We start from the raw sequence: 144179 nt of genomic DNA, 5'->3' as shown, positions 1-144179 counted from the left end.
TCTGATAACAAGTTCTGTCTAATATTGGATTCTTGGAGTGGGCAAATTAATACTACAATATATGACACAATGTTTACAGTTGGCGAGGGTCAGCCGACGTGAACAGTAAAAGTAATACCGCCAAACTGCACACCTGTGTGTCAGCCGTGTGATGTTTATTTCTATGCCAAGTTAAAAACGTTATTTCCAGGCTTAAGAATTGCAATGTTTCTGGAAACCCATCGTGAATTGCAACCGCACGGATGCAATAACTATTCACAGCATAATTAATAACCAACTTTCAGCACCGATTTTTCAGACAATGATATCGTATGCGTGGTACGCATCAAAATTAATTCCCAAAAAAGACATTTTTTTAATATGTAAACCAAGTTTGTTTTCCGCCGACTCTTCTGAAGGGAAAATGTAGCTGTCGAAAGATTGCATTCATTAGATGTTCCTGGTGCCGTGAGTATATTTGTTTCGAAAGTTTATATGACAAGTACCATCCATCTAGTCGATCGAGGAAAAGTGAGGACACGTAACAGTGACTGGAAGAGCCATTGTAAAGTGATCTGGAGTAACATTTTAGTTGGCCGGCCTGAGTGGCCGTGCGGTTCTAGGCGCTACAGTCTGGAACCGCGTGACCGCTACGGTCGCAGGTTCGAATCCTGCCTCGGGCATGGATGTGAGTGATGTCCTTAGGTTGGTTAGGTTTAAGTAGTTCTAAGTTCTAGGGGACTGATGACCACAGCAGTTGAGTCCCATAGTGCTCAGAGCCATTTTTTTTAACATTTTAGTTGTTTACTATCCCAAGAGGTTTGAGAAATTTATTTGCCTACCTTACTGTAATCATTCCTTATTGATTTACTTACCTTATTAACCCTGCTATCCCTATCAATTGATATATGGAAAAATACATACGAAAAGAAGAACATCAGCTAGGTTTCTTCCAGATTCGAACCTGGGTTCTCCGATTACACACCAGTTACCTCGGCCGTTGCGCTATCGGCGCTGGCAGCGAAAAAGCGTTAACCATGTGGATACAGAAGCGACAGTTGTAAAAGTTTCTTACCTCGATTTCTGGAAAAGTATGCGTTTTTCGGACCCCATACCTGATGATTAAAAATGCTCTATTTACAATTATCTATCGATCCCACCAATTATGAGTCGATTGGTCGTCATAACCTTTAGGTGTGATTTTCTCAAAATTGCGGGGGTGTTGACCCAGAATATCTTAGATTCCTTCGTTTTAGGTTGTACACAAGCGACTTGCCAAATTTGAGCCGAATCGGTTGGCCGTGTCTGAGGCTTTTCCCTTGTGAGCCCAGGAGAGGTGCTGCAGGCGGTGTCCTACTGTTAGCAAAGGTACTCGCTTCAGTCGTCTTCTGCCATAGCGCTTTAACGCCAGGTTTCACTGCACTGCTCTAACAGGTACGTTCGTCGTACGTCCTGCAATCATTTGTGGTCATTTCAGGCAGTGTTGCTTGTCTGTTAGCACTGACACTTTACACAAATGCTGCTGCTTTCGGTCGTTAAGTGAAGGCCGTCGGCCACTGCACTGTTCGTGGTGAGAATTAATGCCTGAATGTGGTATTGTCGGCACATTCTTGACATTGTGGATCTCGGAATACTGAATTTTGTAACAATTTCCGGAATGGAATGTCCCAGTCGTCTGGCTTCAACTACCATTCTGCATTGACAGCCTGTTAATTTCCGTCGTGTGGCCATAATCACATCAGAACCCTTTTCACATAATTCATCTGAGCGCAGAGGACAGCTCCGCCAATGCACTGCTCTTTTATACCCTGTGTACGCAATACTACTGTGATCTGTATACGTGCATATTGCTGTCCCATGAATGCCATTGCATCCAGTTCCCTTCACATTGTTTTCTTGGAAACTGATTCAGGTGGACCAGCATTCATTGCCAATTCCTGTTGGGTTTGAAATCGATTGTCATTTTCAAGTCTTCTGACCATGTTGGCTGCTACTTTTCTATGACGATTGTTTGTGCGCCTTATTTCGTGGCTGCATGTAGCACACCGTTGCTGCTAGATGCGTTGGATAGTGCTTACTGCTACACATCAGGCCAGGTAAATTCACTCGCTATGAGGTCGTACCCACGTTTAAACACGACAGGTCATTTCCGACATTCCTACTATCGTTTTCATCAAGTGGGAAGAGTACGATAAACACCTTTACAGGCTTCTACGATCAGAAACATGGTTCAAATGGCTCTGAGCACTATGGGACTTTACTACTGAGGTCATCAGTCCCCTAGAACTTAGAACTACTTAAAACTAACTGACCGAAGGACATCACACACATCCATGCCCGAGGCAGGATTCGAACCTCCGACCGTAGCGGTCCAGACTGTAGCGCCTAGAACCGCTTGGCCACATTGGCCGGCTTCTACGATCACACAAAACTATCTGTTTCCTGTTGCTGGAAGCACTGACTTGTAGACACTTTTTCTGAAAATTTTATTAAAATTGTTACTGGTCACAGTAAAAAGTAAAAGGTGTTGGATTATACGAGGGTTATTCGGAAAGTAAGGAACGATCGGTCTCGAAATGGAAAATACAGTGAAAATTTGGTGAAGCTTTGCACAGATACGTTGGGCACTGTGTCTAGTACACACGTTGATTGCATCATGTCCCTCTTCTCAGTTCTGAGCTCACAGTGAGAACGTAAAGATGGCTAGAAATTAGCGTCTCCCGCCAAGTATGAGGACCTGGCGAAAGATTTCGCCTGAAGCTATGCAATACACATACCATAACTGTCATGTGGTTCGTTCTACACGACAATTCTCGGCCGCACTCTGCAGGGGCAATGAAGATGCTCCTGCAGCGTTTTCAGTGGGAAGTGTTTGATCACCTACAACACAGCTCATAATTGGCTACCCCTGAGGTTCATCTCTGTTCAAATGAACCGCTGGCTATGAAGACAATATTTTGACACAGACAACGAACTGCAGTCCAGAGTAGAAAATAGTCGAAAAGCACTGCCGGCTGTCTTCTATAACGAGGGAATTGAAAAGTTGGTACAAAACGCTATGACAGATGTCTGAGTCTTAGCGGCGACTGTGTAGAGGAGTAGCTGGAAGGTATAGCTAACCGTTGCAAATGAAACAGTTTTGATTTTCACAGTGGTTTCCATTTTGCGACCTATCGTTCGTTACTTTCTGAATAACCCTCGTAAGCCTTTAGTTTACACTTGTGAATGGAACAAAATTTGTCGAACCGCTCCATAGGACTGTGCTAAATATAGTCCGTTTAAAATTACTTATAGTTGACGTCTGTCACTTGGCGCTACAATGTTGCCACTTCGGCTACTGCTTGGTTAAAGGCGACACACGAACAAGACGTGTCACTCCACAAGTGGTGAAATGCTGTCTTGTAACAGGAAGCAGTGTTGGAAGCTGCTGCCATCAGATATGACTAGAATGTGATATGCTCTGTCCACAGCTGATATAAATGACCAATGACTGGACTGCGACAGACAAAGCGTTTTGGAGACCTGAATTTACGCTCGTGTCCTAATCTAACCACGACCTCTTGATGTGCAATGTGTCTGAGAAAACGGAGGTCAGAGATATGCAGCAAAACTATTAATCGTGTTTGCTTTGCTCGCAGTGATTAAAGCGATCTGTACGAGTAAACTCAAGACGGAAAATAATCAGTTTTTGCGCTAAAAGCGAACTGTAACGTCGCACTTTTGCTATGTAAACTGATGAGACACCGCCCAATGAACACTCCTGGTTGGAACTCATTTTACAGGTTTTAGGCGACATGCAGATTCTTAAAGAAAGAAGAATGATTGGAACAGAAATAGGAACAAATAAAACAGTGAATACGACGATGAGAATGATGCACCAAAAGATTAAAAATAAAAATTACACTGAAATCAATTAGTTGAAAACAATAATAATGAGAGACATGGCTGTTGATATACTTTCCGGGATGTGAGGTCGTGGTCCAAGAGCTTTTCTGCTCCTTACGTTTCGTCCAGAACTGCGCTGGACTTCCTCAGAGGCGCTGCTCCACTGAGTCTTGCCGACTGCACATCCTTTTGCTCTGTACACTGTAATGCTACCGGACACTTCTACACTCAATGCTTATTTTATCGTACCTGTAGAACGAGTTACATAGATTAATTTCTGCCTGCAGAAAGTTCGGTTTTACATTATGTCGTACGAAGTTTACCTACTGCAAGCCGATCTCTGTGATGATAAACCTGAATACTTGAACCCGAATCGCGTCTTCTGCGAAAGAATCCAGCAGTCTTTGGTTAGTGGCGTGTACGAAATGTGAGTAATTTCTTTACCATCGTTCTGTGTGTGTGTGTTTCATCACATGTGATGAAATGTGAAATAAAGGAACCGGACCTAGGATTCGGAATCCAAACACAACAAGAAAAAAGCCAGACAAGGAAAAGTAAGTTAACTGACCATTTGTTGTGGCAGTCTGGCATCAGCGAACAGTTCGGGCGTGACGTTGAGCGCTCTGATTGGGGGAAGCCACTTCCAACACGTGAAGACTACAGTAAATATGATGTCGTCCGGAGAGCGAGGCATCAAAGTAAGGTTGGAACCTTGTAACGGAACCATAAGAAAAGATGTGAAGATGGTATCTTTCGGACATGTCCGAAAGAACAAATACCATTGGTGGTTTTGCAGCTCTCGAAAAGATAGTCGCTTCAATCCGCATCGACATAGCCACACCGAGAAACGTTTCGCTACGCCGTCGCATGGTATCTTCTACTTCCAGCCGAGCGCAGTACGCTCAGCTCAGTCAGCGATCATCGAGTAAGACGACAGCATTGTCTTTGTAATGTTCTCGTCGACACTGTAGAGTCTTATGCCATAGGAATCAAGGGAGAGGATATTGTTTGATGACCAGTACCCTCTTCCTACAACACAACTGCACACATGTATTAGCAGGGTTCTTTATTTAATTAAACAGATAGCTGATACTTAGCTTTAATAGAGTCCATGTGTTGAGGTACAAGCTCTTCTATATTGGTCCTCGTTAGCCTCACTGGTGAAGTACGAGTCCGGCTATAACCACTAATCTGGTCGCAGTGCAATGACAGAAGCCAACTTGTAGAGTGGGTTAGTGTGCCAGTGACTGAGCGGCTGATCTGGAGACTGAGACAGCGCTAGTGACTGAGACTGTGGCCCTCCGGTCAGCGGTGGCGATCTAAATACTTGCCATCGAGAGGGCGTTGGCGGCGTGTTGCTTGCGAGACTGTCTTTGGCCTCTCTCTCTGATAGGCGCACTTGATCCGGCACCTACTATCAATCTTTTCACTACATGTTTTCCAACTGGTGTGCTGTCGACAGCTTACACCATTATAGTCTTCGAATAGGCCAGCTGTGTGATCTGTGTATTAGGCAGAACACTGCATGAAAGTCTTTGTGAAATGTACTAGCTAAGTAAGGCACTTGTAATTTGTCTGCTTCAAGTGATATGTCAATGGTGAAAATACTCAGGACATTCCTGTGGAAATGGATTGTACAAAGTTAAGTAACTGTTTAGCTATGCTGTAATAAAGTGAATTAACAATTTATGTGTTACAGTAGCCACTCGTTCTCCTTCCAGAGTAAAATAAAAAACCCACTGTGGTGTCACCGCCAGACACCACACTTGCTAGGTGGTAGCTTTAAATCGGCCGCGGTCCATTAGTACATGTCGGACCCGCGTGTCGCCACTGTGTGATCGCAGACCGAGCGCCAGCACAAGGCAGGTCTCGAGATACGGACTAGCACTCGCCCCAGTTGTACGGACGACATAGCTAGCGATGCACACTGACGAAGCCTCGCTCATTTGCAGAGCAGATAGTTAGAATAGCCTTCAGCTAAGTCCATGGCTACGACCTAGCAAGGCGCCATTAGCCTTCCATAGCTTGTATCTAAAGAATCTCACTTATATCGTCAATAGCGATGTACCAAGGATGGATTAAAGTTAAGTATTCCAGAAGCTACGTACTTTTCTTTATAGCATTCATTACGTATCCTGTTACAGACCTATCTCTTGCCTGCGGAAACTAAACGCGTGCCTTTCGGCTACTTCCGTGGCGTGGCTGTCTTGCTACGCCACAACACCCACCATTGTATGATGAGTTTATTTTCGTATGGTACAGCAGTAAAGCTCTGCGTCACACCATTTGGGAGGCATACAGACAGTCGTTTTCCAATCACTCTTTTTGCGATTGGAACAGGAAAGGAAATGGCTAGTGGTGGTACAGGGTACCCACTGCCACACAATTGCCACAGCACATGGTCAGTTAATTTACAGTGTTTGGATTTCGAACCCTGGGTCTGGCTACCTTATTTCGCATTTCATCACACATATAGCGCACACACCTTATGGTACTCGAGAATGGATTCAGTAGTGACCGTGTAGCAGGTTAATTCCGCTTTTGGCTGCCGCTACTCATGGATGATGATGTTTCGACTGTGGGGCGCTCAACTGCTCGGTCGTCAGTGCCTGTACAAAGACCCAATTTTTGCACAGTCCAATCTAGCAACTGTCACGAATGATGATGATGATGATGATGAAAATGAGATGACAAGGACAAATCACCTATTCCCTGGGCAGAGAAAATCCCCAACCCGGCCAGGAATCGAACCCGGGACTCTCTGTTCCAGAGGCAGCAACACTAGCCACTAGACAACGAGTGTAACTGCGAAAGCCGGCAAACAGCTCACATCGTTATGGCCATTAGTCTGCTACTGGAAATAACACCCAGCCTGGCGGCTGGATTGACAGTTCATTTCTTGTCATCCCGTTCAGGTCGAGTTTTGTTCCGATGGTCCGCATCTTCCGAACACGAGAGTTCGACGCCGCAGGTGTCCCTGAGACGTATATCGCATGGGGAAGATGCGGACCACTGGCAGAACACCCGCTGACAACGAGATGACAACGAATCGCCGGGAACGACGAGCGGATGGACGTGAACGGGTATGGACATAACCTCATGAATCCATGGACCCGTCTCCTTGTCGACGGTGGATTCTTTCGTCGCTAGTTTTACTTAACTATCGGTTGGGTGATGTTCATTAAGCACAATGGATTGCGATACTACTACTCGTTTATCATACCTTTTGTAGTAATGTATTATACACTGAAGCGCCAAAGAAACTGGTATAGGCATACGCATTCAAAAATAGATATATGTAAACAGGCAGAATGCGGCGCTGTGATCGGCAACGCCTGTACAGGGCAACAAGTGTCTGGCGCAGTTGTTAGAGCGGTTACTGATGCTACAATTGCAGGTTATCAAGATTTCAGTGAGTTTGAACGTGGTGTTATAGTCGGCGCACGAGCGATTGGACACAGCATCTCTGAGGTTGCAATGAAGTGGGTATTTTCCCGTACGATCATTCCACGTGTGTACCGTGAATATCAGGAATCCGGTAAAACATCAGATCTATGACAATACTGCGACCGGAAAGAGATCCTGCAAGAGCGGGACCAACGATGACTGAAGAGAATCGTTCAACGTGACAGAAGTGCAACCCCTCCGAAAACTGCTGCAGATTTCACTGCTGCGCCTTCAACAAGTGTCAGCATGCGAACCATTCAACGAACAGTCCTTGATGACTGCACGACACATAGCTTTACGCCTCGCCTGGACCCGTCATCACCGACATTGGCCTGTTGATGAATGGAAACATGTTGCCTGGTCGGACGAGTCTGGTTTGAAATTTTATCGAGCGGATGGACGTGTACGGGTATGAAGACAACCTCATGAATCCATGGATCCTAAAAGTCAACAGGGGACTGTTCAAGCAGGTGGAGGTCTGCAGTGGTGTGGGCCGTGTTCCCCTGTGCAGTTCAAGTGGCAGGGGACCCCTGATATGTCTAGATACGACTCTGACACGTGACACATACGTAAGCATGATGTCTGATCACCTGCATCCATTCATGTTAATTGTGCATTCCGATGGACTTGGGCAATTCTAGTAGGACAATGCGAGACCTCACACGTCCAGAATTGCTACAAAGTGGCAGCAGGAACGCTCTTCTGAGTTTAAACACTTCCGCTGGCCACCAGACTCCACAGGCATGAACATTATTGAGCATGTCTGGGATGCCTTGCAACGTGCTGTTCAGGAAAGGTCTCCACCCCTCGTACTCTTACGGATTTGTGGACAGCCGTGCAGGATTCATGGTGTCAATTCCCTCCAGCATTACTAGACATTAAGCGAGTCCGTGACAAGTCGTGTTGCGGCACTTCTGCGTACTCTTGAAGGTGGGGGGGGGGGGGGATAGTTTCTTTGGCTCTTCAGTGTTAACAATAGTAATAAAATTATGGCATGAGATTCGAATAAAATTTCAGTCCTGGACGACATTCGCCGCGTGCAAATCACTGTTCTACGTTCTGCCAACACACGTCCGTAAATTTTAGCACACTGCACGGCTTCTCCGACTGGGAATTAGCGACCGGCCACATCTGAAGACTCCACATTGACGACTGCCGCGAGGACACTATGGTTAAAAAAGATAGTGATATTTTAATTCTAAGCAACTAGTGTTTTTCGGTATTTGTTTGGTGTCGGTTATAACAGGTGTTTTCCATTTTTTACTAATAACCGAGTAAAATACCGAAACATCAGTTAACTCCAGCAGCTGTGCTAAAATTTTTCTATTTTAAGTATACTTTTTTTTAAAAAAAGGACTACTTTTTGTTCGTAATGTTTGTATTGGCTTGAAATATTGTGTTATATAGAAAATGGGAAAAGCGATCAGTGCTGTTTGAATAACAACGAGTGTAACCTCCCCACCGAAAATTATGTATAGCAAAGTTAAATATATAATGGAGCCACGAAGCAATATCGTCCCCACAGAAATATTTAAATAAAAAATAATAAAAATTGGAGCCAAGTGTAACCTTCCCGCAATGAAATCTATTGATAATGACAATTACATGTAAGAATCGCAATCTGACCCAAATGTGAGCTCCCCACAAAAATAATGAAAGACATACAAAATGTTGCAAAGTCAGTTCCCCACAAAATGTAAGATAATTCAGTGATAATGAAATCTCAGTGACAATGAAAACGCAAATAGACCGAAATGTCGATCTTTTTGCCCTGTACAATAATCCGAATTCTTACCTCAGTAAAACTGCATGTGCTCTTATTTTTCGCCATAGCTTGGAGGAAATGCATCGCAAATATTTTTTTTTATTTAACTGAAACTTTTGTTAAGGGAAATATTTTTTTTAATTAAATGGCTCTTTTGTTAAAATACTTTAAAAACAAAATTATTATTGGGGCACTTCTTGAAAATTAATTACAATAAATATACATTACATTATCTGATGTGCGCAATGCAGCTTCGTTACCTTATTTAACAATATACCTCATTTAGCATCTTGACCAGAGACCCATGTCGACGCCCGCGGTCTGCGTCCCACTCGCGACTCTACCCGCAACTGTACAAGACTACAACTGCCGACAGACTGCTACGTACAACAACTGCCGACTCCCTACATGCAACTACTCTCTCGCAACTAAATCATCTCGCACGCGCTACTACTCTCTGTTCAGAGATTGTCATGGCTCGCCATCGCTGCATACGTGTTTCACGAGCATAAAACACATGGCATAAGAATAGGTTGAGCATTACTGAGGCTGTAATGTCCCTGTTGCCGTGTGTCGTGGCTTAAGGTACGCGTGTACGGGCAGCGTGCAAGGCCTGCCCCACCTGGTATGTACGATGATTTCTCGCTGTCGCGCCAGCCATCCGTTGTATTGCGAATGCCACCAGCTCTAGTCTGGAAACCTTTTTAGGGAGTGACGTAGCAATAAAGTACAATGTTTCAATTGCTATAACAGATTGAAGATTTGTCTGCCATTCCTATGAAACAAGAAAGAGGAAGGAAATTATGTTAACAGTAATAAATTAAAAACTCATCAACAATTCATTCATAGTATACGATAAAAATAGAAAGTAACTGATCTGCTGTCTCTGTCTACATAATATGCCTTTACCGGCTTGTAGCTCTTGAAAACGGACAAATTAACATTAACCCTCATTTTAACCCTTTAGTAATGACTATTCGTAATGCCCAAAATAGTGGTACGATCTCTGATTACAACATGATTTCTGACCACAGTTTCAAAAAGTGAATCAATAGGAGAATGTTTTATAGTATTCAACCACTTATTATTTTTCGAGAAAATCAGCTAACATCGGGAAGACCATATTTTCCTTTATTTGCCTATTTAATTTAATATGTTGATTCTATGTGTCTTGAAACTGACAGAGTCAAAATGTTTCAATCTTTCCTCGATTTCTACATTTATTACAGAAAGTAAAAGGAATAAAAAATCGAAAATTGGTTATTCCAGAAATCGGCTATTTTCAGTGGTTTTAACAGCCAGGTGAAACTGGCGTGGAAAAAAAGAAACGATATAAACGAAAACCGATTGCTTCAGCGATAACTACCAGCCATAGCTTGGCGCACGCTCGGAAACACGCAACCACAACACTCTTTGCTGAAGGCAGAAATGCTTAACCGCGAGTTCTCACACCTCTCGGAGGTTGTATCTCATGTATCGATCTAGATACAACAACAGTGACCTCATACCTTCAATTTGGAACCCAGATTGTTTGTTTTATTGTTTAATACTATTCTGGGTCAATTTATTCGCTTTCTCGGTTAACCCGACGGCTGATGCTTTGAAGATATCATCCTCTAGCTCTACCATGAGTTCGAGTCCATGAACAATGGGACTGTTTCGCTTTCAGACTGATCATATGAAATTACCCTCGTACCAGCAGTTTCTCTGGCCAGATGATTTGTTCGAGGTTCCTTGTTTGTCTGTGGACAGTGCAGCTACATCTGCAGCCATGTGAAGCTCATTCAGTTCATCACGTTCGCCTTGGGTGAGATGTATCCGATCTCCTTCCTTTGTATCTACAAATCCCTTATCGCAATTACACGGGCTTTCTTTCCCACAGGTTATCCTCTTCGTTACGTGAAAAGTGACCTAACAAGTCACCTCAAACGGAGTTGTCTTCTTTTTTTCCTGCCTACTATGCCAAGACACATACACCACTAATAGGGAAGCTTGATTTGTTCCATCCCTGTTAAATCCATGAGAGATAAAACTTCTAGAGTGATTACGTTGACTTTTTACTCGGCTAAAACGACTGTAACCCCAAGGTCATCGATCTCTGTCGTATGTTGCAAGAGTTTCTCAGTTTGTATGTACTTTCTCCACAGCTGATCCTGGGTGTACTTCCATTTGTGCTGTGTTCCTACAACGTAAATCCTTGCCCCAGTTCAGTTCGTTGCAGCCCAGATGTTATCCGAAACTAGTCCTATTTTTCTTGTTGCGCGCTTGCGTACGGTGCTATCTCGTCCATGAAAGCGTCTCTGTGTTGTTTGGTTTTGTAGGTCAGAATGCGTTGCTCCTTATCTCCGGCGAGTGAATGTTGCCGGTATTTATAAGTGCCCTTGATAAGGCAGTTACTTCTCTCAACGGCTCCTTTACTGCAGCGGCTGCTTCTATACGTTGTTGAATTGATTACTAGTCATAGCCTTCTTTTTCAGCCCCCTTCAGTCGATCACTCGATGAGAGATCCGTCCCCAAAGACTGGAAAGGTGCACAGATCACACCAATATTCAAGAAAGGTAATCCACTAAATTATAGGCCCATTTCGTTAACTTCGGTATGCAGCAGTATTTTGGAACATATAGTGTGTTCGAACATTATGAATTACCTGGAAGAAAACGGTCTATTGACACACAGTCAACATGGTTCCTGTGAAAAACAACTATCTCTTTATTCATATGAAGTACTGAGTGCTAATGACAAGGGACTTCAAATCGATTCCGTATTTCTAGGTTTCCGGAAGGTTTTTGACCCTGTACCACACAAGCGGCTCGTAGTGAAATTGCGTACCCATAGAATATTGTCTCAGTTATGTGACTGGATTTGTGATTTCCTGTCAGAGAGGTCAAAGTCGTAGTAATTGACAGAAAGTCATCAAGTTAAACAGAAGTGATTTCTGGCGTTCCCCATGGTAGTTTTATGGGCCCTTTACTGTTTCTTATCTATATAAACGATTTAGGAGACAATCTGAGCAACCGTCTTCGGTTGTTTGCAGATGACGCTGTCGTTTATCAAGTAATAAAGTCATCAGAAGACCAAAACAAACTGCAAAACGATTTGGAAAAAATATCTGAATGGTGCGAAAAGTGGCAGCTGACCCTAAGTGTGAGGTCATCCAAATGAGTGCTAAAAGGAACTCGTTAAACTTCGATTACACGATAAATCAGTCTAACCTAAAACCCGTAAATTCAACTAAATGCCTAGGTATTACAATTACTAACAACTTAAATTGGAAGGAACACACAGAAAATGTTGTGGGGAAGGCTAACCAAAGACTACCTTTTATTGGCAGGACACTTAGAATATGTAACAGACCTACTAAGGAGACTGCCTGCAGTACCCTTGTCAATCCTCTTTGAAAATACTGCTGTGCGGTGTGGGATCCTTACCAGATAGGACTGACGGAGTACATCGAAAAAGTTCAAAGAAAGGCAGCACGTTTTGTATTATCTCGAAATATGGGAGAGAGTGTCACAGAAATGGTACAGGATTTGGACTGGACATCATTAAAAGAAAGGCGTTCTTCGCTGCTGCGGAATCTTCTCACGAAATTCCAATCACCAACTTTCTCCTCCGAATGCGAAAATATTTTGTTGACACCGACCTACACAGGGAGGAACGATCACAACGATAAAATAACGGAAATCAGAGCTCTTACGGAAGGATATAGGTGTTCGTTCTTTCCGCGCGCTATACGAGATTGGAATAATAGAGAATTGTCAAGGTGGTTGATGGACCCTCTGCCAGGCACTTAAATGTGATTTGCAGAGTATTCATGTAGATGTAGATGAATCGTTAACGCTCCGCTTTTTACGCCTCTTTTGACAAAATTCATTGCAGCTGCCTGGACTGCCTTAGCACGCGTCCCGACAGATAGTGTTACTTAAACATCGATAGTTAACACATCTGGTATTATCGATGATATCCAAAATCTGTCGTAGTATCGGTTCTATATCGATTGTTTTGGGCAGGTATTAGAAATGAAAAAAAATCTTTCTAACAATTTTTATTGCTCAAAATACGGCAATACAAGATATACAAATTTTGTTGTAGATAAAGTAAGGTATTTAAGTTCTTTGTCCTTTAGTGTGTTGTTTAAAATACAACGTTTAAAGCTTTTCTTTCTTCTCCTTTAGTCTGTTGCGTTTTCATATAATTATTAATTCTGTATTGGAGAAAACCGTTTCTACGGGAACTGAAGTCGCTGAACACCACAAAAGTTTTAAATTACATCCAACATGCTATTAGATTTTGCACAATATTCTAATACACAAATATGCTTCTCTGTTACAGGTTTTTCAAAATATTGATGTAGGCCAATCATGGACTCTCTGCATGGTGTAACGACTTCGACGTTACGCTGTTGCTAATTGCGCAAAAAAGTAGATCATCCGATTTCAAACTGGTAGACTATCCGCAGACGTATTAGCACTGCTCTTGGACGCTCCTGTTTCAGGTATTATCCTTGTAGTTTATGCGATGATAGCAGTATACTCTTTCCGAAGTACTTGTGCAGCGTTTTCTGCCTCTTGGAATGTCCTGAATCAAGTTTTTTAAAGCTAGGATCTAATAATGTCACAAGCATATTAACAGTCAGTGTGTTAAATGGTTTCACTCTTTCATTGGCTAATTTAATCAAGGTATCCAGAACACCTCGTCCTTCATTAGTTATTAAAGTGGTTTACTAGTTTGAAAACTTTACAGCAATATCTCGTATAAGAGGTATAATTGAGGAAGCAGTGATGTATGATTCCCCTGAGATTGTTGTTGTTGTTACTTCGAAACGTTTAAGAAGATCTATTATCTCGTGTGTAGCTAAGTAATTTTCTGCTCTGAGGATAGACAGTGCTTTTGAACTTTCATTGATCGTAATCTCAAGCTCACTTGGTGCTTCCAAAATTCTTTTGAGCGTGTGGCATGAGTTGTTCTATCGAGTCGGCACCTCTTGTAGCAGTCTCAGTTCTTTTTTGGTTGCTCTTTTGAACATAGTGCAGTTTGTCACTGGCTAGTGTAGAGTCATAAAAGAAATTCGCTAATGGCCTTTGTTGTCAATAAAATTTTGCAAAATATTTCTGCTTTGAAACAATCTTGTACTGTTAATTTGATGCAGTGGGCAAAACAGGGTGAACGTGGAATCCTTGAAATTTTGGCATCTCTTTCGTAACTGCAGCGTTCTCTGTAACCTCTACTACCGTCTTATTACGGATATTGTATTCTAGTCAGATTAGATTGATGACCTGAAAAAAATGTAATGTTAAAGTAACCTGCCAGTATGTCCGAAATTTTGCATAATATTGCTTTTTTTCAACGACTTGTTGTCTGAAAAATTACTTACATAGATAAAAAAATAATTCTCATAAAATTGGGAGAATATACTTATTACCGATGTTACGTTGAGCTTCAGCGTCTTAGAAGTATGGGGAAAGCAGGAAGAGGAAGAGGAAGAAGAAGAAGAGGAAGGTCACTATAAGGAATAGGGACGGGAGAGGGGAAGTGTTTACTGGTCTGCCATGTAATGCTGCTATCTTAGGTGCGGATGCTTGCTGATGAACTGCAGCAGATACGGTATAAAGAGCACATGCGAATAGCAAGATTGAAACTGTCTTGAAGAGATCAAGGGTGGCTTCTTCATTCATTATGTTTTTTTCTCAGTTGAGTTGACGTTCAGTATAAAATAAAAGGATCATCACTCTACTGCAGTGCTACAGCTGCTACATCGCTGAGATAGGCAGCACTTGTCATCCTAGTGCATTCGGCATAAAGTGTGTAGCTTGTAGAAGTTTTGTTGGGGGTTTCTTCTTTCGTCGGGGGAAGCGCACGGTGCGCTATATATAATGAGCGATGATAAAGGATAAGAAAAGGTGCGGCGAGAGACAGCAGCGCTGGCAACTTCACCCACCATACCGACGTATTCCAATAATACACCCGCGCCGCTCGAAGTTTGCACTTGACAAACCTGACAGATAGGTCTGGCGTGAGGTCAGTCGCTTGACGGCGCGTTTCGGCGCGGGCCCGCCCGTTGCCGGCGCGCCGTAAGGCACGGAGGCTCGCACTGGGGCGTATCGCTTTCCAGTCGGGCGTGCCGCGGCAGTCCTCACTCGGGGAAGTGAAGCGTCTCATATAGCCTCTCCTTCCCAAGTAGCTCTTTCCGCCTTCCCGTGGTGCCAGACGTCAAGCTCGGCATTCTGCCTTGCGTCAAAAGGGAGAGCTGCGACCCAACCCGATGCGAAAGCGAAGGGTGCGTGGCACAGGGGGAGCTGTGTCTAGGGACCGAACACCAGTCCCTTTCTGTTCGCAGGGCACAGACCAGCAGGTGCTCTGCATGCCGGCGACCTCGTTCATCGGCGCGGGATCGCGGCGCGAGTCGACAAGGGTGCCTCGCCGCGCCCCTGGGTAACCGGGGCGTGTTCTGCCAAACCCAGGAGGTGGTGACATCGCCTGGGCTAGGTTAGATGGGCCCAGACCGCCGAACGACTGGGGGACCGACCCACCACCTGAGTAGGAGTGGGTCCTCGGCCTTCAGGTGGAAACTCGGGCTAGTAGGCGGCGAAGGGCGAGGGGTGCATCCGCCTCTCCGGAGTGCGGGGTGCACTTGCCGAGGAGCGTCGAGTGAAATCGTCGACGACGAGGCCTTCGACGGGGACCAGTGCGCTGGCAACGGCGCGCTGAACCCTGCAGCTCAGGAGTGCCCTTGACCTAGGGGCGAGGTCGGTGGGCGAGCTGCAACAGTCCCCCCCCATGCCAGAGGAGCCGGTCCGGGGCAAGAGACGGGCTCCCAACTTTTTCACTCGTCAAATAAATCATGGCTGACCAAGAGACGAGTGAGTCGAGTGTTATTTCGAGGTGTTCGACACTTACTGTTCCCACCCCTGAAGAGGGCCTGGGGCAGAACGCAGAGAACGTGACTGAATGGCATACTAAGATAAATCAATTGTTAGACACTAGTATCAAAAACGGTAAAATTAGTAACACAGCAGTACTCTCAATTAAGAAGGAGCTCGCAGCCTGGGCTATCGCTAGCGCGAAGCTCGAGGGACGACTCGAGGAATTGGAAAAGGAAAATGAACGACTACGGAAACAGCCCACCAAAACGTGGGCAGGAGTGGTCGCACAAGCGGCCACCAAAGCACAATCCACAAAAGAGACTATTGAAAAGGTATCCAAAAAGCCTGACACGGCTGTCTTCTTAAGACCCCTGCCAGGCCAGGATATCAAAAAAGTACAGGAATTATTTACAACTACCATAAATCCTGCAGCAGACAAAATAAAAATAAACAAGGTAAAGGCAACAAAAAACGTTGTTATAGTAGATGTTGCGACTGAAGAGGACAGGGACAAAATATTAAAACATGAAAAACTCAAAAAGGTTGTCAAGTGTGAACCGCCCAAAAAGCGGAATCCCTTAGTAATCCTATACGACGTACCCACTGCAATAAGCGAAAACGACATCTATGAGACAATAAATCAACAAAATTTTGAGAACATGAGTCTGGACAATTTCAAAAAAGAGTTCAAATTACGATTTAGAACTGGACCCAGAGAGCGTGATGTTGTACACCATGTAGCTGAAGTTTCGGGGAATATGTGGCGTAAGCTCACTACTATGGGCAGAATCTACATGGGGTTCCACTCGATAAACGTTAGGGACTACCTTGTAGTTCCCCGGTGTCATAATTGTGGAGACCTCGATCATGTTCACAAACACTGTGAGCGAAAGCCGGCTTGCTCCAGGTGCGGTGCAGAAGATCACACCAGGAAAACGTGTGGCAAAACAGGGATATGTATCCCTTGTACAAGACGAGGAAAAAAGAACTGTAATGCCACGGGAAGAAATTGCCCCACATATAGGTTATTAGAACAAAGACTTATCTCGAGAACTGATTATGGCTGAGTCCATATCAGGCGGCAGGAAGCCTAAGAGAAAGTCTCCGAGTAAAAGGGCGAGGGATGCACTAAGGGCCAGCAGATTTAGGGAGTTCTTACAAGGAGTTACCAATATCCGAATCATGAAAGTAGACACGAAAGATGCTGGTGTACAAACGGACCCCTGTGGTTACATTGGTGCTTCCTCTCCCCCAAGACGGGGACTAGGGTCGCTTAAAGAGCTAGAACGACCAAAAGGGCATCCTGTGGCAAAACCACAGACGAACGTACCAGAGAAACAAGACATACAAGTCAATATAATAAACAGTACATTTTCCTCTACCAACTCTGGCATACAAAAAGGTTTGGGCGTAGATCCCAAAAGGGTATACCCCAACCTAGAACACGCACTACAATTAGCACGCCTGGAGGAGCCGGCGGTCCTCACCACAGCCCTGAGGCATGTGGTACGTGTCGGTCATGAGTACGGCAGAGACGTCACCTTCTCGGTGATGGAGGCTGTCGACAGAATACAGCTGAAGACAATGAATCTCCCCACCGACTTTGGAGCCCTGCGTGACCTGATCAAAAAAGTATTTGACAGACGAAATGAGAAATTTGATCTAGATGAACTTTACAGTCAATCTGTCATAACAAATGGAAGAATAGCCCACGACTGGAACAAGAACTGGCCCGAATCACATATAAGAACATATTATGCACGAGACCCATTTAAACGTAGGACAGATTAACTCACATAACAGCAAATTAGTCATGCAGGAACTCCGCAGAGTCGTGGAGGAGAGGAGTCTGGATGTGCTCTGTTTGCAGGAACCATACTCCCTGGCTGGGCGAATCCCATTTGCGGCAGCAAGTTGGCAGGTCATTCACAGTGGAGCAGAACCCAGAGCAGCTATAATGATCATCAACAAAGCGCTAAGAGCCACGGTTCTCTCCCAGTTTTCCGACGATCACTGCAACGTCGTGGAACTACAAACACCAGCTGGAGTACTATACATCATAAACATGTATTTCCAGTACGGCCGGACAATAGATGAATTCCTTGACAAGCTTACACAAGTAACCACGGCGTTGCGGGGACGTCGATGTGTTATTACAGCAGACATAAATGCCAAGTCCCCCCTGTGGTTCAGCGGCACACGAGATGACCGAGGAGAAAAGGCTGAAGAGACCATCATGGCGCTACAGCTAATGGTCGCCAATAAGCAAGGAAACCCGCCCACCTACGCAGGAGGTGGGGGCGAGGGCACTAACATTGACGTTACATTGGTCACGCCCAATCTCGCCATCAAAGTAACAAACTGGATGGTCTGGGACCAGGTAACAACCAGTGACCACAATCTCATCACATTCTCATTGGGAGACGAAGAATGCCGCTGGGACATGGGGTGGGAGACACAGCTAAACTACAACAGAGCTGACTGGGATCGCCTGGCAAGGGAGTGTGAAATACCGACATTGCCCGACGGTGACGAAAATGTCGAGGGATACGCAGAGGAGCTGGTGAAAGCAGTCGTAAGGGCGGTAAAGGCCGCTGTACCAACCAGGAGGAGAGCCGTAGCGGCCTCTCCGTCACCATGGTCAACCGAGCTGGGACAGATGCGCCAGTCTGTCAGGAGGGCCAGGAGGTACTACCAGCGAAGTGTCGTCTGGGAAGAAAAGCAACGTTGGCTGCTGAGATATAGAGAGGCCAAGGAGCACTTCCAGCAAGAGCTCAAAGCCGTGAGGCTACAGAGTTGGGAAAAATATGTACAAACGCAATTAGCTACAGACCCATGGGGTGTACCATATAAGTTGGTGCGGGAAAAGATCAGGTCACCCATGGTGTTGTCCACCGTCAGGGATCAGGGCAGGATGACGGAAACCTGGCAGGAGACTGCTGAGGTCCTCCTCCGTGTCCTGCTGCCTGACGATGGCGAAAATGAGGACTCTGAGGCACAACAGCAGATTCGGAGACAAGATCCAGAGGAATACCGAAACAACAATATGGTATATCCCTTCTCCGAGGAAGAAGTAGCTACACAAATAAAAGCCCTTAAAAGAGGCAAGGCTCCAGGCCCAGACGGCATCACCGCAGAGGTGGTGCAATTCCTGGCTCCCCAATTGGTGGCACCTCTCACAAAGTTGTACAACGAGTGTCTGCGGCTCGGGAAATTCCCCCAAATATGGAAAAGGGCTACAGTTGTAATAATCAAGAAAAGTCGAGACAAAGATCCACGAGAACCCAAATCCTACAGGCCCATATGTCTATTAGACACACTGGGGAAACTTTTTGAGAGGTTGCTGGCAGATAGACTGGCAGCACATCGAGTGTTGAGCGGGATGAGTAACAGACAATTCGGTTTCAGGACGGGGAGATCGGCGTCTGACGCCATCGCCCTGGCTGCTGAGGTCTGCGCCTCTACCCCGCACAAATACGTGGTCGGCATCATGGTGGATATCAGTGGCGCCTTTGACAGCCTGTGGTGGCCCTCGCTCTTCTCTCGATTGCGAGAGAAGGAGTGCCCAGCGTCGCTATATGGCTGTCTCAGGAGCTATTGTGAGAATAGGGAGGTCTGGCTATCGTCCCCTAGCGGAAGAGTAAGCAAAAAGATCACCAAGGGGTGTCCACAGGGGTCAGTCCTGGGGCCACTCTTTTGGGATGTTAATATGGAACCTCTTTTGGACAACCTTCAGAACAGCGACGATGTGCTAGAGGGCATAGCCTACGCGGACGACCTCCTTCTGCTGGTTGGTGGCCGTAGCCGCGAAGACTTAGAGCCGAAAATTGAAAGGGCCATAACAATCCTAAGTACATGGTGCCACCTGTCCAAAATGAAGATTTCTCCAACAAAATCTACATATCTACTCTTAAAAGGACAACTAGTTAGAAATCCAACTGTGAGGATAGATGGCTCACCAGTTCTTCGACGCCATGAAGCGCGATACCTGGGCGTAGTCGTCGATGAGAGGTGGACATATACATCACACATAGATACCGTCACACAAAAATCCTTGGAAACATTAAATCATCTCATTGCAATTGGACACAAGCGATTTCACCTACCACCAGAACTAATCAAATTATATCATAATAGCATATTGACTTCAATTGTAGGATATGGATCAGGAATCTGGGCCCACAGACTCACGAGGGTTATGCCTGCCATGGCTGTGAGAAGAGTGCAGCGGAGCATGTTACTAAGATCAGTGGGAGCATACAGAACTACACCTGGAGGAGCCCTAACAGTACTGATGGGGCTCTGCCCGCTCGACATTAAAATCCGGGAACAGGCAGCATGGTACTGGATAAAAAAGGGAAACAGGGACAAAGTAGTTGAATTGATGGGGGTATACGTGGGGAACAAAATTGAAATCAAACGAAGGGGGGAAGAACTTTGGCAAGAACAATGGGATAACGAGGAAACCGGTCGGCGAACACATGAACTGCTGCCCAATATTAGGGAAAGGTTACAACTAAAGCACTTCACACCATCACGAGGACTGCTGCACTTCCTTACAGGTCATGGACCCTACCCGGCATATCTATGCCGGTTTGGGAAACAGGCGACACCAGCGTGTGACTGTGGGGCCACACCAGGCACCCCGGAACACGTGGTGTATGAGTGCCACCTCTTCGACGATGTAGCCGCGCAACTTCCGTCAGCAATTACCAAATCACGACACGTATCACCTGCTCAGACATGAGGACCACTTTACAATCTTGAATAAATTATCTAACGAAATATCACTCAAAGTGATAAGGGACTATTTAAGGAACAACAATTAAGACCTAACTATTCCCAAATTAGACTCTGCGCATTCTGACCTGTTCCGCCGAGGCGAGGACTTGGCCAGCCGCTTTACGGCTGGAATCCGCCATGCCTGGGATTAGGAGGTAGGGTGCGCCCAACTACCGATTTGAGACACTCACCAACTTTGACACTAGGTTAAGATAGAGTAGACGTAGGATAAGCTAGGATAGAAACCATTAGTATAGTACTGCAGCGTATTGAAACTCCGGCCAGCCTAGTGCCAGGGGCACGTTCACCGGGATTAGCTCGGTGAACAAGGCCAACAATGTAGGTTTATACTATTCTGGCACAAATGTAAACGCTGCAGGTAGAAGTAGCTTAGCATAAGTAGAATATAACAATGTAGGAAAATAGACAGAAGTGCCCATAGTGTGAGCAACAGAAAAGTAACAAATTGTGTTAGCTGTAGTACTAATATAAAATACAAATGTATCAAATAGGACCCACTAATTGTATAAGGTGGTGGGTTGTTTGTATGATATAAGAATATTGAGAATAAAGAATTTTTTTTTTTTTTTTTTTTTAAAAAAAAAAAAAAAAACCTGACAGATAGCGTTTCGTCAGCTTCGCTGTAGTGGAGATACAACAGCTGCCATTACACAATAGCTGAGATTTTTCCATTACCACTGGAAGGTTCCGATTTCGTTACTAAGACCTATATTTACAACTTGCTATGATTAGTCGTTTTTGGTAAATATATGCGTTAGGCCTAATATTGACGCTGTTTTATAAGCACCGAGAGTTATAATTCTGTTCCGATTGGCTAACACGATGGAAGCACTTCCGCATCAATCGCCAGAAAAGCACGTTGTTTATATACTCGGAAGACAGCAACTCAGTAATTGTAATGCCACTGCCATCTGATTTTGCTATGCCGTATTAATTTCGGTTCAGACGGTGCTCGGGTTCGCGTTCGTTTCTCACTTGTTAGTCTGCTATCGCACAAACTCTCAAGTGAAAACTTTGGGCGTGGAAGTAACAATGCTTTGAGAAAGCGCATTATAGAGACAACTATGTCCAAATGTGTTGCTTATTTGTAGTAGTGAATAAGAAAATATATTAAGCCTTTTGTAACGCAATTATTCAATGATTTGTTAAGGCTGGCAGTATCTGTAAACAGAACACAAATGACACGACGGCTTCAGATTTATGCGGACAAGAGGGGTGAGGGTGAATGGAGTTGGGGAGGGGAGGTGTGAAACTGCCGAGAAATACCTTACAAGTTTCGACCACTTGACTTACACCGACATATAACGATCACAAGAGTGAAACGAAACTCAGCATGGCATTAACGATTTAGAGGAAGAAACATTTAAAAAATGTTAGTTACAAGGGCATAGATTCTGCGTTGTGATGACCTGAAGTTTAGTCACTTAAAAAATATGGGTGAAACTAATTTTTCGTCTATAGTGAAGTAAAGTGATCGTATGGCATTTATTGAGCGGGATAATCCCTTCGGGGTTCGGCCGCCGTATTGCAGATCTTTTTAGTTGACACCACTTCGGCAACTTGCGTGTCAATGAAACTGATCGACACACAACAGCCAGTCCCCTGTCGGGAATCGAACCCGGGCCCCCTTGCGTGGTAAACGGTAACGCTACCCCTGCGGTCCGGAGGCGGACTTTCGTCTGTAATAAAGTGGCAAGTCAATGGTAGAATTCCTTCATTCGCGTTGCATTTCCGCAAGTCCGTTGTAACACTAAAAATTTTACATTTTGTAAGGACTTCCAATAATTTATTTTTAATCTCTTTCTACAGTTTTGAGATGAGTAAACACTTAAGTGTGGCTTTATCTGGCAACTCATATCTGCTGTTTCAGGCATAAACAAATTTTTCAAACCTTGATCGTCGGAAGTTCTTTACGGCAGCATATCGATAGCAATCATTCATGCATAAAGAGATCAAGTTCTTTTTCTAATTTCGAAGTGGCATCGTACAACTGACTCCTGTTTTTATAGAGCTTCTCGATTCTTTTGATTGCACCTCTAGCACTTGATCTAACTCGCAAGTTGATCCCTCCTCTTTTAGTTCTATTACTAATTCTTGGTTCCTAGTTTTTCACCATGCTTTCTTTTCCTGGTCTCTATAAATTAGTCCTATTCCCTGGTCAAGTTTATAATCTTAATGCAAATGGTACACTTTACAAAGTGACTGTTATCCCCCATGCCCCCCTACTTTGTTACAAAATTCCACACAGATGATTGATTTTTACGGTTCATTTTCGAAACAATAACAAAAAAAACTATTTACGCGCTCTTACATAAACAAAATAATCTTGGAAGCGCGGAATGTCCTCAGCCAATAGAGACTATCGGTGGCGTGCGAAAAGCACTGATTGTTTCATGTCGCCACCATTCGGAACACTTCTTCGCTCCTGTGCTCTTTGTCTCTCTGCTGCCGACGACAGCGATTCAACAGTTGTAACACTATAGTTGCGTGATGAAGAATAATCCTGTTGTTGTGTGGCGTTTAAACAACGAATTGAGTGACGAAGAAGCCATTGTTGGCACATTGATGTCACCTCCTACGTAGAGCTAGAAGCTTCAGTTGCAGGATTCTTCCTCGTGACGCTCGAAAAATTATTAATCAGGTTGCAGAATGATGTAATGAAAAAAATGGAAAAAATAAAAATAATGGTGAGCTTATTCACCCGTTGCACAAGTTTCAAACAAGGGGTTTCAGCATTAATGGGCATGAGCTTAAGAAATATCTACAAGATTTGGAGTTTTGCGAAAACATTCCTGGACGTTCACAGTCAATTCTTGCCAAGAAGAGGTTGGTTTTGTCTCACATCCATTGAAACATTAACATTTCGCCCAAATTACTTATGAATATGCACTGCAACGCTGTGGAAGCAGATAGCATGAAAATACAGCTGTATATTATAATTATTATGTCCAGCCACCAAAAAATAAAAAGAACTTGATATTCTATGGGTTGTGCTTTTGCTATATTCAGTTTTGCGGGATATGGTGTGTCCTTGAAAGAACAAACTCCACTAATCGCCCACAACATGGGTAACCAACATATGAATGGTATTTGAGGGGATCAGAGGTAAAGTGATATAAGTGCAATTCAGGTATTTTTTGAGATAAATGGCTTTGAAGTTCATCTGGCTATGAGAAAATCACTTTCGATGGCACACCTTTGTAACTTCACAGAGATATACTCTAGAATTTAGGTGTTCTGCAGACAAAAGATGACACAAGTTCATACCACCATTCTGGGTGAACAAAGGGCCTAAAATCACTTATATTATTTTGATATGGAAAAGGTTTAGCGGAAAAATAATACAGGTGCACGTGAACACATTAATAATTTTATTACGCAGTAACTATTACACTTTTGAACATTTTAAATAACGTAGGGTAACATTTTAGTAGTCCAGAATGTCAATAGCAACACAAGAGTTTCATTCCTATTGCGTTTTTCAATAAGACCAAAATCTTGATCACATTCGTTGAATGTGTGCCCATGTTCTAAGAATTTGTGATGGACAGTTTCAATATGTGTGTGAGAAACGATATGTATCCAGTATTTGACAATACTTACATTGAGATTTTTCCAGAACAACAATCTGAATAAGCTATGATGTGCTTAACGTCAAAGATTTTACAAGTATCAACAAATAAGAACCGATTCCCTGTGAACCTCTGTGAGCAGTGCTTTCATCCCACATATACATATTGGCCTTGCCAGACACTACGTTGTGAGTGCCAACATTATAAGTCCACAATTGACGAAGATAATACACTTTGTTAGCAGAAAGGCGTGGAAATGGCAAAGTTTTCTGTAAATCAAAACACATCACCACAACATTATTCTGGTTAGATACTCTGTCAGATTTCTTTTCTTGCAGTGCACGTTCGGCCTTGAGGTGATGGAGCATCTGTTTTTGCTGCACTTCTTTTGCTTCGTCACTATTTTGGTCACAGCTACGTAATAAATTTTTATGCTTGTCACATTTATTGCATGTATCAGTACTAGGACGGTGAAAACCCAAACTAAAACAAGTGTTGAAAACATGCCGGTATGTGCATTCCCTTACGGGGTCTTCATTTCTTTCTACACACAGATTTCTGTAAATTTGGTTCATTATAGAAATATTGAGGCTTTCAGGGAGGTATTTTTTGTTATGGTTCTGAATCTTGCTGTAATGTGAGATGTAAGCGAGAAATGATGGAATATGTTCTTCAACACCCTGTAGTTTTTTAGCAGCAGGTATTTTGTTTGACGGTGCATTTACTGGACATGACTCTACTGAAGCGAACATTTGATATATCAAATGTCTTTAGAAGAAACTCTTTACAAATGCGTACACCATTAAGTTTCCTTTTTGTGACTTTCCCCTTCTTCACTTTGGTTCTTTCGGTTCAACACAGCCTCCAAGAAAAACAGTTTGTAAATTCCATGAGCCAAGTACCCAATATGCAGTAAATAGCTCTTCACGATTTCTCTCTGAAAAATTGCTGTTACATTGATATCGACACTTGTGATTGAATGGTCTTACACATTTGGCTTGATGTTATATTCCTCTGTGTCAAACATAGGATTTCCCAGCATTTAGCATCCGTTTTGCGACCTCACCCCTATGGTTAGTTGGATTTCGTAAGCGTTTTCTTCCCCTTCTATTAGAATCCTCATCAGTTGGTGAAGTATCATTAGCAGAAAATGAGGTTTCTTCTGACAAAATACTTCTAGAATGCACAATATCTGAAGATTGAGATGATGCTGATTTTACTAGTGATTCATCATCACTAACACTATGATCATATTCCGATGGTCTGAAGTCGCTATCATCGGCAGATAGATGCGAAGAATCTGTGCTGGACTCATCTACAATAAAACAAACACCATTGCGTCATTTTCATATACTATTTAATTACACAATAACTCATGTAATATGACAATTTAGCGTACATCACAAGCTGATAAAACTATCACTACTTTCTAGGAAAAGTATGATTTTCCGTATAACCACACACTTTTTCAGGACAAGTACGCGTTACCTGCATTGGATACGCAGATGTACACAGCACATCACGAAACATTGTCCAAAATCGAATCATAACCTCACACATTTCCACACAAAACAAACTTGAATCATTGTACCGATATTCCTACATATTCACAATCTATTTACCAAATAAGTTCACTCTATAAGACACTAACTTCGTATATTAAATCAACAATAACTCACCTTGGTTCATTATGGCAAATAAATGCACGAACAGGTACAGGGAGCAACACAACGAACGTAAACAATGCACTTTTACTACTTTTTCTTGGAGCCAAAACCTCAGAGCCGAAGTAGTACATGTATTCGTACACCACAGTGCAGTTCTGAACGGAGTGTTACGTATAATACACAATACCTCACAACAGAATTAGTCTTCTAGAACTCGTATATGCCCTATCTCATTTTCTTCAAAAATTTCCCCTATATCATTTTGCTTCTAACCCCCTCACTTCTGCTTCTGCAAAAGCAGAAGTGACGCAGGGGCAATAGGATTGCGTCAGCCGTTTTATATTTTCGAATCACCTTACACACTAACATGTACAACTGAAAACACTTGTAAGTACTATGGGGACTCAGAAACAGAAGACGACAGTAGCAGGTGTGTTTAATTAATAACGACAATAAATGTATTTATTTATTATGCGTTATACAGCACAATCAGAAACACTGAACAAATCTTTAAAGTGTCATTTTTTCCTCTACTAACTGCGTTGCATTACAACAGCCTATTTCCTTGCCACAAGTAAGGAAGCTCACACGTTTGAGGATGAAAATAAGTATAATGCGCATTCACGAATCCATGTTATTTACTTGTGTAGCTTCTACCGCAAGCATCTGATCGGTACGAGATACGCGCGACCGGGAGTTGTCATCACTGGAAGACAAACAAGAAAGTTCCCTCTTTCACGACCCCTTCCCCACAGAGACCAATCTATTAACAAATGGTTCAAATGGCTCTGAGCACCATGGGACTAAACTTCTGAGGTCATCAGTCTCCTAGAACTTAGAACTACTTAAACCTAACTAACCTAAGGACACCACACACATCCTTGCCCGAGGCAGGATTCGAACCTGCGACCGTAGCGGTCACGCGGTTTCAGACTGTAGCGCCTAGAACAGCTCGGCCACCCCGGCCGGCAATCTATTAACAATATAGTTCATAAACAACTTAGACTGGCTAAGGCTCCACCATATATGTTGCTGATTAAATACCTCCATACAATGTACTTTCCCTCTGCACTCCAAACGCCATGGAGATAATAGGAACTGACAATTTTTCAGGCGCCAACTCCAAGAGGATTACATTATGAACGATAAGACTGTCGATAGTTAAACCATACTACCGATAGTTACGATAGTGCAGATACTACCGATTAATCGATAGTTTATCGATGATTAAATAACACTACCGACAGACCGAAATGCTCAACTTATCCACTCACTACTAATGTAGTGCCCCTTGCCCATTACCATTATTTCATTACTCGCGGCATTTCACCGATTACCTTAGAGTTATAGCGTGGTGTGCGTCCTCATTGAAGGGATCATTGGCCGTTCTCACGTTAACTGCATAGCAGAAGACCCAGGATCGAATCCCAGGCACAAATTTTCAGCTTTCCCTATTGATTCAAATCAATGTTCACTGGCAGCTGATGTTATTAACTTCTTTCTGGCAGTGTCTGTTCTTTCACACATGTCTCAAAGAGTAGAGACCAAATTTATATTTAAGGTGAAGACAGCCAAAGATCAGCTCTGCAGACGCAGGCGATGCTCGAAGCGTTACAGGAATCAGCGAAATGCCGCGAGTAATAAAGATAATGGGCAAGGGGCACCATATCAGTAGTGTGTGGATAAGTTGAGGATTTGCGTCTGACGGGAGGCGCGCGAGGGTAGTGGTAATGATACTTGGTTTATGGGGCGCGCAACTGCGTGGTTTTCAGCGCCTGTGCACATTCCCAATCTTTCCACTGTCCAGTCTCACCACTTTCCCGAATGATGAGGACAACACGAACACAAAGTCCCCGGGTGGAGTAAATCCCCGACCCAGCCGAGAATCGAACCTAGGACTCTGTGATCCAGAGGCAACAGCGCTAGCCACTAGACCACGAGCTGCGATGACCACTGGCCACTGGCCATGTGCGAAAGAATAGACATCATATACACAGGGTGTTCGGAAATTTCCATTACAAAAGACTTGTAGAGGAGAGTGAATAGATAATATTTTGAACTGGAAGCCATTCCCGGAAAAGTACCGTTTCCTTGCTACAACCATTTTAAAACTTTTTCTTAACGCGACCCCTTGTACAGGTAATTGATTAGGTGTGACCCAGTACGTCGCTTGTATTACACTTCCACTCATTAATAGCCGAGGAAATTACTCGTTGAGGGTTCTCTTCAACATAATACGACCTCTCCCAATTCGTGTATGCAGCATCTCCATGGAGCACCACAATCATGCCTGCTGACGGTGAAAGTACCCCTTCTCGAAGCCGTTGCGTAATTGTGGCGAAAAGGGTATGCGATGGTGTCGGACATTGTGGAGGAAGATCTAGCGAAAGACGACGAGCAGCTCTTTCATTACTGCGAGCTTCGCCATTCAGAAAGATCATGTCGTCGTATTCTGCAAACGTGCACTCAACCAGTTTGTTCTAACACTCACTGGCGCATGAATGAGGCTCGAACCAAGTCATAGAGGTAAGATAGACCAATATCCATAACATCGATTTGCATATACAGGGTGTCTCTCCTAAGAATCTTCAGGCGCATTTTCTCTTGTGTTTCTGCAGATATTTGCCATTTCGTTCTTACAGTATGTACCCTGGTGCCAGCCCAAACAAATAGAGCTTATCATGTCTTTCATGCGACGCCCAGCGTCGATGACAATCGCTGTCTTGTTTCCTGTTATAAACAAAATGATTTTTCAAGCGAAATTTACGTCCCCAATCGATATAGCTGTCCGTAATTAGTCTAGAGTGATATTCCTTTTATAGATATGTATTAACAGAAGCAGTAAAACACGAAGAACAACCTGTTACTCCAGCAGAGGCTGAACAGCACCGCTTCATGGCCGTGGCAGTTAGAGAGGGCCAAGGCAGTGATATTGCTGTTGGAGAGTGCTGGTTATTCTTTGTGTTTTACTGTCCCCATTAATACCTATAGTAATACGAATGTCATCTAGAATAATTCCAGACCGCTGTGTCGAATGAGTGCATAAAATTCCCCTTGAAAACAAACCTACCTTTCCGTCGACATAGAGCGTCGTATGAAGGACGTGATGAGCCGTATTTGCTTTGACTGAGTCCAGCTGCACATTTCAAGAACGAAACTGCAAATATTTCCCATAAAACCAAAGAAGATGCGTCTGATGACTAATAGGAGAGATTCCTGATATAGCGAGTAAGAGTGGTCTTCCTTGGTGCACTCTTGACGATACCCTTGCCTCTGTCGAACATTCACCATCAACGACGCCGTAATGTTTTTTTTTTTTTTAAGTCTTCGAACCACTCACATATCTGGGAACCTAAACTGTGTGCTCGAACCTTCGTTAACTGTCTGCAGTGGGGCACCGTGTCAGATGCTTTCCAGAGTATTGAACCTGCCTGTTGCGCTCCATCTGTGGTTTGTAGAATATCATGTGAGAAATGGGCAAGCTGAGTCTCGCACGAGCTACACGTCCTAATTTTGTGCTGATTTGTGGTCATAAGAAATTTATTATATTCGAACTCAGTATGTATTTAAGAATTCTGCAGCAAATCGATGTTATGGATATTGGTCTGTAATTGTGTGGCTCCGTTCTTTTACCCTTATTTACAGGAGTCACCTGCCCTTTTTCCCAGTCGCTTGGGACTGTGGTGGGAGAGAGATTCTCTATAAATTCCATCTACGTGAGTGGCCAGTGCCGCGGAGTACTCTCTGTAAAACCAAAATGGAATTCCATCCAGACCTACCGACTTACTTAGTTTCAATTTTTTCAGTTGCTTCTCTACTCCGGGGATTTCTATTAATATGCCCTACATGCGGGACTACGTCCGAGAGCCAAACGACGATATGTTTTTAGGATCCTCCGGCGTGAATGATTTCTTTAACGTGAAATTTAAAACATCAGCTTTCGTTTTGTTGTCTTTTATCGCCACCCCAGACTGGTCAATGAGTCACAGAGGCTTTTCGACCGCTTAGTGATTTTGACCATAATTTTCTAGGGTTATCGGTAAGATCAGTCGCTAATGTACGACGGGTTAAGTTGTTATATGCTTCATGCATTGATCTTCTTAAGAACGCACGTATTTCTAAAAATTTTTGCCTGTAGATATCTGTGTGTTCTTTTTGGAACCGAGAGTGTAACAATATCTGTTCCCTCAGAATTTTCCGCGGCGTGGCGCTTTATATTTTTGTTACTCCAAATGGAATGATGAGTTTATCCAAAGCGAACATCGTCAGCTGCTATCCTTTATACATTTTATATGTTGTGAGCGCACTGTATTGGCTTTCATTTCACATTTTACCATTCAAGTCCATTGTGCATTCGGACGGACTTGGGCAATTTCAGCGGGACAATGCGATATCCCACGCGCCCATAATTGCTACACAGTGGCTGTAGGAACACTCATCTGAGTTTAAACACTTCTTCTGAACCCCAAACTCCCCAGAAATGAAGATTATTTAGCATATCTGGGATGCCTTGCAAGGTGCTGTTCAGAAGGGATATCCAACCCCTCGTACGCTTAGGATTTATGGATAGCCCTGCAGGATTCATGTTGTCAGTTCCCTCCAGCACTACGTCAGACATTAGTCGAGTCCATGCCACGTCACGTTGCGGCACTTCTGCGTGCTTGTGTGTGTCCCTACACGATATTAAGCAGGTGTACAAGTTTCTTTGGCTCTTCAGTGTATATGTGATTTTTTTCGTTATGTTGTCTCTCAAGTTTCATATAAACTAAATAATAACACCAGTGATGGGAAAACAGATTGATAATTAAGGTTGAGAGTGAGTCGAATCGTAGCCTCATACATGTTCGTCTAACGAAACTCGAAAGGTAATCACGTGACCACCATGAACTCTTAACGTCCAGCAACTACGCACAGATTTTCTCGGAATTTCCGGAGTAGTGCACTTCCTTCCTGCACATTAAATTGTTTTAATGGCGTACTACAGGCGTATAAAATTTGAAGTAAATCTGTGATCTCACCGCCGTGGCCTCCCATTGTGAGATTAACCGATTCCAAGCCATACCGACACCTCAATCGCTTGCTCGACAGCTTGGAGTAAGTCTATACGTCTTGTAGTTCCTTTTCAAAGGCACTGGTCCAAAACGTCTTCGTCCGCAGCTCGTGGCCGTGCGGTAGCGTTCTCGCTTCCCACGCCCGGGTTCCCGGGTTCGATTCCCGGCGGGGTCAGGGATTTTCTCTGCCTCGTGATGACTGGGTGTTGTGTGCTGTCCTTAGGTTAGTTAGGTTTATGTAGTTCTAAGTTCTAGGGGACTGATGACCATAGATGTTAAGTCCCATAGTGCTCAGAGCCATTTGAACCATTTGAAAACGTCTTCTGTTACACGTAGAGCATTATCGACACCTCGTATGTATATTACTACCTGAGTTGTATCTGTAAATTTTGTTACTTCATCCAAGGCAACAGAGAAAGCTGTCCAGGCACATAATTGAGAATAACACTTATACGTCGTGTCACTGTTTTCTTGCGAAGGCCGACTTCTTGATACCTGTTAACGTTCATGGGACACAAAAGTTCGGCAGAATGAATGAGACAGACTTTTACAAACTCCACTTCGGAAAACGCTTTCCTTGATCTTACTATTATTAACGCAGTTTCGAAACTTGCTTGCAGAGTAGATGTACTGTGATGCCATTCTGGAAGACTGAAAACAGTACGTTGTACAGTAAAATAGATACGAATGTAAGACAAGAAACGAAGAGTTTAAGACGTATCAATTATTATGACTTACATTAAAAACCTATTCACGATCCTCATCCATTTTCTTAAACGCACTTAATTTGGCTTCATGTTCTTCACTGTTCAGTACACTAAATTTGTCTGTAAGAAATGAGATGTCGTGTGTTTCAGTCGTGACCTTGCGCTTGTCACCGATGATTTGGCGGCACAGCAAACACTGCCAGCTTTTACTTATTGCTGTATGAGGTGAATTCAAATTCTAAGGCCTCTGATTTTTTTTCTCCAGACTGGAAAGAGATAGAAACATGCGATTTGTTTTAAAATGAGGCCGCGTTCATTGTCAATACGTCCCAGAGATGGCAGCACCGTACGGCAGATGGAATTTTACCGCCAGCGGCGAGAATGAGAACTGTTTTAAATACTTAAAATAGCGACGTTTTCCTTACTTGAACAGCGTGCAATCATTCGTTTTCTGAATTTGCGTGGTGTGAAACCAATTGAAATTCATCGACAGTTGAAGGAGACATGTGGTGATGGAGTTATGGATGTGTCGAAAATGCGTTCATGGGTGCGACAGTTTAATGAAGGCAGAACATCGTGTGACAACAAACCGAAACAACCTCGGGCTCGCACAAGCCGCTCTGACGACATGATCGAGAAAGTGGAGAGAATTGTTTTGGGGGATCGCCGAATGACTGTTGAACAGATCGCCTCAAGAGTTGGCATTTCTGTGGGTTCTGTGCGCACAATCCTGCATGACGACCTGAAAATGCATAAAGTGTCATCCAGGTGGGTGCCACGAATGCTGACGGACGACCACATGGCTGCCCGTGTGGCATGTTGCCAAGCAATGTTGACGCGCAATGACAGCATGAATGGGACTTTCTTTTCGTTGGTTGTGACAATGGATGAGACGTGGATGCCATTTTTCAATCCAGAAACAAAGCGCCAATCAGATCAATGGAAGCACACAGATTCAACGCCACCAAAAAAATTTCGGGTAACCGCCAGTGCTGAAAAAATGATGGTGTCCATGTTCTGGGACAGCGAGGGCGTAATCCTTACCCATTGCGTTGCAATGGGCACTACGGTAACAGGTGAATCCTACGAAATAGTTTTGAAAAACAAAGTCCTTCCTGCACTGCAACAAAAACGTCCGGGAAGGGCTGCGCGTGTGCTGTTTCACCAAGACAAAGCACCCGCACATCGAGCTAACGTCACGCAACAGTTTCTTCGTGATAACAACTTTGAAGTGATTCCTCGTGCTCCCTACTCACCTGACCTGACTCCTAGTGACTTTTGGCTTTTTCCAACAATGAAAGACACTCTCCGCGGCCGCACATTCACCAGCCGTGCTCCTATTGCCTCAGCGATTTTCCAGTGGTCAAAACAGACTCCTAAAGAAAAAATGTGTACGTCTGCAGGGCGATTACGTCGAGAAGTAACGCCAGTTTCATCGATTTCGGGTGAGTAGTTAATTAGAAAAAAATCGGGGGCCTTATTACTTGAATGCACCTTGTAAAGAAGAATTGCAGTTCCCCGTCGTGTCTAAATGACTGAGAAGACAGATCTCCCTTTCAGTGGCGGATTTAAGAGACTAACATCGCCCGCAGGACTCTTGCAGCTAGTAAGCATTGCACCGATGCCCGTTCACTGTATCCTCGCACCCTCACACTGATGATGCGACACAGAAATTGCTTTGCGATTGCATACTACAGGCTCCCGTCCGTCGTATCTCCAAGGGAGTAATGCGTACCTCTGGACTATAGTAACTTGTAACCGATGCATCGCTGCCCATTTACTGTAATTGTCGCACCATCACACCGACGATGCGACGAAGAATACTGTTCGGGACTGCATAATTCAGGCTCCCATCCGAAGTATCCCCAAGAGACTAATACCGCCTTCAGGACTCTAGTAGCATGTAACCGGTGCACCGCTGCCGATTTAGTGTTATCGTCGCATTCTCACACTGACGATGCGGCACAGAAATTGCTTCGCGATTCCATTATACAGGCTCCCTTTCGAAGTACTTCCAAGAGGCTAATACCGCTCTCAGGACTCTAGTAGCCCTTAACCGATGAACCGCTGTCCCTCTATTGTGATCTTCGCACCCTCATACTGAAGATGCGACACCGAAATTGCTTTCCGAATGCGTACTACAGGTTCCCATCCGACGTATCTCCAACAGGCTAATGCATCCCACAAGACTCTAGAATCTAATAGGCGATGCACCACAGCCCATTTACTGTAATCCTAGCACCGTCACTCTGACGATGCGACTCAGAAATTGTTCACGATTGCATACTAAGAGCTCTCTTTCAAATTATCTCCAAGACACTGATACCGCCCTCAGGACACTAGTAGCGTGTAACCGATGCACTTACTGTAATCCTCGCACTCTCACACAGACGATGCGGCACAGAATTTTCTTTGCGATTGAACATTACAGGCTCCTTGCCGACGTCTCTCCAAGAGACTAAAGCCACCCATAGGACTGTAGTAGCTTGTAACCGATGCACCACTGCCCATTCACTGAAATCCTCGCACTCTCACACCGACGATGCGACACATCATTTCTTTGACGATTGCATACTACAGGCTCCCTTTCGAAGCATCTCCTAGTGATTAATAGTGCCCTCGGGACTCTTGCAGGTCGTAACCAATGCACGACTGTCCGTTTACTATAATCCTAGCACCTTAACACTGATGAACCGACAGAGAAATTGCGTCGCGGTTGTATACTACAGGCTTCCTGCCGACGTAAATCCAAGAGAGTAATACTGCCCTCAATACACTACTGGCTTCTAACCAAAAATGGTTCAAATGGCTCTGAGCACTATGGGACTTAACAGCTGTGGTCATCAGTCTCCTAGAACTTAGAACTACTTAAACCTAACTAACCTAAGGACATCACACACAGCCATGCCCGAGGCAGGATTCGAACCTGCGACCGTAGCAGTCGCGCGGTTCCGGACTGCGCGCCTAGAACCGCGAGACCACCGCAGCCGGCGGCTTGTAACCGATGCACTACTTACCCATTCACTGTAATCCTCGTTTCTTCGCTCTGACAATGCAACACAGAAATTGCTTCTCGACTGCTTACTACAGGATCCCTGCCGACGTATCTCCAAGACACTGATACCACCATCAGGACTCTAGTAGCTTGTAATCGATGCACCGCTGCCCGTTTACTGTAAACCACGCACCCTCACACTGACGATGCGACACAGAAATGGCTTTGCGACTGTGTACCAGAGGCTGCCTGCCGACGTATCTCCGGGAGACGAACACCACCCTCAGAAAACTAGTAGCTTATAACTGTTGTACCGTTATCCGTTTTCTGTACCCTCGCAGCCTCACGCTGACGATGTGACATAGGAAATGCTTCGCGGTTACATACAGCATGCTCCGTGCCTCTGTACCTCCAAAAGACTAATACCGCCCTGATGAGTCTAGGAGCTTGTAACCGATGCACCTCTGCCTGTTAGTGTAGTCCTCACACCCGCACACTGACGGTGCTACATAGAAATTGCTTTGCAATTGTATACCACGCTCAGCGCTGCATAGGTAAACCGCGCTGCTTCTAGAGTCCTGAAGGCTGTATTAGTCTCTTGGAGACACGTCGGCAGGGAGCCTGTACTATGCAATCACGAAGAAATTTCTGTGTTGCATCGTCAGTGTGATGGTGTGTTGATCACAGTAAGGGGGCAGCGGTTCATAGGTTACGAGCAACTAGAGACCTTAGTTCGGTATTAATTTATTGGAGATACGTCGGCAGGGGGCCTATAGTGTGCAATCGCGAACCGATTTCTGTGTCGCTTCGACAGTTTGAGGGTGTCAGGATTACATCAAGAGGTGCAGCGGTGGATGGGTTACAAGCTACTAGAGTCCTGAAGGCGATATTCGTGTCTTGGAAATACGTCGGCAGGGAGCCTGTAGTATTCATTCACGTAGCAATTTCTGTGTCGCATGGACAGTTGAGGGTGCCAGGATCACAATAAAGGGGCAGCGGATCAACGGTTACAAGTGACTAGGGTGCAGAGGGCAGTATTAGTCTCTTGGAGATATATCGGGAGGTAGCCTGTAATATGCAATCGCGAAGCAGTTTCTTTCTCGCATCGTCAGTGTGAGGGTGCGAGGGTCACAGTAAACAGGAGCGGTTCATCGGTTGGTTGTTGCTAGAGTCCTGAGTCTCTTGCAGATACATCGGCAGGGAGCCAGTAGTATGCAATCGCGACGCAATTTCTGTGTCGAATCTCCCCTGCTGGTCCGGGGGTTAGAATAGGCCTGCCTGTCGTAGGTGGCTTCTAAAAGTAGTCTCGGACGTTTCGGTCTTTATGTGATGGTCCCCTGTAGTGTTAGACCTCCATTTTTCGAAATTTTCCCAAAGAGCGAGCCAATTGTGGAAGGGGGCCTTACATGGTGCCCAGTGTCTATCATGCACTAAGACATCTCGCATCCTTCGTCGACGTGTATCTGCTCTTCCACTCGTTCTCCTGCTGCTGGGCAAAGTAACCCTCCAGGACGCGTTTTCCTCCATCCTCTGTGCAGTATTTCTTTCTGCGCTGTCCACCGTAATTGACTGCTTAGCTCTTTTGCGTCTGATATTCAGAACGGTAGCCAGTCCATTGTGGTGGGACTGCCATGTACCATGTTGGTTGTATCCCCTGACCACACAGGGATCACCCTGATAACGCCTCCGCCGTTAACTCCCCATGTATTCCAAGGAGTAGATGTCTGTCGCCCTGGGGCATTCAGACTCCCGGAAATGGCCATCCTTCCAGGTAGCCTTTGCTGCAGGTGGGTGGCGCCAGTGGAGAGGACCCCCAGTTGGGTGGGTGGCATCAGGGCAGATGACACACCATGAAGCGTAGTACGCCATCTCTTGGTGGTGGTCAGACACCAGCAGGTCTAACTTCAATGCTAAGAAACACGACCCCAAATCGTCCCCACCCCCTGGCCACACCATGCTAGGAACGTAAGGCTGAGGATGGCAGCGAAGCTTACTCACCTTGGTACCTCATACGTACGGGAGTTGATTGGAAATCTTTCTTCTCAATGAAACCTCGGCTTTTTGTGGAGCACTAAAGGACAAGTTTGGGGAGGTGGGGGCTTGTCCAAAATGTGGTCAGGGTTGGTCTTGATCAAAACAGCATCCTCTGCCCAGTCAAGGGCACTACTCGCCTGTGATAAGCTGAGGGATGTTTCTGTTTCCAACACGCCCCATAAGAGCTTAAATATGAGACAGGGTATCATATTTCACAGGGACATTCTTTTGCAGTCTGACGATGAGCTGCGCGCCAATTTAGAGCAGCGAGGTTTCTACTTCCTCTGGCCTGTCCACCGGGTCCGAGGGATAATCAGGTTGCCACTGGTGCCTTCATCTTGGCCTTCAAGGGTGACACATCGCCCCAGAAGGTCAAGGTGATGGTCTACCACTGTGAGATAAAGCCATATATCCCTCCCCCAATGCAGTGCTTTAAGTGCTGAAAGTTCGGCCATATGTCTGCCTGCTGTACTTCCAGCAGCACCTGTCGGAATTGTGGAATCCTTCACATCCCAATACTCCTGTTGCACCGCCTCCCAGCTGTGTTAACTGCGGAGAGCACCATTCGACTTGCTCGCCAGACTGCAGCATGCTCCAGAAAGAAAGAAAAATAATGGAATACAACACCCTGGACCAACTGACCTACACTGAGGCTAAGAGAAAATATGAGAGTCTAGATCCTGTGCATATGACTTCAAGATTTTAAACATGGCTGAAGCAGCAACTGTTGAAATTCTTCACGGTAAATGATGACAGCCAAACCAGTTGCAGGATAATGATTTATTAAAATTCCTGACCAAGGTTTCGGTATGACATCAACCTTTGCCGTCGCTATGACAACGGTTTTACCATCTTCTGTTCTGCCACATACAGTTGGCTCTCAGAGCTGTCAGACTCCACCTGCCCTCTCGATGGTGGGGGGCACTTCCCTCCCTGGTGCTCCTGCACAACCTTCTTCAGGAGCAACCTCCCTCCCCCCCCCCCCCCACACCCAACCATTGGGGACGTCAGTCCCCACTTCTCAGCTGGAGAAGCGTAAGTCTTCCTCAGCACCTCTCAGCACCTCTCTCCCTTGGGTCACTCCCTTCCCAGGTTCCTACCAGTGACAAAGCTGACACCTGCCAGTGGCTGAAGGAACCACAGATCGTAGGGCTTCACGGCCCTCTTCAGTCCCTGAGACTGAATCAGTGAAGCCCTCCCAGCGAGACAAAACTTAAGGAGCAGCGAGAGAAACCTAAAAAGAAAAGACCCCCAAGAACCAAGGCACTACAGTGGCATCCACACCACCACTACCTACAAATTCTGTGTCTGAGGATGAGGTGGAGATTTTGGCATCCGCTGAGGACCTAGATCTCACTGGGCCCTCAGACGCAATGGATGTCGATTGCACAGATACTAGACCGTAGTAACTTGGATTCGATGAACCATTGTCCCTTTACTGTGACCCTCCCACCCTCACACTGACGACGCTAAACAGATATGACTTCGCGATTGCATACTACATGCTGCCTGCCCATGTATCTCCAAGAGACCAATAAAGCCATCCGGACATATATCCAGCATACTAATAAAGCTCTCTGGACTATAGCAGATTGTAACCGAAGCACTGTTGCCCCTTTTCTGTTATCCTCGCATACTCACACTGAGGATGCGACATAGAAATTGCTTCGAGATTGCATACTACTGGCGCTCTGAAGACGTATCTTTAAGAGACTAATACCGCCTTGAGGACTCTAGTAGCTTATAACCGATGACCCATTGCCCGTTTACTGTGGTCCTCGTACCCTCACACTAATGATGCACCACAAAAATTGCTTTGCGATTACATACTTAATGCTCTCCACCGACGTATCTCCAAGAGACTAATACCGCCCTAGGACTCTAGTAGCTTGTAACCGGTGCACCCCAGTTTCTTTACTGTGATAGAAGCACCCTCACAGCTGCCCCTCTATTGTAATACTTGGACTGTCACACTGACGATCGACACAGAAATTACTTTGCGATTACATACTACAGGCTTTCTGCCGACGTAACTACAAGAGACAATACTCGATCAGGACAACAGTAACTTGTAACCAACTCTAGTAGCTTGTAACCGGTGCACCGTTGCTCCTTTACTGTGATCATCGCACCAGCACACTGACGATGCGGCAAAGAAATTGCTTATGGATTCCATTCTACAGGCTTCCTGCCCACGTATCTAGGAGAGACTTATACCGATCTCAGGACCATAGTATCTCGTAACCGATTCACAGCTTGCCCTTTACTGTTATCCTCCCACCCCCACAATGACGATGCGACACTGAGGTTGTTTCGAGATTGCATTCTACAGGCTATCTGTTGACATATCCCCAAAGAACTCTAGTAACTAGCAACCACTGAACCGCAGCCCCTTTGCTGTAATTTGCGCACCCGCAACTGACGATTTGACACAGAAATTGCTTCGAGATTGGATGCTACAGGATCCCTGCTGACGTACCTACATGAGACTAATAAAGCCCACGAGACTCTAGTAGCTAGAAACCGATGACCTGCTGCCTCTTTTCTGTGATTTTCGTCAATCACACTAACGACACGACACAGAAATAGCATTGCGATTTCATACTACAGGCTCCCTACCAACGTAACTCCAAGAGACAATACCACCTTTAGGACTATAGCAGCTTGTAACCGACGAACCGCTCTCCATTTACTACGATCGTCGCATCCACACACTGACGATGCGACACAGAATTTTCTTTGCAATTGCATACTAGTATCCCTGCCGACGTATCACCAAGAGACTAATATCGACCACAGAACTCTAGTAACTTTTAACCGATTAACCGATTCCCCTTTACTGTGACAATTGACCCTCACTCAGACAAAGCGACACAGAAAGTGCTACGTGATTGCATTCTACAAGGTCCCTGCAGACGAATCTCCAAGAGAGTAATAAAGCCCTCATTACTGTAGTAGCTTGTAACCGATGAACTGCTGCCCCCTTACTGTGATTCTTGCACCCCCACTCTGAAGATGCGCCACGGAAGTCGCTTTGCGACTGCATGCTATAGGCTCCCTGCCGACGTATATCCTAGAGACTAATATCGCTTCCAGGACTCTATTAGGTTATAGCTGATGAACTAAGATCCTTTTCTGTAATCCTCACGCCCTCACAGTAACGAAGCGACACAGAAATCGCTTCGTCATTCCATATTACAGGATACCTGTCGACGTGTCTCCAAGGAGACTCCTCAGGAGTGTAGGAGCTTGTAACGGATGCACTGCAGCCCCTTTGCTGTGACACTCACATTCCCCCCCCCCCCCCTCCCCCCTCCACCCTTGTGGGACACAGAAATTGCTATGCGATTGCATACTGCAGACTCACTGCCGATATTTCTCCATGGAACTTATAAATCTCTAGGATAGTAGAAACTTTTAACCGATGAACCGCTGCCCCTTTAAGCCGTCGGCACAGGGACCGTGCATCCGAACGTTGAGCGTGTCGAGTTTCTGACGTCATAGCGTGGAATAGCACGTTCGGTAGTCTTTCCGAACGTGCAGAGCAATATCTGGCATGCCAGATATTCTGAGTTTGCGTCTGAGCGTTGACCAATCAGACAGCACTTCCTCACCTACGTCACACGCACGCCATCTCCCTTCAGTAGGTAGTTGTGAGGCGCCAAATTGGCATTCGTTTCAATCCTATATGTATATATGCCGATTCTGAGCACCAGCAAATTGAGAATCACTGGAAAACCCATTGTTAATTGTGTGTGATTCGTTCCAATAAAATAATGAGAAACATCATATTGGTGACAAAATAATTATTGTAGCTTGCTTATTATGAGAGTAAACTACATGAAGGCAGCGACACACTGAAGATCCACCCAAAACGCATTGTTCTTGGTACAATTTGTTATAATTAAATTTCAATTAGTAACCTATCTACGATCAAGGTTTTCAGTAAGCCATAACATTATATGATTATATAAAGTGTGTGTTTAGTTGGTTTAGCGTAATGAGAAGCGTCTCTGTCCTGTATAGAGATGTTTGTTGGCATGGTGGTTCGTGTCTTGACACTTCCAAATTTTTTTCCTAACATTCGCGTTTTTATTAGGTTCTGATACTTTGTTGGTTGTTTAGTATTAGCATACACTATAATATTTGATGTTATGTAAATATAAGTTCACCTTTTTTTGAGGGGTGGCTTTGTTCGATTGGCTTAATCTACAGGACAGCTAGCGCTACTTATATAAAGATATTTTGCTCCTTTTTCTTTTACGCTTCGTAATTCACATGTCGCAAAGATTCTACTACTGGGTAGGAACAGTGATCAAGTAAGACTGACCTTGGTGTTTTACTAAAACGTGGGAATTATGATATAATGTTTATCTTATGCGGAGAAGTATTCCGAATTTGTACCGCACTGTTTGTAATGGAACTTTTATAAGCCTGTGTCCATAATGATTGGACATGGTACCTTCCTTTTCATGAACGATGGAGGAAACGTGCGTTTTAATAGAGCTAACGTGGGAATTTTACGCGCGCCCGCTGAGTAAACAGTGTGGTTTACGAACTAGAAACATCCCTCAACCGCCCGCATCTCGTGGTCGTGCGGTAGCGTTCTCGCTTCCCACGCCCGGGTTCCCGGATTCGATTCCCGCCGGGGTCAGGGATTTTCTCTGCCTCGTGATGGCTGGGTGTTGTGTGATGTCCTTAGGTTAGTTAGGTTTAAGTAGTTCTAAGTTCTAGGGGACTGATGACCATAGATGTTAAGTCCCATAGTGCTCAGAGCCATTTGAACCATCCGTCAACTGCCGCTGGAGTGCGTTGCGAAGACGTATACCACGTTGGGGCCCACGTACCGTATGCACAAGTCGCAAACACAGCATGCAACCTGCCTTTGTCCGTTTGCCGAACCTTAAATTACTTTTAGGCAAAACAATTTTCAAATGAGATAATAACTTTATTAATGAATGTATTGTATTTTCCATCTGAGTCAGAAGTGTTGTAAACATCTATCTACTTCATATATTGGAGCAGCCTCCTACGTCCTCAATTTCTGAGTCATTTATTACCTTTCTGTACTCAGATTTAACACAATTTTTCACTCTGACTAGTTTGAGCATGTACTATTGGTTTTGTGATATGACTTCATCCCTACATGCATCTACAAATATATTATAAATAGCAGCCTCAAAGCATTTACATATCCTAGTAGCAAAGATGACAGTAGGAATTACACTGTTACTAATTGAAATAATTGTTCACTGGCAGAGGTTTTGAATAAACTCACAATGAAACCACCAGGAACCACTATTTCACTTTTTTCTACGTGAGATGAGACAACAGAGTTCCCAGATAATTTATGAAGTGGTTCAAATTTCTTACGGGTCCTGTGTATGTACTTACTGATATAAAGGACTTATATACTTACTCTTATAAAGAACATATTATGAAATACTACTTCTGTTGCACAAGCTTCTAAAGCAGCTCTGAGCAAAATTTATTGATAACAGTTTCTGATAAATATAGCAGCTCTTCCTTTTGTCCATATTTTCTGTACGTAAGTAAGAGGCTAACTTGAATCCTATAATATTTATCATACTTATGAAAGTGCTCACATGATGTTCTGAGAGGCAAGTTATATCAACTGGTTTGCTTAACACTTACTCTTCAACACAAATATGCAACTCATTAAGCTTGTCCTCAGTGCTCGGATATTCTGACGAATTAAGGAGAAGTAAGTTTGTGAACTGGCTGGATTACAGCTGTGTGCTTCTAATTTTCTGTCAGTTTCTAAATATGTCTTGTTTCAATGAGGGGCTGCTTACATGAATTATGTACTTTAAAGTTTGCTTTCTGACTGTATATTTTATCAATGTGGATATAATTTTCATCCTGTCTCCTAATACCTATTGTTTCTGGTCTCCCTACCCAAAAGAAGCTGCTATTCTGTCACTTATAACCACTGGTGCTGTATCACATGTGAAAGTGCCCCCGCACTCCCCCCATCTCTTCCAACTTTATATTATTTGCTATCAGAAAAGACTGTTTTCCATTCTCTTTTATGTTGAGGTGAAGCCCCACCTACTGATAGAGACGACAGGTACCACACAAATATGAGCTTCTGTACGTGATCCAACCAGTCGTTCCACCTCTAAATTAACTCCCATAACAAAAAACCTGCAATGAGTCGAGTCATGCGCCTCGGAACAAATACTACCAGAACACCATTATGTCCCGTTGCTGAAGCTATCTGTTCCAGGTCAACCTCAACTGAATAATTACAGTCTCTGTCTATTTTATTGTCTGCCCCATTCAATATTATCGAGGTGTCTACCTTTGGCAACTCTTTGCAAATTGAATCACCTATTCCAGACTAGCATTAGGCTTAAAAAAACCTTTGACTGGTAATCTGACCTTAGTTAATCTTGAAACAGTTGGCCATCACCTCTACCATGTGAACAAAAACAAAACTTTCTTCTTCCTCACAATCTTATCTGACTTATTTCTTAAACACTTTTTGAAAGTTTAGCGTGTTCTGTCTACTCCTTCATATGCTTGTGGATCATCAGTTTCTAGCTGAGACAACATATCAACTTTTTTTCCAAATTAACAACAAAACTGTCTGAGAGAGTCCTATTCCTATTTCTTACACAACCTGTCGTCACTTTCCACCTCTCATTTCCCTTCTTCCCCCTTAACCTCTCCAAATGTCATTTGGCCATATCCAGATGCACGTGAAGGGCAGTAATCTTCCCCTCCTGTTCCACTAATTTCATACGTCTACAACAAATTCTACACAACCAGTGAGCGTTGTTTATTTCCCCACTTCAGTCCCTCACATGAAGGAAACTGCATCAAACCTAACTCCGCACCACAGAATGGCAAGTCATAGACTTCTCACTCATGGCAAACAAATTTAAGCTTTAGTCTTAATTAAACAAGTATAACTTCCTAGACAACCGAGTTAATTTGTTAAATTTCTTGAATACTAATTCAAAACATCTAGAAAAATATGAACAAGAGTAAACAAAGAACTGAGCCTACACTGTGGGAACTATCCACTTATTTCCGAATTTCAGTGGTACTTCAGCGAGCTGTTGATTGTAAACACTGTCAGGGGCAAAAAAGACGGAATTACATCAAACAAATAGTTGAGGACGTGAGGTCCAAGTGCTACTGTGAAATGAAGAGGTTATCACAGGAGGGGAGTTTGTGGCTAGCTGCATAAAATCACTCATGAGGCGATCATCCTTTCCGATACCCAAAAAACAGCGCACTCTTACATAATGTAACAGCTCAGTTTCAGCTATTTGCAAGAGAAAACCTAAGTCAACCAGTAATACATAATTCGAAAAAATTATAAATGCACGCAATAAATAAAGCTCAGTACGAAATTCTGGACTTCAAAAATTAATACTACCTATATTAAATTTATAACGACGAAAACGAGAGGTAATGCAAAGTGGTGGAGGCCCTGAAGGAACAATATTTTAGAGCCCCTAATCAGGTGTAAAAAGAACATCAACAGTACAGGGAAAAACAGTCACAGTAAGATGTAATGAAGCAAATATCACTTACAGAACCAGAAAATATGCGGACTCACTACAGTCCACATCGATTCATTACCACATATGGGAGTAATTGCCCGCATGCAGACATTTCAACCGTAGTTGGGCGTCCACCACATTGCACGTCTATTTTGCCGAACGATATGCCAAAGGAGTAAACAAAGTGGTTTCAAAAGACACATACCTTGAAAATTGCAAAGGAACAGTAAAACAGGGTATTTTTTTCATGGGAATACTCCGAAAATATCAACAAACGATCTTGACGAATCTTGGCGGGTGGGTAGAGGCGGCAAAATAATACAATGCGTATTTTTTTCTTTGTACTCAGTTTCACTTTTAAAGCGTGAAGCAAACGCCGAAAGATAATTTGGCATATTAAGTTAGAATCAACTAGCCTCGCAGCAATGAAGTATAAAAATGTACATCATATAAAAGTTAATGTGTAATTAATGATCTTGAAATTTTGCAAAAAAAAAAAAAAAAAAAAAAACAACCAACAATCAATTTTTAAAAATGAAAACTTTTGTTCCAGTAATTTACAGGATTGCAGCCTGGTGAAGTCGTCGATAAGCGCCGATATTTTGAGAGGAGCAAACCCATTTTCAATGCAAAAATGTAGCAAGTAAGCTCTGTGCAAAGGAATTTAAAACCTTGATTCGCAGAGTATCTCCGGAAGAATAACGCTAACACGCACTACAAATATTAGCCCCTCGCAAATTCAAGATGACCGACGTGACAAATTATCTATGCTGAAATTAATAATCAACGGGTGACGTAGCTTGAACAATGCCTCTACATTTTTAACAAAAGCGAGAGCACTAATAAATGCAGAAGTTTACGAAAAATCAACACCTCTATTTATAAGGTTACTTCCTAATAACACTACTTCCTAAATAACACTATCCCAATAGCTAGAAGTATGAAAGAATCTGCGTGTTGTTATACTCCATAGGATGACTGACGCCAAAGCAATGTTCTGCGACGGCGGATTCGCTCGATTGTCCTAAGCGTGAGTGGCGCTTACGCTCAGTACACCGGTCCTCCACAGTCCTGATAGGCCGACCTATATGTTACATGAAACAAGTGCCAGGAATACGGTAGACATCCGCCTTACGCAAACCAAGGTCATCCGTTACGGAACGAAAAAGTACCTCGGAAATTAAGGTGTACGTAATGTGCTGTCAGTCTTACTTTCAACTCAGCTTATCAAAATATCTAACCATTCATTACTAGCTATTTTATATTAGCGTTATAGTTTAATTTGCAATTTTAGATTTACATTCTTTTTTTACGTTTTACATTCTTTTTTTACTTTTTTTGTTTCTTTTTTAGTTTACCATTTCACATACATGTACTTGTTCACTGAAAATAATTAGTTACTCGTTAATGATACAAAATCATTACAATAAGGATAATCTGTAAGGAAATGCTTAACATATAAAATATAATAAATATATAAAAACAAATTTCTATACTATGTGAAATTGTCGCAGGTGATCATCTAAATATTCTGATTTGTATCGTGCATATTTCAGTAATTCGGTAAGCTGTGCTTTTCAAGTGGATTCTGACATCCAAGCCGTTCAACAGAACTAGATCTGAAAATCTTCTCACAAATTTCTTCCAAGTTCGAAAGCCACATAATTTTCACACCTGTGCCGTCGAGCCCATTGGGATCGCCATATGAATACACGCACAGTACAAGTTATAGTTTGACACTAGCTTGGTCTACCGTCTATTATCGGCTCACTGTTCGTGTCGTGTTAGTTCCTTGTCCACTTGCACACAAGGCGATAATACAGTTTCTTATTTCTTGTTCAAAACAACCTCGTAACGTATTGCTGCAGTTTTAACAGACATTGTCTGTCTCTGCCACACAATACTGCACTTCTGTTTAAGTTTTTTTAGTTACAATGTCCGTTGTGCAATTTTTTGTAACAGCACATTCGTAACTTCTTTGTTCGCTCTTTACCAAGGTGTGTGATAATTGCGTACATGGTAACAAATATTAAAATTTCGTATTAGTTTACCCAAAAATCATCTATATTTATGTTCGAGTAGATTTTATTTGTGCATTCCAGCCGGATTCAGGCATATTGTTCAATAACTCCTTTGAAACTATGTCTCACTTTACTTGCAAGGTCCTACATAACTACAGTGTAGTCTCTGTACGCTAAAATTGACTTGGACTGTATCAGGCTAGCTCTTTTTACTGATTCGATCTGCACATGCTTCAATTGAAGCTTCTTTGTGCGTAACTTTGCGTTACTTAAATTTGCAATAAGTTTGCCTCCCATAGTGCCGTCGGGCCACTACTGGGTACATTTCTCTCTTTGATAATACTGGTTTGAAAACAAAGTTCTCAGGGCTCATATTATTAATATTATTCTGGGTTCGAACCTGTCAACCTGACTATACAAATAATTGCACTAATCAGGTTATCTGTGCAGACATTTAGAGCACGTTTAAGCTAACACTAATCAAAAAGAAGACATAACGCAAATAATCATAAACAAAAGAGAAAGTCAATCATATTCTTATAACTAAATACTTCTACATTAGTACATTATCTCTACAGATAACACAACATTAATGTTCATTCATTTCCAAAAGAATGGTGTACCTTTTTACACATAACACATAGGACTATTAGTCATTTACTGTAGGAATATTTTCACATCCTTACGCGGATACAGTCCCCGTACTCTCCCTGATTGGGGATCTGCTAAGAGATAGCTACTATTTCCTTCTTCGACCAAGGAATGCAGTATGAGGCTCGACAGTAGGTTTCGTGAGGCTTCACCTCGATATGGTATTGATATCCCTTAACAATTCCTGGTCGTTCTGAAAATACATCTGCATAGTCAGATAATAACTGTACCAAATCCTGCTGTTGCATTGAGTTCAAATTTTCGGACTGTGATACTTCGTTCACAAGTGCGTCCACATTTGCTTTTAATTGATCACCTTGTACGTCTGGATAATAGAGATTTTGTCCTAGAGAATGATTGTCTAAATGTAGTACCCACTGATTCCTACATTTTATGTTAATAGCATTACAATTAGGCACAGGTACCTCTTCAGATCTGAGCATGGACATTTCTATCCTCCTACCCGTGTTCATCAAACTTGATTTTCCCCGAGAAAGGTCGATTACTGCGTCCCTTTCTCTCAAAAAATCTACCCCCAAAATGCAGGCTACCTTTAAACCCTTTACTACCAGGAACGAGCACGCTATGGCTTCTCCCCCTATATACATCTCTACCCGCACTTGGAGTTTAATTTTTTGTCGCTGTGCACTGATGGCTCCAGTGACTTTGCAATTGTTCACAGGAAAAGTCAGCATACGCTTTTCTTTCCCCAGTACTCTGAATAAGTCCATACTCATGACACTGACAGTAGCACCTGTATCTACGATTGCTTGCACATCAATATTGTTAATTTTGATCTCTATTATCGCCTGTACTTTGTCTTTGTGTTCCTTTATGCACGTGGATGGTTCAGTTATTAATTCATGTCCCATCTGTACCCCGTCATTATACCTGAGGATACAGATTTCCGATGTTTTGTTCTGTATCGGGCTGCTCTCACTCCAAACCTCAGCCGACGATGGAGAGCGTATCTCGGCTGAATCTAGTTTGTTGGATTATTACTGATGGATGGGTGTGGCTGCTCTGTGGCGCTGACCTCCACTATGTGTAAGTTGTGTTGCGTCGGCCGCCACGGTTGCGCAATTGGCGCATTTTGTGGTGGTGGTCGGTTATTGTCATATCTTTCACTGTTTTGCCGGTTTGCATCGTTATAGGTATTGGTGTTCCACGGCCCACTGTCATTTTTCTATCTACTATTGCTTGGTGGGCCTGTTTCATATCGGTCATCGAACCTCCTTTTCCGGTCGTTGTTCACCGGCGGACTATTCCCGTTTTGTACATAATCTTGTCTCCTATTGTTACCTCCGCCGTTTCCATTATTTGGTGGAGGCGTGTTATTTCGACCATTTCTGTAACCGTTTCCGTTACTTCTAGACTGTTATGAAATCTGCTCGGGTCTTATTAATGTATTTCTCAAAATATTTTCGCAAATTGCCTAATCGTGGAGAATACGGCTCTGGATTATATACCTCTTTCCGTAATCTCTCCTGAATACATGTTGACCAATATTTGGTCAAGAATGCCTTTTCAAATTGCTCATATGTGTCGCAACTGTCAGCTGCTTCGGTTGCCCATAATGCAGCATCTCCTTGTATGTAAGACATAACGTACTGTATTTTCTGTGTATGACTCCAAACACTAGGCAAAATGTTTCTAAATCCCTTGATAAATACTACAGGGTGAACAGATTTCTTCTCCATTGTAAATATCTGAAACTGTCGGTTTTTAATCATGCTTTCCTCAATCACTATTTTGGAGTGACATTTGTTTGTTTCGCTAAGAGTGGTTGCCTGTTCTGTCTCGCAGTCGCAATTTTTCACTGCTGTATTTATAAGCCTATCATTGTTGGACCTGGCTGGCGTCACACATGCCTGTGCGTCGCCGTGCAACAAGCTGTTCGCCAGCTCCGCAAGACGACGGTTGACATTCCGCTGTGGTCGGTGTCTTTTGCCTCTAACTAGTTTGTAAATTCCTTTTCAATTTTGTTCGGACATTTTCTGCTCTATTGCTTGACTTGTGTCAGTTTCTAATTTTTCCATCCTGTTAGCCAGTACACTGATTTCATCTACGATACTGGCGTTAGCCACCTGGATATTATCTACTCTTTCGCTCAGTTCTTGCACCGCTTTGGGTATGGTTTCATAATTTTGTCTCAAACTAGCAGTCTCACTTTGCATAGCTTCCAAAGATTGCATTAACTGTAAAACTCTCTCAAGCTGGCATCGATCACGCTCTGCTTGTTCATGCATACACGTAGCTTGGAAATTGAGCTAATGATTGCACTTCTGACACCTCACCACTGTCTGGTCCGTGTCTAGTGCGTGTGGGTGGCACAGTGTTTCTACTTTCAAGTGAATCACTGGCTGGCAGTGGCAACATTTCTTGCCCTTCTGCCCCCAGATTCTCACATTGTACTTCCTGAACTAAGCAACTAACATTACTTTGTGCCCCACTTTCTAACTCGGTATCACTGCTTGCTAACTGTTGTTCATTATCCATGTGTATATTTTTCTGACTACGCAATCTAACCATAGTCAACAAAAGAAACAAAATCTGAACTAAATATCCTAACACTCAGGTTTCACTGGCATAATCACACAAAAAAAATGGTCATTTGTTGAAACACACTGATTATATACTGCGATGACTAACTACTCAAATGGCCTGTTATTTTAAAAAAAGCACTAGCAACAAGCACACCACTAATGATCCGAGAACACTGCACTGAGGCTACTTTACTACCCACAGGACAACTACACTGTAGCTTTACCTTTTGGTGATCTATCTTGGGTGCAGCTGCCCCCTGGTATTGTGGTAGGTAATTAATTTTTTGATATAATGAGCTCTCTTCTTCAGCTTGCCTCTGGGTATATAGTGTTCTCATGCAAAAAATCATATACAGGTATTACCACACAATATTGGTTAGGCAATACATACAAAACATGAAAACATTATTAATTGTTGTCCAACAAAGTTCGACTACAATAATTCCCTAATTATCTCATGGGTATTTTGTGGCCACTGCTTATTCGGACCCCGCGTTATTGGGCGCCACTTTAATGAATATATATATATATATAAAATATTTATTGTGTAAAAATGAATGGATGAAAATGGGGAAGAAATGGCTTTAAATATTTTTGTTATTTACTCTTTCAGTACGAACTTTGTTGTAGAACCCCTTATTAACGCGTGGAAATAAAAATTCATTTACACAAAATTACGCACATTTAAAATTGCGTGAACCTTAGCAACCCTCTCATGCTGATTAATTCAAACTGATTAATAACATTTATGACTTTGAAAATTATTTAAATTAAATTTTTTACGTATTTCGGCCTTGGCACACATTTTCTAAATGCAGTGGTTTATTAAATATTTACTGAATTCTTTCCCGGCGTTAGCTATGGAACACAAGACTGTCTCTGTTAGCATAAAATGGTTAAATATTGCCAAGCCGACCTGAACGTTTAATTATTATTGACAAAACACACTTCTCTATACGTTTAAGTTATTTGCTTTAGAAATTGAAAGAACCAACAGATTAACGACTTCAACGTTAATTATCCGCCTATGAATGCACAAATGTAACACCAGTAATAAATTCAGTCAGCCTCAGGATCACTGTAAAAGAAAAATATTTCGTAATTCACTGCTAATTTTACCTGCTCCCGATTTACGGGTTTAGTTAATTTTATAGCGGAACAATTTTGTAAATGTGCCGCCGCTGCAAATCGTTCGGTCGCGGCACAGCCCAGCAACACCAACGATAATAGCTAAAAGTGCTGAAAATTCTTTAAATAAATATTATAGATCACATGGGCAAGCTAATTTACGTTAGTAATACACAATTTTGATAAATTATAATGTATTTAGACCATAACAATAATTAAAATTACACACCTTTACAATTTCTCGTCTAATGGCAGCTAAAGATAGATACAGACAAAAGAAGTCTACTCATTCATATAATGCTACGTCATAGGTCCCTCTCTCTCACAGCTCTCGAGGAAGACGACAAAGAATGCACATTATGTACTGCTATTTATACTATTGCTGATTGTGAATGTCTCTTTGTAATCTTACAACATTATTCCCCTCTATGGCTGTATTTTACATTTTTCTTATCGCAGATATTGACATATTTCGTAATTACATTATGAGTATAGAAATATTACAATCGAGAATATTATTACAGAAAATATTACAATAATAACGAATGTCCTTTATACAAAATTAAATAATATCTTTTTGTTAAACAATTACAGTACATACGAATTGCTTCATAGAGTACATAGTACAATTAAATGTCATTTCCTTTGATTAATAGTGTGTGTGCTGCCAGGGAACGTTACACACTGTCATCAGAGATCACTGATCAGATGATACTCAGGAGTACTGTCTGTATGCCCCCTTGTTTCGTCTCTCCAGGCAACATGTGTGCTGAGTTTAGAGGTGAGCAATGTTTTAGAGTATTCGTTCTAGGGCACAACCACGCCCCGTCCACCAGCGCTACTCCTGTTGAACATCACCTATCTGACTGGAGTCTCATTACGGGACTTCATGAAGCCTGATGGACGTAGCAACGGATTACTGAGTCCCCTGCATTGGTGATGGGTTGCTGCTTTAATCTTTGGTCTGTGGAACATTCCCATACCCGTAGACCAGGTTCTGGACATCCGGGTAGTAGAGGCGCACTTCATGATCTATGCGTTGCGGGAGTGGCGGTGACCGACCGAACATCATCCAAGGAAGTAATCGGGTACGTGCTGCATCTGCTGCATCACCAGTGAGTGGAGGGAACTATCTGCTTGCAGCAGGTCTAAGATAACGTGCGCCTCAAGTCGGGATATCACCGACTCCACAACACCGCCAAGCATGCTTACTCTGGAGTCGACTGGAGAGTGATATGAGTCCCGTTGTTTTCAGTGATAAAAACAGGTTCTCTCTGTATGCGAGTGATGGACGTACACGTGTACGCTTTAGACATGGTGAGCAGTCTGTTCTGGAGTGTACTCGCCTACAGCACAAACGTCCCAACTCAGGATTCATAGTGTGGAGGCCATCATATACAACATACTGTCACATTTGGTGTCCTTAACCATGGTCAAGTAACCAGTACCCTCAAAGGTACGCAGGTGCTTACTTCCACACTATTGCCATTTCTTTGACAGGAAGGTGATGTTCTTTTTCAACACAAAAAATGCACTTTCACATACAGGAGCTGCGACTCGACGTACTCTTCTTGGCGTACAACAGCTGTTCTGGACAGCAAAATCGCAAGATTTATCGCCTGTTGAAAGTGTGTGGGACATGGTGAAGCGGGATGTTACTCGTTGTCCAAGGCCTGCAAGAAACTTTGCCGAATTGCAACGAAAGGTACGTGGTGCTTGGAACAATAAGTGTGTGATGCTTGGGACAATACATACAGGACATTTATGGTCCTCTGCAGGCGAGAATGCACGCCTGCGCTGCCACTTGATGGGTATACGCTTTGTATTGATGTAACTGTCTGGGCACATTTTATTGTGACACGTGTGTTTCATTTGGTCTGAATTTGTGACCTTGTATTGCTCTGTAAGTTTGAACTACTGTCACACAACTTGTAAATGAAATGGTCTTTTCCATGACAGTTTTGGATTTTTTTCCACTGTGAATATCACAATTAGAACGAACTAGATTGCATGAACTATTCTACGTTTAATTTTAATTTTTACATGCCAATTTTTTTTTCTGTAAATGCATGGAATAAAGTACACATTTGGGAAGTTATAACTTTCAGACATGTAACCGAGATGTCAGGCTAATATGCAAATACTCGTAGCACGTTGGGTAAAAATAATTATATCTTGAAATTCATGCAGGTCCTATGGATCTATGTTCCTCGTAATGTTTATGTCCTACTCTGTTTCATAGTATGAACATTCGTCGAGCGTAATGTAGTACTATGTTTTTCTCTAACGTAAAAGCAATATTTAGTGGAAGGTTACAACGAGAACCTGGAAGATAAAAGAACAGAAGTGGTCTATGCATGAGGAGATCGGGAACCGCACGGATGTGTTGGGGGACTGGCAGTTTCAGCCGCCTAACCGTAAGGGAATTCGTCTGTCTAATGCAAAATGGCCGCTTTCATCATGAAAGTGTGAGAACTGTGTCTTAAGGTTACGCACGATGAAAATGCATATGTATTGAAGTGTCTCGTTTGTATGTGTGCCGGTGTTAGAAAGTGAGATTCCATATCAGCACGTAGTCTACTCCTCTCGAAAAAACACCAAAAGTTATGCCGAGCTTGACAGCCACATTCCATGGCTACCCTCAACATTGTCGCAAGCCTTTACCGCTGTGCGTTAGGGACCATTGCATTTTCTTTATCAAGGGGAATCTTCTTTTTCCTCGTCATGAAGAAATTCCTTTTTATTAGACCTAATAGGTGTGTGGATTAGAAAATGAGTAGTGGCAACCCACCGTCAAGATATCTGGCCATGTCTGCGCTGCGGCGCCGTACATATTTCGCTAGAGTACTGCAAAAGATATCAGAAGGGCCACTGGGGCAGTTTTTTCCGATCAAACTGTAATGAACAGGTTAGGAGAAAGAACCTGATGATCCATGTGTCCTGTTAGAGTACCCCGCTAGACACGACAACATCTTGCAGCTCGCCTTCAGTTCTGCCGTTCCTGTGTCAACTGGCGACTTCGTCATTGGCGAAACGTTTTATTCACAAACGAGTCGAGATATCCTCTGACGTAAGGTGATGGCCATGTTAGTGTGCGGTGACCCGTGGTGAGCGGAACCTGCCAAATGTTGTTGACAAAATTTCTATAGTTGTGTGGTATTGTGGCGAGGATTCAGTGTTCATAGCCATACGGATCTCGTAGTGCACGGTCGCCTTGCAGCCTGACACTACATCGAACAGATCCTGTTGAACCATACGGTGGGTGCTGCATCCGGTGGTAGCCCTGAATTCCTTTAAATGCCAGGGCCTACGTGGCGGGCGTTAGCAGGGATGTCTTGTGAAGCCTGGACATCGAAGTAATTGAATGGTCGGTGGTGAGTCCGGACCTTAACCCCACCGTGCAAATGTGGGACATGCTTGACAGACGTGTTTAGGTCGTCTTGTTCCATAACAGACTCACCAGGAACTCTCATCGGCCCTCATAGAAGAATGGGAACGAATACCACTGGACGACTTCCGTTGACTTACACGGAGCGTGCCACGTAGCTGTCACATTTCAGTTCTGTTTAAACCATAGAGGATGTTACGACGTTATGGTGTGTAATTAATTTCTGAAAGATAAAGGTATAATTTGGCACATACACAATCCTCAATTATTGCTCAATGTCGTACGATAGTTCCTCCGTTCTCACTAGTGGATTGCATTTGGAACTTATTCTTTTTTCCTTCCGAGGACTTCTTCTATTTTAAGGTGTTGAGGTTTAGGCTACTTGAAACCGAAGTCGATATTTCGCAGCCTTATCAGTATTATGTCAGTGGTTGCCATCTCTTCCGAAATGATTCTCAACTGTTCGCAGGCACGCCTGTTTGTTCGTATCTGGAGTGTGATAGGAAGCTTTGCTAAATTGTTTTTGTAGATGCCAGTGTTGTTCACGCAAGTTTCGAAGAAGTTCTGTACGTTCGAGTTCTCATGTTTGAAGATGTAGTGGGTCAAGTATCCTGCTACTGAAATGTATGCGTTATGTTTCTCAGCGGGAAACAACTTCCAGTCTGGCTGTAAGAAATCGGTGATCTTTATAGTGTGAACAGCGGCCCACTTAATTATTCTCGTTTTTCCCTTTTTCAGATGTATTTTCCAAATCGGGATGATTTTTTTACGTATGTAGATGTGGACCTGGGTGACCACCACGTTGCATTACTATAGGCAGGCAATGGAGGTAATTTGATCATCTTTCTTTTCCAGGGTAGAGGAGGCTTCCGTGTGTCTATGGAGCCAAATAGTTCTGATACTTGTGGGCGGATATTTAACGTGGATATTCCTCCACATTCCTTTATTATTATTTAAATAGACCAATTGGGCTACGTCCACTAACCTAAGCCTCCAGAAAAAATAGGCGCCAAATTCAAATTCAACACGATAATGGCTGCAAAACCGTGCTTTTGTTTATTATTATTCATTATTATTTATTATCATTTATTAATATTCATTATCATTCATTCTCATTTATTATCATTTATTCTCATTTATTATTATTATTTATCATTTATTATCATTTATTATTATTATTATTATTTATTATTATTATAGGCCTACCTCCACTAGAAAATTGCGCCAAATTCAAATTCCAACACGATATTGTCTCGAAAACTGTACTTCTATTTATTATTATCATTTATTATTTATTCAAGATGTCCGATTTTTTCGGCGAGAAAGCCATTTTCCTTACATCCAAAACAAAATCTATCACAAGTTCAAATCCCAACACCATATCGATCACACGTACGAACTTTCTCCGTTACTTATCTTTTTTCACTGGTTACCTATCAGAATCGCGTCAAATAATAAACTGCACTTATATTAACCTAAGTCGCGTCCTTCGATTTTTCAGGGGGGAAGGGACTGAAGACTTTATTTCAAGCAGTACGGTCATCACGTGTTCTCCAACACAATCACCACACATCTTTGATATCGCAGTGCAGTCGCCACGACGTCCGTGGTCCAACTGAATTAGTTCAAATCCTCGCCACCCCCTGGTGAGCGCGCGGAGTGACTGCCGACGCCTGTCACATGATGCTGCCGCTGGAGTGCGGGTACTCTGGGTGCGAGACCAGCGATCGCTCCCATGTCGTAAACATGTTTTCGCTGGACACGCTGGAACTTGCCGAGTTTGACGTCACAGCGGTCCCTTGTCCGCTCACCACATGTATTCGTCGCCTCCGCACGTTTCCCGCCAAAATTGTTTGCCTCGGAGCTGAATCACACAGCGGTCGGCCGTTCCCTGCCACACTTTTGGCGCCAAAGTTGTTTTCCTGGGCACGTTTAAACCTGTCGATGCCGACTGCTCACCGTCCACCAAGTGTCCTTGTGTGAGCGAAAACGCAGTGCTACACTTTTGGCGGCAAAGTTTGCTCGACAGTGGAATGCACCATCACTGTATAACAGCACGTTTGGTCTGCACTAGAATGCTCACTAATTGACTCTCTCATGCGCGCGTTATAACTGTACAATCGCTGCGCCGCTGCCCCACTTACGTCACACGCCCTCCATACACGCGACGGACATAGTCTTCTGTAAATATGCTAACTCCCACATCGCTCATCTAACCTATCAATTACCTAAGTACTTAATTCCATTTCAGTTTTAATCATATTAAATAATTCTATTTCATATACGTATGCAGAGGGGTTCAACTACTTTTCGAGGACCAGACAGCCACCTCTTCCTAGGAACAAGTGCCGAGTTTGAATTCTGGCAGTAAAGAAAGGTCACTTCCGCTTTCTCTACCAACCTAACAAAATTGTTGGAAAGAAAGGGCACTTGTACTAACCTCAGCCGCCCGACCGCCACTTCCTCCTAGGAACCAGCGCCAAGTTTGAAATCTGTCGGTAAAAAAACTTCACTTGCGCTTCCGCCACCAACCTAAGAAAATTGTTGCAAACGAAAAGGACTCACCCTGCACCAGGCCCATGGATGGAGGAACCAATTACTTTATTTAGGAATGGAGTATATGTAACACACTGACATGTTCCACACCATACAGGCCTGCAAAACACTCCTACATAACTCATTTATAATGCTCTAGACACACGCTTGCTAACTGTAAACAGTTAAAAATAACTCATAGCACAGCCTATAGACATGCGAACCACTCGTACATAATGCAAAACATTTACGCCCAAATAGCCAAACAACTCCTAATTTTCGGAAATAATTTCAGTCCATAGCCTGATGGACGGTGGAAAGAGTGTATTTTATATATTTGGGACATATCTTTTTGAAACTTTTGCATCCCATAGGTTTCGATACGTAAGGCTGACATAAGGCAGGTTCTGAACTCCAGTTGTGCACTACACGTGGCAATACAACCGCACCCATCAAGACATTCATTCCGATCCAGACCTCTAACTCCTCTACAGATAAATTTGTCCAGTTATTTGTTGACTCACTCACAGTCTGATCAGATTGCAGTTTTTGCGCAAAAACCACTCAGACTGCGCTGTGCTGCTCAGGGAAGTAAGGAAGGACTGCACTCTATTTATTTGGAGCCCTTTTATTTAGTCGTAGAGTATATTTGTCACAAAACACCCGCACTGATCCGACTGTGGTCATCTGACACAGGCCACAAACGCGTAAACAACTCCTAATTTCACCACACAATAGCAAACAGCTCTTAAATAATGCAGTACACAATATCAGCAGACGAGCTCTGTACTCTTAAACTCTCCAAATAAAGCACAGCACAGTGCACAGACATGCTCGCAAAATAGTGCAACAGATGCGCACAAACACCCACAGCTGCCAAACTGACCAAAAGTCTCTGCTCAGCCTCCCCCATAAATGACCTCAACACAGTCACATTCACGCCAAACACCGGAGAAATTGATATCGCCTATGCGCCTTAGATTACGCTCCAAGGCAGGCCGCGCGCGTGTGGTCGGCGGGGGAGGGGGTTCCAGAGTCTTCAGCCAAGTTCAACTTCTGAGCGCTCGTGACAGCCGACCAGAAAGGGCACTCTCCTCTGACACATGTCAAAGCTGGATTGTTCTTCTCATGTATACCACCAGTGTCTCAGGTCTGGACCTGCCTTCACGTCTATTGTCAGAATAGCCCATAGCACGTTGACACACATGATTAACATGGCCCGGAAAACATTTACTATTCACATGCAACCGAGATGGTGACGGAAAACCAATCACTCTGATCTGCGCTGCAGGTGCGTGTAATCATCGAGAACACTGTGAAAGTCAACTTTATAACAACGTAGCATAACTCCAAAGCGCAGCCTCCATATGCTAGACACATCATAGCAGCACATGTCTTTACCTCCTATGACACAGTAGCACACTGCACATTGCTCCTGACACGACATTACACGGTCCTTTAACTAAACTTAACTACACATCCCTGCTCTCGCCTTGTTGCGTGCCTAGCCATCAAAAACCTTCTCAATATTATTCTTACTTTACAACATTTCTTTAAAAAAATAAGATCTAATATACTCCTCCCATCGCACCTAACCTCACGCCCATCCCACCATCAACATACGCAAACGTCCTCAACCCTATCTTGACACTCATATATCACCCCACAAACCATGTCCATCAATCAATTTACCATTCTCATACCCTCTTTTCGAATTACGAACGTAGCCTCTATCTAAACACCAATGAACCCATGTTTCTCGCACTTTCAACACTAAAATTAATTTTACACACACCCAGAAATACCAAACACAATTAAACAGTCAAACTTTTATACTGAGCATCAAGCACATACGACACTCACACCAATATTCAAAGCCTAGTCCATATTTACCACATCCACCTTGAATGAAATATTATTACCATTGCCGCAACATTATGCCAGCGCTCGATTTGGACCTATTTTTCCGCTCTTAACTGTTGTCACTAGCGGTTGAATATCACTATCTATAGATTGCATAAATTTCCACATAAAAAAAAATCTCGCACTGCCGTTTAGAGGCTCCTATATCCGAACACAGCATCATTCAACAACTATCACTTGCTCTTATCTAATAACTCAGCCATCAGGTCTGGGGCCAAGGTCACCCCTTTCTTTCTTTCTTCCTTTCAGCAGCAGACAGCTATTTTTTTACAGTGGTAGCTAAATTGTGCCATCAACTTAACATCACCAATCGCGAAACATATCTTCAAATACGTAAACACTCTTATTCAATTACACAGATGTCCCGCTGAGGACATGACCTTCAATATTACAGTTCTTAATCCAATAACCACCAAAACAAGTACTAAATACTCAAACTAATCCCATAGCACCTTACAAAGTGAGTGTCCGAGCGCCGACGGTGGCATGTCAAAGCCACATAGCTGTCCATCTAAACAGCCGTCCACTCAGCCCCAGGACCAGAATGCTGAAGTGGGCTCTCTCTATACCTGCTCTCCAGCTATACAACATACAGTGCACAAATGGATTCCTCAATAGCGCAGATCTCTATCCCCCCCTTGCGTCTCCAACAGGACATGTAAACAGTTTCTCCTCCAGCCAGCGAACCCGACGTCATTCGCACTGTGCTGACTATTTCCACTCACAAATCTTAAACACTCGCATATATAAAACGATATTCACTCCTGCCAAGACTCACTTAATAAGAAAAAAGCATTCTCTCTTTCTAAGCATAGATGAGTATGAATTTATCTTCACCCATCTGATCTCTGCAATTTAAGTCAGAGAAAGACGTATCTATTACCTTCTGCAACCTGTCTATAAACAGAACGATCTCAGTTACTACAACAGGACCTTGTTTTGACCATTCGCCGGAAACGCGCGCAATGTTGTACGCCCCAAACTAGGTACAAGTATCCTCTACCATCAAACACCTGAAAAAGTGACGAAGGCACCAATGCGATCCACCTCCAGCGAGGACAAACCGAATTCACAATAATCTCCCCGAATAACTCACAGTGCGACCATCCGAGAATTCCTAACAGCTCACCAACTCAGACACTTCAAACTGCAGCTGCCTATATGAACAAGATCATATTAAATATACATACGCTGCACAGGCCACTTTAAAGTTTGATCACCCATACTCTAAGAGAATGAGAAGTTACCTCTGACCCTTGTTCAAACAGTGTTTTCTAACACGCTTTTGGACACTGATGAACATTTCGTCTTTCTGCCGCAACTTCGAAGTCAGTGTCTGATTCTAAACAGACATTAACACGGACTGATGCATGGCCTCTCACAGGAAACTATACCTTGCACCTTGTAAATCATATTCTTACAGTCGATAGCATAACATTGAATGATTTTAAATAAAGGACACCCACATCACAAGGAAACTAGAAGAGCCTGGTGGCGTTGTGGCGACTTCCCTCGAAAGTGATTGACCACTTCTACATTTAAACTCATATGTCGCAGTGACCGAATAGTTTATAACTCTGCATTCCATTTGTAGTGATTGGTCATTTTTGCACACAAGTACAGGATCACCGTTTTCGGTGCTAGCAACACCGGAAGTTGCGGTCCATCAACCAAAATTTGTCCCCCAACTCAAACAAGCATTGTCAGTCAATCATTATGTCCTTCCCAATGCACAGATGCGATGGATAAGACACCACCGATCTACTGTAATATTATACATAACAGCTGATATCGAGAAAAATTTTATAGTAAGTCCAACACTGGCCAATCATGTGACAGCTTGTTTTCCTAATTTCGGTATCATAGCTAAACCATACATCCTCTACTTTGCAAGTATCATTGCAAACATTCATAGATGACTGCTCAGCACTTCCATTCACACTTAATTCTCGAACACACAAAAAACGATCAAATTATACCAGACAACGCGATACATATTTCTAAGACCTCACGCATAGTACTCGATCAATCTCTCTGCGTATTGGGGTCACATAGCTATCTAGTCACATTAAAAGACCATCCTCACCTCGGCATTGACCAACCAGCCCTGCAACATCGCTACCCAATTATTCCTCAACCGAGCAGATGAATAAGAGCTTTCCTAGTCCTAACCCCTCCAAATGCACCACGTTTCTCGAAATGTAACCAAGTCTTGGAGCTTAGCACACCATATCGATCTATAGTAACAGATTTCAAAGTGCCTTAATTTAATAGCATACAGTTATGAAGAACAAGAACGGAGCGATATTTATACACAACGTAGTTCGACACATTTTTAAGTAAATCATCCAATCTATCATGTGTAAAATATTGTTCTAGAGTCCAGGCTCGGTGCATAGGAGGTTCCGGTAGGAGAGAGAGAGAGAGAGAGAGAGAGAGAGAGAGAGAGAGAGAACATAAACAAACACACACTCCTAAGACTAGAAAGTTCAGTACTTAAAAACGGGCGGTAACCTTAGACCGCTTACTTTTCCGTCCTGTCAGACATACATCCTTCTCCTCGGTTCCCCTACACCAAGCTATCTGTCCCCCAATCGTAAAACTTTTCCTTTCTATGATACGAGCCCAATATAGCCCTGCGGACACGTCTAGTGCCCAATGATCACACCCGATCACGAGTCAGAAATAATACTATTACTCCATCAGGTCTATATAAAAATGATAGTTATTAGCAGCCGGTACATCCTACAAGCAAACAGATACACATAACAGCAGCGTCCAACATGTGAAAATTACAAGTCATCCTGTCACCAACTCTGTAAACACCCGTCTGTCGGGTAAGTGTGTACACAACGATTACAGCCCCTCACAAATACCCACAGCTAACTTAGTTATGACGCTGAAGTCTCGATTTTACACCAAGCATGCGACAGGGTGGGGATCGCGTAAAACAAAGTGGGTTTAGAGGAATGTGTCAACTTTCATCACACATGAGATGGAAATCCTCTGATGACCGACGGGTTCATCGTTAACGATCGCAAGTAGACAGTGACTTAAACCACATACGGAACACGTAGCCGCATATGACTAGAATGCAGGCTATATCACGTGACTAAAACATCCAAATACAATACTGGAAAAAAATCGACCTTCAGCGATTGTTCTTCTCTGGAATAAATGGGTCAACGTTTGAATCGTACCTAGTAGCAGCTCTGTCTCAATCGATCATCCCGTACACTCTCTGTTATCATTTAACACAGATGTAAGTAAGTTTAGACGTGAATGATTCTCTGTCCTCCTGAAAAGTATCAAATACAGTATTCAACTCACGTATATCACTGCTACCTCAGTAGACATAAACTATAATACGAACTCAACGAGAAAAAATAGACTGCCATCCTTATTCCGCTCGCTTCGATGTCATTGTTTTCCTACATTCCTCTTGTTGCCGCATACTTGACTCCATGTACAAATTCCCACCTGCGAACCAGAAGATAAGCAAGTACGTTCTCATTTTCACCGCATTTCGGTGTATATTAGGTTAGTTTAAACCTCTGCGCTAATCAGTTTTCGCATTTCTTTCGATTTTATGTCAGATCCGTCCATGCGACTGCGACATAAGCTATCGTTCTGTGTTCTAAAATTGCCTGTACATGTAACCAAGGCGTATTCAGTCACCTCCACATTCGGAGAGCGCTTGCTCTGTTTACTGTACCTTTATGTACATGCACACCTCGCGGACGGCATTTAAAAATGGTCAATCAATCCTCACTGGACCACTTCATATGGATTGACTCAGGAATCAATCCCTTACAGTTACTGTAACACTACCACAACAGAGAAGGGCGGAAACAAATTACTCAAATATAATTTCTAAGACTTTCCCAGCGATATGTTGTCATCCCCCCCCCCTCCCCCGCCATGAACCTTGCCGTTGGTGGGGAGGCAACACAGATAGCCGTACAGTAAAAAAATGGCTCTGAGCACTATGGGACTCAACTGCTGTGGTCATAAGTCCCCTAGAACTTAGAACTACTTAAACCTAACTAACCTAAGGACATCACACACATCCATGCCCGAGGCAGGATTCGAACCTGCGACCGTAGCAGTCGTGCGGTTCCAGACTGTAGCGCCTTTAACCGCTCGGCCACTGCGGCCGGCGCCGTACCGTAGGTGCAACCACAACGGAGGGGTATCTGTTGAGAGTCCAGACAAACATATGGTTCCTGTAGAGGGGCAGCAGCCTTTTCAGTAGTTGCAGGGGCAACAGTCTGGATGATTGACTGATCTGGCCTTGTGACACTAACCAAAACGGCCTTGCTGTGCTGGTACTGCGAACGGCTGAAAGCAAGGGGAAACTACAGCCGTAATTTTTTCCCGAGGGCATGCAGCTTTACTGTATGGATAAATGATGATGGCGTCCTCTTGGGTAAAATATTCCGGAGGTAAAATAGTCCCCCATTCGGATCTCCGGTCGGGGACTACTCAGGAGGACGTCCTTATCAGGAGAAAGCAAACATGCGCTCTACGGATCGGAGCGTGGAATGTCAGATCCCTTAATCGGGCAGGTAGGTTAGAAAATTTAAAAAGGGAAATGGATAGGTTAAAGTTGAATATAGTGGGAATTAGTGAAGTTCGGTGGCAGGAGGCACAAGACTTTTGGTCAGGTGAATACAGGGTTATAAATACAAAATCAAATAGGGGTAATGCAGGAGTAGGTTTAATAATGAATAAAGCAATAGGAATGCGGGTAAGCTACTACAAACAGCACAGTGAACGCATTGTTGTGGCCAAGATAGACATGAAGCCCACGCCTACGACAGTAGTACAACTCTATATGCCTACTAGCTCTGCAGATGACAAAGAAATTGAAGAAATGTATGATGACATAAAAGAAATTATTCAGATAGTGAAGGGAGACGAAAATTTAATAGTCATGGGTGACTGGAATTCGACAGTAGGAAAAGGAAGAGAAGGAAACGTAGTAGGTGAATATGGATTGGGGCTAAGAAATGAAAGAGGAAGCCGCCTGATAGAATTTTGCACAGAGCACAACTTAATCATAGCTAACACTAGGTTCAAGAATCATGAAAGAAGGTTGTATACATGGAAGAACCCTGGAGATACTAAAAGGTTTCAGATAGATTATATAATGGTAAGACAGAGATTTAGGAACCAGGTTTTAAATTGTAAGACATTTCCAGGGGCAGATGTGGATTCTGACTACAATCTATTGGTTATGAACTGCAGATTAAAACTGAAGAAACTGCAAAAAGGTGGGAATTTAAGGAGATGGGACCTGGATAAACTGAAAGAACCAGAGGTTGTACAGAGTTTCAGGGAGAGCATAAGGGAACAATTGACAAGAAAGGGGGATAAGAAATACAGTAGAAGAAGAATGGGTAGCTTTGAGGGATGAAGTTGTGAAGGCAGCAGAGGATCAAGTAGGTAAAAAGACGAGGGCTAGTAGAAATCCTTGGGTGACAGAAGAAATACTGAATTTAATTGATGAAAGGAGAAAATATAAAAATGCAGTAAATGAAGCAGGCAAAAAGGAATACAAACGTCTCAAAAATGAGATCGAGAGGAAAATGGCTAAACAGAAATGGCTAGAGGACAAATTTAAGGATGTAGAGGCTTTTCTCACGAGGGGTAAGATAGATACTGCCTACAGGAAAATTAAAGAGACCTTTGGAGAAAGGAGAACCACTTGTATGAATATCAAGAGCTCAGATGGAAACCCTGTTCTAAGCGATGAAGGGAAAGCAGAAAGGTGGAAAGGTGGAAAGAGTATATAGAGGGTCTATACAAGGGCGATGTACTTGAGGGCAATGTTATAGAAATGGAAGAGGATGTAGATGAAGATGAAATGGGAGATATCATACTGCGTGAAGAGTTTGATAGAGCACTGAAAGACCTAAGTCGAAACAAGGCCCCGGGAGTAGACAACATTCCATTAGAACTACTGACAGCCTTGGGAGAGCCAGTCCTGACAAAACTCTACCATCTGGTGAGCAAAATATATGAGACATGCGAAATACCCTCAGACTTCAAGAAGAATATAATAATTCCAATTCCAAAGAAAGCAGTCGTTGACAGATGTGAAAATTACCGAACTATCAGTTTAATAAGTCACGGCTGCAAAATACTAATGCGAATTCTTTACAGACGAATGGAAAATCTGGTAGAAGCCGACCTCGGGGAAGATCCGTTTGGATTCCGTAGAAATATGGGAACACTTGAGGCAATACTGACCCTACGGCTTATTTTAGAAGCTAGATTAAGAAAAGGCAAACCTACGTTTGTAGCATTTGTAGACTTGGAGAAAGCTTTTGACAATGTTGACTGGAATGCTCTCTTTCAAATTCTGAAGGTGGCAGGTGTAAAATACAGGGAGCGAAAGGCTATTTACAATTTTTACAGAAACCAGATGGCAGTTGTAAGAGTCGAGGGGCATGAAAGGGAAGCACTGGTTGGGAAGGGAGTGAGACAGGGTTGTAGCCTCTCCCCGATGTTGTTCAATCTGTATATTGAACAAGCAGTAAAGGAAACAAAAGAAAAATTCGGAGTAGGTATTAAAATCCATGGAGAAGAAATAAAAACTTTGAGGTTCGCCGATGACATTGTAATTCTGTCAGAGACAGCAAAGGATTTGGAAGAGCAGTTGAACGGAATGGACAGTGTCTTGAAAGGAGGATATAAGATGAACATCAACAAAAGCAAAACGAGGATCATGGAATGTAGTCGAATTAAGTCGGGTGATGCTGAGGGAATTAGGTTAGGAAATGAGGCACTTAAAGTAGTAAAGGAGTTTTGCTATTTGGGGAGCAAAATAACTGATGATGGTCGAAGTAGAGAGGATATAAAATGTAGACTGGCAATGGCAAGGAAAGCGTTTCTGAATAAGAGAAATTTGTTAACATCAAGTATAGATTTAAGTGTCAGGAAGTCGTTTCTGAAAGTATTTGTATGGAGTGTAGCCATGTACGGAAGTGAAACATGGACGATAAATAGTTTGGACAAGAAGAGAATAGAAGTTTCCGAAATGTGGTGCTACAGAAGACTGCTGAAGATTAGATGGGTAGATCACGTAACTAATGAGGAGGTATTGAATAGAATTGGGGAGAAGAGGAGTTTGTGGCACAACTTGACCAGAAGAAGGGATCGGTTGGTAGGACATGTTCTGAGGCGTCAAGGGATCACCAATTTAGTATTGGAGGGCAGCGTGGAGGGTAAAAATCGTAGAGGGAGACCAAGAGATGAGTACACTAAGCAGATTCAGAAGGATGTAGGTTGCAGTACGTACTGGGAGATGAAGAAGCTTGCACAGGATAGAGTAGCATGGAGAGTTGCATCAAACCAGTCTCAGGACTGAAGACCACAGCAACAACAACATGTTGTCATCTCGTAGAATCGTGTGTACTGCCGGTGGTCCGCGTCTTCCCAACACGATATTTTGACGTCGTAACTCGGCGTCCTCATCAGGTGTTCCCTGAGACTGGTTGACGAGTTTTTTTTTTTTTTTCCTTTATTGAGTTTCGATTCCCCCTGAAGGGGGCGGGCTGGCAGCAGCTTATTACGCCGCTCTTCAGCCTACAGAATTTGTTTTAAAAAGATGAAGATAATAAAAAATAACAGTTGGCGATAAAATCGGTGCCTTAAAGGTAAAATGGCAGAAAATTCTGGAGCTTAAAACATAAAACACAGGGTTGATGATGCTAATAAAATACACAGGAAGCAGAAAAATAATAGACAGACCATTAAAAAACACTGCGACAGTCTGGGTTCTGTTCGCAAGAGATATAAAATGCACACCCAGCGACAGCATGATTTCTGTTCGCAACACTGTGGAAAGACACACAACACTGGACACTCACTTAAACACTGCACTAAAAAGTTGGCACAAATATGACATACCATACCCGAGAGCAGGTGGGGGGAAACTGGACAGGACAGATGACGGGAAAAAAGGGGGGGGGGGGGGGGGAAGGAGAGGAAAAGTGAATGGGGAGGGGGGAAATGAGTCAATGGAAGATGAGGATCCATAATAGGGGTGGGGGGTGCTGAGCAGACGTGCCAGGGAGTGGGGAAGGCAGAGGAGGGAAGTACAAAAGGACTCGGGGGGGGGGGGGGGGGGGGGGGAGGTTGACGAGCTGACCTTGTCCCATATTTATGCTTGGGGCGGTGTGTGTTGCTCCCTATGCCGTCCGCGCCCACTGTGGCCATTTCTGGCGGCAGTATCAGTCTCTAGGCGCTCCATCTTCGGTCCACGCCCGTTGCAGCTCTCTTCTGAGGTAGCGGACATCCCAAGGCATTCCGTATTGGGTCCGCGCCCGATAGGTGCGATCCTAGCACTATCAGGGCTCTGTTGAAGTTCCCCATGCTATCCGCGACCGCGGCGAGTTTCTCTCGTGGCCGAGCCATTCTCCTGGCCTTCTGAACCTGGTATGCGCCTGTGAGGTGCGCTTCCTGTGGCATCCAGCTGCTGTTGGAGGTGCATATTATGATGGCCATCCTCCAAGGAGCCCCTGCAATAATTTAAGAAAATTATTAGTTATATTATGCTTTGTAAAATCATAAAATTATGTTGGAATTGTTAATTTTCTTTGTTTGACGATAGTTACCTTTTTAAATACATTCAGTAATGAGTTAAAACAAATAATTATTATGGTAGTAAGCAGGTTAACTGAAAAAAAGTGGTGTGAATCATGATAGTGTTACGGTGCTGTGGGCACACTTAGGATTTGTCCCAGTGTGCAGACCTTCAGGTAAAATCTGGCGCCGGCGGGCCAGCACTATGGCTGCAGCGGCATCAAAAGGACTGGAGCAGAAGCGCCTGGAACCCTCCACCTCACGTCGCCTTGACACTTCGAGACAGTACAATGCTGCAGCTATATAAAGCACACCCTACTGTTGCAGTCATTCGGTGTGGATAGTTTCATTCAGTGCATGCTGCAGACGTGTTTACTGTTCCAACTTTAGTGTCTAGTGGACTATTTTATATGACTATAGTTTTTTTTCTATACTTTAGTCTCTTAGTGTATTGTGAACTAAATTTGCAATGGATAAATTTGCCACCAATAAGGTGCACTTGGAAGTTGATGATACTGCAAGTCAACCTCCAACAATTATTGTGTCGTCAATTGTTTCATTGTCTTCAGGCAAGAACTGTTCACAGCTGAAACCTGGACAATCTGGTAAGGGAAGATCATTTCAGAGGTTTTGGTTGATCAAATATACATCGTTAGAATATCTACCGGAAAAGCTTTTTGCAAAACCTGCAAAGAGAGAGATGTTAAAAATCTATTACAGTTTTCTTCAAAAAAAGAAGATGCATTTACTTCCATAAGGTTTTCTAATTGGAAAAAGGCTATAGAAAAATTCTGTTTTCATGAAATTATGTTTACGCATAAATAAGGTGTTCAGAAACTAAATTCTGTCACTAGCTGAAGTCTGGCCTCCCAGTTGAATGAATAGTTAGACAGTGATATGGAGAAAGGCCGTTTAGCTCTTGAGACAATTTTTATTACGATGCAATTTCTATGGTGACAAGGACTAGCAATTAGAGGGCACGAAGATGTAAACTCAAATTTCTTTCAGTTGTTGAAACTCCAAAGGAATAACATATCTGAGTTTAAAGATTGGTTAGGGTGTTTGGGGTATAAGTGGACATCCCACGATATTCAAAATGAGATCATTGATCCACTAGGAATGTCTGTGTTGAGATAGGTATTGGCTTCAATCAAGAAGACTGAACATTTTTTTATTATGGTTGATGAAACAAGTGATTCTTCAATTCACGAACAAGTGTCATTTTGTATTTGTACTGTCAATGATTCCTTAATCATCAGTGAATACTTTATTGTCTTATATAAGACCCCCTACACTGAATCACAAACTCTGCTTAGTATTTAAAAGGTGTTTTTGCTCGGTTTGATTTGTCAATAGATAACTTAAGAGGACAGCGATACGATGGTGCCTTGAATATGATAGGCAAGTTCAAAGGACTAAAAAAGTTAGTTTTGGATATACAACCAAACGCATGTTATGTGCACTGCACTGCTCACAGTTTAGACTTGGCAGCTGTAGACAGTCTCTGCCATCTTACATCTATGACGGATATTATGGCTTTAGCTAAGGACTTAATAAACACTATAAGGGAAATCAACAAAAGAATGGGACTTTTCAGAAGCATATGCTGTGAGAGCACCAACAACCATGCTGGTCTATGACCTCTTTGCCTGACTCAATGGACTATGCGAGCTACTAGTATCTTGAGAATATTGAAAAACTTTGAAGAACTTCTAGAGATTTCTGAAACATTTTCTGTAGAGGACAAAACAGAGGCAGGTTACAAATGTGTAGGCTACCTTGGTGAATGTTACAATTCAAGACTTATTTCTTTTTATGTCTTCATTGCCATGCAATGAACCCAGTAGAGGATGTCAATGAAAAAATTCAGTGCCCTCATCTAAGTGTTGGTAATCTAGAAAAAATATATGAGGGCTTGATTTGTATATTGAATGAAAGGTGTGATAGTTTTGAACACTTTTGGGAATTGTTTTTAAAAAGAAAAACCTTCAAAAGTTGATGATCCTTCACTTCCTCGGAATTGAAGTATACCAAAGAAGTATGAAAACAACGAAACCAACTCACCGCACACTTTCAAAATCCCAAAGGAATACTACAAAGCTATTTACATTGAAGATAGTGAAGTGATGCAATCTTGCATTACTGAGCGGTTTGCTTCAACTGGACTCAGTCAGGTCATTGCAGTTGAACAAGAGTGCTTGCTTTTAGTAATAAGAGGTGAAACAAAGCAACTGAGTCTTTCAAAAATGACCTAGACATTGAGAGACTGCACTTACACTTGAATGTAGTAGGTGATATCGCTAATAAAAAACAACTGGTCTTAAAAAACATGCTTGATGTAAGAAAGTGCATTACAAAAGAGCCTGTTGCAGAAGTGTTATGTGAAGTAGTGAAGTGCATGAAGCTTCTCCAAATAGCTACAGTCATGACAGTAACAGCAGAATGGTCATTTAGCTCCCTTAGACATTTAAAGTCATATCTCCGATCAACAATGGGACAGATGCGATTGAACAACTTGGCTGTTCTTCGTGCCCACCAAGATGTTTTGGATGAATTGGATATCCGACCAGTTATCAATGACTTCACATTCAGTAATCCATTCAGATGGTCAACATTTGCACCTTTCTAATGACACTCAAGCCCTAATAGTGCCATTTAGAGCAATATTAAAAATCCTTATAAAATGGAGAATGAAATACATACATAATGTTAAATTTTCAGTTTCAAAATATTAGTACTAGTTTAGTAATGTATTACTATGTATTACTATATTACTATAGTATAATAATAATAATGGCATGTGACGGGGGCCTCCCGTCGGGCAGACCGCCCACCTGGTGCAAGTCTTTCGATTTGACGCCACTTCGGTGACTTGTACGTCGATGGGGATCAAATGATGATTGTTAGGACAACACAACACAAAGTCCCTGAGCGGAGAAGATCTCCGACCCAGCCGGGAATCGAACCCGGGCCCTTAGGATTGACAGTCTGTCACACTGACCACTCAGCTACCTTTTTTTTCTTTTTTTTTTTTAATCTCGTTTTGCTCGCTTTTGTTCGTTGCATCTGCTCGGGATGGACGTCGTAATACATCCATTGAAGGTCATTGTTTATCGATTAACTCAGTTTTTTTATTACAGAGGGCAACTAACCCTCTGACCGAATGCACTGAACTACCATGCCGGCTGTTACAGGGGGCAGACATTACTATAGTACTTTAGTAGTTATTTTCAAATACTTAAATATTTTTAGGGGGGAGGACCCAATTAAAACCAGCTATTTACATACTTTTTGACTGAAAGTATTAGGCACACTGTATTAACTTTATTAACTGCATTAAAGCATTAACTTTGAGATATTGTTGTTATTTAATGAACCCTGAACCTTATTCAAACTAAGCTTAAATTAGCTATTTCACTTATTAATCAAAGTGCTATTACTGTGTGACAGCAAAATTTTATGTTTTTTTCTTTTAATGATATTCACTGCTCTGTAATAGTCTATAAGCACGATTATTACTGTAAATTAAATTAGCTTTTTACAAAAATATCATGCATGTTTATGTTTTGTTTCTGTTTTCAAAGCCAAAAAGTGTTTCAGGCTTGTTGAGTTTCCTGGAGTGTCGAGTTATCAATAGTCCAGTTTTTGGGGTTCTAATGTTGATCATATGACTCTAAAATAGTTTAAAAAAACTTTATAACTCACTTGCCCGCGAAAGGCAAAGGTCCCGAGTTCGAGTCTCAGTCGGGCACACAGTTTTAATCTGCCAGGAAGTTTTATAACTCACTGTTTTTCATCTAAAATTTAGAAAATTTCCTGGGGCAGGACCCCAGTATGCCCCCCCCCCCCCCAATAGTTTTTATTAGTCAGTGCCCCTGAATTTGTACTTTATAGAACTCTTGGAAACAGTATCCTGATTCAAAAATAATTGTCCCCTAATTTCGTTGTACAATTACATGAAAAAATAGGTATATTTTTCAGAATTTTTGGGTGTTTACAAGCAAACATTTTGATATCTTTTGGAATTTATGAGTATTGTGCATAACCTACTTCATAGTAAATAATCATTTGTGATTCAGTTAATGAGTGCATATTATAACTGATGTATCATGATACATTTAGTTTTTCTGATGAAAAGGAGTGTGTATTATATGCATTTATAGTAAGAAATGCTGTTTTTGAGTTTTTAGCCACTGTAACCTCATAACAAGTTCAGGGAATTGGTAAATTTTATCCCAGATTTTTCTGTTGCCTTAATAGATATCTCATTTTGCATTCAGTGCTTTAGTTCTTGTACGGAATTAGTAATACTTCTAGCTTAACAGGTCCAGAAATTAGAAGAGAAACAACAATTTTATTTCAAAGTTATTTGTTTACTGTTCTGTAAAACATTACACCAGCCACAATTCAGCCCCACTATGAATGCTGTTTTTGAACATGCGATGAGTTAGTTCGTGTTTGTATATAGCTGTAAATCACCATAAATACTGTCAAATGACTAGAAGCTGTTGTTGGTGTGTGTTCTGGGAGAGCTCCTGAGAGCCACGTACCAAGGATGCCAATGTTACCTTGAAGTCTATCCTCTGCTGTGGATCATGTCTCTTCTGCAGGAAGTACAGGATATACCACTGCTCATCCACTTGACTGTGAGTGGTGTGTCAGTATTAGGACTAGGTGCCCTGTGCAGGGGAGACAGAAACAGTGAAAACTAAGGGTTTTAAACCAATCTCCCTAAGCAACAATTTCCAGATGCTCTCATCCATTGAAATCAACTTCACATTGTAACAAATCAGGTGGATTCCTTCCAGCTTTTATGTTTCATTCCTCTCAAAATTATTGTTGTTTTCCTAATTTTGTAATATATTTGATACTGTCATTTATAGGGCTTTTGCACAGTGCCTAAAAATTTCGAATATTCACACAGGGATTTAACTTCACTTTCTGTTACCTTCTTTCACTTACTTACAATCCAGTAGTGTGAATATTTTACCCAAAAACCATGCTATTTACAAAATATCACTAAATTCAGATTTCATTATCATTGTTCACATGTAATCACATACCCAGTTACTAAATTCTTGATAAAGTACATGAAAAAGCTGTATAAATAAATAATTTATTCTTATAATCGATAATGAAAATATGTTACTAGCTACTGCACTCATTTAATTAACATCCTTAGCTGAAACATAATAATAAATAAATATGAGTGTTGGCTGAAAAGTATTGCCTCCACCTTCGTAACTCTTCAACAGTTGGCAGCATTGGTATGCGGCAGTTACTGGCTTGTTCTGTAGCCTCTTCTCTACAGCTCCAGATGGCAGGAAGCCTTACCATTGAACAATTGTGTTGTTACAGTGTAAAGTATAGAACCCTGCGCAGATGGTTGGTCAATGCGATTTAAGCAACGTGCAACCATTGAACTCTTGACAACACTAGGTGTCATCCAAAAGGAGATTCATCAGAGAATGAAAGCAGTTTATGGTGATTGTGTTGATGTGAGTACAATGTGTTGTTGGACAAGTAAGTTTAAAGATGTTGAGGTGGGAACATCTGACCTGCATAACAAACAAAGAGTTGGATGTCCTGTGACAACAACCACTGAGTTTCACAAACAAAATGTTGACAGATTGATTCAGGACGATCATTGTATCACTCAGAGAGAAACTGCAAGCACAATAGGCATTTCACAAGGACGGGTGGGTCACATTATTGCTTTGCTTGGCTTTTGGAAGATCTGTGCACAATGGGCACCCCAGATGCTGACTCCTGAAATGAAAGCACACAGACTTGAAATTTGCCAGAAACTCCTCTCACTCTATGAAAGAAAAAAAGAAAATAAATAAATTTCAAGACGCAGCCATCAGCTCTTGATTTCCGCCGGCCGGGGTGGCTGAGCGGTTCTAGGCACTACGGTCTGGAACTGCGCGACCACTGTGGTCGCAGGTTCGGATCCTGCCTCAGGCATGGATGTGTGTGATGTCCTTAGGTTAGTTATGTTTAAGTAGTTCTAAGACCTCAGAAGTTAAGTCCCATAGTGCTCAGAGCCACTTGAACCATTTGTGGATTTCCTTGATCGTGGAACAACAATAAATTCAGAGCATTATATCACAACACAGCGAACTCTGAAAAGACGGCTAACAAGGGTCTGAAAGGAAAAGGGAAATGTTTTCCTGCAGCATGACAATACCAAATCAGACACTTCATGTGCCACTACAGCAGAACTACAGAGACTGAATTGCACCACTGTATGGCATCCTCCATACAGTCCAGATTTAGCACCATCTGACTTCCAACTACTTCTGATAATAAAAGACAATCTGCGGGGACATCATTATGCTTCTGATGAAGACACTGAGAGAACTGTGAGACTGTGGTTGCAGAAACATAGTGTCGATTTCTTCCATGACGGCTTCAGAAAACTTGTTCGCCATTGGCAGAAATGTATCCAATTGGCTGGTGATTATGTGGGAAAGTGAATATTGGTAACATTCTAAGGATTATTTCTGTGTTTGATTTATTAAAATATTCCCATCCAAACCCAATTAATGAAGGTGGAGGCATTATTTTTCATTCAACCCTCACCTAATCCCATATTTAGGCAAAGTATCTAGCATAATTCAACAGAAATTATTACCGTATCTGAAAGTCCATGTCAAAATAACTTTCCTTCCATTACTACATGACTCAAAAATTTAAATCTTTAATTGTAATTAAAAAAATCTGGTAAACAATAATAGACAACTTATGCTGTTAACTTACAAAAGAGACATGTTGAAAGCCATTTTAGTTCAGTAGCAGTTCAGTCTGTGGAGAGTTATGAAATAAGTAAGATCTTTGTCTGCCAGTGTTGGGAAATGTACCACAAGTGGCTTAGTACATTAAGAGCCAGAAACTATAGAATGTTTTATGTGAATTTTACGTCTGGAAATTTATTTTATAATTCAATAACTATTTTAAATGATTAACTGGAGAGTGAATAGGTAATTAGTATCACAGATTGTATCAAATATCAACACTGACTGTCATTAACTGTGGCAATAGATGGGGTCATGAGCAGTGGTTGTGTACTGTGCCCACCTTACTAATGTTCATAATGTTATTCAAGTTGAAAACTGTGTTACTTTATCTGGACTGTGTTGACTGGCAGTTTTATCACACATGAGCAGTTGTGACTGATTATATTATGACTGGGCCACTGCACTTGAACAACAATATTATAGGACATTAACCAAGTGTAGTATGTGGCTAGCTGTTTATCTCTGAATAATTAAAGTAAATGAGACTTGAACTGGCCACAAACATTTCATTGTGGTGGTGCCCCATCATTTTGGTAGAAGACCTCTTCATCAGCTCCATAAAGTGCACATATACCTGGCAAAATTGATGTGTGTAACATTTCCAGCTACACTTCTCCAGTGACAGCAGCATCAAAGAAAAAGGGCCCTACTGAGCCCCTAGATGATAGTCCACACCACACATGAACACCTGGTAGATTGTCCACTTAATCCACATAAATATGCAGATTTTCTGATGCCCAGTACACACTGTTATGCTGATTCATGGTACCATTAAGTTTAAATTGTGTCTTGTCACTCCATACTACCTTTGTCACAAATTGTTCATCATCAGTTACCATTTGCTGATACCATTCAGAAAATTGCGTTTAGTGATCAGGATCATGATCATCAATCACATGTAGTAATTGTGTAATGTAAACTTTCTACTTTGCAGCTTTCAGAATTCTTCATACACTTGTACTGCTAACTCCCACTTCATGAGCACATTGTGTAGCAGACTTCTGTGATGAACTAACGAACTTTTCCAGCATGAGAGCCGACAAAGTTGGACTTGTAGCTGTAAGTTGTCTTTCTGATCTTCCTTGTGAATATCACAAAACATTCTCTGCAATTCAAACTTGTCAATGATGTCTTTAATTACTAGGTGGCTTGGCCGTTCTGTTTCAAACTTCCACCTCCACTGACGTTGCCCTTCAATGGCATTATCAAACTTGAAAAACCACTTCACAATACATTTTCACTGCTCGAATGTCAAGCATGCCCCAGCCATCTTGTATTCTCAATACAGAGATGAAAGTGCTAACATCTGTAGAGCCAAAGACCGGACTACGACACACTCATAACTCAAATCAGGTGACAATCTCGATATCTTGATAGAGCCTGTCAAAGAGTGTTTACATTTTTCTGGTGGTCACTGTATATTTTGTATAATAATTAAAAGTCATTGCTTAAAAGCCAAATTATTCAATTCACTTCCTTATTAAAAATGTGAAGGACTTGATTCAGATCAACGTACTTCATCCTTTTCTTTTCAAAGCCTAGAAATAACATGGTTGCCATTCTTTCATGACCCACTGACAGCCTATGAGGCATATTGATTGCAGTCAGATTTGCACACACCAGTCTTATATCTTATGGTCACCACAGTTGCAAAACGTTCATATATATCTTTGAACACGTCTCTCAGTGCTTGTACAAGACTTGCATTGCGTTTTCCATTCTTGCAACAACTCAAATAAGCTCTGACCACAGTAGGTTTTTTGATAAATGGAATTAGTACAGTACACCTGAAAAATCAGTTGAAATTATGAATTGGACAAAAATAACACTAATATTTTACAAGCAGCAACATACTTTTGTTTTTTTCACACTTAACTAAATGTTTCAATGTATCATTTTGTCTACATCCAACTCCTCAAGACTCAATGAATTTAATGCATCTTTGTTGTCTGAAAATCTTCTTTGTAATTCAGCAATTAGTATGTCCAAGAATTTGAAATAGATTTAAATAAGTGAGCATCCTGGTCTTCCATATTTTGTGTTACAGAAGAACAGGAAGGGCCATATATCAACTAGTCATCCATCCAATTTGATTTTTTTGACTTGCTTGTTCTTGATCTGGGTCCTGTTTTCAGAATCACTGCTTGTCATAGACTTACCTTCTTCCAAAATTTGATGATATACACTCCTGGAAATGGAAAAAAGAACACATTGACACCGGTGTGTCAGACCCACCATACTTGCTCCGGACACTGCGAGAGGGCTGTACAAGCAATGATCACACGCACGGCACAGCGGACACACCAGGAACCGCGGTGTTGGCCGTCGAATGGCGCTAGCTGCGCAGCATTTGTGCACCGCCGCCGTCAGTGTCAGCCAGTTTGCCGTGGCATACGGAGCTCCATCGCAGTCTTTAACACTGGTAGTATGCCGCGACAGCGTGGACGTGAACCGTATGTGCAGTTGACGGACTTTGAGCGAGGGCGTATAGTGGGCATGCGGGAGGCCGGGTGGACGTACCGCCGAATTGCTCAACACGTGGGGCGTGAGGTCTCCACAGTACATCGATGTTGTCGCCAGTGGTCGGCGGAAGGCGCACGTGCCCGTCGACCTGGGACCGGACCGCAGCGATGCACGGATGCACGCCAAGACCGTAGGATCCTACGCAGTGCCGTAGGGGACCGCACCGCCACTTCCCAGCAAATTAGGGACACTGTTGCTCCTGGGGTATCGGCGAGGACCATTCGCAACCGTCTCCATGAAGCTGGGCCACGGTCCCGCACACCGTTAGGCCGTCTTCCGCTTACGCCCCAACATCGTGCAGCCCACCTCCAGTGGTGTCGCGACAGGCGTGAATGGAGGGACGAATGGAGACGTGTCGTCTTCAGCGATGAGAGTCGCTTCTGCCTTGGTGCCAATGATGGTCGTATGCGTGTTTGGCGCCGTGCAGGTGAGCGCCACAATCAGGACTGCATACAACCGAGGCACACAGGGCCAACACCCGGCATCATGGTGTGGGGAGCGATCTCCTACACTCTCCGTACACCACTGGTGATCGTCGAGGGGACACTGAATAGTGCACGGTACATCCAAACCGTCATCGAACCCATCGTTCTACCATTCCTAGACCGGCAAGGGAACTTGCTGTTCCAACAGGACAATGCACGTCCGCATGTATCCCGTGCCACCCAACGTGCTCTAGAAGGTGTAAGTCAACTACCCTGGCCAGCAAGATCTCCGGATCTGTCCCCCATTGAGCATGTTTGGGACTGGATGAAGCGTCGTCTCACGCGGTCTGCACGTCCAGCACGAACGCTGGTCCAACTGAGGCGCCAGGTGGAAATGGCATGGCAAGCCGTTCCACAGGACTACATCCAGCATCTCTACGATCGTCTCCATGGGAGAATAGCAGCCTGCATTGCTGCGAAAGGTGGATATACACTGTACTAGTGCCGACATTGTGCATGCTCTGTTGCCTGTGTCTATGTGCCTGTGGTTCTGTCAGTGTGATCATGTGATGTATCTGACCCCAGGAATGTGTCAATAAAGTTTCCCCTTCCTGGGACAATGAATTCACGGTGTTCTTATTTCAATTTCCAGGAGTGTATTTCACTGATCTCAGTTTCGCCATTTCATCTTGGACGCATTGTAACATTGTTATGGCATCTTTCAACCCTGTGCTTCAGGCTTGTAAAGCTGCCTCTGCAGGCTGAAGCATGGATAAGATTTTTCCAGTCACAACCTTGGCCATTTGGAATTCCAAATTGAGTATAACTTTTTATAGCCAACACTCTTGGCAACATCATAAATCTAACATTTTTAGTTTCATCTAAAGTCTTGAAAACCAATGAATAATTATCATTTACAACTTTGTAACTTCCAAGCATCCTGAGCAACACTGCTTGAGGTGCTGCCCAGTCCTTTGTCCACCATGTAAGGCAGCTATTTTGCTGTGGTGAAAGAATTCATATAACATGATGCATTGCTCAAAAAGTAAAAGAATGAAATTCATTTACAAGATAGTCCTGATGACTACTTTATGCAAGCAATACTTATAGCAATGGATGTAAGAAATTTTTCAGGCCAATTTATTTTCTATTCTGGTCACAACTCCCAAAACTTTCCTCCTCGCTACACTCACACCATCGTAGCACTGGCTTAGCATATGAGAGAAGTCAATGTTACTTTCTATAAGGATATTTAATGTTAATTCCATAAAAGTTGCTGCATCAAGCTTTACAGTAGTTGTAAGGCCGCTAACTGCCAGCAATGACTCATTGATGATTCTGTCCTTAACATAATATATTGCTGTTACAATATCTTCACAGTTACTTTTGTCTCTCTTCCTGTCTTCCATTAGAGTAAACCAGTTCCCATCTTTAATATCTTTAACAATGGAATTTCATACTGCTTGAATAATTTCTTGAATTATTTGAATTTGAATTTCAGGTGAAGAATATGTTGCATTCTGTGGTATATATTTGAGAGCCTTCTCCAAATATAGATCTTTCACGCATTTATGCAAACAAATTCTGAAATAATTATTCTTCTTTTTCTTCTGCAAAAATATAATTTCCAGGCAAAGCTAATTCATTGACAACTATGGTACTTCAATAATGGACTTCATGTAATACCTGTTTTTATCTGATGTTTTTTATTGTATGAATATTTCAGCATTGCTAGTTGTAGATACTCTATATCATTTGACCTGCCACATTATCATGTCTTGTATATGAGAAATGGGTTTTTTGTGTTTTCAAAACCAGTTTCTGAATCAGCAGCATTTTTCCAGTTTCTGAATCCTATAGAAAGGTACAAAGTCTGTTTGCTTCCATGAGATAAAAACTGCTGGTAAGGATAGCAAAATGCAGCACCTTTCTCGACAGAATATTGCAATCATTTATATCACTTGAACCAGTCTGCTATAAGGGCCATGTTATTTTCGCTTGGATATAGGTCTAAAATAACTTGCTTAATCAGTTTTACCAGTTTCCCAGTTTGTGCAATATCAGAAGGAATACCATTGCTAACATTACCAACATGTTTCACTGAACTCCATTCCATAGGATTAGGAATAGCAATGGCATCTTGTGTTTCCATCTGTTTTAAAGAATGAGATTATTCATAGTCAATTTCCTCATAAAATACTTGTCTTTTGCTAAAGAAAGCCAATATATCCATTGCAACATCAATCAATCTTCAGTTCACAACAATCCAACACTGAAAAATTCCAAATACTGAGTGTTGCAATACCAGTTTTGGGAATACTACTTTTTCCATGCATCAACAAGAAGATGTACAGTTTCTGCATGGTGCTATTCCTGTTCCTGAAAACATCTGCCAACATTATTCAGATTGTAATCACCTGAGAAATCTTGTGAGTCATGGGCAGGGGACAGCTTCTTGGGTACATGAAGTGGTAGAAAATGTGAAGGTAATAGGTTTCATCAGGCTTGAGGCATCCCTGTCTCAAGTGACAAAGTACATTTATTCAGAGGAAATCAGTAAGGTATTATCAAAGAGTTATATTGTACTAATTGGTGGCTCATATGATGTGTACCAGATAGAAACATCAGTAGACTATCAAGAACTGAAGGAGTGGTTGAGTTATCTTGGACACTGAAATGTTATGTATGTAAACATTCTGCACCAGTATGATTTACCATCCTGTTCATGTGTGAACAAAGAGATCAGTGCTGCAAATGAACAGCTCTTGAACACATGCAGTCAGTTTACAAAGGTGAATGTTCTGGATATCTATAGCATTGACCAAAGATTCCATACCACACAAAGTCCTCATTTGAATGGCACTGGGAAAAGTTCTTAACTTTAAAAAGTAGTTAAAACAAGCACATATAATTCTGTCATGTCACATACAATAGAAGTTATAAAAAATGTTGTGTCTATCACTACATAAAGAGAAATAGTGATTGTTTGCCACTGTGCATATTCCTATAGTAGTTAACACTCAAAGAAAGCCTTTTTTTACTAGAGGATAGTGAAAGCTATAGAGTAATTGTTGTACCCATTAATAATAATTTAGCTCATGTCAAATCTAACATTAAGAAATCTGTCAGAAGTACAATAGATTACCTGAGTAGCTTAAAAATATTTCACCAAAGAAGCCTTTTAAATAAAAAAGAAGAACTCCTGCTTTCTCTTCAAGAAACAACTGATGTGCTCTGCCTAACTGAACATCATTTGGAAGCTACAGAAATCGATAAAATACGTTTAAACAGTTATAGAATTGTTTCTTACTACTACAGGACCAACTAAAGGCAAGGTGGGTTGCAATTTATATGCACAATACTCTTAGATCAGAAACCACAGACGTAGCTTAGTATTGCATTGAAAAGCATTTTGAATGCTGTGCTGTCAGTTAGAACTGGAAACTCAGTCCCTGCTGTTTACAGGGCATGTGTGAGAAACATTATAAAGTTCCTCTTGCAGCAAGAAGTAGTTCTCACAAAACTTTGTAGGAATCACAGTCATATTATAGCTTAGGCAATTTTATCATTAATTTTCTTTCAAATAGTTAGAGTCATAAACAACTGGAATTATTGTTGTCAACTTTCAACCTACTCCCAATGGTCCCATTCACAACAAGAGTATGTGAACACAGCAATATCTTGATTGATAATCTGTTCCTGGACCCCACAAATTACAACGAAATAAAAACACAAACCATAATAAATGGTCTGTCTGATCACGATTGTCAATTGACAACCTTAAAACTCAACAGCAGAAAAACAGTAAATGGTCACACCCAGGTTAAGCATATTAGACTAACGAATCAGAATCTACTAACTGTTTAGAAACAGTTCACACCATTAATGGTGGGAGGAAGTTTACCAGGCAGATACAATTAATGAGAAATTTAATTTGTTCTTGGACTTAGGGAAACAGCTCACATCAAAATACTGTGTGCTAAAAAGAGAGACCTGTATTGGAAGAAAGGGCTAATACAAAACCAGCAGTGAAACTAAATTACAAAAAATACTGTAAAATTCTAACATGTGTAATCAGGAAGATCAAACAAATGCACTATGCAGAAAAAATTAGCAAGCCAAACAATAAAGTAAAAATCATATGGGACCTCATAAAAAGTGAAACAAATAGTAACATAAAATCTGAACAAGCAGGGACTCCACAATCCTCTGGTAGTGGTTCAGATGAGAATAATCAAAAAGTTGCAGCCTCAGATTTTAATAACTTTTTTCTCACTGCAGCTGAAAGAACAGGGAACCATAATAAACAGTCTCCCACATAAGCCATGGAGCTACTAAATCACATGCAAATCACATCAAATACAGCACTTCATTTCAAAAGTACAACTCCTAAAGAAATTGAAAAACTCATAAAACTGTGTAAAAGCTCTGGATCTTCTGGATGTGACAGCATATCAAATAAGATTTTAAAATCATGCGCAGACTTAATCAGTTACATATTATGCTCTTTATGTAAACTGCCAATGAAAACTGTAACATTTTTGGACAGTTTGAAACATGCAATAGAGATGTCCATCCACAGAAGTGGGACAAGGAATATACTGGCCCATCTCTTTGCTGCCAATGTTCTCAAAGGTAGTTGAGAGAGTAGTGTAGGACAGAATTTATGTCCATATAACCCAAAATGGCTTACTGACATTTACACAGTTAGGCTTTTGTAAGGGATTCTCCCAAAAAAATAGAGCTAACAGATGAAACTGTAGGTCAATTAAATCTCAGAAAGCATCTAGTGTTGATCTTTTGTGACCTTGCTAAACCTTTTGACTATATAGCTCACTACACATTTCTAAAAATCTTCCACACTATGGCATCAAAGACAAACCTTTGATGTGGCTAGAATCTTATCTACACAACAGGAAGAAAAGTGTTACGTTAATGGAGGCAGGTGTAATAGTAAACTCAGACTGGGGAAATGTAAAATACAGATTCCCCCAGGACTTGATCCTTGGGCCACTGATTTTCCTGACCTACATTAATGATCTACCAGTTACAGTGAATTACAGAGCAAAAACAGTCGTTTTTATAGATATGGAGATTATCAACCAAAAAATTTATGAAACCACACCTACAAAATGAATGGGCATCCAGATAGACAACCACCTAAGATGGAAAGAGCAAATTGATCAAATGGTCAAGAAACTTGACACGGCATATTTTATCCTGAGAGCTATTTCCCACCTTGTTGACAGAGAAATATTGCTTTTGTCACATTTTGCGTATTTCCATTCTGTACCCTCCTATGGTATTGCCATCTGGCAAATTTCTACAGGAGTTGAAAAAATCTTCAAAATACAAAAACAAGCAGTGAGGTTAACATATGGCGTCTCTAACAGAACGTCCTACAGATGTCTCTTTAAGACTCTCAGGATATTTACTGTTGCAAATCAATGTATGTTCTCACTGATTATGTTTGTAGGTAGCAACAAGGAATTATTCCAGAAAAACTGTGACATTCATATGCACAACACAAGACACAGACCAAATTTCCACCAAGGCTCTGCAACTCTCACAGAAGTCCATAGGGAGTAACTGAGTGAGGAATAAATGTACATAGTAAGCTTCTGTTATTTTAAGCATTCACTGGAACTTATACCAGTAAAATGCATGTTGTAATATTGTCCACAACCAATCATTCATAGTAACTAAGTATTTGCATGACATAAAATGCTCACTTAATTTTATATTATTTCACTTGACTGTTACTAGTACTCACTTTGTGGAATATTTAATCAACAGGACCAAATAAAAAATCAAATCAAATTGAATCAAACAAACGACTGTGTCACTAACTGACTGAAACACTGTACTGACACAACACTAACCAACATCACATGCAAAAAATGCTTTCATATTCTTATTTTAGTTTAAAAGGGGATTTATTGTACCGTGGACTGACATATGGGAACAGCACTAAAACATAATTTGAATGCCATCTATGGGTATAATAAAGAATTATTAGAAATGATTGTGACAAACCAGGGTTTATTCAGAATTGTTTAGATGTCAATACACTGTACTATGAACAAACAGTTTACTTAGCATATTATCTTAGTTGATAGTATTTTTTGATGTATCACATTGGTATTTCAAGGTACGGCATTGCCCCAAAATGCCTCCCCCCCCCCCCCCCCCTTCCCAACCCACCCAGCTATAGCGGTGGGCAAATAATGGTAACCCTTAAGGAGAAGGCAGCATGGGATAGAAAGAAATATGAGGTGCTAAGTGCTCTCATTGTGTATGCATGGGGTCTTATTCAACATATTGAAGAGACTGTTCTAGCAGCAATTGAAAGAACAGGGTGCAACCAACAACAGATTGTGGCACACATTGAAACAAACATTGGCTGTCATCTGGGCTCTGAGATCATAAATCATTTCAGCAACTACCAGATAATGCTGAGAATATCAGGACTGTATGGTTATTTCCAAAAAAAAGCTCAAAATTTGCAGCATTGTCCCCAGACGTCATCAAGGGCCCCTGGTTCTGAGTCAAGTGGAAGCATTGAACCAGAGACAAGCTAGGCTATGACTTCCTGGACTTGCACCATAGGGTTGAAAACTGTAGAGTCAGGTGCACACTACACATCCACAGGCTACTACCCAGACAGCTGACTGTGTGTGGGGTGCACATAATGGTTTTTTAGTTTAGGTGGCTCTCCATTCAATTTCACATAATAACAGCTGTAAGGGGCCCAGAAGTGCTGGTGTAAGATCCAAAGAAATGCCCTCTGCAGGAAAGAGTATTAAAATCCTTGTTACTATATGATGAAGTATTCACAACAACGTGTCAGAGTTGAAGCACTTCTAAAAAGCTGTTGAGCTCATATCATCCAAGGTACTGAAACCAAAAACTGATAGCGGGGGTATATTTGGGGAAAATTTATGTGTATATCAAAAGGATACGCTGAAGGTAAATGGAGGTGGTGTACTTGCTGCAGCAGACAGGAAACTCAAATCAACTGAGACAGAAATTGTAACTGCAGGCAAGATTGTCAAAGCAAGACTTAGTATCAAATGTGGCCATAAACTTACAATCAGGTGCTTCTACTGATCACTAGAGTCACTTACAGGTGTAACTAAAGATTGAGAGAAAACCTCAGTCCACTGCTATGTAAGTTCCCCAGTCATATGGTCATAATTGGAGGAGACTTTAATCATCTAACTATCAAGTGGGAAAATTACATTTTTGTAAACAGTGGATGTGACAATTTTACTGAACGTGTTCTGTCAGAACTACCTAGAACAGGTTGTTCAGAAATCCATCCATGGTGGAAATATTTTTGATATAATAGTAACAAATAAACCTGACCTTCTTGAGGATGTCCACATTGAAATTGGTATCAATGTATGAAGCCTTCAACTATAGTAGAATATTATCCAAAGATCTCTCAAAAAACCAAAAGAAATTCTAGTGATATGTAAAGGCTGTTAGTGGTAAAAAAGAAACAGCTGAAATTGCTTAAACTGAACAAAGGTCCAGAGCTCAATGGGTTTCCTATCGGATTCTATACTGAATTTGTGTCTGAGTTAGCCCCTCACTTAACCATAATCTAATATAGATCCCACAAATAAAAAACTGTGCAAGTAGCTGGAAGAAAGCACAGATCACATCTGTTTACAAGAAAGGTTGCATAAGTGTTCCACAAAACTAGCATCAATTACCTTTGATATACATTTGTTATAGAATCTTAAAATACATCGCGAACTCAAACCCTATGAAATATCTTGAACAGAATGACCTCAATGCCAGCCAGCATGGATTCTGAAAACATCCATCATGTGAAACCCCAATCGCAGTTTTCTCACCTGACATCCTGAAAGCCATGGATCAAGGCAGTCAGGTAGGAGCAATAACCACTAGAAATATTTTATTATTTTTTGTTTTACATACCTACAGTAAATTATGGTTAAGAGAATGATTAACTCATTATAAAATTCTATGTGGAATCTGACAGGGATCTCATTGAGACCTGGAGCCTTTTTTAATGTTAGCAATTTCAGCTGTTTCCCTGCGCCACTGACATTTCTATATCCATCTTTGCACTGATTTGATAATTAAACTGTGGAAGGTCTCCTGGACATTTATTTGTGAAGAAATATTTGAAAAGTGAGTTCAGCATTTCATCTTTAGCTTTGAAATCTTCAATTTCAGTTCCAATGTCAACAAAGAGTGTCTGGTCACTGACTTTGGTGTCAGTGACCACCTTAACTTATGACCAGGTTTTCTAATGGTTTTACGAGAGGTTTTCGGATACAGTTCTGCTGCTGTTGTCATTAGTGACATCATGTAATGCTCTTTTGAAAGCCAAATGTATTTCATTTAGTGTCTCTCTATCTCTAGTCCTATACTTTGTTTTATAACTGGGTACCTGTATGGATGTTTTCTAAGAAATTTTGTAGCATGGGGGAGTCCTTCCTATTATGAATTGTGCTACTAGACAATAATATCTTTCCACTAGTTGGTCAACTACTTTTCTAAACTTCAGCTTCTGTTTCTGTAGGCGCTTTTGCCTGGAGATACATGTTTCGAGTTCCTCCTTGAGATACGACACAACTGCTTCTTTATCAAGCTTACTTAACATACAGTGCGCCCCAAGAGGAAAGGTCAATATTCAAGGATATGACAGGAACCACTATCTGGAAGAAAATGTCTGGCAGTCAAAGGCTCTAAAATGCATACCACAAGAGCTATGAGCACATATTCATCCTCAATATTTCAAAACAAATCTCTTCTGCTACCTGAGCCATGTTGCCTCACTCTGTGTTTTTAAAACTTTGCCCACTGGTGTGGCCTGTGCCTGTCTAGTTGCCAGGTGGTGCTTGAATCGCCACTTAATTGAGTCTTTGGTTGTAGTTCCTTGGGGCAGCTTGTTGACCCAGGGGCAGTCAGTTGGTCGCAGCCAGTGAGAGAGATAAGAGGCACAGGTGAGCTTTACGGGTCTTATGGGCACACAATTGTCTAAATGTTGTCTGTTTTGGGCCCAATGTCAAGACAGCAAGTTTACCCTGAATTAACCAGGCATAGTTACTGGTGTGGGTGTTGGAGTGCTGTTCAATTTCTGATGCCATCTGTTCTCCTCTTTGGTGGTAAGGTACTTCTTACTTGATTGACACATGTGCTCCCATGTTGAAGTTGCTCCCACTGCACTGGATTGCCTGTGGTCCTCCATCACTCTCTCGCAAGTGTTAAATTCACCCTTTGGTGCCTCTGTTTGAAGTTATCTGAGTCCCATATTTGTACATTTTAAAATTTCTTTTAATTACAGCTTGTTCAATATCTGATTATTTTGTCAGTTGCACCTGGTATTAATTGTCATATGTTCTAAGCTGCCATATGTGTTAGTGACCACTAAAGTCAAAACTGACTCATATTTGTGTTGGAAGTTGTTGCTTTCCTGACTATAACATTGCCTATGGCTGTGGTAAGGAAACACTAGCAGCCCAGTGAATCTTGGCTCATGTAGGTAATTAAGTTCCATTTACCCCTTTACAAGAAAATTAATATTTATTCTTTTAAATATAATTTATAATGTAGTTGTCTGAGTGTTACCTCTCAAGATTTGCCTGTTATCTTTTAAGCCACTTAAGTTATTGTGTCTGAGTACTTTGTGATTTCCTGGTTATTATATTAACTTGTTATATTTTATTGTAAGATTAACCAGTTAACCCTTTAGTAATTCTTACTATAAAATTCTTGTTGTTACATGTAAGGTTCGGTTGGGGCTTGGGTCAACACTCACATTGAGCTTCTTGTCTTGGTCTGAGCATTCTCATATGTTCAATGATTATTAAGCATAAATTACATGTTTGCTTGTTTGTTTTCGGCTTTCCAAGCCATTCATAGTGTTTGGAGGAACTGCCCCCTGGTGTTCCCTATTAACCACCAGTTCATTGGGCACAGCCTGACCACACCCACTGTGTATGTGCATGAGGTTGACATGCTGCTTCCCATCTCTCCATATCCTCTGAGATGTTATGGCCTCCTGGCTTACTGCAGCTTCCCTCAGAAGTCAAGTTTTTATCTCATAGCAATCGGGTGTTAATTTAATCAGTAGTGCCTGTTAGTCTAAAAAATTTTATTCAGACCTGGTCTGATGTACCTGCTATCTCCATGCTTTTGCTGTTTGAAGTATGGTTTTTAACATAATAGTTTAAATATTGGTGTAATGCTCAATTTGTTAAATGGTATTTTATAATTTTTCATGTCAAGATCTGGAATATGCCCAAGGGGCTTCTCTGATTGATCAAATATTGGATATTTATGTTGGGACCAGACTTGTGTAAATGTATGCTACTACACTTCTTGTAAGTTGTATTCATTAATGTTAAGCACCCCCTTGGACAGCCAATTGTAATCTTAAGCATCATTGCTGTCTTCCTTTGCCCATTGCTAAGTGAAATGTGATATTCCTGGCTATGGTCACCAGTATTTTATTTTGCTAGGTGCTCACTTTGATTCAGCTTGATACACATGAAGTAGCACATGGTACAAAAGTGGAGTGAGGTACAGGTGACAGATGGTACAGTATGTTCCAGTCCCTTAGCAGAGTCCGCCAATTGTACTGAATTTGCTTATGATTGGTCGGCATGTTTGGGTGCTAGGTGCCAAAATGCCCAACTTCTCTTATTAATTATTTATAGTATTTTTCAGTGTGTTTAAACCAGTTTTTAGTATGACAATCCCTCATGGTTACCTATGAGTATATCATTAAATTTCACTAGTTTTGAGAAATAAGATTAACGATATTGCAGCCAAAATACTTTGGATGCCTTCATGTTTCTTTGGTGTGCCTGGGAGATGAAGTAGTTTGGCTGCACTATTCACCCTATTTTGGGCATTCTGGAAGGCCAGACATGTATCTCTGTTTCAGGTGCTCTGGAGGGCCAGACACGTATCTCTGTTTCGTGCATTACTTAGATGTAAATATGTAATAGTCACTCTGTTTCGGGCGTTCTTCAGTGGTGGACATGCTGTACGCTGTATCAGGTGTAATTTAGTTGTGAATATGTAATACTTACTCCATCTAGTGTGTACTGGAGAGGTGACATGTGTATCATATTTCAGAAGTTGGTTGGTAAAGTTACCATACAATTAAGAAAGCCTTGTCATGTCTTGTAAAAGACAGTCTAAATGTGTAAATATTTGAATAATATCCAAACAGGGTACATTAATGAGAATTGTCACCTACCATCATTATCAGTACTACAGATCTTGCCCTCTGTGGATACAGAGAGTAACCTACGAAAGTGGCATCCCACAAAAAGCACAATCATAGGTTCAAATTGATAGCATAGCAGCCTCCGCTGAAGAAGATCCCATGACCAATGAACTGTTTTCTGCACTGGGGACACAACTTTAGAAGATGAAAGGTTGGTGGAAAGAACAGTCAGATACTCTTATTCAATTTCTCCAGATCGCTCCAGCTTCCACATTTGACTTCCAAAGCAACACATAATTTATGCATGGCACCTCCTTGCTGGGTAATATGTATTTAAAGAAGGAACTACTTCCATTAACCCTAGAATGCATATACAGGGCCTCCGAGGCCCTTGTAGGTCTTAATTTTTTTAAAAAGTCTGTAATTTTTTGTTTGATTTCAAACTGCTTTCCAGTACTCTTTCACTAACACTGTGACATTCCTCCTATCAAGTCTGAATGAGATACCTTTTTAAGTTTTTTGTATAATTCAATATGTTTACCCATACACCGTGAATGCATAAGCAGGGCTTCAGAAGCCCTCACACATTTATAAATTTTCTTTAGCCTATATTGTCTTCAACATTTGTTTGTGAACAGTTATTAATTCAACAATAACTGCAGTGGTATTTACAGCAACAGGAGTGCCAACAGCAGCAGTAGCTGTAGTAGTAATAGTATAACTAAAAAATAATACACACTACTTTCACATATTGGCGATGTAGGTTTATTATTGATATTTTTGCTATCAAATGTGTTATTATGGCATAGTATTGTTATCCTGTGCTGCTCTTGTCAGCTTCATTGTTACTGTGGTTTGTTTGTTGCTGCAAGGCCCATATTGTTACGAGTATGACGCGTTTAGTGCCGCACAAGCTGCTGTTCGAGAGACAGCCTTTTGCTATGGCTTCGACACGCAAAGCAAGAGAATCAGTACATGCAAATGCAGCTACTTTTAAAAGTGTTGTGGCTCAGTGGTTTGAAAAAGATGATTCTTGTGAGGAAGGAAATATTTTTGAAGATGCAAGTAGTGAAGAATCAGCCAATGAACCTGCAGATGTGAATATTGAGGCAGATGACAATCCTTCTGGTAATATTACTTCATCAGAGTCTGAAAATGAAGAACCACCACAAAAAGGCATAGAAACCACACATAAATTAGTCGGAATGGAGTGATTTGAAAATTAGATCCTCCTAAAAGTTTTCGTACGCCTGTCCATAATATCGTAAAGAAGGCACCTGGTCCAGCCTGTGGTTTGAAAACCTGCAAACTTAAGAATGCCTAGGACTATTTCATCTCCAAGGAAATACTAGAAGAAATCATCAACTGCACAAATATTGAAGGCAGAAGAGTGGCTGCTTTTCGTGGTGAAACGTGGAAGAACGTTTCGCTTGCTGAAATGGAGGGTTCTCTTGGTCTTTTACTGATTTCTGGTGTTGAGAAGAGTTGGGATGTCCCTATTAGAGAATTATTCTTGGATGAAAAGGCAAATCCTACATATAAGGCCACCATGTCAGTAAATAGATTCAAGGATATAAGGAGAATGATTAGATTTGATGACAGGCGTACCCATGAAGCTCGATCTGCAGATGACAAATTTGCAGCTGTTCGCTACGTATGAGAACCATTTCTTGACAAGTGTAGAAATAGAATGATTCCCAATGATTCACTCACAGTTGACGAACAGCTAGTCCCATTCCGTGGAAGATGCAACTTCACCCAGTATATGCCCTCTAAACCAGGCAAGTATGGCATAAAAATATTTTAGTTTTGTGATGCTACATCTGCATATGCTTTAGATGGAATTGTTTACACGGGAAGGAAGCCCCATGAACCTATTCAGAAAAATCTTGGATTGAATGTGGTGAAAGATCGTGCTAAAAGCATTGAAGGATCATCAAAAAATATTACTGTTGACAATTTCTTTACTAGTGTGCTGCTGGCAGAAGAGATGCTTCAGAAGCAAATTACAGTGGTGGGAACAATCAAACAAAATAAACCAGAAATTCCTAATGAGATGAAACCATCTGCCTCAAGAGCGATTCATTCCTCTTTGTTTGCATTTAGAGGTGACATTACAATGGTGAGTTATGTTCCCAAAAAGAAAAAAGTCTGTAGTTCTCTTTAGCACAATGCATCACAACAGAAACATTGATGAAACTCATGCAAAAAAGAAACCAGATATAATAAAGTTCTATAACCCTACGAAGGGTGGAGTAGATCAAATTGACCAGAAAATTCGTTATTATACTTGCAAGAGACAAACAAGAAGATGGCCATTTGCATTATGGATGAATATGATGGACGTCGCAGCAATGAACAGTGAAATTTTATTTTCCACCCAACATCTGACATACCATTGTGGAAGAAGTGATACAAGGAGATTGTTCCTAAGAGATTTAGCAGAAGAAATGGTAAGACCATTAATGGAACTTCGTATTCAGATCCCTAATCTTCCAAAGATAATTGTTGATGCCATGCAAAGATGTGGTGTTCAAAAAGATGTCATATTGCCAAACCAACTAACTGTTTCAGGAAAAAGAAGAAGGTGCAATTATTGTCCATATAATAAACACAGGAAAAGTGCTGTGACATGCATTAAGTGTAAAACCAACATTTGTTAAGAACATAGTGGCATTCTTTGTGCTTCTTGTTAGTCACATGTTGAAAACTAAGAAAAATGCAATTTTATGCGAACAATGACTAATAACTTTTGTCAAAATATTGCCTATATACATAATATTGTGAATAATGAGTATGTTTTAATTGAAGATATTGGTTGTAATAAATGTTACAAAAAGGTAAACTGCAACTTATAAGTGAATTAATAAAATTATTTGTATATGTTGTATGTAAGTGGATGTAGCTAATAAAAATTCACTCTTAGAGGTTTTTTTAAAAAATGAATAAAACGTTAATCAGGCCCACCAGATCCTGTTACTGTATCTTAGGAATCTTTCAATGTGACAATAAATTTGACAGAAATAAATTTAACTCCTAAGAATGATTATATGAAAAGAGGAAAATTGTAAATTAGGGCAGGGCCTTGAAGGCCCTGCAAATGCATTCATGTGTGTTTTCGGCACCATGCATCCTAGAGTTAATGAGAACTGTGAACTAGATTACTTCCATTAACGAGAACTAAGAACTGGATGAGACATGAAAATCATAGTGAGAGCAGTGGACTGTAATCATAAAACACCCAAATCAATAGTGTACGAACAGTGAAAAAGATAAAAAGCGACACTGTGTGAACTGTGAAATTATATCCTGTCTAAACTTTTGTAAGTTTCTTTGAACTGTTAGGTGACAAAATTTATAAATGGCACTAATTAATCTGCGTCGCATAGTTGAAAGTGAAAATGCAAAAGTGCAAAATTGAAATGTGAAGTTATAGCTGTGTGTGCGGTCCAATTGGATTACGTTTTATTTCATTGCTACGAGAAACAATGCTTCAGGGAGCAGTTAGCAGAGCAGCATACAGCAGGCGAGGCGGATGACATGGAAGCAACACCTGTCACCTCCATCACCTGCAGTCCAACATCAGCAAGCAGCGAACAGCAGAGATAGGTGTCTCTGGTTGACTACAGCAGCTGAAGACACCCAACACAACAAAAACAAATTGGCAAGCAGCAGCATTGTGCCAGAGAAGAAGTCAGTGTGTACACTAATCACTTTACAGCTAGTGAGAGGAAGCTATTATGGACAACCATAGGGATTTTTGAAGAATATTGTTAAATTATTTCACAATAATTTCTTCAATAACAAAATGTCAGGGGAAAGCAAAATGCAGTACAATCTTAGAATTAGAGAGGCAGTGCAGCCTCAGGGTAATGACACTGAAGAGGCAAGCCAATTACAGCTCATGCCAGATGAAATTAGTAATATGAGTAAGGAGCAGATTAAACTAAAATCAGTGATAGAGAATGTACAGAAAAAATTAGATGCAATGGTAGATAAGGAAAGTGTACAAAATAAAATGGATGATAGATGTTTGCCAGAATTATATGATGTAGAAACTGAAGTTTTCCAAGAAAACATAGTTTCAGATAGTAACAATAGTGAAATTGGAGAGGTGGATTCTGATGTAGATGACATGAATGTTAATGATAAGTTAAATAAAGTGAATGGTGATGTCAGAGGTGATGACTCTGACACTGCCATCGCCAATGAATCAACAAGTAGAACAAGCAGATTACGCCATAGAAAAGCATCAGCTGATACATCACCTACACAAGATAATAATGAAAGTATGGTTGAAATATTAATGGAATTAGTACCCGGACAAAAAGAATTTAAAAAATGCTAGTATCAAAGAAAGAAAAGGGGCAAAAAGAATTAAAAAAGGATTCAAATAAATTAAAGAAAGGGCAAAAATTATTTACTGATAAAATAGAAGCAACAAATGAGGAGATAGCAAAAATTAATCATAAGTTTAAACATGAAGAGACCCAGGTTGATTCTCTTGAAACTAGAATATGAGTTTGTGAGAAAAGAATTGAACATGAGAGTAAAGGATGGAGTTCAAAATTAGATAGTGTAAGCAAGACGTTAATCATAAAATTGATGATGAAGTAATGAAAAGAAGTGATCTCATGCAAGCTCAAGATACTTTAGTATTGTTAGTTATGGATGAAGTCATTAAACTAAGTAATGATCAGAGTAAAATAAACAAAACTTGCAAAGGCAACCATGAAAGGCAAAACAAACAAGTCATAGACTTAAAGTACAAAAATGCTGTCCTTAGCTGTAGAGTATTACGAATAAAAGCTGTTTGTAATGGTAATACAAATACAATTCAGGATTGTTTGAGAGAAACAGAACATAGGAAACATACCTCACCTAAGTGAGTAAAAATATACACTCCTGGAAATGGAAAAAAGAGCACATTGACACCGGTGTGTCAGACCCACCATACTTGCTCCGGACACTGCGAGAGGGCTGTACAAGCAATGATCACACGCACGGCACAGCGGACACACCAGGAACCGCGGTGTTGGCCGTCGAATGGCGCTAGCTGTGCAGCATTTGTGCACCGCCGCCGTCAGTGTCAGCCAGTTTGCCATGGCATACGGAGCTCCATCGCAGTCTTTAACACTGGTAGCATGCCGCGACAGCGTGGACGTGAACCGTATGTGCAGTTGACGGACTTTGAGCGAGGGCGTATAGTGGGCATGCGGGAGGCCGGGTGGACGTACCGCCGAATTGCTCAACACGTGGGGCGTGAGGTCTCCACAGTACATCGATGTTGTCGCCAGTGGTCGGCGGAAGGTGCACGTGCCCGTTGACCTGGGACCGGACCGCAGCGACGCACGGATGCATGCCAAGACCGTAGGATCCTACGCAGTGCCGTAGGGGACCGCACCGCCACTTCCCAGCAAATTAGGGACACTGTTGCTCCTGGGGTATCGGCGAGGACCATTCGCAACCGTCTCCATGAAGCTGGGCTGCGGTCCCGCACACCGTTAGGCCGTCTTCCGCTCACGCCCCAACATCGTGCAGCCCGCCTCCAGTGGTGTCACGACAGGCGTGAATGGAGGGACGAATGGAGACGTGTCGTCTTCAGCGATGAGAGTCGCTTCTGCCTTGGTGCCAATGATGGTCGTATGCGTGTTTGGCGCCGTGCAGGTGAGCGCCACAATCAGGACTGCATACGACCGAGGCACACAGGGCCAACACCCGGCATCATGGTGTGGGGAGCGATCTCCTACACTGGCCGTACACCACTGGTGATCGTCGAGGGGACACTGAATAGTGCACGGCACATCCAAATCGTCATCGAACCCATCGTTCTACCATTCCTAGACCGGCAAGGGAACTTGCTGTTCCAACAGGACAATGCACGTCCGCATGTATCCCGTGCCACCGAACGTGCTCTAGAAGGTGTAAGTCAACTACCCTGGCCAGCAAGATCTCCGGATCTGTCCCCCATTGAGCATGTTTGGGACTGGATGAAGCGTCGTCTCACGCGGTCTGCACGTCCAGCACGAACGCTGGTCCAACTGAGGCGCCAGGTGGAAATGGCATGGCAAGCTGTTCCACAGGACTACATCCAGCATCTCTACGATCATCTCCATGGGAGAATAGCAGCCTGCATTGCTGCGAAAGGTGGATATACACTGTACTAGTGCCGACATTGTGCATGCTCTGTTGCCTGTGTCTATGTGCCTGTGGTTCTGTCAGTGTGATCATGTGATGTATCTGACCCCAGGAATGTGTCAATAAAGTTTCCCCTTCCTGGGACAATGAATTCACGGTGTTATTATTTCAATTTCCAGGAGTGTAGATAATATGGAAGTTGTGTTAAATTGTTGTTGTTGTTGTGGTCTTCAGTCCTGAAACTGGTTTGATGCAGCTCTCCATGCTACTCTATCCTGTGCAAGCTTTTTCATCTCCAAGTACCTACTGCAACCTACATCCTTCTGAATCTGCTTAGTGTATTCATCTCTTGGTCTCCCTCTACGATTTTAACCCTCCACGCTGCCCTCAAATACTAAATTTGTGATCCCTTGATGCCTCAGAACATGTCCTACCAACCGATCCCTTCTTCTGGTCAAGTTGCGCCACAAACTTCTCTTCTCCCCAATCCTATTCAATACTTCCTCATTAGTTATGTGATCTACCCATCTAATCTTCAGCATTCTTCTGTAGCACCACATTTCGAAAGCTTCTATTCTCTTCTTGTCCAAACTATTTATCGTCCATGTTTCACTTCCATACATGGCTACACTCCACACAAATACTTTCAGAAATGACTTCCTGACACTTAAATCAATACTGGATGTTAACAAATTTCTCTTCTTCAGAAACGCTTTCCTTGCCATTGCCAGCCTACATTTTATATCCTCTCTACTTCGACCATCATCAGTTATTTTGCTCCCCAAATAGCAAAACTCCTTTACTACCTTAAGTGCCTCATTTCCTAATCTAATTCCCTCAGCATCACCCGACTTAATTAGACTACATTCCATTATCCTTGTTTTGCTTTTGTTGATGTTCATCTTATATCCTCCTTTCAAGACACTGTCCATTCCATTCAACTGCTCTTCCAAGTCCTTTGCTGTCTCTGACAGAATTACAATGTCATCGGCGAAGCTCAAAGTTTTTATTTCTTCTCCATGGATTTTAATACCTACTCCGAATTTTTCTTTTGTTTCCTTTACTGCTTGCTCAATATACAGATTGAACAACATCGGGGAGAGGCTACAACCCTGTCTTACTCCCTTCCCAATCACTGCTTCCCTTTCATGTCCCTCGACTCTTATAACTGCCATTTGGTTTCTGTACAAATTGTAAATAGCCTTTCGCTCCCTGTATTTTACCCCTGCCACCTTCATAATTTGAAAGAGAGTATTCCAGTTAACGTTGTCAAAAGCTTTCTCTAAGTCTACAAATGCTAGAAATGTAGGTTTGCCTTTCCTTAATCTTTCTTCTAAGATAAGTCGTAAAGTCAGTATTGCCTCACGTGTTCCAGTGTTTCTACGGAATCCAAACTGATCTTCCCCGAGGTTGGCTTCTACTAGTTTTTCCATTCGTCTGTAAAGAATTCGTGTTAGTATTTTGCAGCTGTGACTTATTAAGTTGATAGTTCGGTAATTTTCACATCTGTCAACACCTGCTTTCTTTGGGATTGGAATTATTATATTCTTCTTGAAGTCTGAGGGTATTTCGCCTGTCTCATACATCTTCCTCACCAGATGGTAGAGTTTTGTCAGGACTGGCTCTCCCACGGCCGTCAGTAGTTCCAATGGAATATTGTCTACTCCGGGGGCTTTGTTTCGCCTCAAGTCTTTCAGTGCTCTGTCAAACTCTTCACGCAGTATCATATCTCCCATTTCATCTTCATCTACATCCTCTTCCATTTCCATAATATTGTCCTCAAGTACATCGCCCTTGTATAGACCCTCTATATACTCCTTCCACCTTTCTGCTTTCCCTTCTTTGCTTAGAACTGGGTTTCCATCTGAGCTCTTGATATTCATACAAGTCGTTCTCTTATCTCCAAAGGTCTCTTTAATTTTCCTGTAGGCGGTATCTATCTTACCCCTAGTGAGATAGGCCTCTACATCCTTACATTTGTCCTCTAGCCATCCCTGCTTAGCCATTTTGCACTTCCTGTCGATCTCATTTTTGAGACGTTTGTATTCCTTTTTGCCTGTTTCACTTACTGCATTTTTATATTTTCTCCTTTCATCAATTAAATTCAATATTTCTTCTGTTACCCAAGGATTTCTACTAGCCCTCGTCTTTTTACCTACTTGATCCTCTGCTGCCTTCACTACTTCATCCCTCAAAGCTACCCATTCTTCTTCTACTGTATCTATTTTCCCCATTCCTGTCAATTGCTCCCTTATGCTCTCCCTGAATCTCTGTACAACCTCTGGTTCTTTTAGTTTATCCAGGTCCCATCTCCTTAAATTCCCACCTTTTTGCAGTTTCTTCAGTTTTAATCTACAGGTCATAACCAATAGATTGTGGTCAGAGTCCACATCTGCTCCTGGAAATGTCTTACAATTTAAAACCTGGTTCCTAAATCTCTGTCTTACCATTATATAATCTATCTGGTACCTTTTAGTATCTCCAGGGTTCTTCCATGTATACAACCTTCTTTCATGATTCTTAAACCAAGTGTTAGTTATGATTATGTTGTGCTCTGTGCAAAATTCTACCAGGCGGCTTCCTCTTTCATTTCTGTCCCCCAATCCATATTCACCTACTATGTTTCCTTCTCTCCCTTTTCCTACACTCGAATTCCAGTCACCCATGACTATTAAATTTTCGTCTCCCTTCACAATCTGAATAATTTCTTTTATTTCATCATACATTTCTTCAATTTCTTCGTCATCTGCAGAGCTAGTTGGCATATAAACTTGTACTACTGTAGTAGGTGTGGGCTTCGTATCTATCTTTGCCACAATAATGCGTTCACTATGCTGTTTGTAGTAGCTTACCCGCATTCCTATTTTCCTATTCATTATTAAACCTACTCCTGCATTACCCCTATTTGATTTTGTGTTTATAACCCTGTAGTCACCTGACCAGAAGTCTTGTTCCTCCTGCCACCGAACTTCACTAATTCCCACGATATCTAACTTCAACCTATCCATTTCCCTTTTTAAATTTTCTAACCTACCTGCCTGATTAAGGGATCTGACATTCCACGCTCCGATCCGTAGAATGCCAGTTTTCTTTCTCCTGATAACGACATCCTCTTGAGTAGTCCCCGCCCGGAGATCCGAATGGGGGACTATTTTACCTCCGGAATATTTTACCCAAGAGGACGCCATCATCATGTAATCATACAGTAAAGCTGCATGCCCTCGGGATAAATTACGGCTGTAGTTTCCCCTTGCTTTCAGCCGTTCGCAGTACCGGCACGGCAATGCCGTTTTGGTTATTGTTACAAGGCCAGCTCAGTCAATCATCCAGACTGTTGCCCTTGCAACTACTGAAAAGGCTGCTGCCCCTCTTCAGGAACCACACGTTTGTCTGGCCTCTCAACAGATACCCCTCCGTTGTGGTTGCACCTACGGTACAGCTATCTGTATCGCTGAGGCACGCAAGCCTCCCCACCAACGGCAAGGTCCATGGTTCATGGGGGGGTGTGTTAAATTAGAAACTTGAAACATGGGTTGAACAGAAAAAAAACATAAGGGTGTTGTTCATATTAATGAAGTAGTCAGTAATGCTAGTGCTTACAAGTTTCATAACTTTTCTGGTAAAGGTAGTATACATCCTGTTGCTTTCATTCATTACTTTGAGGGCATCATACCTGACAACATGACAGAACAGCAGATAATCAAATTTGTAGCCAGTTGATTTGAAGGGGACGAAATATCATGGGGAAGAGGAGCCAGTAACACTTGTAAAACACACCAAGAAATTATTAGCGCATTTTTAAACCAACACTGATCCATAAGTACACAAAACAGTATAAGAACAGAAATATATGAAGCTAGGAGCTTTGAAAACAGTGGCTGTGATAGTTTTAAGGAGTTCTTTCAGCACTACTGGGAAAAGAACCAGTATTTAACTGATCCTTTATGTGAATCTGACTTGGTAGAAATAATAGTTCTTTAGTTTCTAGTGTCTGTACAGGAGAAACTAATTCATGTCCACAAGAGTGAAGTTAAGAACCTCCTGTATATATTAGAACAGCTGGACATGCTTTCAGGCAACAAGCAAGTTCTGGAAGGATGGCATAAAAACAGGTGGTGTGCAGACTGCTACAACGACTGTGACTCAAACAGGAATAGCATGTTGAATAATAATAATGAGCAAGGTAGAAGGAAGTTACTGCTGTGGGGCCCGATGCAAGGTTATAAACAAGCAGATTTTATTGGAATTTACACTGCAGGAAAAGACATTCACTTTTAATGTCATGGTAATGACCGGTCTGTGTGTCAATTTAATCCTGGGAGCAGATTGGTTAATTGCTAATAGATCAATGTTAGATTTTGCTGAAGGTGTAATGAAAATGAAAGAGGGACAGGAGGAAAATGTATAAAATTTTGAGGGAACCAAGGACCACAGTATGATGAAAGAAATACCAGAATAAGAGTACTCAGGGAACAGATGTGTTGGGGCCTCAAATCAAGAGAAAACCTAAGTTTATTTACAAGAGTAGAGTCACAGGAGGAAGTAAGCATTGAGATTAGGATCACAGAAAAGATGGCAAGCATTAAAGGTTTAACTGTACAACAAGCCTATGAGCTAGAACACATATTACTACAGCACAAAAGAGCAATTTCAAAGAAACCAGGCTGCATGAAAGACTATGAGTATTGTTTTCAAGTAAAGCCACATAACCCCTTTAGGTTTAACCCCCATTACATTCCACTGGCAAAAAAGGAAGCTGTGGACAAAAAAATTAAAAAGATGATTGAATGTAAAGTAATAGAACACTCCCAAAGTAATTACAGTAGCCCTCTCATCATTGTAAGAAAGAAGGATAACTCACTTAGAATTATGCTCAATGCCAGGTTATTGAACAAAATAATACAGCCACAAGTGGATCAGCTTGAAGGTGCAGAAGTTTAACGGCATCAAGATATCGACAAGCATACACTTGACTGCCAGCTTCTGGCAAACACCTCTATTTCAGGAATGTAAAAAATATACAGCGTTTGTGTATGGAGGAAGAAGTTATCATTTCAGAGTGTTGCCATTTGGTCTGAAAACATCAACATCAGCCTTCATATGCATGTTGGACAAAGTGCTAGTAAAACAACTACTAAACAAAATCACAGTCTACATTGGTGACGTTCCAATTATTGTCGAAAGTTGAGAGAAATATCATGAAATATTCAAACTGGTTCTTGATAAATTGGAGAAGAATAACATTAGTGCCAACCTAGCCAAGTCCGAATTTGGAAAAGGTGAAATTAAAATTTTAGGGCATGTCATTTCAGCCAAAGGCATCAAGCCTGACCCTGACATACTTGAAGCCATTAGAAATTTTCCACAGCCTAAGACCAAAAAGCAGATTAAAGCATTTTTAGTGCTCACCAGATGCTGTCATAAATTTGTGAACAATCAAGTACTCAATGCACAGGCATTGCTAGGATTAACTAAAAAGAAAGCCACTTGGGTGAGGACTAAAGAGGGCAGAGAAGAGTTTCAAAAGATCAAAGATGAATTATGTAACAGTATCATGTTAACCTACCTGAATTTAAATGAGTCATTCTGCATTTTTGCAAGACAGTTCAGAACACAGTTTAGAGGCTTGTCCTTGCCAGTTTATTGAAAATAATGAGAAAATAGAAAAGAATACCATATGTTTTGCCAGTAGAGTATTAAATAAATAGGAAAGAAGATATTCTGTCACAGAATTTGCATTCAAGAAATTTAGATATTATGTCATGAGCAAAACAGTTAAGGTTCACAGGGATCATAAAGCACTATCTTTCCTTATGGATTGGAGACTGATCCACAACAAACTGACCAGATGGGCCACTGCTCTCCAGGAGTATGATTTAACTATGGAGTACCTTTCTGGAGAAAATAACGTAGTGACAGATGCCTTATTTAGGTTAACTGTTGGAATGGACAAAGTGGACTTTATTGATTCAGGACAAAAGGAGGTATCAATTATGTACCTCACACAAGTAAAGAATGAGGACAAAATTTGAGTCATCCTACAAAACCTAAGAAGGGAACAAAATAAGGATGAGGATATTAAGCTTATCAAAGCAGAGTGGAGTAAGAATACTAACAGTAAAATCAGGAAATATTATATGATTCAGTAAATAAAGGGATCTTATATAGGAGAGAAGATCTTGAGAAAAAGCAGTGAAAGGTCTACTGGCTGAAATAGTGGATGAGTAGCCTAATTTGGTCTATACACTGCATGTATGCACACTTTGGTTTGAAAAAATGCACACATGAGGTAAATGAAAGCTGCTACTTCAGAAATATTGAAAAGAAGGTCAGAGCAGTATTGAAAACGTGCATTAAATGTTAGAAGACCAAGACGTCTAACTCTAGCAATAGAGCAATAGAATAGAAATGCAGAACATGATTTTTACCAGAGCATTAGAAAAGGTCTGCATTGATTTATATGGCTCCCTTCCAACATCACGAGGAGGATATAAATATCTATTTGTGGTGCTGGCTATCTTGTCAACGCCTGTGAAATTGTATTCGTTGAGAAAGGCCACTGGTAAGTCTGTAACAGACAAAATAAAGAATTACTGTGTTACTAATGTAGGGAAACCCAAGAGAATCATTAGCAATAAAGGAAAGCAGTTCACTTCAGTGTATTGGAAGCGAATGTTGAACGACTTAGACATAAAACCCATTTACATTTCAAAGTACCATCCTCAATCCAACATGAGCAAGAAAGTGGTGAGAGGGCTCAATAGATTATTTAGAACCTACTGTGCTAAGAAACATTATATGTGGATAGAATATGTGGAAGAGTTTGAATGAATAATCACTGAGTTGCCTCACTTGACCACAGAACTACCACCACAGGAACTGATGACAGGGTGGAGGGTGCCCAGTATTATTGAGCAAATAGTTAGCTTTCCACTCAGAGATGAATTATCTACTCAAGAGAAAAGAGACCTGGTGTTAAAGAGGACAAAGGAAAAGCTGGCTAAACATAAGAGTAAACATCATCAGCAAATCAAACAGGTATTTCCTGAACTGATGCTAATTAAGTCCAAACTGAGGTCCTCAAAAATCAGTTTGAAAACCAAGAAGTTCCATGAAACATATGAGGGTCTGTATAGGATAATTAGATTGGCTCACCCCTAGTAATGTTGAGGTGGCCAGCCCAAAGACAGGACAGAGCAAAATTGTTGATATCAAAAAGTTTCATCAGAAACAGAGAAACTTCAGGGGGCAATAGCACTCTCTGCATTGCTGGGTAGCTGACACCTATCAGAGTTTTCATGCTGCTAGTTCTTCCCTCTTCATCATTCTGAGCTAAAATCTGCCATCTATCCTTCTCCTCTATACAAGATACAAGGGAAATCCCCAAAGTAGGGTCCTGTTTATTTCTATAATGGTTTACATCAGTTTACAGCTTGAAAATTTAGCTATTTTTCGACATAATCACCATTTATGTCGTTTTATTTTTGTAGACGCTGTGGCAGTTTTTGTATGTCCATGTCACTCCACTCGCCACCATACTGTTCAGAAAGTTATAAACCTCTTCTTTCACCTTGTCGTTGGAGCTGAATCGCTTTCTGGCCAGATGTTCTTTTAACCTAGGGAACAGGTGATAGTCACTGGGCACCAAGTCAGGACTATAGGGTGAATGGATGATTATGTTCCACTGAAACTGTTGCAGGAGAGCAACGGTTTGCCAAGCGATGTGTGGGTGAGCCTTGTCACGGAGAATGCATATGCTCTTGCTCAACATTCCTCTTCTCCAGTTCTGAATTGCCCGTTTGAGTTTTTTCAGAGTCTCACAGTAACTGTCAGCATTAATTGTGGTCCCAGCGATTCAGCTCCGATAACAAGATGAAAGAAGAGGTTCATAACTTTCTGAACAGCATGGCAGCAAGCTGGTATGACATGGGTATACAAAAACTGTCACAGCATCTACAAAAATGCAGTGACAGAAATGGTGATTATGTCAAAAAATAGCTAAATGTTCAAACAGGTCTATGTACTTATAAAAAAATAGGAAACCTTACTTTTGGGATTACCCTCATAAAAACATAAAAAAGAGACAAAAAAGGAATCAATTGAAACAAAAGACATACTAATTGAAAATTCAAGCAACTGATCATAGACTATACTATGTACAACAAAAGACGACATTCAGCATAAAGTTTGCAAAACAAGTACAGAATCTAGGCTATAAGACCTAAAATCATCATGCATATAAGCAGGAGAACACCGTATATACAAAACTTTTTATGTATGTTATGAAACACAAAGAAAAGGCACAGTTAAAATGATGATGAAAGAGTTCTGGATCGACCACAGATGTCAAGCACTCGTATATAAATGATAATGAAAAAGATTTGGATTGACCACAGAAGTCGACCACTCATATATGATGATAGGGAATAGGAAGGTAATAAGCAATGTGAGAGTTGGTCACACATTTAGGGATTAGTAGGTGAGGTATTTCTGCGGAAGCATTGCCATTAAGTGTATCACAATGCAGAAATGTTACCCACACAGCTAATGAACACAAGACATGAATCTCACATAGGACACAAACAATAATAAGTACTGAGGTTCAAATACATAAATCACATCAGAATTCTTTGTTATATTCATAGTGTTTACATGACTGCGCACCAAAGTCCATAATAAGCTATGACCAAATTAAAGGCCGGCCAGTGTGGCCATACGGTTCTAGGCGTTTCAGTCTGGAACCGCGTGACCGCTCCGGTCGCAGGCTCAAATCCTGCCTCGGGCATGGATGTGTTTGATGTCCTTAGGTTAGTTAGGTTTAAGTAGTTCTAAGTTCTAGGGGACCGATGACCATAGATGTTAAGTCCCATAGTGCTCAGAGCCATTTGAACCATTTTTGAACCAAATTAAAGCAACAAGATTTGCTTAGCTATTTTTCTCTGTTCTCACGATCTAGGGTATCTTCAGTTCTCTCAAAAGACCTGTGAATCTTGTTTGAATGCCTAGTTAAGTTACTGAACAAAATGAAAATTAAACCTGAAGTATGAAATGAGAGCTATTCTCATATCATTTTGATTCTCAATACCTAGACATAAGATAGCAGTGCATCAAGTGCCAGTATAAACTTTAATGGAAGTGAGCTCTGACTGGGATGATTCACACCTGATGTGTAACAGCAGAATATTAACAGGTGGTGGGAGAGTTCACTGACCAATGTGTCAAGGTTAGGAATAGGAAATCAAAACATTAGCCACGTGAGGAGACAATTCAAATGAAAGCCCTGCAGTCACCACAGCAATGACAAAGACTATTTAAATTTTATTGTATTGTATTCAATGCAACATTGTGTATATTGTAAAACTATGTAACATTTATGTATGAATTTTATGTAAGGACACTTATATGCTGACATAATTTAGAGTATTTTGAAGCTATGTGATAGTAAACAACACATATGGATGGTCTAGTGCTATTAGTAAAAAAAAATGTGAGTACTATTAGATAAAAGTGTACAGCAGTGGGCTGATGTTAGATAAAAAAAACAGTGTTATTAGGTAAAATTGGACAGCATTGTGCTGATGAGCAACGTGTGTTGTGTAAAGATGGGCAGCATTGTGCTGACCGACACATATTGTTTAGTTTCTAACATATATAAACATCAATAAGTGTAGAGAGTGTTTATAAGAGATTTAATGATCCAGGTGTCAATGTTTATTGTTGAATAACAAGATTATAGAAAATATAAAGGACAGCTATGAGCTGATAATCATAAATGATATTTTGTAGCAAGAAGTAGTTCATGACATAATGTGTGCTTAGTTAAGGTTTTTTGGTAGACTTACAATGAGAAAGTATGTGTTTAGCATTAGTAAGTCCATCGTTTTGGTTAATTGAGATGATCTTTGAGAGAGAGCATTTTCTTGTTTTTTTTTTTTTAAAGAATTTCCATGAATGAGAGAGTAGGGGAGCTACTGAGAGATGGAAACTTTAATTTTTTCCAAAATTTGGGGCAAAATTTTCTCATTTTCCATCTTTTTAGTTGCCTTCAAGAACAGGTCAATTTTGGAAATCAAAGAAGGAGGTGGATGTGTGATATTCCTGGCTGTGGTTGCCAGTATTTTATTTTGCTAAGAGCTCATCTTGATGCAGCTTGATACACATGAAGTAGCATATGGTACAAAAGTGGAATGAGGTACAAGCGAAAGATGGTACAGTATGTACCAGTCCCATGGGAGAGACTGCCAACTGTACTGAACTTTCCAGAATGAGATTCACTCTGCAGCGGAGTGTGCGCTGATACGAAACTTCCTGGCAGATCAAAACTGTGTGCCCGACCGAGACTCGAACTCGGGAACTTTGCCCTTCGCGGGCAAGTGCTCTACCAACTGAGCTACCGAAGCACGACTCACGACCGGTACTCACAGCTTTACTTCTGCCAGTACCTCGTCTCCTACCTTCCAAACTTTACAGAAGCTCTCCTGCGAACCTTGCAGAACTAGCACTCCTGAAAGAAAGGATATAGCGGAGACATGGCTTAGCCACAGCCTTGGGCTATATCCTTTCTTTCAGGAGTGCTAGTTCTGCAAGGTTCGCAGGAGAGCTTCTGTAAAGTTTGGAAGGTAGGAGACGAGGTACTGGAAGAAGTAAAGCTGTGAGTACCGGTCGTGAGTCGTGCTTTGGTAGCTCAGTTGGTAGAGCACTTGCCCGCGAAAGGCAAAGTTCCCGAGTTCGAGTCTCGGTCGGGCACACAGTTTTAATCTGCCAGGAAGTTTCATATCAGCGCACACTCCGCTGCAGAGTGAAAATCTCATTCTGGAAACATCCCCCGAGGCTGTGGCTAAGCCATGTCTCCGCTATATCCTTTCTTTCAGGAGTGCTAGTTCTGCAAGGTTCGCAGGAGAGCTTCTGTAAAGTTTGGAAGGTAGGAGACGAGGTACTGGCAGAAGTAAAGCTGTGAGTACCGGTCGTGAGTCGTGCTTCAGTAGCTCAGTTGGTAGAGCACTTGCCCGCGAAAGGCAAAGTTCCCGAGTTCGAGTCTCGGTCGGGCACACAGTTTTAATCTGCCAGGAAGTTTCTGTACTGAACTTGTTTAGGACTGGTTGGCACATTCAGGTGCCAGGAGCCAAAATGCCTAACTGCTCTTATTCATTATTTATATACTTTTCATTGTTTTATCCCAGTATTTAGTATGGCAATCTCTCACGGTTACCCTGTGAGCCTATCATTTTTGTTTATTAAATTTCACTACTTTGGAGAAACATAAGAGTAGCGATATTGCAACTGAAGTGCTTCAGACAACTTCGGGTCACTGTAGCATTCCTGGGAGATAAGGTACTTCGACTGCACTAGTCACTCTATTTCAGGTGATCTGGAGGGCCGGACATGTATCTCTGTTTCGTGCATTACTCAGATGTGAATATGTAATAGTCACTCTGTTTTGGGTGTTCTTCAGAGCTGGACATGTTGTACTCTATATAAGGTTGTGACTATGTAATACTTTTTCTATCTAGAGCATAATGGAGAGCCGGACATATGTATCATATTTCGGAAGTTGGATGGAAAAGTTACCATACAATTAAGAAAACTATGTAGAGTGTTGTAAAAGACGGTGTAAATGTGTGAATATTTGAATAATAACTAAACAAGATACATTAATGAGAAGTGTTGCCTACAATCATTGTCAGTACTACAGATCTTGCCCTCTGTAGATACAGAGACAAACCTGGGCAAGTGCACCCCGCAAAAAGCACGATTTTAGGTTTGAACTGACAGTATAGCAGCCTTCGCTGAAGATGATCCCACGACCAACAAACTGTCTTCTGCGCCGGGGACTCAACGGCAGAAGATGACAGGTTGGTGGAAAGAACGATCAGAGACCAATCTCTCCAGATCTCTCCAGCTTCCTAGTCTGACTTCCAAAGGGACACATAATTTATAGCATGTTTGAGATATATTTGACTGTACTATTTGCTTGTTAGTCTTTCCTAAATTGGTCATTTTTATTCATTTTGATTAACTAATTAATCATCAGTTGGTTCAGTTGAAGGAATTTTGGAATAATTACCTGAATCATTTGCATTTTATTAGTGCTTTTGTACGTGTGCAATAAAAAATTGTTGGTTTGTGAAGTAACAAATGACTTGTGATAAATGGCCTGCATTTTTCCCAAGCCCGTTTTGTTATTCCCTTACCATGGTGCGTCCACTGACATTTCAATGATGGCAGAGCATGGTTGTCATCTGAAAAGTCATTTCTTACTGTTTATCTACTACATTGTGTCTAACACATTGCATGGTAATTGTTCCAGATTTGAGTCAGCGTGATGGAGAACTGGGCTTGTGTTGTGTTATCTTATCTTCAGCATGAGCAACATCAATATGAATTATGGCTAAGGAAAGAAGTTGATGGCGGGGGGGGGGGGGGGGGGGGCTCCCTGAACTTGTGGCTCATTTGCTCAATGTCTGGTCCAGTCCAGCTGATGTCATGACAGTTACTACTGGCGAGGTAGATGTTGCGATGTCTACTTGTTCTTCTGCCTTACAGGAACTTTATCAAAATTTGAACTTTCTCAGGGATAGCAACCCCACCTGGTAAACATTGCTCATGATACAACCTCAACTTTACTGTTGGAGAATCATTTGACTGATTTAGGGGTTCTCCAACTTAGTTGCAGCAGGAGGCAGTTGATAAATTGAGGTTCAGAAATTGTTAATTGCAACTAGTACCTTAGGGTTGGAAGAATTCTTTATAACCAGGTGGCAGATTTGTCATCGGCTAACTTAGACCTGGGGACTCAACCTTAGCCCATGTTGCTCCTACCTTTCCCAAATTGCATAACCCCATCATGTATTTGTTAAAGGATATTCATTGATCATTTACATCAGGTTAAGCGTATATTGTGGTTAACTGTTCATTTTGAACATCATGTTGATGCTTTTAAGGTATCTCACACCATTTTTCATAGTTGGTTGTACCCATTAGCCCATGGCTTCTTAAGTGATATTTTGATCGAGGCTCTTCAGAGTCGAGGTTAACTGATTTCAGACAGCGTTTTCTCCAAGAAAAATTGTCGCTGAATCCCTGCAGTGAATCAGAACGGACGCATTATAGGTTTTTCTTCCCTTTATAGAGCGTGTTCGCACTGCAGTTGGCGCCCTACGGATGACCTTTGCAGAATATTTGATACTTTCTACCATCTTAGAAGGGATGAGACCTGAGGACCGGACATCTGTAATTTTTGCCAGTAGGCCTACCACCTTTTCTGAATTAAATGTGTTAGTTGGTTCAATTGAAGCCTTACAGTTTGCTGATGAACAGCGGGGTCTGGATAAGCGGGAGTGAGTTTTAGTCTTCCCTCACTTAAGGGGCTCCGGAACGCCCTATACTTGCAATGTTAAAATAACGCTTATAAATTATATCTTTCCTCACAAAGTATTTGAGGTAGGAAGTTGAACTTTTTACAGATTATTTATTGGAATATGGGCTACAACTTAACACAGGGATTTTACAAAATTTTAGTTCAGTTATTAAAGATGATTTTTTTTCAATTGTAATGAAAATTCACAACATTTTTTTGCAATTTTTGATTTATATATTCAAAAATATACAGTTTTTTGGAAAAATGCTGTGTTAAATTATGCAGAAGGTACTGTGTAACATTTACTGAAAGTTTGAAACAAATATGTTTGGAAGATCCTTAGAAAACATGTAATTAGTATGAGAAAATAAAAGTTTGGGGAATCGAGCGACAAAGATTGGATTAACTTTTTAGTGCATTCCAGGTCCATAGGATGGATTATCTTCATCCTCTGCAAACTCCTCCTCCAGCTTTCTCTTGTTCCTCCTCCTGTTTACTCTTGCTTGTATTTCTAGACTCTTTACAGCCCTGTCTGCAGCCTGAAGGCGTTCCTTGTCTAAAGCAAGCATCGCTCGTTGTTGTGTTCGTAGATTTTGCTACCATTTTCTTCAGTTGCAGTTACTGCAACACTGTTCCAAAAGGTAGTCATGTATGAACACTTATCACATTTCAGTTGTATTTCACTAGCAAGTCCTACGTGCTTTATTATGGAGAGTTCCAGACCAGCTTCACTACAATGAATACATCTTATACAGTTTGAAAAAATTCCTTTGAGAACCGACATATCAAATATTTCATTCACATTCGATTCACCCATAAGACATTCATAGTTTTCACTCATTGAACCAAGCTTCTTCTGTGAAGTATTTTCTTTCCCACTTTGACTGCTATGGGCAGGTGTACTTGAGAGGTTAGGTTCACTCACTTGGTTATCGTCTTTATTGTTTACAGTAATAACACATACCTTTGGCTTTCCAACATTTCTCCTTTTCTTAAAAGCCTTCAGAGGATTTCTAATAACTTTACTTTTACTCATTATTATACTTCAACAAAACAGAGACTCAAGAAACAGAATTAATTACGAATATTTTCGAGATAACAACAGAGTAAATAAACATGAAACAATCGACAATCACACCAGCGATATATATTGAACCATCACAGGTTAGCCACAACACATACTTTATCTCACATCACTAAAATGTACCTGATGAACACGGACGTTAATAATAACACCGTTTGACAGCAGTTTAACAGTGCCACAGTGGGTCACGCCCATGTAGAACACATTTCAAAAAAAAATTTAAAAATAGTTGTAGTCTTCGGAATTGAATAAATTATATATCTATTAAAAGGTAATAGTCTGCAGATTCAGAAAACGCAAAAAAGTAAAAATTGAACTTTTCATGATTTTGAGCCTTTCCGGAGCCTCTTAACTTGTCTTGTTCTTCTTTATCTGACGAGCGATCACAGAGGTGGTGTTCTTGTTTTGGATCCAAACATCATTTGGTGCATGAACGACCCTTGAGCACCCACCATGGCCAGGTAGCTGATGTCATTAGAATACAGTGGAGGGAGGGGGTGGGACGGGGGGGGGGGGGAGAGCTGTCGGTGAAGAGCCTGTTGCGCCCGTATCGTTGTTGCTAAGGATTCTTCCCTTCCCTTTATTTGCAGATTGTTTGATTCCTTTGGCGCTGTTTCTGTTCTTGACTACAGATGGCATTTAGAGTTCAGGAATATTTGTAAATTTCCTCCCCTGCGCTCACCTTCGCAGAGATGTCATCCCGCCAGTAGGCAAGAGTTATCTCTGCTTGGAAAAATAAAAGGGAAATTAACTATTTGAGGATTTTCGTGGCCAGTGACCTTTTTTCTCGCACAGAGTTTGTCTGTTACATTAATTCTTGGGTTTAATTTCATATGGCAGGCTGACCTGGTGCTTAATTTCAGCCGTGACACCTTTCATTTTAAATTTTCTCCCTTAGAGAGAACAACACTGTGTTCATGCCATTTTGCCACTAGCGTTAATTCTGTTCAGTTGAAGGAATCCCAATTTGACGTTAGCCATTTCGCGGTCAATGAGGAGCGGGAATTGTTAAATATTTTGCATGAGTTTTCTGATGTGTTATCTGATAGACTCGGTGCTACTAATTTGATTCAATATAAGATCCAGCTCACTGACAATGCTCTGGTAGGATAGGCGCCTTACCGCCATTTCCATCCAAGATGGCTGTCCTTCACGAGAAGATAAATATTATGCTTCGCCAGGGCATCTTTCGACCATTTACTTCACCGTATGCCTTCCCGATCTTTTTGGTCCCAAATGGTTGAGGCAGTGATTGTAGGTCAGTGATTGATTATCGTGCCCTCAAAAAGAAAGTAGTGTTAGGGACAGTGCCACTTCCCGACAGTCATAATGTCTTTACATGGTTTTCTCGTGCTTCTTATTTTACGGAGTTTGGTTTAAACCAAGCACATTATCAGATGCCCCTTATGGGGGATTCCAAGCTGGTTACCACTGGAACTGTACTGGCTGGGATCTGTATGAATTCAACAAAGTTCCTTTCGGCCTACCCACTGGTGCAACTGCCTTGTCTCGGCTATTGAGACACGTGCTCGGGGATTTGAGGTTCCACTGTGTTTAACTCTCTGGACGACTTAGTCATTTATAGTCGCCCATACAGTCAACATCTTGAGCACCTCCATCAAGTTTTGATCAGGTTACGGAAGGCAGGTCTTACTGTTAAACCATCGAAGGTCACCTTACCTAGGCGCCAGGTTTTCTTTTTGCGGCACTTAGTGTCCAGTGACGGGGTTAGAGCCGACCAGGAACATGCGGTTGGTCTAAGGAACTTTCCTCCTCCGTAAATAAGACGGTTATTGCCAGGTTTGTTGACACAGCAAATTATTTTTGTAAGCTCATGCTTAACTTTGTCCAGATCGCTGTTCTCCTAAACAACTTGCATAGGAAGGGGCAAGATACTATGTGGGGGAAAGCTAGCAGGTGGTCTTCAACATCACTAAAACTGCGTAATTAACCCTCCGATCCTGGCCGTCCCCGACTTTGAGAAAAGTTTTGTTGTCCAAACTAATGCCTCCAATGCCTTTGTGACCGTAGTGTTGCTTCAGGAAGATGGAAGAAAGAGACGCCCCCTTTCCTGTGTCTTTAGAAGATCGGCCGGTCCCGAAATTAAATACTCAATTTATTAGTGAGAGGCGTTGGCTGTGTTGTCCGCTCTCACAAAATTTTAATTTTACCTATAAGACCCGGAGTTGGATCTCTAGACCGACAGCCAAGCCGTTAGTTGGGTCCTTACACGGCCTAGGAAGACATGGGAGTTGCTAGGTGGGCCGTCCGGTATCTCCGTCTTGAAGTGCGGCACACTGGCACATATGGGCACTGAAGTATTGCCCATCCGAAAAATACGGCCTTACTGTATACTGAATTTTATTATCACTGAGTAGTGTTTTGTTTTTCGCCAATTAAACGCTCCCTCTCTTTTCGTTAGTACATAATAGTTTTCAGTTACATATATCTGTACAGCTCTTTTGTTTTGTGTTTCTTTTGTCAAGAACAATGCACAGGTCAATAACTGGTGAGCCATAGCCACTGACTCCACAATGTTTTCAGACCGTAGGAAGGTACAGACGATTCATCGTCAGGGTAGTGAATAAGGAAGTAAGGAATATTATAAAATCACACGATCTAGAAACAAGGCAGAAAAGTAAAACAAGGTTATCTACTTGCTGCTTGTTATGCTGACGTATCTCTACGATTTGTTGCAAAAAGTCGAAAAGGCGTAATTTCCACAGACTTGAGCAATTTGTGCTTCTGGTAAAAAGCGTCCAAGATACGAAGTACATAAGTTTCACTATCGTTACTTGGATATGGATGTAATAAGAGACATACTATGTACACGTGGACATCACATTTGCACTGCAAGGTAGGAAAGTCGAGAAGCCTTCACAAATAACAATGTTCTAATTGGCTCGCCGTGACGAGAAAAATGATTTCAATGGTTGCATACACGTTATCAGCATTAATAAACTAATTATGCAGCAGGCTACACAAATGATAAAAATGGTCGGTATTATTACGAAAGTATGAGTATCCTGAAATAGTGTGGTTATTAGATGTATTTAATTTGTTGAAATGTATTACTGACAACGACCGATGTGAACTCCCGCTCACAAGGCACACGTGGCTAGCTTTCACATTCCTGTCGCGCGCATTATTCTCAGCTGCAGACAATACGCTGACCATTGTGTTGTGCGACAGATCAATTTTTTATTTTTCTCAATAACTGCTATTTTATTCGCGAATCACACATTGTCAGTTTGGCAAGCCGTAGGTGAGTAACTAGAACCTGGCATGTGCGTATCACTCCTCCTGAAGGGAACGATCGTCATTATTTTAATACTGCTCCGACCAGAATGAATAAAATCCTTTAGTAAGTTTCCATTCCAGTCGTTCAGTGTTAAAAATACGATGGCTTACGGGGATTCAACCAAAATTCCAACAGAATTGGCAGTTTATTTTGTGTGAATTGTTAACCTTTTCTCATTCGAAGAAGCATCACCATTTATAAGTAATGGTCACATTTCTCTTGTTGTCAGGTTTAATTGTACTTCCTTTGCCAAAACACAGTGTAATTTGCACAAACTCATCTCACAGCAAGCAGTTATCGCGACATAATTCTGAAACAGAGAGCCTCATTAAACAAGTAATTGGCAATAAGAGAGCTCAATAGCTTACGAAAAACCTCATAGTGTCGGTCTGCAGTAACATAAGATAAGAAATTTCACGTTTATTTTCATACTAGGAAACTCTTGCTTCACTAGCTGTCGATAGCTCTTAAAAAATTACAGTCAATGGAGTGAAAAAAATACTACTGATATTTCGCCATAGATAAGAAAGTTCCGTGTGTTTATGAATTGGCAAAATACTCTCCTCCTTGTGTGCTACCATTCGCCAAAATCTTGTTTCGATATGAGCGATGTTGTAAATATTTCATTCTCGAGGGCGTGAGATCGGGAGTGAGCGCGTTACATAGGATCCATGTTCCCGAGATGGGAGGCAGATATAGACCTCCTCCCAAGTCTATAGAAAAATTCAACATGTTAGCTAAATTTCATATGCAGCGACGTATGGTGTAATACGGACCAAACATAAAATCATAGCGACTCCTATTTTTCATCGCAAACTTTTCGAATTTTGCGTAGCGTCTTACTAATATGTGTATACCACAATAAGTATGACCATTAGCGAAATGATGGGCACTTCGTCACGAAGCTGACATATACCGCTACAAGCAAGGTAAAAATGAGATATTTTTACTGAATATTTTGTGTAAAATCGTTTGAGAAAGATTACAGTGTGCGCTCGCTTCGTTTCTGTCAGCGCAGAGCGTCGCCAACCGGCGCGTGCAAAGTATGTGTACGAGGTGCGGCTAGAAAAAAACCGGACTGATGCTGGAAAAAACATTTATTTACAATTATTTACAATTTCATGTTATCTCCTTCAATGTACTCTCCTCCTCGGTCTCTACACCGCTCCATACGAATTTTCCTCTGTTCATAGCAATGCTGCAGATCATTTTCGGTAAGTCCATACATTACTTCCGTCGCTTTTTCTTTTACTGCTTCAACAGTCTCAAATCTAGTTCCTTTCAAAGCTGACTTGACTTTAGGGAAAAGAAAAAAGTCACAGGGGGCCAAATCAGGTGAGTAGGGTGGATGATCTAAGATGGGAATGTTGTGTTTTGCCAAAAACGTCTTCACTGACAACGCACTGTGAGCTGGGGCATTGTCTTGGTGAAAGATCCATGACTTTTTTCTCCACAAATCGTTCCGTTTTCTCCGTACTCGCTCACGTAGGCTAGCCAGGACGCTAATGTAGTAATGCTGATTCACTGGTTGTCCCTCTGGTACCCAATCAATGTGCACAATCCCTTTGATGTCAAAAAAAACAATCATCATTGCCTTGAATTTCGATTTTGACATTCGTGCTTTTTTTTGTCGTGGAGAACCAGGAGTTTTCCAATGCATCGATTGGCGTTTAGTTTCGGGATCGTAAGTAAAAAACCACGATTCATCGCAAGTAAAAACATTTTGTAAGAAGGTGGGATCACTTTCAATGTTTTCCAGGATGTCAGAACAAATCATTCTTCGGCGTTCCTTCTGTTCAATTGTGAGACACTTTGGAACCATTTTTGAACACACTTTGTTCATGTTGAAACTTTCATGAAGAATCTGCCTAACACTTTCCTTGTCAACTCCTGTTAACTCAGACATTGCTCTGATTGTTAAACGGCGATCTTGTCGAACAAGTTTACCGATTTTTTCAATGTTTGCATCAGTTTTTGCTGACAATGGTCTGCCAGTGCGAGTGTCATCACTGGTGTCTTCGCGGCCATCTTTAAATCGTTTAAACCACTCAAACACTTGTGTTCGCGATAAACAATCATCGCCGTATACTTGTTGTAACATTACAAACGTTTCACTTGCAGATTTTCCTAGTTTGAAACAAAATTTGATGTTAACACGCTGTTCTTTCTGTACACTCAACATTTTCCGACGCACAGACAAAACGTCAACTACTTAAAACAGACGCCACGGGCAGACTGAGTGCAGGAGGCAGATGAAACTCGAGCAGTAGGCGGAGCGAGAGTCACGTGACAGGCCACGCGACTTTCAGCCTTATTGCATTCGTTTTATTGTTTCACCAGTACTAGTCCGGTTTTTTTCTAGCCACACCTCGTATGCGTCTCAATATGCGTTGGACCCGCGCGACACGTCATGTCACGTTACACGTGATATACGCATCTCAATTTGGGCTTAGCCTTAGAAGGTCTGATAACTTAATTACTGCCTTACTTCATCAGATGTTTGGGGAAGATAATGAGCCAGTTCCACGGGCTTCTTCCCAGGCAGAGTGTCTTGTGGGTGCATTCCTACTGAGGTTTCCCAGCTGTTTGGATATCTGAAGAGTAAGAAAGATCAAGACCACGACCTAACTTCTATTCGCAGGTAGCTCTTGGCTGGTATTTCGATTCCAGGATATACCTTGCAAAAGGGAATCATTTGCTGAGAAGTGGGTAGTATGATATACCTTTTGCATTTCTTGCTTTATGTTTTCGTTTTCTTCAAAGGCAAAGAGAAAAGGTGAAGGGGTATCCTGGCGTAAAGCCTGCGCCTACCGTCATGTATTTTTGATTTTCAAATGTTAAAAAAAAGCAGATGATGTTTTTCTTGTTCCTCGGTAAGAGAAAGGACTCGTTCTCTGTTAATGAACGAAGGTAGACGCACGTTATTTTAGAGCGTAACCGGCGGTAGCCATTTTGGTTGAGAGAATAAGTAAAAAGCTGTATTTTTGATATGCATCGAAGGAAGAATATAGTATTAATTTACCAGTGAATAGTTGTATGAGTCATTATTCCAAGTAGTGCTGCAATATATAGAAAACCAAGAAGCCCACCTGTGTACTTAGCTGTTATCGCGAAGATCCGATTACAACTGTGTGAAGGACACGGTCAAGATTTTGTACGTGATACGTCTATCAGACGTAGTGTTATTAATTGGTAAGCATAAATCTACAACAAGAGAAAGGCTATTTCATTTATGTGGAACTAATACGAAAAGATTTTTTTACCCATTTACAAAATGGTTCAAGGCTCTGAGCATTATGGGACTTAACATCTAAGGTCATCAGTCCCCTAGAACTTAGAACTACTTAAACCTAACTAACCTAAAGACATCACACACATCCATGCCCGAGGCAGGATTCGAACCTGCGACCGTAGCAGCAGCGCGGTTCCAGACTGAAGCGCCTAGATCCACTCGGCCACTCTGGCCGGCACCCATTTACAGGCATAGCTCAGCTTATTGTGCTTGTCCAACACGCCGAAAAATTTCATAAGAGGCAGAAATCAAAATACCAACTTCAGATCATTTTTTTATTATTTTCTTATCTCCCCTTACTTAATTTCATTATTTCCATATTTTTTATTATATTATAGTAGATCCTTGCAACCAAAAATTTGTGTGCCTGTCGAGCTGATTCCATCCACTTTTATTACTATCATGGTTCTTTGGCAGGAGGCCACTTAGGCATCGACAAAACTATTCTGAAGATTCAGGGCCATTGCACCTGGCTCAATCTTTCCAGGGATGTTTGTCATCTGGTGGGGGAGTGTGAACTTTGTAAAATCCACAAACTTAACCCCAACTAACTCCAAGGCCTGCTTTGTTCGAAATATGAACAATCCCCCATGGATAAGCTGTTTATTGATTATGTTGATGACCTATCCCGTACTAAGGCCAGGAACCGTTACATACTGGTCATCGTGGATGCCTTCTCCCTATTTCTTTGGCTTCTTCCTACCCAGGCGAGGACGGCACCTGTAACTATCTACCATCTGGCTAGGATATTTTCTCTGTTTGGACCTCCTAGGGCGCTAGTGAGTGATAGAGTGCCCACCTTTGTTTCCAGGGATTTTAAACGGTTTTGTTTTGGCAATGGCATCAAGCATGTCACCACCACTACCTATTACCCACGGCCTTCCTTTGCAGAAAGGATAAATAAAAACCTTAGGGCTGCCCTTATAATTTATCATGCAAGGTCTCGAACCAAGTGGGATAGTTCCACTCCCTGGATCAAACTTGCCTATAATTCCACTCAGCACGAAGCCTCTGGGGCAGTCCCAGGCACTTGATGCTTGCCTACTCTCTTAATTCCCCCTTGTCCAACCTTTGGAAAATCAATGATCTTTTGCCTGAAGCTATTTGGGTGTCATTAGGCAGAGTTGGGAGCAGTCCTGGAGGAGTATTGAACTAGCCCATAACTGATTGATGAAGCGCTATAATCAGTGGAGGAGATGGGTCTCATTAGGCAGAATTGGGAGCAGTCCCGGAGGAATAATGAACTAGCCCATAATTGGTTGAAGAAGCGCTACAATCAGTGGAGGAGACACTTTCAAGTTAAGCCAGGAGACAGGGTCTTAGTCCGAAATTTTAGCCCTGTTGGGGGCTCCACAGGGGCTGGCTCTAATAAACTCACCCCACGGTTTCAAGGCCATTGTAGTGTTTTAAGGGTTTTGAGTCCGTTAAACTTTCTGGTGCATCAACCCCAAACCGGGGAAACTTTGAGGGTCCATATAAACCAAGTCAGGAGCGCTAATTGACTCCATCTCTTGGGCGCCCACATAGCGGGGCAGTGTTTTCGTCTTTAGTGGTTGAGATTGAGCCATATTGGTTTGTTCTATGTTTTTACATCTTTGCCTAATGCGGTTTGCGTCTCTGTTTGGTTCCAGGATGGCGCTTCGGAGACCTTTTAGTTAAGTCTTTGGTTGTAGTTCCATGGCACAGCTTGTTGACCGCATGGGCACAGTAACAGTTAGCGAGAGAGAGAGAGAGAAGAGGCACATGAGACGTATGGTGAGCTTCACGGAGCTTACTGCACATGACTGTCTAAGTGGCCGGTTGTCGATAGAGTGGTGTCGGTTGGCAATGTTTGTGCCTGATGTCGACACAGCGAATTTACCCTGGCGTAGTTGCTGATGTGGGTCTCAAATTCACCCCATGGTGCCTCTGTTTGAAGTTATCTGAGTGCCATATGTGTGCATTCTTAAAATTTCTTTTAACTGCAACTTGTTCAATGTCTGCTTATTTTGTCAGTTGCACCTGATATTAATGGTCATATATTCTAGGCCACCACATGTGTTAGTGACCACTAAGGCCGAAACTGACTCTTACTTGTGTTGGAAGTTGTTGCTTTCCTGTCTAATGTAGCGACTATAAAACTGCCTATGGCCGTGGTAAGCAAACGCTAGTGGGCCAGTGGTTCTTGACTCGTTTGGGTAATAAAGTTCCATGACTCTGAGATTTTTCCCATTTGAAGGAAATTACTATTGCAGTTGTTCGACTGTTAGCCCTCAAGATTTGCCTGTTACCTATCAAGCCACTTAAGTTAACATGTCTGAGTACCATGTGATCTTCTGGTTATTACATTGATTTGTTATATTTTATTGCAAGATTAACCGGTTAATCGTTTAGGAATTGTTGTAAAATTCTTGTTGCTATATGTGAGGTTTTGGGCCATGCTCACATTGTACTTCTTGCCTTGCTCTGAGCATTCCCACATGTTCTGCTATTATTATGCATGAATTACACGTCTGCCTGTTTGCTATCGTCTTTCCGAGCTGTTTGTGGTAAGGACAGAATCAGTGTATCCCAGCTGTCTGCATATAGTGGAAACCATGAAATAGTGCGGAAGTGTTACAAATGTCTGAGTGTCGTGTAACTGAGCAGGATGTGGGGACCAGCCCGGTATTCACCTAGGGGGATGTGAAAAACCACTTAAAAACTACGTCCAGGCTGGGCGACACACCGGCCCACGTCGTTAATCCGCCGGGGGGATTCGATCCGGAGCCGTCGCGCCTAGCGAGTCCAGAAAGCAGCGCATTAGCGCTCTTGGCTAACCTGGCGTGTCGTTTTCAGGCGCTGCTCCGGGTCGTTATTTGTTTCTTGCCAGTTCATAGGTCTGTGCCTGTCCGTGGCGGCTGTATACATGCGCTCTGGCGGTGCGCCGCTTCCCGTCTCACCATAGCCTCTGAGACGCGGCCTCCTGCCTCGCTATGGCACCGCTCATAAGTTGAGATTCTATCTTTCAGCAATCGGGAGTTAATTTAACCATCTTATTCAGATCAGGCCTGCCATACCTGCCCCCTTTATGTTTTACCTGTTTGAAGTTTGGTATTTAAAGTTCTGATAGTGGTGTAATGCTCAATTTGTTTAATGGTATTTTATTATTTTTCCATGTCAGGATCTTGAATATGCACAAGGGTTTTCTCTGATTGATCAGATATTGGATATTTATGTTGATACCAGACTTGTGTAAATTTATGCCACTGCACTTCTTGTAAGTTGTATTCATTAATGTTAAGCACCCATTTAGTCAGCAAAATGTTGGAATTGTAATCTTCAGCATCACTGCTGTCAATAACTGCGCAGCGCTAAGTGCATGTTTGAGAGATATTTGCTTATTAGTCCTTCCTGAGCCGGTGCATTGTGTTCATTTTAATTAACTAAGTAATTATCAGTTGGTTCAATTAAAGGAATTTTGGAGTAATTGCCTGAATCATTTGTATCTGATTAGTGTTTTTGGTACCTGTGCAGAAAAAAGATTGTTGTCTTGTGAAGAAACAAGTGACTTGTGATAAATTGCCTGCACTTTCCCCTTGCTCGTTTAGTTATTTTCTTATCCTCGGGCGTCCACTGACATTTTACTATCAACCCTTTGCTTTCATATTATGGAAGTTGATAGTACCGACCAAAATAAGAAAAAAATTTCTTGTAAACATGGGCTCTAAAATGCATACCTTAAGAGATATGATCTCTTGGTCAGTAGAAGAGATATCTTTCACAGTAGTGAAGATGAACAAGAGCTCTTAAGGTATGCACTTGAGACCCCATGTTTAAGAGACATTATTTTCTTATTTTGCTCCACACCACCAGTTATCAAAATATGGAAAGCAAAGAGCTTGCACTAGAAGAGAGTTGTTTCACTGTATCAAAGATGAAGACATGCCCACAGATCTTAAGTTATGCATTTTACAGCTCGTGTTTACTGGACCTTTTTTTCCTTCGAATGATCGTTCCAGTTATATTCGGTACTAAACTCAGTGAAATCTATATGAAACACGAAAGAAATGTCTCTTTTCACTTTGTGTTTTTGAGACCATTACTTCAAGGACCACTGAGACTAACACTAACGAAGATGTCGCTCCAAGAATCCAGCCGACGAATACCGGAGCAGTTAGGTAGTGAAACAACCCACAGTGTTGTGTCGATAAATAAGAGTGGACGATGAAACAGTGATGAGTGACGAAACATTTTCGATGACTAAAGCATAAAAATGGAGCGCAGTCAGTTTCAATCACTGCCTAGAAAAAAACAATATGCCTAAATTAATTTTTTGCTTTTTTGCATTCCAATAGACGTCCGCAAGGAGTGGCGGGAAAGAGGTGCCATTTGCCTCCGCCTGGGCTCTGAGTACAGGTTTTTTGGTACATTACAGAATTCTCTCGAGCTTCTAGTAGTAGTAGTAGTAAAAGTAGTAGTAGCTTTATTCATCTGTAGATCTCTTTTTACAAGGATATAGGACATGTCAAAGTATTTACAAGTTTAGACCAATTTAAAGTAACCTAATTCGTATACATTCTCGCAATCACTTTCCGCGAGTGCACTATGCAGGTTTAACGTTGCCGACCAAGACGGGAAATACTGCAGCTTTAACAGTCATTGTAGCCTATATCTCGTGTTTTCATAGTTGTCAGTCCGTTCACGGGAAATCATGCTTATTCCTTGATGATGCTGTTGCTGCTGTTTGGGCGCTGATCTGCAGTCAAGATGAATACGAAGCTTTACAGAACATGTCCGAAATAATGTCTTCAATCTTTTTCTGTTGCTCCGCCGTTCAACCTTTACAATACAGCAAAATGGGAGCCGGCCAAATACCCTGCAGTGCGGATTACACAGCCGAATCACAACACAGTAAACATGGTAGCTCTATACGAGCCAGTCATCACTTCCAGTTTCAACAAGGACGCCCTCAGCACATATTGCACAACGGGATCATAACAGCAGTTTACTACTTCTCTGTGTAAAAAGAAAATCCATGACAGCTTGCTGATGCTGCATTCAGTTTTACACCCCTGAGCTCGGAAGAATACAGTCATGCTGTATTTTATTTTATACATGTCTTGGAGCCGGCCGAAGTGGCCGTGCGGTTAAAGGCGCTGCAGTCTGGAACCGCAAGACCGCTACGGTCGCAGGTTCGAATCCTGCCTTGGGCATGGATGTTTGTGATGTCCTTAGGTTCGTTAGGTTTAACTAGTTCTAAGTTCTAGGGGACTAATGACCTCAGCAGTTGAGTCCCATAGTGCTCAGAGCCATTTGAACCATACATGTCTACATTAAAAAAAAAAAATGCTCCATGAAGAAAATATCTGAATCGGACAGAAATTGATAAGTGTGAAGAACATGTACAGACAAACAAATGATTACAATCTCAGGAAAATTGGATGATTTATTTGAGAGAAAGATCTTCACAAACTGGGCAAGTCAATAACGTGATGGTCCATCTCTGTTCCCTGTGCAAGCAGTTATTCGGCTCTGCATTGATTGATAGAGTTGCTAGATGTCTTCCTGAGGGTTATCGTGCCAAATTCCGTCCAACTGGACGTTAGATCGTGAAAATCCCGAAATGGTTGGAGGCCTCTGCCCATAAAGCTCCAAACATTCTCAAATGGGGAGAGATCTGGAGACCTTGATGGTCAAGGTAGGGTTTGGCAAGCATGAACACAGTCAGTAGAAAACCTTGCCGTGTGCGGGCGGGCATTAACTTGTCCAAACGGAAGCTCAGAATGGCTTACCATGCAGGGCAATAAAACGCGGCGTAGAATATAGTGACGCACCGCTGTGCTGTAATGGGGTCGTGGATGAGAAACAAAGTGGTCCTGCTATGAAATGAAATGACACCCCAGACCTTCAGTCCTGGTTGTTGGGCAATATGGCAGATGACGGTCAGGTTGGCATCCTACTGCTGTCTGGGACGTCTTCAAACACGTATTCGGCCCGGAATCTCACTGACTGGAGTATAATTGTCTTAAGTGATGAGTATCGCATCGAAATCAGCTGTAGTGACCAGCGAAGACATGTCCAGAGATGTCCCGAATTTTGATGGGATACATACCTGACTGTCATCCGCCATACTGCCCGACAGTCAAGTGTGATGGTCTGTGGTACTACTTCTTCCCATAGCAGGACCCATTTGGGTGTAATACGCAGTACCCTTACAACACAGCGATACATCGGCGATATTCTACGCCCCATTTTATCGAAGCAAGGAGTTTCGACTGATCATCTTCGTACTTCTCAAACCCTACATTGGCCAGAAATGTCACCGGATAACTCACCGGTTGAGAACGTTTGGACCTTTATCAGCAGGGCCTTGCACCAGCTCAGGAATTTGATGATCTAAGCGCCAATTGGAAGTAATTCGGCATGATACACCTCAGGTGGACATCCAACAACTATATCAATCAGTGCCAAGCCGAATAACTGCTTGCATAATGGCCAGAGGTGGACCAGCGCTTTATTGACTTACCTAGAGTGTGAAGCTGTTTCTCTTGAATAAATCATACATTTTTTCTGAAAACTAGAATTATCTGTTTGTCTGTACATGTACATCACATCTACGGATTTTTGTCTCATTCGGTTAATTCGTTCGGGGTGCGTCATTTTTCCCCCTTCTTAGGGTGTATATTTAATCTGAAACATGTCAAAATGCCATTTTGTGCGCTAGAACAGAACGGAAAAAGCATGAAATTTTGAAGTCGATAAAATTAGACTCTACTGGGACCTTCTCAAAGTCAGTGGGCGCAACACAGCGCCTCATTAATTCAGCACTCAACCTGGTATGCTGCACAATAATGTGACAACCTGGAGATACGATGATTAACTTGGTGCAGACCAAGGCTGCTAAAAGCTGTTCTACTAGCCAGTTTGTGGGTGGTGATTTGGAGGTTTCTCACATTCATGTAGTTATATTTGGATATTTGGCCCTGGGTTACACTTCACGCACTAAAACTACTAAACTAAAAAAATGTGGTTTTCAAACAAAATTTTCTCTCAACTTCAGTTACCCCAGTCGATAGTACAAAAACATAGATCTGGAGAGTAACGCAAAAATCCATTAACGTGAACAAATGTGTCGTGTAAGAAGGAAAATTGTTGTAGATAGAATCAGAGTTATATAAGCCTTTCTGAAATTTATTTCCCGACTCTCCACTTCGACAAGTGCTAATGTGGCATTTTTGTCAATTTACAGCAGAATTTTATTAATTGTTCTTTCTCCCTCTTTCAGTTTTTTAACTATCAGTTAACGTAAGAATATGGAAGTGTCGATAAATTATTTTTCTGAATATCTTCCACCTTTATTTGATAATTCAATGTAGTCATATGAGGATGTAGTTTCACATCAACGAATTAAGCAAGTGGCGTTCATATTCATGTTAATAAGATAAGAACATATACACTGCATATACTATTGAAATACGCTTACCGTTTAGGTACCAAAGTAATCTACTTTAAAAATACTGAGTAAATAATTATTAATTTTTCGACGTACGATAAGTTTTGAGTACTTTTTGTCAGATTTAGATCTTGCGGTACGACAAATTCATCTATTGAGATACTGTACACAAAAACTAGCAAGTTTTGAATCTTGCGCCCTCCTAGAAAAATTTTCGCGCACGCTCATGAGTCCAGAGTTCACATTGATTGGTTGATTGGTTTGGAGTATAAACAGACTAAACTACAGGGTCATCAGTCCCTTTTTCCTCAAGCAAACAAGTCTCAAGGTGAAACAATTAAAAACAAAAGAGTGGGGGGTGGGAAGAAAAGGTGTAAACCTAACGGGGAACCGCACCAAAAAAGAAAACGAAAGAAGCGAACCAAAGGGGAAAACGAACGCTAGAAGGAAAGGTAGAAGAAGGTATTAAAATCATGTAGCAGGTGGCCTGGGATGGCTGATCACAAGGATAAAATGGATGAGCCAGCCTCTCTGCAACATACTAATACCGCCAGCCTAAAAGCCAAGGCGAGAAGAACGCAGATAGGAAAGAGACGAACATCAAAGCAAACAAAATGCAAAGCAGGAGAGGCGAAGGGGTAAAAGGGAGGGAGGGTGGAGGCCTGAGAGAGAAGGCCAGACGCCCAACCTTAGATTGTACGATATACCGCACGCCCCACAAGTAAAACTAAACCGGCCGTTGAAGCATTTTCGGCCAACACCTTGGGCATAGTGCTGAGAAGGTTAAAAGTTCGCCACAGAGCAGCTAAAATTGGGCAGTCCAACAAGAGGTGAACTACAGTCATACGGGAGCCACAGCAGCACCTAGGTGGACCCTCACGAAGGAGGAGGTGACCAAGTATGGCCGATGCGGAGCCAGCAAAGGACAACACAGTCCCTGCGAGTGGCTCCTTGATAATACGGAGTTTATTTGTGGTATTGAGGGTGCACTATTTGGTAACCCAGATTGTGAAAACTTTGCGGCTGAAGACTGATCAGACATCAGTCTCTGGCAGGCCGATCTCTAGAGTTGGTTTAGTGGTACTGTTTGGGCCGGCTGTCAGCAAATTCATTGCCCGGTATCCCGACATGTCCTGGGGCCAAGTGAAAGGCACTGAACGTCCACTGTTCTCGAGGGTATAAAGTGACTCCTGGATAGTCATTACCAAAAGATGTCGAGGGAATCGCTGTTCGAGAGCTCTTAGGCTGCTTAAGGAGTCACTACAGATGACGAAGGACTCACCAGGGCAGGAGCGGGTATGCTCAAGAGCGCGATGATGGCTACCAACTCTGCAGTGAAAACACTGCAGTCATCCGGCAAGGAACGCTGTTCACTTTGGCCAACTTGAGCGTAAATGAAGCTAACAAGACCGTCGACCATTGATCCATCTGTGTAGACTATTTCTGAGCCCTCAATCTCACTGAGAAGAGAGAGAAATTGCTGGCGGAGGGCCTCAGGTGGAACAGAGCCTTTTGGGTCCTGCGATAGGTCCAGCCGAAGCCGTGATCGAGGTATGGACCATGGAGGTGTACGTAAGTGGACCCGCATGAAAGGTGGTAGAGGGGAAGCGTCGAGCTGAGTAAGACGCGGCCGGACACGGACGACAAGGGGATTCCCAGTTCCGGGACGCTGTTGCCGTTTTAGGGAAAGGGAGACTGTAATTTGGATGACGAGGCGAACTATAATTTGCAAGCAGTAGTTGCCGCCGGAGCCGCAATGGAAGAATGTCAGCTTCCACAAGGCAGCTAGCTGTTCACGGGGCTCGTTCGGAAGCCGAACTGCGCAGTGGTGGATAAGGTCCAGCAGACGCACTGCGGAGGGTGATGCTGAACAATACACCAGTCTCCCATAGTCAATATGAGACAGTATGAGGGCTTTGTACAGCTGCAGCAACGTAGGGCGATCAGCACCCCAGTCGGTGTAGCTAAGGCATCGAATAATATTAAGATGCCGCCAGCACTTGTCCTTAAGCTGACGAAGATAGGGAAGCCAAGTTAAGCGGGCGTCGATGAAGAATAGTGTTGTACCGAAATGTCGCAGCTGTGTCTGACCAATCCACACGGCCAGTGTTGCCAATTTGGGGTAAAAGTCGCTGACAGCACAACAGCGACTAAAATTCGTGTTTGGGATTGGATATTTTTTGGGATCTCCTTGGATATATTATGAAAAATTTGATGATTTTTCACTACCATAACTCCCAAACTATCCTCCGAGGTACCTGGCGGAAGTAAAGCTGTGAGGAGAGGTCGTGAGGCGTGCTTGGGTAGCTCAGTTGGTAGTTGCCCGCGAAAGGCAAAGGTCCCGAGTTCTAGTCTCGGTCCGGCACACAGTTTTAATCTGATAGGAGTTTCACTACTGCAATACATCTGCAATAATGTAGAGAGGCATACGGAAAAAATATGAATCCCAAATATATCATGCGCTTGTGGGTTATTTAGTGAGTGAGGGGAAAGAAAGAACTTGTTTTCCAATGTGAGAGGTGAGTAAGCCTTATTTCAGTGAATTACTGAGGCTAACACTCCTATATCAACAATAATTAGTATGACCTATTCTGAGTAAATGAGCATCGTTCCTTCCTGTATTGCACCACCTACGAAACAAGAGCAATCTGTGCTGTGAACTCCCTCGTTTTGATCTAAAGAACAAAGCAAGTAAAGAAGTTACGACAATGAGTCTCGCAGAATACAGTGTACTTTTGTAGTGATGAGTTACGTTCACTTCAGTGTTTGATTCCAAATGTGTCCTTGTGCAAAACTATGCATATTACTGGTGTTTCGCGATGGGACCTAATCCTAAATATGAACAACATTACAGACATGTTTGGGAGTCCTATCCTCAATTTAAAGGGTGGTTACGTTCTGTTGACAATGACATTACAAGAGACTACTGCACCTACTGCAAATGCAAAATTAATGCAAAATTAACAGACATTAAAAAGCATGTTAAAACACAGAAATCCTTTCGAAAGTTCTCGACAGTGGAATCTTCCGCTTAAAAGTGAGACGAAAATGTCAATAAATTATCGAAAACAGGAATCTGCATGTTCATTGCTGAACACAATCTCTTTCGGGTGACGTCCTGTCAGCTTTATGTAAAAAATAATTTTCAGGTAACAAATGTGCGAGAGAACTCCAGTTACACAGAACTAAGTGCAGAAAAATTGTCATAAACGATTTAGCTTCCGTAAACAAAGGAATAAACAATGGTGTATATAAAGGCTGAAACAAGATTTAAACTTACCTCACCTGATTATGATGCATTGCGTTTGTCATTCATTGCAGTTAGCAATCTCTCATGCAACGGAAGAGGTATTGTCAAGAAATACCGACATTTTGTTTCGAGAAACCTACAACTGGTTTTCGCATTCCTCTAAGCGCCAAGTGGTGCACAGGGACTTTCATAATACATTAAATGAAGAGGAGGAACCTTTGAAAAGTCCAGATGTTTGGGACGGGATGGCCTTCTACTGAGCCAGTTGTTACAAAAACATTATCACAATGAGAAGAAAATAAACTTCACTTTCAGACTGTCAGATCTAAAGAAAACTGCTACACAGCAGAAATGCTGTACAGCATGTATTACGATCCTGTGAATAAGTTGCGTAGTACAGAAAGCGTCAAAGACAACCAAGGCTTTTGAAAGTGAGAACGTTGGTCCGTTGAACCGTTCAGGATTTGACAAATCTCATCCAGTCAGTGAGTAGGAGAACTATAATATCTACAGCGAAAGTAGATATCCTGACAAGTCGTATTAATTCATATGTCATCAGAAATTAAACTCAGTCATGAAACTGAAAATCTCCTTTGTAAACGGTGCATAGCTTTCACAACAAAACTCACTAAAGAAATAAGTAATAGGCTTCCTAATAACATTTACATCCTGAAAGAAATTAACATATTCTCTGTAAAAAGGCTCTCAAGTCTCTTACAAACCGATTACTGAATTAGCTTAAATATTTGGTTTACTGTAAGGTGGCTATAATTTCGCACCTTACAAGCACTCATCCACATATTTTGCCATGAACTACAACCACAGTTAGATGTCATTTGATAGATTGTACATCGTACATATGAATATTTAAAGGAGACTAACATTTCACGTACGCCTTGTAAATAATTGTTAACGCTTATTGCATGAAAGGTGACGGAGTGTCTTTATGATAAAAACGACGTAACGAATGATTGCCTTTACTAGTAGAGGTTGGAATGCCAGTGGAAATGAAACGGCAGGCGGAACTCAAGCCCTGGGTGGAAGGCCCACACAGGTATGTTGGTCCTGCTTAAACACAGGAAGTAGCAAGACGGACGTAGAGACACCAGAGTGCTCATCTACATCTACACCTACATGATTACTCTGTAATTCACATTTAAGTGCTTGGCTCACTACCATTACACTCCCGAACAGCGCGCGGGAAAAACGAACACCTAAACCTTTCTGTTCGAGCTCTGATTTCTCTTCTTTTATTTTGATGATCTTTCCTACCTATGTAGGTTGGGCTCAACAAAATATTTTTGCATTCGGAAGAGAAAGTTGGTGACTGAAATTTCGTAAATAGGTCTCGCCGCCACGAAAAACGTCTTTGCTTTAATGACTTCCATTCCAACTCGCGTATCATATCTGCTACACTCTCTCCCCTATTACGTGATAATACAAAACGAGCTGCCCTTTTTTGCACCCTTTCGATGTCCTCCATCAATCCCACCTGGTAAAGATCCCACACCGCGCAGCAATATTCTAACAGAGGACGAACGAGTGTAGTGTAAGCTGTCTCTTTAGTGGACTTGTTGCATCTTCTAAGTGTCCTGCCAATGAAGCGCAACCTTTGGCTCGCCTTGCCCACAATATTATCTATGTGGTCTTTCCAACTGAAGTTGTTCGTAATTTTTACACCCAGGCACTTAGTTGAATTGACAGCCTTGAGAATTGTACTATTTATCGATTAATCGAATTCCAACGGATTCCTTTTGGAACTCATGTGGATCACCTCACACTTTTCGTTATTTAGCGTCAACTGCCACCTGCCACACCATACAGCAATCTTTTCTAAGTCGCTTTGCAACTGACACTGGTCTTCGGATGACCTTACTAGACGGTAAATTACAGCATCATCTGCGAACAACCTAAGAGAACTGCTCAGATTGTCACCCAGGTCATTTATATAGATCAGGAACAGCAGAGGTCCCAGGACGCTTCCCTGGGGAACACCTGATATCACTTCAGTTTTACTCGATGATTTGCCGTCTATTACTACGAACTGCGACCTTCCTGACGGGAAATCACGAATCCAGTCGCACAACTGAGACGATACCCCGTAGGCCCACAGCTTGATTAGAAGTAGCTTGTGAGGAACGGTGTCAAAAGCCTTCCGGAAATCTAGAAACACGGAATCAATCTGAGATCCCCTGTCGATAGCGGCCATTACTTCGTGCGAATAAAGAGCTAGCTGCGTTGCACAAGAACGATATTTTCTGAAACCATGCTGATTACGTATCAATAGATCGTTCCCTTCGAGGTGATTCATAATGTTTGAATACAGTATATGCTCCAAAACCCTACTGCTGGGGCACAATAGAGTCGAGACCGGACGCTATTGTAATAGGGCCGGAAGGATAACTGGATAATACTTCCGAACTTTGCAAATCTTGGACCCAGGTGAGAGGACGAAGAAGTGGCACCTTGGAAACCACGCAGGCTATGTTATTTCCAAGGCTTTTTACTCAGAAGCGTACCATTGTATGAGTATATGTATTTCCTCGCAAACTTTCCGCGCTGGACGACAAAAGACTAAAATATGGTTGGTCGGCATTCAGAAGAATCTGTAGAGAGGGAGAATATTCCATGGTTTCGAGAATATGATTCGTTTTTGTAATTACGATGGTGGGGAGCTGAGCCTGAGACAAAGTCTTCCACTGTGAGAGCCCGTGTGTGACGGTCGCTCGATATCAACTAACTTTGTTGGTGCAGACGGACTTGCTGTCTTTGCTCTCAGGAGAGTTTATAGTTTAGACAGTTAGACACTGTACTGTTGCGAACATATACGATTCTGGACTTCACCTCCAGGTTGGAAGTCGTCGTTGAGTATGTAGCGTTCAGTAATTGAGAGCACTTCCTCTGCCTATACTTACGTTGGGACGTTATCTGAACTCCATCCTTGTGGTTGGGAGTTCACGTTTCTCATCTGTAGAAAACAGAGAGGAGAAGACAGTATTAGAGTATATTAGTCAGAGGACCGCCTTCTGCCGTCTCAGTGTTTGAAAGAGTTTATTTGTGGCTGGAGTTCTTCCATCGTTGCAGACGAGTACGAGAACCATCACTTCGACGCACCGGATGCAGTGCATACGGTGATATCGCAAATTGCTTCGGCTTATTAGGGCTATAAAAGCTAAACAGCTGTGATCACGTTAGTTTATTTGCACTGAGGTTCCACACCAATGTAGATCATCTTTGAAAGTAGTTTCTTCTAGTATTTGGTACGTAGATGATGTCAGTCATTTCGCGTTATTGATATTAGACCGCACAGTCATAATAAGGGACAGAGTTGGGCAATTGATTAGTAATTTTACTTAGGAAATGTAAACTTTGTAATATACAGGTTTTTTAAATCTACAATAAATACACAAGCAGGAACAACGTTTATCATTTAGTAGGATTAGTTGCCTTCATCATTCATTTATGTTTAGATTGTAAGTTATCGAATTAAGAGATCCTAAGACCTGCTTCAGGGGGTAGTCAGTCAGGGCCAAATCTTCATTTTAGCGTTTATTACTCTCCGTTGCTCACATTCATTGCACACCCGCCTGGAGTAGCATCCTTGGAATACTAAGCCCGACGTAATTGAATCCATGATTAATCTGTGGCGGAATACCAGTTTCATTATATGGCACAACAATAGTAATACAGTGGATTTTTCAGCTGAAGTGCGAACTTACAAAGATTTCACATGCATGAATTTCTTTCAAGAGTTATGGTGTCTCGCATTTAAAATGTTAAGTCTCTCTCAGTCAAAAGCAGAAGTGTTAAGGGTTTTCAGTCAAATGAGCATTGAGAAATAAAAATTGCATAATGGGATCGGTATCGATACTCTGAGCTTGATTCTTACATTTACAAGTGGGCTAAACCGTATAGGGTAGTGTTGCCATTTGTATGAACCATCAGATTCTGTGTTAAAGTTGACAGGTACAGTGTCAAGTGACACCAGTCAGTCTTCTCCTGACAATGGAGCAGCTGGACCTAGTTAGTCATCTTCAAGAACGGAGGAATTTGGAAGTGAGGAAAAGGACTTAACGTAAATGTAAGTTTAAAAAAAAACACTGTATTTTAGGCAGTATCAGATTATCATTACCAGTTTAATTTAAATGAGATAATAAATTATAAGCGAAATATGACATTCTGCTTATTTCTGTATGTGTTTTAAATTTGGGGTGTTTTGATCAAAATCGGCGACTTTTTAAATGGCTTTTGGGAACTTATAGTATCACCGAGCTGGCAGCACTGCACGGCTAAGGAAATAATATGGATCGGCCAGACACAGCTGCGACATGTTTGCTGTCGCCAAAAAACAAATTACTGTACGATACTCTACCTCAGCGGTCGTTAACCTTTTTTGCTTAAGAGCCAGTACTGACATGTACGCTCACACCTTAGGCCAAACAGGAAGTGTTGAGGGAGGGAGTGTAAAGTGGCCACTCAGAGACGAATTCAATTTTCATCAAACCATGTTTGTTACAAAGATTGAATCTAAATATTACAAGGTACTTCACTAAATATTTTCAAGTGAAAAAGAAATATATAGGCGCTATATGCATTTCTCTCGAGGTTTACAAGGGGCCTCTTTTTCATACGCTAGGGGTTAATGTGACCAGTGCCACCGCAACAGGATCCTATCTCTGTTTTTCTGAATTCCGGGCGTATTTTCTAGGCATCTTCACGTCCTACCATATGAAAGTCAATCGGACTTCTGCAATAGGCCAAAATAAAAGTCCACAGACGGTTTTAAGTAATATTATTTAATCAATTCAAAATTGCCACGAAGGGACAGAATGGGGGATGATAGCTTTGCATATCAAAGTGTTTAGAAGTAAGTTTTATCTGTTGTATGCGTGTTTTTTTTAGAAGTAATTCTCTCTTCACGGATGAAACTATCAAACTGAAAGAAGAAGCAACAAGGAACTACATTTGTAGGCCTAAAAATGTTGTTGAAACGTTGATGATGTTAAAAATTAAAGTGTAGTAACAAGAATGATATAACTGACTTATCTTACATCGGACGACTCAAAAACAAGAAAGTTTTACTAAAAAAAAACGGACCAAGCTTCCTCTGTCAATCTCGTTGACAACAAAGGTGATGCATATTAGAACTAGCGTGACCACTTCTAGGTTCAAATGGCTCTGAGCACTATGGGACAACATCTGTGGTCATCAGTCCCCTAGAACTTAGAACTAATTAAACCTAAATAATCTAAGGACATCACATACATCCATGCCCGAGACAGGATTCGAAACTGCGACCGTAGCGCTCGCGCGGTTCCAGACTGAAGCGCCTAGAACCGCTCGGCCACAACAGTAGGCCCACTTCTAGGCAGACAGAAGCACTGTTCAGGACAAAAAAATATGCAATGGCCACTTTTCCTGTCCTGCCCACTAAACCACACCTTCCCCTACCGATCTTACAATTAATTGGTAACCTTCGCGAATAATTACAATATGAGGCACGTTTACTAAACCTTTTGAATGTTATTTTCCTTTTACTTAATGCCTTAATTTATTTAATTTTTTGCCACAGACATTTACCACATCTGAAGGTGGCCATCTCTGTAATACACATTTCACAAATCCATGTTGCATCCATTTGACATTTATACCATAGTGAATGTGATCGGTGCTATTTGCGAACGCTCGTGAGTTGTCAGCATAGGAAGAAAGACAATAAAATCTTCCCCCTATTCCCTCCTGTCCCCCCCCCCCTCCTCTCTTATAAACCTTGTAGTGGCCGCGCTACGTACCAATCCGCCCCTGACTAAGTAGCAAATTTTATTTATCTCATTGTCGAATTAACGAACGTCAATTATAATTAAGCACATCTTAAAATATTACTGACTCTGTAAGTATTTCTGTTTGTTACTGAACAAGAAAAAGTACATTCTTAAGAAGCTCTTAACGTTAGTTGTCGTTTTTAGATTCTGCTGTTAACTGCCAAAAGCATGTTACTCGTATTACAAAATGCGGCTGAGAAGCGCGGGCCGCACGAACATTTGATTTGCGCCGCATGCGACCCACGGGCAGCCGCATGCGGCCCGTGGGTCGCAGTTTGACGACTATTGCTCTACTTTTATCAGTGGAGTGCGCCATTGTGTTTTGACTTCTCTAGTGACGTACCACGATACTGCGACGTGGGGATTTCAGTGGGTATCCTGGACGGCAGACGCAAACAAAAAACGAAATCAACTTCATAATTTTATGTTTTTCGAGGTGATAAAACATTATGACTACGACTTGAACGTTATGTAAAAATTATGTCGGTTTTCTTCCATTCCAGTTTAACCATACTTTTAAAACCAGTAAAAAATCGATCTCTGATACAACCAATTTTCAGTTTTTTATTTGTATTATTTCCTGTAATAATCGTAGAAATGGAACAAAGATTGAAAATTTTTAACTCATTCAATTTCATGATACATGCAATCAAAATATTGAATTCAGTGGACCATATACATTGAAGCGCCAAATAAACTGGTATTACGCATGCGTATTCAAACACAGATAGATGTAAATAGGCAGAATACGGCGCTACGGTCGGTAAAGCCTATTTAGTACAACTAGTGTCTGGCGCAGTTGTTAGATCGGTTACTGCTGCTACAAGGGCAGGTTATCAAGATTTAAGTGAGTTTGAACGTGGTGCTACAGTCTCGCACGAGCGATGGGTCACAGCATCTCCGAGGTAGCGATGAAGTGGGGATTTTCCCTTAGGACCATTTCACGAGTGCACAATGAATATCAGGAATCCGGTAAAACATGAAATATCCGACATCGCTGCGGCCGGAAAAAGATCCTGGAAGAACGGGACCAACGACGACTGAAGAGAATCGTTCAACGTGACAGAAGTGCAACCCGTTCGCAAAATTGCTGCAGATTTCATTGCTGAGCCATCAACAAGTGTCAGCGTGCGACCCATTCAACGAAACATCATCGATAGAGGCTTTCGGAGCCGAATGCCCACTCATATACCCTTGATAATTGCACGACATAAATCTTTAAGCCTCGCCTGTGCCCGTCAACATCGACATTGGACTCAACATCGACATTGGACTGTTGATCACTGGTAACATGTTACCTGCTCGGACGAGTCTCGTTTCAAATTGTATCGAGCGGATGGACGTATACGGTATGGAGACAACCTCGTGAATCCATGGACCCTGCATGTCAGCAGGGGACTGTTCAAGCTGGTGGAGGCTTTGCAATGGTGTGGGGCGTGTGTAGTTGGACTGGTATGAGACTCATGATACGTCTAGGTACGATTCTGACAGGTGACGCGTACAGTCATGCTCAAAAGTATCCGAACGACCTGAATTGCATTTCGCCTGATTGGCATGCAACCCACATAAGGCAGCTGTCTAGCAGGTCCTCTAATCGCTCCTTGGTACAGTCGTTTGACTATTGAAAATGGTTCCAAAAAGTCACCACTAGAAAACACTGCTCTGTATCGCAATAACTCAAGATGTAAAGTAATACCATGATACTAGAAATATCAGGGAACACCTTATCACAGATAATACTGTCCTTAAGGCTTGTGAGCTCACATTTATTGCAATAAATAACATACCTGAAATGTTACCACTCTCATTATTACGTCAGATAGGCAATGCACGTAATAAGTTCGTCGTATTCATGATTTCCTCTTCAAAGTAACATTCCGCACTTGTTATTTAACACAAAATGACATTAAAAATTTAAGTTATTCACGAACAGCTAGTTGAGAATATGTATGAACTTCAAATGACACGACGAACCGTCTCGTTATGCATATGGATTCAAACCCAGGTGATGCAGGCTAAGATTTCGTGACTGACGGAAACTAACAGTCATTCCTGACTAAGCGTACACAGAGTGATATACCTCGATTTTAACATTATCATTTAGCAAATATCAACTTTAAATTACATAACGGAAACATTTTTAACGGACGCGAATTCCTAACCAGCATCTATTGTCCCTGTTAACGAACTTCGAGAGATGTTAAATATTACTTCTTCACAAGTAACTTGCTTGAAATACCGTGAAGTAAAGCTTTGTGTTGCACTGGGATTCGAACCCGGAACCTAATCAGATTGTTATCGAAGCACAATCAACTGTGACTTACCGGATTTCCTCGGCGGTAGCTAGATGTTTGAACTGAAATGACGAGACGAAACATTAATATTTTCCTTCCCAGGACTCCAACTCGGCACCTATAGCTGTTATATTCTAGAGAAAACTAACGTTAGGTATGGGTTTGTTACTCCAGCAGCGACACGTGAGCAAGTTTGAACTAGAAATAATATGACGAAGAGTTCAGTGCTGACTGGGAATCGAACCCCGCACACATCGTTTCTACACACAAACAGACGTCAGCTCCCGTTTTTTTCTGTACCAGCAGCTCTGAATAACATCCTTGAGCTTACAGTGATCTCGCAAATAGATGACTCACTGGGAGTCAAAAACGTCAGATATCGTTAGTGTTACAACGATAGAAAATGCATTAAAAATCAAAACTATTATCCACCAGCAGATAGGTGTTCTCCTGGTAGAGCTTGATAATTCGTAATGAAAATCCTATTGCCGGGCCAGGTTTCGAACCCATTCACGTGCAATATGTGGAGATGTTGAGGAATCTGCAGTTTTGAACAAACAACAAATTGTAGTCGACCTGTATTGTCACGAAGGGATCAAATTCCGTGTTAAGGGCGGTCTGAGTTGCAGTCCCAGTTCAGAACCGATTTTATAGGCATACAGAAGCTCAAATAAAAGATGGAATAAGTGTCCTGTGACCCTACATAGCGTTTGTTTCGTCACTAGAAATGAATAACTAGTATAAGAAAGGTTACTGGTGATACAGTTCCTACATGTCGCCACTCCTGACTTTATTGTGGTTCAACCTAACGTCTACTTGGTACAGAAGGAATATCATGTTTAATGTGAATTTCAGACCATATTGTTACTATACCTTCTTCACTTGCCGTAGCCAGAAGAGAATAGCAACTGTCTCTCCCTATCAAAAATCATGGGCAGAAGATGGAATCGAACCCAGACCATAAGTATATGAACCTATCAATAATCCAACTTTTTTTTTCTTTTTTTTCATTTTTTTTTCACGGGCCTGCTTCGTCCCCTACAGTCTGTCCTTCCGCTCGCCATGTGTGCCTTCTTCGGGTAGCTTCTGTGCTATGTTTGTTCCATAAGAGATAGTTGACCAACGAAGTAAATGTGTGCAAGTAAACAAAATCTCTTCTTTTGGGGTTGTGGAAAGAAAATAGGTCCTCCACATTCTTCCATTTTCATAGGAGAGCCAGGCGTACTTCAGTTTGCTGGCGTCTCATGTTTGCGTCAGCAACCTATTAGTGCTGCTACACGAGGGCAAAGGGTAAACGAAATAGCCACCTTGTTGGCGTCAAATGGATGAGAAACTTAATAGATAATTTCATAAAGAAAAAAAAAGGAGTCCTGAGAGTGAACAAAATATCGTTTGACCGTTCTTCAGCTCTGTCGGTAAGACAATGTTCGGTTCAAGAAATCTGCGTAATTTTCTTTGTATTTCTTTTGTCGTTCGAGCTTTTGATGTTCTGTCATCAGGTACATCCAATAATCTGCTTCACTCTTCGTCACAGCCGTTGAGATGTAATGGACTGTCAGTCCTTTGAGCCAGTTAGCTGACCTTCTTTTAGTGTTAGGATATGGCACGTCATCAGGCAGAAGGACGTGTGTCGGTGTAATCGTGTTAGGTGACGTGCGGAGCACATGTGCTAGTTTTTGCCTGAAGAGATTCCACACGTCTTTCACATCGTCACAGACGAAGCGATGTTCTGCAGTGTCGACGACATTGCAGCTGGGACAGTTTGGTGTGTGTGCCAGACGTATCGCGTGCAATTTAGAGTTTTTGGGGATTTTTCTATTGACGGCGAGGTGCCACGTCGATCGCACATTGGATGGTAGATGGGGGTCACATACGTTTTCCCATATGTTTTTTCCAGTTATAATGTCGAAACTTGTTTTCTATTCGATTGCGCAATTTTCCTTCCAGCAAGGTGTTGTAAACCTCCTTAACCTGATATATGTCCTTGTCCGGTATTCGATGGCGTACTTAGCTGTATTCCACAAGAAAATGTTTGTAGTGGTACAGCTCGTGAGAGATGTGATGCACATCGATTGGTGGATCTCTGCTGACTGGGGTGATTTCACGTAAGAGATGAGCCACTAAGGTCCGCGGTGATCGTTGCCACTGTTTATAAGTTTTGCTAACGTATAGCGCTTGCGCTTTAAGGTAGATGTCTGTCAGATGTAGCCCTCCATTGCGTGTCGGTAGCGTCAAGGTATCATATGAAACCTTAAATATCTGACCTCTGCTGACAAAATAACCAAGCGCTGCTTGCATTTGGTGTGCTATGGTTCGTGGCAGAGGCAGCACTTGAGCAACATAGTTTACTTTGGAGGTTATATAGGTATTGGCTACTTGCACTTTTTGTATTGCATTTAAATTACGCAAGCTGTGTTGTTTTATGCTTGCTCGTAATGTGGCAAGTAATTTTCTATAATTGAGAGCGGCCGTGCGGCGGATATTACTCGTATATTCTATTCCAAGGCATTTAATTTTTTCCGCAGTGTTGATACGTCCAGCGGCTCTGATCTCTATACCCCGACCAAGATTCATAATACCAGGTTTATTGCGGTTGAGTTTAGCTCCTGACGCCAGTTCGCCACAACTTCAAGTACTGTTTCCACCTCGCTTTCGCCAGTCACAAGTACCCCTACATCGTCCGCGTAGGCTTGACATATGATTTTCTGGCCGTGTATATGTAGTACACGGAGTTGCCGAGTCAGGGATACTAAGAGAGGTTCAAGCGCAATCGCGAAAAGCGTCATGGACATGGGACGACCTTGTCTTACCGAACTCTGAATATTGATCGGTTCTAGGCGCTACAGTCTGGAGCCGAGCGACCGCTCCGGTCGCAGGTTCGAATCCTGCCTCGGGCATAGATGTGTGTTAAGTCCTTAGGTTAGTTAGGTTTAATTAGTTCTAAGTTCTAGGCGACTGATGACCTCAGAAGTTAAGTCGCATAGTGCTCAGAGCCATTTGAGCCAATATTGATCGGGTGACTGAGTTGTCCGTTGACACTGATTCTTGACGTGCTATTCGTCAGTATGCTTTTCACGGAGGCTATAATTTTCTGTGGGAAGTGGATGGATGTCATACACCGGAACAAGTACGAATGATTAACTTTATCAAAAGCTTTTTCAAAGTCAAGCGACATCGCATAAGGTCTGAAATATCGTTCTATCCTTTCCCACACTTGTCTGGTAAGCTCCTGTCACTGTACGAATAACTGAATTAAACCTTTGCATCATGATACGGGCGAAGATTTTATAATCACTATTGAGAAGTGTTATGGGTCGAAGATTCTCCACGGTTTTGCCTCCTGGTGTTTTGGGGACTAAGTTCACTGTACCTTCACAGAATTCCTTCGGAAGGTCAGTGTCGGCATTTAGTATTTCATTGCAGACGAGTGTCAATTTAGCAATTATCTGTTCGCGAAAAGTTTGATAAAATTCAGCGGGTAGCCCATCTGGTCCAGGTGATTTATTCTTTGGACTCCTCGAGATGGCATCTTCGACGTCGTCGTCCGTTATTCTTGCTGCCAGCACATCAGCTTCTTCTGGAGTGAGTCGCTGTGTCGTCCTAGCAGTGAGAGCTTGCTGCGCTGTTTCATCTGTCTGTGTATTGGCCAGCAATTCACTAAAGTTGAAACGTCCCCTTTGAACAATTATACAAGACTGTGCTTAAACTGCCACACAATATTTTTAGCGCAACGCAATCTGACTTTCAATAATCCCTACAAAAGAATGGCCCTGACTAACATTAACCTACACCTTTCACAAATCACTTATCTCACAAAAATCTTCGTTACTCTAACTACTGCAATACAGCGAGCGCCACTACTGCCAGCTAAATAAAAGATTCAAACTACGGAAGGCACTAACTACTGATAGGCATAGTTAGCAAATGAAAGATTTTAATAGAGAACAAACAATGTATTTACCTTAATAGTGTTGAAAACTCATAATATACATAGCAGTTCATGACATCCAGTCTTACAAATTTCAAAACTCCGCCATCTCTCTCCCCACATCCACCACTGCTGGCGGCTCACCTCCAACTGCGCAACGCTACGCGCTGTTCACATCCAGCTGCCGCTGCCCAACACTACAATGGCAGACAACAATGCAAACTAGCCACAGACTACACACAGCACAGCCAGTGATTTTCATACAGAGCGCTACGTAACGTTGCCAATAAGAAAACATAAACAGCCTACTTACAAAAGTGTCTATGGATCTCGTCTCGTATTGCAGCTTGAGCTGTCAAGAGTCTCCCGTCTGAAGTTTTGAGTTCCGTCAGAATTTTCCGTTTTTGTCTTTTGTTCTCTTGGAGGATGTGGTACATCGATGTTGTTTCTTCTCGTGTATCGTTCTGCAAACGCGTTCGTATTTTACAGCCTTCGAGATGGTGTCTCTGCAGGGTGAGCAATTTTGCTTTTATTCTGTTGATTTGCCCATAATTTATTATGACTGTAGCATCCCGAACGCACAAGTCTCTCACACAGCTGAAGTAAAAGTCTAATGTCGGCTTCCGCCAGGCGGCTTTTTCACGGGAGTAAGTTTTTATTGTCTTTATTATTGCGGGCTTCGCGCAGTTTAGCCACCAATTCAGCGCCGTACCGTACAAGTGGAACTTCCTTTCACATTCTGCCCAAGTGGTGTGGAAGGCGGCGTGACATCCAGGATCCGAAAGATGAGCAACGTTTAGCTTCCACTAACCTCTCGCCCTGTAAGTTCCTTGTTTCTCTAAATTTATCGTACATATGTACGCGATATGATCAGAGAAAATAGTGGGCCATAGCTCGGACTGTAAAACGTGTCTCCTTAAATTGGATGTTGCGTAAATCCTGTCGATACGACTGGCAGAATGGCTGGTGATATAGGTGAAACCTAGCTTATCACCATGTTTTAGTTCCCAAGTATCAAACAGATGGAAGTCTCTGACGATTTTCTCCAGATCCAGAGATTTGTTAAAATTTGGCGTCTGATCTTTGGGACTCAGCACGCAATTAAAGTCACCCGCAAATATTATTTGTTCAAATCGCACCGCGAAAAGGAGGGCGATGTCCTCCTTGAAAAATTCGGCCCTGCGGCGCTTGTTTCCGGTTCCTGACGGGGCATATATGTTGATAAACCTGGTGTTGTTTATCGTGACAGCGAGACCTCCACTGTTCGGCAGTTTCGCCACGTCTGTAAGTAGGATCCCCTCTTTAGTCATAATCGCTGTGCCGAGGCTATTATCATTGCCAGGATTGATGACGGCGTTGTAACCAGTGATCTCGTCCAAACGGATAGCCGTTACTTCTTGCAGCATTAAGATGTCAACATCAGCGGCGTACAGAAAATCTTGGAGATTTCTCAGATTGAGGGTGCTGCTAATTTTATTTATATTCAAGGACGCAATTCTGTACGCTTGCAAGGACGTCATGTCGACTATCCGCGTCAGGTGGGATACTATTTGCCAGGTGAAGTGGATGTTTGCTCTACTTACAAGAAATCGGCATCATCATCTGCTGCACGAGCGTCTCTGATGGTGGTTTGTTGCCGGGTGGACACATCTTGTCGACGGTCGGGTGCTGTCCGTCTTGAATGTTGTGGTATGTCAGCCATCTCTGCATCATGGCTTTGCTCCTCCATGTCATCCGCCCAATCTCGCGTGCACGTAACTTCCCGCGTGTCCGTTTTTGGTACAGGTGGAGGGTCCTTCAAACTAGCTGTACCGTCTGGAATGTGGATTCCACGGTCAGGTTCAGTGTCCTCATTTCGGGTCTTCTTTTTTGTTGTTCGATCTTCCAGAGGAGTTGCCTGTGTCGTCTCCGCCAGTCCTTGCCCTATCTGTTTCGCCTTTTCACGCAGGATTGGCGCGATTTCTGCTGCTCCCTGACGGGCTATTCGACGTTTCTTCCGTTTCTTTGGTGAAACAGTTGTAGGCTGCTGGTCATTATCCTCCGATGTTTCAACCGTGTCCTCTTTGTGTTGCCCAACTTCTTCGAGTGGTTTGCACATGCCTTCTTCTGCCGTCTTAGCCTGGTCTTGTTCTTCACGCCTGTCAGTTTCCTCGTCTTGTGAGTGTGCTGGACCTGTAGCTTCTGTGCTGCTAGTATCCATGGCTACGTTACCGTCGGGAATGTCGGCATAAGCAACTACCGCCCTGTCGAAACATATGTCTGCGGCGACGTCACTGCGAACTGCGGCGGCTTACGTCACGGGTAGCGTGGCCATCTGACTAGGCGGGTCTCGTTCCCCAGTCGGCAGTTGCGTCACACGCCGTTGAACACACTGCGCGCGGACGTGTTGGGTCGAACCACAACCCGAGCAGGTTCTCGGCTGGCCATCGTAAATGATGATCGCTCGATATCCACCAATCCAGAGATACGATGGGATATGTTTCAGCATGTCAATCTTAACTTGCCTGACTCCATTTAATACTGGATACTTATGCAAGCTAGACCATTTTTCGGCGACATTGCTGATAATGGCGCCATAGTCTCTCAGTTTGTTGTTAATCTCCTCGGACGTTATTTCAAAGGGGAGCTCAAAGATTCGAATCGTTCTTATTCCCATTCCGGCACGCAAAACCGTGACCTGCCCTATGTGTCCGTCTGAATGTTTGAATTTTGCCATCCCACCACATGCTTCTACAATTTGGTCGCACTTGTCAGAACTGGATAACTTAAGGAACACAGTCGGACTGACAATCGACAGGTGAATTCCAATCAATTCATCCACTTTGATCTGAAAAGTTTCTTCGATAAATGCCTCAACTTCGCAAGATTTTGGGCGGGAGTAGTTCGGATCGAAAATCAACTTCAAAGTAACGCGTCGCGTTGTCTGTTCCATTATGTCATTCTAGAAATGTGATCGTGGACTATGACTAACGCAGAAAGCGCGCACTTACCACACAGCGCCGGCCGCTCGCAGCGACGATGTAGACACCGCAACAGCCGCTCCGCACGGCACAGACCACCAAATCCTCTCCTCTGTCACTCATTTTTCTATCATAACACGGATGCGCCACACTGGATGAGTCTTCTGACACACAGGCTCCCTGTAGTGGTTTGCAGCATGTTCAGTACATTCATTTACTTGGTTGACCGAATCGCCATGAACTATCTGCCTCGGCTACCCAGTGCAAACATTCGACTCTGTTTTGTAATCACCGAAATAAAATCACGTAACTGCCACCTACACAGAACTGCCGACAGTGTAGGATGCAGAAATTTAAATAGGAACTGTTCCTGTCCACTTGAGCTATTCTACTGCCCTATCTGTTTGTTGAAACCGTCGTGCAGTGCAAAAGAAAAGCTGTGACTTTCTGTCTCTCAGAAGTCTAGATTCGGCCATATGTATTATCTCACAGCACTGTGGAATGCGGAATTTCTGGATGAATTGTTGTTGACTTCTGGAGCAGCTGTCGCTACGTGACAGGGAGTAGCGTAACGGTAAGCGTTACGCACTGTGGATGAGACGTTGCGAATTTTATTACATTCGCTGCTAAATTTTTTAAAATGCAAATCTGATGTCTGCTGAAGTTATCAATTTAATGGAACTTTGAACATAATTCCCTTCACTTCTCAACCTAAAATAGTCGCATGTGGAAAAAGGGCTAAATTCTGCGACATTTTGTTCTTTTCAGGTTTAATAGATGGACAGGCAGCAGATGCATCTCGAAGCTTTTGTATTATGTATGGGGAGAGCGCATCGTGCCAAATTGCCAGAAAAGTATTTTCTACATTAGCTGTCGTCTGGTAAAGGCATTTTATTCTTCTTCAATCTTGTTTGACAGCATTAACTCAGAACAAGTGTTCTACATTCATGTAATAAATAAACTCCAAGTGCATTGTCAGACTGTTACAGATAACATCAGAGAATTCACATATATCGTTGATGATTAATTTCTCTGTCATGTTTATTATTGTTTTAACAACACTAAAAGAAACCTTACGAAAATTGTGCACTGTATTATAAGAAATGAAATAAAACTACCCATGATAACTTTACGACGAAAGTCTGTTTTAATAAAACTGAGTATCTGTACACAAGCGTGCCAATATCGGCACGAATTTGTAAAATACAACTCACTTACATTTCGATTGGGTCTGTGTTTAATTGGTATGCTGTGTCATGCTCAACAGGTATGCAAATGTGACATTTCATAAATAAAGTTATGTATTCCTAGAAACCCAAAATTTGCTTGTCAGCAGCGGAAAGAGGCGTTACCTGTTGTGCAGCATTGTAAGTTTTTCACCATTGCACTATGAGCTGAAAGTATTTTCTTGCGATTTGCTTAACTATGTTTGATCTGACTGCTTGTAGCTCCTTCACAGAAGGGATAAAAACGTTATAGTCAGAGAGACCCGAACCGCGAACTATAACAGGTTTTTGTCTACAGACCAGCACATCACCACAGAGCTAGCGAAGAGATTTGTGCCTTGTATTCCCCTTAGAAGCTCAATATGAGCTAGAACTCGTAAACCGCTATTTAAAGGACGAGATTAGTTGTGATTTCCATGTGCAACTACTTTCCTTGGTAGAAAACCGTAAATTTACAATCTTCTGTTACACTTCAAGCGATAATAACTCAGATTATTCAATGGAAATGACAGGAAAAACCAAGTGAATTTTGAGGCTTAATTCCGTGCACACCAGGAAGTAACTCGTCGATCACAGTGTTGCTGAACATAGAACATACCTTGCCTTGTTGCCAAATCTCAGTTACAGTACCAGCAGGAAGACGACGAACCGATGTGATCCTACAGCGGGCTGGGAAGTGACCATAGCAGGCGTCTTTAGACGCGGCTGCTACGGCCTGGAATACGTAATGCGTCTGATTCGCATTTCTGTAACTAGGTTTAGGGACTGGAGCATAGTTATTAATAATAATCAGAACTGACTGCTTACTAAGCATCATAAATCAGTAACTCTCATAGTTGTTTTAATATTTCTTTCGTAACTGTACTCAAAACTAAGAAACTCGTTCATGTACGTTTTCGTGCCTCGCCGATAGTCGAGCACAACAAACAAATAAAAATAAAAAGAGAATGTGTGTGTGTGTGAGTGTGAGTGTGAGTGAGTGTGTGTGTGTGTGAGAGAGAGAGAGAGAGAGAGAGAGAGAGAGAGAGAGAGAGAGGAGAGCGAGAGAGAGAGACAGATAAAAATAAAAAAGAATGAGAGAGAGGGTAAAAACTAGTTGTAAAGAAATTGAATACTGGTGTGTAAAGAAATCTTTCATTAAAATGACACGTTCCATGTCATTACGAAATGTCGTATTCGTGATCTACGGAACAAGTATTAATCTAATCTAATCTAATCATATCATATTGCTGACTAGTCACGAAGAGTCATGAATTACCGAAATTTTCGGCAATATCAGTAACCAAATCTAAACTTAAAAATAAAAGACGACAGTTTCTGTAATAAACCGGGACACCTATCAAGACCCTTTCATCCCTGTTAAGTAACTACGAAAGATTTCTGATACTTCTCAATTCAGAAGTAACAAGTGTGTATCCATTTAAAGATGAAGCGCATGATGTGAAGCTCTGTGACGGAGATACGAACCCAACACATAATCGGATTGTTAACTAAGTAAAATCAAATGTTACGTATCGGTTTTTCTTACCAGCTGCTAGGTGTTTGAATCTAAAATAAGGATACAAATTTTTGTGCCTGAGCGACAATCGAACCGCACTCGCATCTGTATCGTCCACGAATATAGATTAAGTATCAATTGCTTACTCAACAACAGTAAGATGTGTGCATGTTTGACCAGAAATTGTTGGCAACACATGAACAGACATTAAAAATGCACGTTAATTTTCACTAGCAGGCCGGTGTGCACGTAGTAGGGCTTGAAATGAAATTATGAATATTTTTATACTGGACCAGGAATCAGACCCACATACTTACATTTGGAGGAGACCTAGAGAAGATTGCAGTTTTGGGAAAAGGAACGAAATGATTGAACTATACTGTTCCGAGAGATTCAAATCCCCGAAAGAGGAGGCGCGAATTCGAATCACAGTCCAGCACCAAATTTTTCAACATCTCTAGTTTAATCAAGTACAAGTAAAATAAGAGCCCTGTTCCCTTAAATGGCTATTGGTTCATCAAATAAAATAAAATTTTCTAATGTAAGTTTACTGGCGACA

The 144179-nt window shown here is 42.0% G+C and overlaps 1 long non-coding RNA gene across 2 annotated transcripts; it reads right to left on the bottom strand.

Annotated features, from left to right (window-relative positions):
- Window positions 1–51238: 51238 nt before the first annotated feature.
- On the bottom strand, window positions 51239–108644 carry LOC126474974 (uncharacterized). 2 transcript variants are annotated; one of them, XR_007586617.1, is made up of 4 exons: window positions 108516–108644; window positions 100623–100762; window positions 66657–67026; window positions 51239–52325 (listed from the first exon to the last, which is right to left on the bottom strand). It is a non-coding gene; the product is annotated as an uncharacterized LOC126474974 (long non-coding RNA). The 2 variants fall into 2 exon arrangements; XR_007586616.1 differs by lacking the exon at window positions 100623–100762 and having other exon boundaries at window positions 108516–108643.
- Window positions 108645–144179: the final 35535 nt, after the last annotated feature.

This window comes from Schistocerca serialis, chromosome 4, assembly GCF_023864345.2.
Source record: "Schistocerca serialis cubense isolate TAMUIC-IGC-003099 chromosome 4, iqSchSeri2.2, whole genome shotgun sequence".
Taxonomy (NCBI): Eukaryota; Metazoa; Arthropoda; class Insecta; order Orthoptera; family Acrididae; genus Schistocerca; species Schistocerca serialis.
This window is presented reverse-complemented; position numbering and strand designations above follow the sequence as displayed.